General features: G+C 40.7%; 3 protein-coding genes across 3 annotated transcripts; 2 read left to right on the forward strand and 1 right to left on the reverse strand.

Moving 5' to 3' along the window:
- Nucleotides 1-10,944: 10,944 nt before the first annotated feature.
- LRP12 (LDL receptor related protein 12) lies at nucleotides 10,945-60,440 on the forward strand (the record flags this gene model as incomplete). The annotated part of the gene is made up of 7 exons (XM_084259972.1): nucleotides 10,945-11,023; nucleotides 42,234-42,290; nucleotides 49,368-49,503; nucleotides 51,132-51,334; nucleotides 55,132-56,233; nucleotides 56,884-57,016; nucleotides 59,483-60,440. 7 exons carry the CDS (start codon nucleotides 10,945-10,947, stop codon nucleotides 60,344-60,346), a joined length of 2,574 nt encoding a protein of 857 aa, XP_084116098.1. The 3' UTR covers nucleotides 60,347-60,440.
- An 8,051-nt stretch (nucleotides 60,441-68,491) lies between these two features.
- DPYS (dihydropyrimidinase) lies at nucleotides 68,492-99,847 on the forward strand (the record flags this gene model as incomplete). The annotated part of the gene is made up of 9 exons (XM_084280220.1): nucleotides 68,492-68,761; nucleotides 72,655-72,813; nucleotides 74,896-75,075; nucleotides 76,191-76,380; nucleotides 82,221-82,377; nucleotides 83,360-83,501; nucleotides 85,383-85,525; nucleotides 95,256-95,463; nucleotides 99,613-99,847. 9 exons carry the CDS (start codon nucleotides 68,492-68,494, stop codon nucleotides 99,718-99,720), a joined length of 1,557 nt encoding a protein of 518 aa, XP_084136346.1. The 3' UTR covers nucleotides 99,721-99,847.
- Nucleotides 99,848-108,117: 8,270 nt separating this feature from the next.
- Nucleotides 108,118-115,241, reverse strand: DCSTAMP (dendrocyte expressed seven transmembrane protein; the record flags this gene model as incomplete). Its single annotated transcript, XM_084280017.1, has 3 exons — nucleotides 108,118-108,201; nucleotides 109,709-110,029; nucleotides 114,216-115,241. The coding sequence occupies 3 exons, from the start codon at nucleotides 115,239-115,241 to the stop codon at nucleotides 108,118-108,120; spliced, it is 1,431 nt and encodes a 476-aa protein (XP_084136143.1).
- Nucleotides 115,242-144,179: the final 28,938 nt, after the last annotated feature.

Here is a 144,179-nt window from a genome sequence, read left to right on the forward strand (position 1 = left end):
TCCAGTTCCTTAGATACGATTCTGGCTCTCCCTTAGCTTACAAAATATAATTACAAGTCATTCCGTAATTTTATTAGTGAATACCCTGATGACTAGAGGATGCATATCTTCTAGACTGGCTCGTCTTTATATATTCTGTTTCTTCATGTACTCCCTTACCTGCCAGATCACCAGATATAGTGACATAATCTTCATTACTTAATTATAATTATTAGTCAAGGGGTTTCTACCCCAGACATATAACTTCCAAGCAATCTGTTCAACAGATTAGCAAAATGTTTAAAAAATAATCCATTTGGGAATATTCTCCCCTAGCCACCTAAAAAGAACAGCAGGAGAATAAATATCCAGTTATTATTTGGAGAATGTAAGGAACAAGCACAAAGAATGAAGGTGGTATGTGCATCCATGGGTAAGATTTATTAACTTTTGAATGCAGTTTACAGTACTTTTTCTCTTAACATATGAATTATGCATGCACTTATATGTATTAAAAAAGAGTTTGTATTTTCCTAATGTGGCCTGTGAAACGAAACGAAGGGGGGAGCTTGAAATTCCAGTGATATCTAATCTGCAAGCAATTTGCACTAGCAGCTATAAATCTCACTCAGGAGTTTTCCAGGTGTTCGGTGTGCACCTCTACATGGGGAGCATCTCCCAAGAAATGTCATTTAATGGCTGCATTGTGATGAACCAGGGGCCTTATCTGGATGCGGGATTTTTGCATCCCTACTCTCTGTGAACCTTTCCTTCATGGATGCCTCTTTTGCTTTTGCACTGTCCCTGTTGTTTTTTTTATAAAGAAAGCAGATGACGATGCTTTCTACTAATGAGCTACACAACGAACCTGCTGAATTTCCAGACACACATTTAATGAATTATCATTGTCTTCTATAAAGGCAGTTATTTATTTCAGTTTAGTATAAAAAAATCTGTAATACTTAAAACCAGAATCCTTGAGCTATGGGTGCTGTGCAGTCACAACACCATCAAAATCATTCCAGTCTAAATGGAGAAGGTGGGCAAAGGGGGATTATTGTGTTCTTTACCTTGGAAACAGACTCAGAAAGACTTTAGGTTTCCTCAGGGTCACTGAGAAAAACTTTGGCAGAGTAAAAAACTGTCTCTTGACTTAGTGCCAGTTTGTGCCAGCTCCCGTGAAAGTCTTGTCAGCAGCACTCCAACCTTGCATTATTCTTGACCGTCCTTGTTTTCTTTTCTGGCAACGCCTAAATGTCACAAATTGTCACAGATTTAAGCAGATCTTGCAGCTAGGCTGGGCTACCCCATGCAGAAATATCTGTACTGAAAATGAGACTTTAGTCTGGGTCTGTTTAATATGTAATTGAAGTAGGCAGCAAACTGAAATGCATGTGATATGTTCCACTTCACTGTGCTACTGGTTGGAAGAGCAAGAAATGAGTAACTAATGAGCAGAACTTTAGAATCCACAGAAAAGTTGCAGCAGTATGTGGAGCTTTCTGTGACCTTTCCTTTGCAAAGGACATTTTAATCCTTAGAGCGACAAGCACCATGTCTGTACCCAGCCTGGCCAGGAGAAGCCAGCGAGATCACTGCACACAGCAGCCGAGTTGGAAGCTGTCTAGATAGGCTTCTTGATGTCCCGGATTGTTGGAATGAAGTTTTATGGTTCTGCCCCTATTTTCACCAGGTTTTATCTCCTCCTATAGGAAGAAATTGCCAGACCAAGACAGGGATTTGTTCCTGCCCTTTATGTCCACATTCAGGCTAGGAAGCTGAAGTCTTCCAAGGAAGCAACCAAGTGAGTTTTATCTTCTCCTCGGTGTCTACAGCAGCTTCTCTAGAAAGCTTTATCTGTTTAGGGGATTTAGAGATTAACAGCACAGGCAGAGTGTATACTGTATCTGGACACACAGATTAAGTGTGAGGAAATATTGGCTTCCCCTCAATTTTTATCCTTCCAGCTCTAGATCTGTGATGAATGGGGCTGGAGGGGAGGAGGTGCACAGGGAGTGAAACAAGAGCCGGGTGCTGCAGTGTCAGCTAGCTGGGTTTCTGTGACATGGACCAGCCATCAGGGACAGGACTGCAGATAGTGACAGAGGGTTTATTACTGACAGAGCTTCTGTCTTTACTCTTTTGCTCTGGACAGTTGTGAATAAACAAGTAAAATTTCAACACTGTGAAAAATAACAACATGCTTTTCTGAATTTTAAGAGCCTCACATGCTAGTTCAGAAGAAAATGATCCCAGCTGCCAGCATTTCCAGGAGTCCCAGATATCTCCTGCAATGCAATTATGCGGGCTCAGTAGAAAACGATTCTGCACATTTGGAGCTAAAGGACAATATAATAAATGACTGCAGTGAACTACATTGCTATTGCATCAGATTGCATCTGAATCCACTACTAGTGGGTTTTCTGGTGCTGGAAATCTGCCCTTCAGGATCTCATTGTCCTCTTGTTTGTTTGCTTACATCCTCCTTGATACTGCAACGCCAGTGTGAGTCCAAGGTAGATTAGAAGCAGCTGTTTTGTAGCAAACAAACAAAAGCCTTTGTCTACTTGCCGTTATCACTTTTCTCCAGCGGGGAAAAAAATCCAGCTGACCGTTTGAAGACAAGTGAAACTTCATCAAATGGTTGAACTTTGTACAAATAGAAAATTTGGAGCTCGATCCAAGAATGATTTCAGGAAAACCTGATATTAGTGGAGTTTCATTTACTTTGGGGAACCATGCTAATTCCTGCAGTTCATAATATAGCCTATAGCTCTAAAATCTCTGAGTGTTGCTCTGAAAATATTTCAGTAGTGTTGTGCTACTGCTCACTTGGAGTTTGTCAAAGACTTCTACAAGCCTGACAGGAATATATTGAAAACATTTCAATAAATAAGCAACATAACATAGTAGGACCAAATCTTGAAAGTGAAAAAATGAAATGCAGAACTGTCTGGCACAGTAGAAAACTAAAACATTAAAGAATGGAGTCTAGTCCTAAAGGCATTTTTTAGTATATTGAAATGCGTCTCCAACTGATAGTTCTCATTCATACCCATTGATCTCTGTAGCCACAGAGGAGCAGGGAATACCGGTGACAAGCGGTGTCCCCCAGGGGTCTTTCTTGGGATGGGTTCTCTTTAACATCTTTAACATCAATGATGGAATTGAGTGCACCCTCAGCAAGTTTGCGGATTACACCAAGCTGAGTGGTGTGGTCAACACCCTAGAAGGAAAGGAAGCCATCCAGAGGGACCTTGACAAGCTGGAAAGGTGGGCCTGGGGGAACCTAATGAGGTTCAACACTGTGAAGTGTAAAGTGTTGCACTTGGGCCAGAAGAATCCCAGACATAGATACAGACTGGGAGAAGAGCTTCTTGAGAGCAGCCCTGCTGAGAAGGGCCTGGGGGTTCTGGTGGTTGAGAAACTTAACATGAGCCATCAGTGTGCTCTTGCAGCTTGGAAGGCCAATGGTATCCTGGGCTCCATTAGAAGAGGAGTGGCCAGCAGGGACAGAGAGGTGATTGTCCCTCTCTACTCTGCCCTCGTGAGGCCCCATCTGGAGTACTGTGTCCAGATCTGGGGCCCCCAGTACAAGCAAGATGTAGAAATGTTGGAGAGGGTTCAGAGGAGGGCCATGAAGATGATTAGAGGGCTGGAGCACCTCCCCTGTGAAGAGAGGCTGAGGGAGCTGGGCTTGTTCAGCCTGGAGACGAGAAGGCTGTGGGGGAACCTCATTGCAGCCTTCCAGTACCTGAAGGGAGCATACAAACAGGAGAATCAACTTTTTTAAAGGGTAGACAATGGCAAGACAAGGGGGAATGGACTGAAGCTAAAGGAAGGAAGGTTTAGATTAGATATTAGGGGGAAGTTCTTTACAGAGACAGTGGTGAGGTGCTGGAACAGGCTGCCCAGAGAAGTAGTGGATGCCCCATCCCTGGAGGTGTTCAAGGCCAGGTTGGATGGGGCCCTGGGCAACCTTGTGTAGATCCAGGCCTGGAGGTTGGTGTCCCTGCCTGTGGCAGGGTGGTTGGAACTCTATGATCCTTGGGGTCCCTTCCAACCAAGACCATTCTATGATTCTATGATTCTATGATTCTATGATTCTATGATTCTATGATTCTATGATTCTATGAATATGAGGCGGTTTCTTCTGCTGTGGATTTCCCACCCTCACTCACAGCAGATGCACTGAAAGATGCAAATGGGATTTAGAAACCCAGGCCTTAATTTACTCCTGTAGATTTAATGACTAGATCTAAAATGTACTGTTGGCATGTTCTCTGAAGAACAGGTGACAGAATGTGAATGTCATCATCTTAATCTTCCTTTCACATTTTCTTGTATTTTAATTAAAAAATGGAGATATGCTTAAAAGAAAAAAAAAAAGTAGGATATTTTACTTCACTACAAGATATCACCCTACCACAAGGTCCAATTAAAATATTGAATTACTAAGCTCAAGGCTTTTTTTTTTTTACTTTATATTGCTGAACATTGTTCTGGGATATACTAACATCCATATTTTGGAATATGCACTTACTCTACCTTCTGTGCAGTTTAATTTAGGTTTGATTTACAAATATGTTTGTATCTTAAATCCAAAAGCAATGCTATCTCTTAGGTGAAGGTTCGTAAGAACTCGCAAATTAGCAGAGAAGGCTTTTAAGCTGCAAAACATGGACGCAGTACCTGACAGCTACTGGCTTGAGCAAAAGCATTCCAAGCAGTATTGCACTCTTCCACCTAACTTCTGAACATGACAGTTCCTCTGCCAAAGGTCCAAAATTGTAGTAGTCACGCACATGTTTATGTATATATATATATATATATACAGAGAGAGAGAGAGGGATCCTTCCACACTAGCTAATTAGCCCCTTAGGTTTTGAAAACTGCTCATGAAATCTTCTGTTAGTATTGAAGAGGTGTTTTTGTTTTCTCTGCAGTCATGAAAGCTTATGTCTTGGCTTTTTCTTTCCTTTGGCATAATCAGGGTTTTTGCCTTTCTTTTCCCCTTGGTCTTTGGGCTTGTCTCCTCTAAAATTAAAATAATACTAATAGTTCGGTTCTTCATTCTGTCCATGAATCAGCTGAACATTTGGGCTCTTTCTGTGACTGGAAAATCATTAAAAAATATTGGAAATTTTATACAAATATTTTTGCCATTAAATTAATTGCTTTGAATAGACTTTAAACTCAGCTTTTCTTGTGGCTTTATTATAATGCTTTATAGATTAATGCATACACATGTATAAAAAGCATATAGGTTTTTAAAAGAGATTGTAGTGATGTGAGCTTCTTCCAGGAGACAGCTAGCAGATCCTTAGAAGCTAAATCCAAAGGCAAGAGAATGGCTGCTAAGATCAGCCTTACATCTCTTATGACTGGAGTCAAGGACAAGTGTTTCTTCTGAGATGTAATGTCACCATGGACTCAGATTTTCTCCTATCTTCTGATGCTATTCAACCACTTTAGATAATCACTGATGTTTCTCTAGTGCAGTGGAAATCCTGTAGTAAAATAATGGTAATATAGTGGTTCTTGAACCACTTCTGGGGCTGCTGTTAAGGATGCAGGCAGAGGAACAGTGGTATCACCAACTTGTTGATCTTTGCCTGCCATCTAGGTGCACATTACCACATGCTAAGTAAGAGTTAAACTGTTTTACTTAATGGTAAGGAAAGAACAAAAGCAGTTTTCTCACCGGTGGTGCTACCATGTTGTAAATACTCACCTGAGCATTATGTTACACAGTGCAACTGCAGGGTGAATTAGGTCACCCTTTGTCACATGGTTTATTCCAAATTGAAGTTCCTTCTGTTTGATTGTCCTTGCAGCAGCAGCAACGCACTTTAATAGATGAACAAGCTTGGGCAACATTTCCAGAAATGTTTAAAACTACAGAATTAGTCAATAGCAATCCATGCCACGTGTGACAGAACTGCTATTATTGTCAGAGAAACTACAGAGCCTGTGACTACAGCTCATGATTTAATCTGAACAGTCAGCTGAACATAAAACAGTTGTAATAATATTTAAAGCATAATATCCGATACATGTAAGAGAGATGGTCCAGATTTGGATGACTAATAAGAAAAAAAATAACGGCTATTACATTAGACACAGGAGTTACTTTTAACCGAGGTAACAAATTTTGTAGGCAGTTCTTCAGGCCTGCTTGTACACAAATCCCTTTCTCCTGTGGGAGACCCAGTTACTCTGTTTAGATTCTAGGCAAAGAGCTTACAAACTGTCTACAGATCTACAGTCCCCAGGTGATACAGCCCAGGAAAAGAGCGCTGATGTACTCCAAGTGTTCTGCAGTGGTTTGAAGAAACCAATGTGAATCCCAGAAGCAGTTCATGGATCGCTCTGCTTAAATTAATATGCCTTGCAAAATTAGTTTGGGTGCAAGCTACAGGGATGCAGCTACACTGTCAGTGGCTCCAGAGTTACTTCATTTGCAGTTAATCGAGCTGTATTTGGACTGTTTTCCGCTGTACAATGTACAGCATGTCCTGTGTCTGTACAGTCCTTAGCCTAATGGGACCCTATTCTTGATTGGTCTCTAGTCTGCATGGTGATACTAATAATACATACCATGGAAATAAATGATCACTTAACATTTTTGATTTATTTTATCCAGTATGCGAGAGCAATACTAATACGTACACCAACACAAGCAGATTCTGATGTATGCTATATATTTCTAACAGAATGGCCTTGATCCAGACATCTCTGGCACCATCATCTACTGTCTTTCATCATTTTGCAGTGAAGTTTAGTAGGGCACTTCAGATTTGAGGTAGATGCAGTCTAGTATTAAAAATAATGTAGAATAAAAATCTAGTTTATTAGCACACTTTAGACTACTGCTGTGCAAAGAACTGTTTGTAAAAAAACAAATAAATCCCCAAATAGGTGCAACAAATAATTTTTTCCCAGTGCTGCAAAACAAATTCAAGTCTGGGAGAAAAATCCACTTCCTCTGATGCCTACTTTTTCATACTTCAAGTTTATAAATAATTGTTTTGGAAAAAAATTGTATCAGAAAATAGGAATAGAATTCCATTGATGGCCCTTTTATGATAAAGTACTTAAGTTCTGCAAAAAGCAGGTGAAGTTAATACAGATACTGTAGAGGTCTCACAAAAAATGAATCACTGGTACTGAATATGCCAACATTTCTATCACATCACCTGAAGGGAGGTTATGGAACAGAAAGTAATAAGATTGGTAAAGGAAAACTACTGTTATTTCATTTAGCTGAGATCTAGTCAACAGCTTAAAATGTCTCCTTCCTTACTGTGAATTAAAATGGTGCTGAGAGGTCACAACCAGGGCTTGGCATTAAAGAGACATTGACTCCTACAATTTTACAGACAGTCAGAACGGGAATAGAGACAGGAATGAGCTGGAGAGAAATTTTACAATGGGTCATAAAACTGCTGTTATGTCTGTGGGTGGTGTTTGCTAGCAGCCTGAAGGGAGGAAAGGGAGAACTGGTGAGGAAGGGGTATGAAGAGAAAGAAGACGGTAAGTGAGAAGGTGGCATGTGTGGCAGGCAGTGATGTGACTGTAAACAATCAATCGTTAAAAATAAACTCAATGTTGGAAAGTAAAAGTATGGGGGGCAGGGGGAATCATATGATGATATCATCAGTGGGTGCCTGATAATTCCTGCTGGGGCCGCTTCAGTCGCTTTGTGTGCCAACCTTGAGCAGCAGACAGAAGAATGAGGCTGTCTGTTACAGCAATCTTGGTTTGGTTCAAGATGAACCATGTTTGTACTTGCAGGATGTATTATCTTACCTGCCTTCAAATACAGAAGAAAGACAGTGTCAACTTCTGTGACAGGTTAAAATTATTCTTATTGATAAACTTTCATTAGTCATCTTCTGATAAGAGTTAGAAAAACCCCAAAACCCATAGTCATGATTAGAATTTCATTTATATAAAGTCATATCTATGATTTACTATGTACTTCTCAAGCACAGGAGAAACAATACACTTCTCCCAAACATCAAAGAGATTAAGAGAGACAGCTCTCAGCAGAGGCCAACAGAAGGAGCAGCATAAAAAAAATCGAGTAAGAATTTTTATTCAGCTAACTTTGCTAGAAAATAAGTCTTTTGAAATACTTTAAAGTTTATAGATTTGGTGAACTTGCTAAGGGGGCTACGTGGGAAGATGTTGCTTGACATCTTGCATTTCTTACCTGGACTAAAACATTCTCTTCACTGGATTCAGCTCATCTCATATGCAGGCCAAGTGTTCCTGCAGAGGTTGTTTCTCTAGGTTATTACTTCAGTATCTCACCTTTTGCTAGCCAAGCTCATTTGGTCCTGAGATGCAGGACCCTTCTGCATATTATCCTTCACTCTGTGTCTTAGAGAACAATGTTAAAATTAAGCCCATAATGCCAGGGCTCAATGCTTTACTGTCTGCTGCCACAATCAACCTGTCTGGATGGTAAAGAGTAGCCACTAGTTTGTGCAAGTGAGTGAAATCAGTTTTACCAACAGAGATATTTGGGTTGTTTGGAATAGCATTTAATCTGGAAAGATAAGTACTGCTGTTTTCTTTCTTGTGCAACTTAAATCTATGGGAAGAGGATCATCACATCACTTCTCTCATTAACACACAGGAGAAACTGGGTTGAACTAGTCAGACCAAAACAACTTCTGGAGGAATGGAGGACTGGTCCATCATGTCCTGATTGCTTTAATGTTGGCCTATACCTAAGGAAGAGTTTAACAGGTTCCAGTAAGGACTTGTACCCAGCACATACAACTGTAATCACTGTGGGAGGGTTAGAAGTCTGTGTGTGTTTATCATCGGCTCTGTGTGGTGTCTCTTCACAAAAACTGCGATGCCTCTCTCAGTGGCTACAGACCAGACTTCCTGAGCATCCTTCCGTTGTCCCACTGTTGAAATTAAAAACGAAAGGAGGAATGGGATACACTGGGTGGAAAATAGAACATCTGAGGTTTCGCTAAAGCTCATTAGACTCGCAAGTAGAAAGAAACCAAAAAGATTGTTGTCTAAGATGCTGTGAATGCTTTAGTTATCTGTATAAACCATTTTATGAAATATATAGTGTTTTCTTCTCCCTTAAATTGTTAATTTTGTTTGCATACTCATGGTTTCTGAGAGGTCACATCCCTCATAGCTTCAAACTTCAGCTGAACAAATTTACTGATGACTTATTAAACTCAGTGATACCATCTTTAATGCAGGTGCTCCTGAGGCACAACTTCTCAGAGACTGGACAGCATTCTCTCTTTTCTGGTCTACCTCCCTTCTTTGTTGACTTAATGTTGCATCATCATCCAGATGCTCAACCTTAAATAAATGTCTCCTGCCTCACGAAAAAAAGATGTCTCCCCAATATACTTCACTTCCTTCCCAAATAGATGTGGATTGGGAAATAAATGTGGGAGAAATCAGAGAACGACAAATGCAACAGCCTCAAGTTGTACCAGGAGAGGATATTAGGGAAAATTTCTTCACTGAAAAGGTTATTGAGCACTGGAACAGGCTGCCTGTGGAAGTGGTTGAGTAACCATCCCTGGAGGTATTTAAGAGACAGTCAGATGTGGTGTTTAGGGACACATTTTAGAGGTTGGCTTGGCAGTGCTGGGTTAATGGGTGGACTCAATGATCTTAAAGGTCTTTCCCAACCAAAACGATTCTGTGAACATAAAAAAGAGAGTAATAATGAGAAATAGTGTAGAGCACTCTCCATAGTAATCACCATTTGTGGAGCAAGAACTCTGGTCTGACCCAACACAGATGTTTCCATGCATGCTTTTGGTTTTTCTCAGCAGTGGTAATACTTTCTTTTTCCAAGCAGTCAGTTGATCTAGTGGATAAACAGAGGAAATAAACACTTCTCCTAGTCTGTAACAAGCACTGCAAAATTCAAGCCAAATGCAGAAGTTGCTGTGTGAATCCCCTCGCTTTTGATGCTTGGTTAAACAAGGTAACTGCAACAGGGAGATGGTGTCACTACAGGATGAAAGATGGGCAATTGCAATTGGCCAAAAACTCACGAGGGATTTCTGTGGGATCCATAATTTTGGATGCTACGTATCTACTGCTCCCAGAGCAGTTTGTCGGTCTCGCTAGTGAATCGATCTGAAGGTCAGAAGCACAGTGTCCGCCAGCTGCCCGGGCAGCTCTGCAGGCTGGGTTTGACTTCACGCGGAATTTTCTCCAGGGCAGAGAGCCAGGACGTCCAAATACCCACTTGGTCGTTTTGCGTGTAAGCCGGGAACGCGGGCTGCCCCGCCGCCGTGCTGACGGGAAAAGTCACCCTCCCTCCCCGCCTGAACCCGTCTCCTCGGCGGCCGCCTCATCGGGTCGGCGACACGGCGGCGCGGCGCTGGGGCGGGGAGGGGGTCAGGCCGGCCTGCCGAGGCCCAGCCCCGGGGGACGCGAGCTCGGCTGCGGCTCCCGGGACGGGGCGACCAGAGCGGTGCCAAGGGCGCTCCGAAACCCGACGACAGAGGAGCAGCAGAGACGAGGGAGGAGAGGGAGGCGGCGGCGGGGCGGTGCCGCGCCTCAGCGTGGCGGCCCGGGCCCTCCCCCGCCGTCTGGGGGCCGCTGCTCCGCCCCGCTCGCCCGCCCGGCCCGCGGCTGCCGGGAGCGACTCCATGCGCTCGGGCCGACAGTGCGCAGCCGCGGCGGAGCCCAGCCGGGGAGGAGGAAGCGGCGCGGCGCGAGGGGAAGGAGGCCGAGGCCGGCGGAGGTGGCGGCGGCGGCGGCTCATGGCTCCGCGGACGGGCGCGCGGATGAGGCGCGGGTGTGCGGGCCGTTAGCGCTCCCCGAGGCGGCAGCTCCGGTGGGCGAGGCGCGGCCGGTCCCTCTCGCGGCGGCGGCTCCGGCTCCGTGTCGGGGGCGCGGCGGTGGCAGGTCCGGCGGCGGGTCCGGCTCCTTGTCGCTTCCCTGCGGGCTAGTGTTATGGCCCCTTGGGGGAGCGCAGAAGGCTCCACGGCTTGGAGGTCAGCGCAGCTCCTGCTCCTCGTCGTCTCCTGCTGCGGTAGGTACCGGGGGAGTGACGCCACCCGTCCGCCTCCGTCTCCCGGGCCGGGAGGCGGCCGCCCGCCGCGGGGGAGGGGGAACAAAGCGGCCTTTCTCCCGGCCGGGCTCCGGCGACGCGGCGGCCGTGGCAGGCGGTGGGGTCCCCTCGGCCTGCCCCGGGTTCTGGGTGCCTCCCGGGACCGCCGCCGCCTCGGCCCTACCGGTGTCACTGTACTCTTCGCTTTCCCGGTCCCGTTCTCCCCTCCGAGCTCGGCTGCTCCGGGACTCAAGGCGGGTTTGGGTTGGGATTTTTTGTTGTTGTTGTTGCTTTTTGTTTGTTTGGCTTTTTCAGTATCCGCGGGGGTGGGCGGAAATCTCCTCAGGGAAGTCCTGAGGCTGAAGCTGGGATTTGGCCCAGCTGCCCTCGGCTTTCTCCCTCGTAGACGTACGTTGCCAGGAACTCTGGAGTTGGCGTGGGGCCGCGCAAACAAACCAACCCCAAATCCTCTGAGTCACGAATAATCCCAGTCTGTGGATAATGGGGATGCCTAGGAGATGTTCCACGTCCGGCTGGGCTGGAACAGACGCGGCCTGGGGGCAGGACAAGCCCCGAGGGGGATCGAGGGGCTGCGGGAACGGGGAAGGGGGGGGAGGGTGTCAGGTGCTGGGTGATGAGCTTGTGGCACATCAGCACAGGCCTTGAAGCCCTTCCAGGGACCTTTGCTGCTGCTCAGTCTGCTTTTAGTTTGTACTTGAACAGCATTTCTTTTCGGCTGTAAACCCGTCTTTAAACAGAGCTGCTGATGAAAAATACTTGTGTAAATGTGTTAAGGAATGTGCTTACGTTGTATTTTACAGCGTGAGTCGCCTGGTAATGCATGATAGGTGAAAACATTGATACTTGACGCTGAGCATCGTTGCATGTTTTCTGGCGGAGGTGTGTTTGTTTTACAAACTCGAGCGTAGGTTGTGTCTGTGGGCCCCTGACGTGAGAAGCAGCCTTTGGCATGGAGGAGCTGGGCATGTGCCTTGCTCCAAGGAGGACAAGAGCAGGGGCCCTGATTTAGCAGTTTCTTAAGTAGGTGCCCTTGCTTTAAACACGTGGCAGAGCATATGAGGTTGGAATATGTTTTAATGTTTAGTAAAACAAAACCGGTGCCAGAACATCAAGATATTTTGTTTCTCTTTCTGTGCGGGTGGCTTTGTCCAGCAGATAGATGCCTGTGCTGCAAAGATCAGTGCAAACACTTAAGTGTAGATGTACCAGATAAATTTGTAAGAACACTTAATATTTACACGAGTGGAAGGTAGGCTTCTTCAAGCAGAACTACAGTTAAACCAGTACCCGTAGCTGAATAGTTACACCGGTATAGTTTAATTTTTGCGGGGGCCTACTTGTGTAAACAAAGAGAGGTACTGGCCAATATTTGAAATGCATACAAAGTCAAGGGAAGAGTTTTAATATCCACGTAGACTTTTAGAGTTTGGTATGTGAAAAGCTAAAGTGAAAGCACAACTGGAAAGGAGTTGGCTGATGGCACAGCAGGAAGTGGTAGGGAAAATATTGAGTCACGAAATATTAAGCTGTCCTTATGTTTGCATGCTTAATGTACTTGAGGAACTTAATTTCTCTGCAGAGGTTTTAAAAAAATTGTATTAATTTTACTGTGCTTGACACAGCATTGAAGTAAAAAGTCAGAATAGTAATTGTGATATACATCATCAGCCTGACTTTAGTAGATAGACCTGGATTGTGATGCTGTAACTTAGGCAGTGTTGTCAGCATATCCACTATAAAAACTTAAACCACATGAACAATCTTAGAGAAGAAACCACCAAATAAAATTCTTGCTGACTAACACTTTACATAGACCTTTAATCAAGGCTTTCCCAAGTTCAACCAAGAAGGAAGGCTCCATTAGTTTCTTTTGCCTTGTTGAGAAACTCATCACCATTGTTACAGCCCGTTGTGGTTTAGCCCCAGCCGGCAGCTGAGGACCACACGGCTGCTTGCTTGCTTCCCCCCCCCCAGGGGGGAAAATGAGGGGGGAAGGAAAAGACTGAAAAGGAAAGACAAAGGCAAACCTGTCAGGTCTGGATAAGGATAGTTCACTGGGACAGCAAAGGGAGAGGGAAATAATAATGACAGTACTTTATAGCAAAATATATGAAACTGGTGAGAAGCTGCATTGTGCATCACCAAACTGTACAGCTCAGAGCTGTCCCGAAGCCAGATTGTCCTCAAATCTCGTGTCCTGGAGCTGTGTGCTTCTCCCCCCCACCAGTCACCCTTTAGTCTGAGCATGACATCACAGTATGGAATACCCCCTCTGGATGGTTTGGGTTTCCTGTCCTGGCTGTGTCCCCTCTCAGCTTACCAGGTGCTCCCCGCCTTCTTGTTAGCAGGGCAGCATGAAAATCTGAGAAGTCCTTGACTGCTTGGCAATAACTAAAACATCAGTCCTTCATTAGTATTGCTCTCATTCTAATTCCCAAAGATAGCACTACACCAGCTGATAGAAAGAAAATTTAACTCTATCCCAGCTGAACCCAGAACACTGCTGCTGCCAAGAAAGAGAAGCTGCTTCCAGTATCAATCAGTGTGCTGCCTCATCCTCATGAGGGATTAGTTTCTCCTAAAAGTTTTTGTTACAAGTGTCTGAAGTTGTGACCAGGAGAAGGAACTTTGTCCTCCCCAGGCTGGAGCATCCCAAGCAAAGGCAGACATTAAAGAAAAGCAAGCAAGCAATTGTAGCGTGCTGTCGTTTTGGTTTCTCCTGATTGTTTCCTATGGGAGAAGGAAGTGGGAGTGAGAACTGTTCCCTATTAAAGCATTTTACCTTCCTGTACAACTGCTTTTAGCTCTTCCAAACTAAACCAATTTAATATTGGCATGAATTTGATCAAGGCACTGCTGACAGCAGAGCTCTGGACTGTGATGTTGATCCTGAGCACAGCCTTTGTAGGTATCGTTATATTACTGCATGTTAAGGCTTTGAATATAGTAGGCTATACTCCAGGTAAATGCATGCTTGGAAAAGCTGTGGTGCATCGCTGTGGTTGCCTTCCATTATGCAATTGCACAGCTATAGTATCTCAAATTTTCCACTAATTAAAATACTAAATTCACCAAGGTTGATATGTGGGCATTGAGCTCTCCAGAGAATGCTTCTCTGTTTCCCTGTAGTTAGTGAATTTTTCGAACCTTCCTTCTGAAGATGACTATAATTATAAAATTTTGAGAAGGAGGAATACTGATGAGTGAAATATTGGAATAGCACCGACTAACGAGAATTATAGCTTGGTAGAGTGTTGGGCAATGGCATTTGTTTTTAATATATATGTCTGATCTTCCTGTTGGCTTGAGAGTTTTATATCCAAGAAAAAATTGATTGTATGCAAGTCTATATAATCCTGGCACGGCTTGTACAGGGACAAATACGAAGACCTTTCTGCATGTCTCAAAGGCCCTGACAGTTATCCGAGTTCAAAACTGAACCGTATGTGGTACAGAGTAGTTTCTTTAGGGAGGGAAATGTCATTTGAGAAATTGGGCCTGTTCTTGAGGGCAGTGTTTTTTCAAAATGATATTTGATGACTGATCGGCTGGAAATCAAATTAATATTATTTGTTCTCTTGTTGAAACAGAAGTATTACCGTTTTGTATGATTTTTATTTAACTCTTCACAGGAGGTTGGTTTGTATATTGCTGGTACTATGATGAAGCATTTTCAGGACTGATTTGGGAGGGATTGGTGTGCCAGTACAGAGGCTGAGTTATGAAAAATCTTTGAGGTGACACAGTGCAAAAGCTAGGGCATGCGTACCTTTAGAATGGAGTCTGGAAGCATGGATGCTTGGCTTCTTCAGATTTCTGGAAAGTTGAATTTTTAATAAAAAATCATGTCATTTGAGTAACATGACTATGGTAACATGACTGTAATATATCATCCTGATATATTAGTTTGAATTTCTGTCCTACAGAACAGAAGACTACAGGAAACATAGTTTTCTAGATAGTTGGTAGTAGTCAATGCAGTAGTACAATAGATAAATTTCCCTGCTGTTGGCTTCACCAGATGTATTGAATATCAAAGAAAAATACATAGTAAGACAGCGAGACTGAAACAGTCTGAAGATAGACGTGGGGGTAGGTAGAGATCAGTCTTAACTCTCCTTACCACCAGGATGGGTTTGGCTTTAGTGAGTACTTCTTGAAGCATCAATGACTGAGAAACATTAGTGGAGATCAGAAAATACTATTCCCCAAAACTGTAATTGCAATAGTGGTGTATTCTCCCACTGAGACTGCAGCGCTGTTGACATTACTCTGTTCCGTTAAAGAAAGACATGCTACATTTATCTAAGCTTTAAACCAGTTTTGAGTTAGAACCATATCATGTTTCTGTGGTACAATGTTGCTTCGGATTGCAGTGAGACTATGTATATAATTCATTCTTCAGTTGGCTTTAAGGTAACGCAGATTAAACTGTCATAAAAGTTCACAGGTCAGGACCTAGATTTTACTTACTGTCATTAGCAAACTGACATGTATGAGGAAAAATAAATACTTCTTCAGGTTTGTTCACCTTATTTGAAAAAATAGCCTAAATCATGTAAGCAAATAAAATCTGCCAGCAGTTTATTTAATTTCCTAAAGAAGTTGAACTATAAAGCCAGAACAGACTGTCCTAAAGAAATGGCTTGGCTTAATAAATTATTGTACCTTAAACTCTTGAATGTCACTCTTTAGTGATACGTTTTTTGTGATTTAATGCACAGATATATTTTGCTAAGTTGTAAATCATATTATTGGCAAAACTGCTGCATTTAATTTATTAGAATGGTTTTGTAGTCCTTGAAGTGGAAATGTCCTGATTTTAATGGCATAGAAATTTTGTCTCATAAGTTGGTCATATGACAACTTGGGCAAGTACACATGTACTCAGCTGGCTCTTCAGAGCCCTAGTTAGGTCTGTGGTCAAAGTACATGTGAGGTCACCGGACAATATTTAAAGCAGTGTTCATTGGAGGGGAGTATAAAATACCCACATCCTAGACAAACTCATAGCAAAAAGCATTTGAAGACTTAATCTGAGGTAGTTGGTGTGGTTGTCACTGTGTACTAAATGAGAACAGTGTCAGCCAGAGCAAGAGAGATACTTGTAACTGGAATCAGGACAGAAGCCACCTGACACCATTCCTGTCATCAGAGCAAAACATATAATTAGTGTGGCTTTATCTGCAGTTCCTGTCATTGCTGGGAGAGGAAGAGCTCTGCTGGGTTGGTACTGGCAGGGCCCTGCAGGTGAATCTGCTTGACTCCTTTACTTTAGTCGCTCCTATTTTAGTATCAAATAGATGAAAACTGAATGTTATGTTCAATTAAGCCCTAAATACATTGTTTTATTTTTTTCCTGCACCAAACATGCAATTGCGATCAGTCTGGTGGTTCATTAACACATCTCAAGTTTTAAACTTAGTATCTTTGATATGTTTGGTACATCTCTCTGCACATCAGGTGTCTTTTACCACACTCCTCAGTTTCCCAAGCTGCAGACATTATTTTCATGCTTATTAAGTGTAGTTCACTAATTTCCTTACAGTTTTTAAAAAATGTACAAGTACTGTTTGTACAGTATAAATAGTGTCACTTTGCTTTCCTAGGTATCACCATGTTTTCCAGTTTTAGTTGTTCTGTTTACATTGTCCTACATACTTAAAGAAGATATTAAATGCTGGAACAGCTGAGATATATATCTAGGCATTAATTGAAATACTGTAGTTTGTCAGCTACCTGGGATCTTTTTAGCTTGTATGTATTTTAGCATTACTAGCTGTGACGTTTTGCAGTACCGATTATTACTGAGGCGTCAGCAGGTCGACAGGATTCAGCCTGCTTAGTTTACATGGCTGTAATAAAACACTAGGTACCAATACATTTGATACTGCGGAAGCTGGTTGTAGATCTGAGTTCCTGTGTTTATCCTCTCAGCAGAAATAAATGCTCCAAGTGGTTTATAGCAGGCTGTACAATACCATGCTCTGAAGAATTGTGGTGTTCTGACTATTGGTTTTTCCTGCACTTGATTTTTTTTCTGCAGCTGATACTTTACTAATGCTATATTACATGAAGGTTTACAGTTGCATCAAAATGTATAGTATTGATTCTTCTATCTAAGTTTAAAGTACTAAATTTATCATCACTGACGAATCAGTGCAAACACTCTCAAAAGCACTATTTGAAATTGTGGTTCCAACTTGTTTCTCTGAACAGAGGCTTTAAATATGTAACTTTTTGATACATTGTTAATGTGTTCATGATAGAAGTCTTTTTTAGCAAGGCAAACTTACTTTGTAACTATTTGTGAGGTTATTTTTTTTATATTCTATTTGACACTCAGAATTTGAGGTTATGACAGAATTCCTGTATAACTTTCACATCTGTTTTATCTGTTTTGTGATGAACAACTGTTGTGGTTTAGCCCCAGCCAGCAGCTGAGCACCATGTGGCTGCTCGCTCATTCTCCCCTGGTGGGATGGGGAAAAGAATGGGGAGACAAAGGCAAACCACGTGGCTTGGGATAAGGACAGTTTACTGGGGCAGCAAAGGGAGGGAGAAATAACACAAATGTTTGTAACAGAATACTCCATACTGGTGATACACAATACAGTTTCTTGCCAAACCACACAGATCAGGGATGACGTATGCCCCTCCCCTCAGTAGCTCTCTTTTATACCAACCATGACATGGTATGGTGTACCCTCCTTGGCCAGTTTGGGTCACCTGTCCTGGCTGTGTCCCCTCCCAGCTTCCTGGGTACTTCTATCCCCCCCCACCCTGCTCCGCCCCCACTGCCCCACACACCGTCTTCTTGTTAGCAGGGCAGTATAAAAAGCTGAGAAGCCCTTGACTGCTCAGCAACAACTAAAAACGTACATTGGTCTCATCCTAAATCCCAAAGACTGCACTACACCAGCCGCTAGTAAGAAAGCTACCTCTATCCCAGCTGAACCCAGGACAACAACTTTCTGGAACTAATCAGGGCAGGGGGGGCAAAGTTTAGAATATATATATATATTATTTTTTTTCTTCCCCCTTGACTTGTTACTGGATCAGAAGTAAGTTAAAGCAAGAATAAGAGCACACTTTTCCCCTCCCCCCGCCCCAGCAAATTTAAGAAAACCTGCAAATAGTTTGAAGGGGAGGGATAAAATCACATGACAACATTTTGGTTTAGTAGCTTGGGATTTTGGGATTGTTATAAGATGGTGTCTGTCTTCATTTAAGCATTTGGTAACTCCTCAGTACTTTCCCAGATACCTTTGGTTGGCTGTGGAATTTTCTGATCTGCATGAAAGCTGAAGTTGATTACTCTCATACTGAACTATAAAGTTTCTGCAGAAACTTTGCAATGAAAATGAAGTAGGGGTGTTCTCTGTAAGTGGAGGGTACACTTGAACTACGTATTAGGATGTTGAACTTCATGTTTTCAGTCATCTGATTGTCTGTAATTCATGACTACCCTTCCCTTAACCTCTGAGATGTTTCCTCTGCATAGTAGAAGCCCCTGGGACTTATCCGGGTAATCAGAGCAGACTTTTTAAGCCAGCTGCAGCCAGAAAACAGTAGTGATCCTCCAACAAGCAGTGTTAGCACACTTTGGCATCTGGTGGGAGTCTACAATGAAGTTGCTTGTGTTTAAAAGTCAGGAAAAAATTACTCTGGTAAGGGTTCCTGTAACTTAGTTTTATTACTGTTTCTTTGTGTGAACCTATTGGGAGACACAAATAGGTCCCTCTGAAATACAGATTGTGAGGACAGTTCTTCCATGGAAAAAAAAAAGTGGTTTTACTCTAATTTATACAGTGTTACTAGTAATAAGTTTGTTCTAGTCAGTGATGTCTCTTAAATTAATGTTCTCACTCATTTAAGGGACTGCTCCTTTAGAAAGAACTTTTTAGTAACCAGAACATGAATTTAGAACAGAAAATTGAGGTCTTACTGATGTGTCTTGTAGAGGGAATGTGTATGCTTTCATGAGCTCTGGCTTCTGGATTTTAGCCATGTGTGAATTTACATGAGACTTATGTTAGCCCTTTTTTCTACACTTCATGAAGTAGCTAAGAATCCACTGAATTAGACCCTGATAGGGTGTTTTCCTTCAATGAAATTGTATTTTGAGTATCTCAAGTAAAAGAAAGTAAAGCTTCAACTAGGGATATTGCAGGTACTGGCGCTGACAGATAATGAATAGGTCACTTGCAGTAAACAAATCCATATAAGTGTTCCTCTTACTGTATAGTATTTAGTGGAGGCTTTAACCCTCCCCTCCTTTTTTCTTACACGTATACCTAATCGAGTATTTTCCAAAGAAAGAATGTTTCTAGAGTCCTAATTAATATGCTGTTTTCTTCACAATATTGTTGTATTTACTCCATTCTGTTCTTCATACTACTAAGCAATTACATTTTTCCATTCACTCTCTTCTAATGAAGTGCTTGGAGAGAGCACACAGATTCAACTCAAAATGCCTGTCTAAACTGTGCAGAAATATTTGTATCTAGACTTGGGAGAGTTCATATTTCATTTTTTTCTACAGTTGATGATTTTTTTAAAAGTATGGAGACAGAACACCTCTCCTTTCCATGATGTATACCACAGTTTAAATATACTGAAAGAGTTCATAGAGTGGTTTAGGTTAGAAAAGTGGATCTCAGTGTTCTGCTGGCTATGACTGATTGGAAATATAGAATCATAGAATCACTGAGATTGGAAAAGACCTTTAAGATCATCAAATCTAACAATTAGCCTAACACTGCCAAGTCTACCAGTAAACCATGTCCCTAAAAGCCACATTTACAAATCTTCTAAATACCTCCAGGGATGGTGACTCAACCACTTCTCTGGGCAGCCTGTTCCAGTGCTTGACAACCCTTTCTGTGTAGGCATTTTTTCTGATGTCCAATCTAAACCTCCCCTGGTGCAATTTGAAGCCATTTCCTCTTGTCCTGTTACTTCTTACTTAGTAGAAGAGATCAACATCTATTGGACTACAACCTCCTTTCAGGGAGTTGTAGAGAGCAATAAGGTGTCCTCTCAGGCTCCTTCTCCAGGCTAACCTCAGTTCCCTCAGCTGCTTCTTGCTGGACATGTACTCTACACCCTTCACCAGCTTTATTGCCCTTCTTTGGACACACTCCAGCATTGCAATGCCCTTCTTATAGTGAGGGGCCCAAAACTGAGCACAGTGCTTGAGGTATGTGAGTACAAGGGAACAATCACTTCCCCAGTCCTGCTGACCACACTGTCTCTGACACCAGCCAGGATGCTGTTGGCCAACTGGGCACACTGCTGGCTCACATTCACCTGGCTGTCAGCCAACACCCCCAGGTCCTTTTCTGCCAGGCAGTTTCCAGCCGCTCTTCCCCAGCTTGTAGTGTTGCATGGGTTTGTTGTGACCCAAGTGCAGGACCCAGCACTGAACCTTGTTGATCCTCGTATAGTTGAGTTCTCGATCCACCTCACTGATCCAACCTGTCTAGATCCTTCTGTAGAACCTTCCTACCCTCAAGCAGATCAGTACTCCTGTCTGACTTGGTGTCATCTGCCAATGAGGGTGTACTTGATCCCCTCATAAAGAAAAATATTCAACAGAACTGGCCTCAGTACAGAGCCCTGGGGAACACCACTTATGACCAGATGCTAACTGGATTTAACTCCATTCACTGCAACTCTTTGGGCCCAGCCATCCAGACAGCTTTTTACCCAGCGAAGCGTAAGCCCATCTAAGCCACCATCTACCAGCTTCTCTAGGAGAATGCTGTGGGAAACAACGTCAAAGGCTTTATTAAAGTCCAGGTAGACAACATCCACAGCTTTTCCATCATCCAATAAGTGGGTCACCTTGTCACAGAAGGAGATGAGGTTAGTCAAGCAGGACCTGCCTTTCATGTATCCACGCTGACTGGGCCTGATCACCTGCTTGTCTTGCACATGGCATGTGATGGCACTCCAGATGATCTGCTCCATAACCTTACCTGGCACTAAGGTGAGACTGACAGACCTGGAGTTCCCCAGATCCTCCTCCTAGCCCTTGTAGATGAACGTGACATTATCAAACCTATAGTCAACTAGGACCACCCTGGTTAGCTAGGACTGATGATAAATGCAGGAAAGTGGCTTGGTGTGAGCACTTCCACCAGGTCCCTCAGTACTGTTGGTTGGATCCCATCTGGCCCCATAGACTTGAGTATATTTAAGTGGTGTAGCAGGTCACTAACCATTTCTCCATGGGTTATGGAGGTTTCATTCAGCTCCTTTTCCTTGTCCTCCAGCCCAGGGCACTGGGTACCCAGAGAGCAGCTGGTTTTATTGCTCAAGACCAAAGCAAAGGCATGAAGTGCCTCAGCCTTTTCCTTATCCTTTCCCATTGTGTTTCCCTTCATGCAGTGAACTATGGAGATTCTCTTTTGCCCTCCTTTTGTTGCTAATGAATTTCTAGAAACATTTTTTATTGTCTTCTACAGTAGTAGCCAAATAAAGTTCTAGCTGGGCCCTGGGCCTTCTAATTTTCTCCCTGTATACCATAACATTTTATAGTTGTCTTGAATTGACTGCCCTTTCTTCTGAAGGCTATAAACCCTTCTTTTTCCCAAGTCCCAGCCCTTTTATTTCAAGGGGTGTTGTGGTGGCTGAGTGAGCATCTAATCAGTCAAGGGGTTGCTCTTACAAGTTATGAGCAAGCAAGAAAATGGATTTGAGAGCAGGAGGAGCTCAGAAATAACATGCAGTCTCACTCTCAGGCCTTCCAGTTATTCTCAGGCAAAGGGGATGTTACGGAAACAAATTCTTGCATTTTACCTGTGATTTAGACAATAAGTGGGTGAACAAACTGATTTTTAAGCATTTTGTAACTCAGCGTGTGCGTTTGTCAATGTTTTGAAACATCCTTTTCTGTGACTCTGTTGCATGTTCCTCTTTCTGGCAGATGCTGGCATTTGGCAATTGTGTGCTTTTTTGCTGCTGGTTGTGCCTCGGAGCTGCATGTTTCTAGAGTCCAGTTACCGCTGACCTCCCTGGCTGCTGATCCAGCTAGTGTTGTTTCCAGCGCCTGTTGCCTAGGTGTTGTCTAGCTTGTCTCACTCCTATCCCTGATTTCAAGTTATCTGTGTTATTTTTCATCTGTGTGCACTGCAACAAAGCTTCAGGGGCATCACAGGTCTCACATAATGGCTATCCAACATACCAAACCTGAGTGATAATGTTAACTAATCTCTTAAGTCTGCAATACTAGCTTTCTGGTTTTCTTCATCCATTGTGAAAATCTGGGTCTTTATAGCCCTTTCACCTTTACACTGTAGATGAATAAGGCGTGGGAGAAGGACTATGCCTCCATGCTCTTGCCTTAGTGAGGATCACAGTCCACTTTCCCCACTACCTGTTGGAACCACACAGCTTGTGTGTTGTGATTTTTTTTTTTTTTTTTTTTTTAAAGTCCATGCTGAGTTTTCCTGGAATAAGGTGTTCTGTGTTCTAAACGTGCAGGACAGGAGGAGAGGCAGTGCTGCAGGAAGGAAACGCCTGTGCAGTGCTGTTTCCCAGGGATGGCTCCCTTGGGAGTCAGATCTGCCCAGAGCGAAAAGTTAATGTCATGGCTGGGGAGTCAAGAGCCCCTCACCCCTGCATGCTGCACTAGCAGAAAGTTCCAGTAGTGCTTGGAAATAGTATTGTAAAATATTCATCTGTAAACCTGTCTTAAAATGTTGATTAAAACCATGGAGGCCAGGAAGTCAAGTAAATCTATGTTTGAATCTCTTTCACCAGTTTCCTGAAACTGTCCCAATTCCATGGCTTTACAAGGAGTGTTGATCTGAACTCTGGATGTAGCCATTTAGAGTGCTGGACATAAAGGAATTCATAAAATGCAATAGGTTTCAGAAATGGTTAATGACCAAAATAGAGCTGAATCTAAATTTTTAATCTGAGATCCTTTTTGCTGACTGTACTGCACATTTGGAAGTCAATAAAGTGCTTCAAGCACTTAATTTGAAATAAGCATGCACAGTTTTTCAGGCATGTGTGTGTCACTCAAGTAAGATGATCACATCAAACGGTTGTTTTTCTCCAAGGGTGATGAGTTGCTCTGGAGGGAAGGTGGTCTGAACGTCAACAAACTAGTGAGTTGAACATAGTTTATAAGTTATCACTATGAATCTAAGGATCATGGCATAAGATTCTTAAGCAACTCCTTCATGCCAGTCCGAAATACCACACTTTGTCTTTTTGAAGCATCTGAAGACGTTTTCATTTATTTAGACACATAATCAGGTTTTGTGGTTTGCAGGTTATGGGGTTTCATTGTTCTGGGTCTTCTTTTCTCCCTGTATCTGGAAATCTGCTATTAAACAGGAAGGACCTGTACTTGAGCAATATACTTCATTGTATAAAAGCAGATAAATTGAAATGTGAATGTGTAGGTATTATGTCTGACATTGATCTTGTACTTGTCACCGTGCTGTGTCACATTTTTTGCTATTTTAAAATTCAGGGCCTCCCTTTAAAAAGGGTGTAGGAGCAAGTGCTGAATTTTGTTAGCAGGTTGGCTTTTAATAAAGTAGAATGTCTGCCTGTGTATTTAATAATTTTTACCTGTTATTTTATGGTTGTATTAGTGCATCAAAGCCTAATTTACCTGTTTTTCTCCTCAAGTTATACTCCTTGAAAAGGAAACCAGTACCTACTTGAACTTTAGAACCTTTCTGTAGCAGTATGGACGAAGCATCTCCTGTTGTAGCATGATCATGATTATTAAAAAAAGAAATACTACCCAATAATGTCTCGAGATACAGGATTTGTGTATGACAGGTTAAGAACTTCTGTCATTAATCCACAATACTGTTTCCTAAGCCAACACGTAACTTCCTTTGTGCTTAAGGTTGTCTAGTGTTAGTTTTAGCCCATCCTCAGTGATTGACTTCATCCATAGTTGTGTGTCAGTGGAAGTTGACAAAATCAAGGTAAATCTGGTTTTCCAGTGTGTGTGTGATTTTGTATGAGTAATACTAAGTCCTGTAGTTGCTTTGTATATGTATATATGTATTTGGAAGAGGGAGGGAATTTTAATCCAAACTCAGCCTTGACTTTGCTGTGCTTTGTTGTGATCAGCTTGAGTTTTATTTCTGGTATCAGTCAAATCAAAACTGAATGAACTGCTTTTAAAAATCTAGTGAAATTGTTATCTTGCATTGTAAGCAATGAAATTAACTTTAGACATTAGGAACTTTCAGTGGTGTGTTTATTAATTAAAAACTATCTTTATAAAAAGCTATGTTTGAAAGTTTTACCCACCCAGGATTTTTGTAGGACATTTATCTTTGTTGTAGGTGGTCCACATCATAAACCTATACTTTTTTGTTTTGCTTTGAGAGGACAAAGGCCAACAGGTATACCATCTGCACCATCATTTTTAGCTGTAGCAAGCCTAACAGTTACCTTCTGGGGACTGAACCAGTTGAAATATGTCAAGAGTGAATAGGCAGGTCTCTTGAGAAATCACACTGCCTTGGTACCCCAATGCTGGTAATGACTGTAAAAGTTGTCTTGTAGTGACAGTGCTGAACCTCTGAGTACTTCTGCAGATGATCCAGAAAAGAAAATCAGGTAAACAGTCAAGTGGATAACAATCAGTGGTACAGTATAAGCAGAATTTGCGAGTATTCTGTCTTCACAGTATCTGCTTTATCACAAATAAGCTCTGCTCTTCAGTTTTGCAGTTGATATCAACTTGAAAGTGCTTCCCAATTTCAGAAAGTAGTATGTGAATATGCTATCAGTAAAAGATGAGAAATGGAAACATCGGATACCGTTAAATGTTCCAGACTTCTTTATACTTTGTTTGCCGAATTGTACCTCTTGGAGTGATACCCTCTTCCTTTATTGAATAGCCAGCACACAGCGAAACCAATGCCCTTAAACTGTAGTTTATTATTATTCATTAGGCAGAGTTGCCAGTAAGGAATTGTAAGGGATGTAATCTGCTTTCATCAATGCACAAGTGTAACAAAGCTTTTCATGCAAATTGTAAAAAAGCTACATCCAAAAGAATACAACTGCCTGTCAACTTTGGTAAACGGTATTAACATAAAAACTAGTATCTTTTTCACATAGCTGTTTTTCCAAAGCATTCTTCAAAAAAATCACTTTGTTTCATTCCTATGCAGGTTGAATCCAAGCATCATCTGTGTCCCAGCAAATAGCTGCTGTTTGAGTTTCTTTCCCTTGTTGGCTGTTACTTTGTATGTGGCATCTCTTTGTGAAAGAACACTTGCGTATCAAGCAGTCACTTGCTGGTACTGAGCTTTCATCTTAAAAATAGGCTTATAGCAGAAGAATATTATAAACCTTACTTGCATCTAAATTTATTGTGCTTTATTGATGTGACATGCTTGAGAACAAACTTCCAACGAATATTTTTCTTTTAAAATATTCTTTCTGTAGATTTCTAAAAGCTCTTTATTATCTGAGGCTTAAGTTTTAAGATAGACTAATAACCCGCTACACTGGCAGTATTCCTGTAAAGTATTGTTGTTTGCAGGGTAGAAGCTGAAGCACAGAAAATAAATAACTCTTCCATGGTTGTGCATGTGAGTTTGTAACTCCATGTTTTTGGTAGTGTGTGAATGCATAGTGGAGAATATTTGTTTGGCTTAACTTAAGGCAGAGTCTGTGTGGAAAAAGGCAGACTTATTAAAGCTTTGAATTGCTCTTCAGAGAAGTCTCAATTCTCTGTCTAGAGATGTGCTAAAGAGTTTAAATGCAAAGAGCACCCTTTTGGGAAAGATGAAGCTGCTGATTTCTTGTTTAACTGGAAATAGCCTTTGCGAGCACATATCTGTTCTACTTTATTTAAAACTCCAACTCCTAGCCTTGTCTGTTTTTACAAATGTGACTGCCAACTGATTTCTCTCATCCCCAAAATGCCAATCCTCTTTTGCTCACAAGAAACACAGTCCATTGTATATTTTGGCGATTGTTTCTTAATTTAGTGGGTGCAGACTGCTTTAAAAGGTTTAGTGATGATCTGCTGCTACCTCTTAAAAGTTTCTTCAGACCACCTATGTTTTATTAGAAGCAGACAAGTGGAACTTTTTTTTTCCCTCATAGATTATAGTATCTGTGTGGATCTCTTACATTTAGTAACAAATTTACAAATAAACTTTTACACAAGTAGCAATATATAAAACTTTCTTGAAATTCTTACTGACTAGGCTTTTGGGACTGTTACTTTTCTGCCAAATGTGGCAGAAATGTTCCAAAGCATTTGGAAGTTGTAGGGACAGATGTGCACAACTGCTCTTATGCTATGTGATCCATGGGAAACTAGGCTTAAGCTGATATTCAGATCGCCAGATAACAGTGAGTATGCACAAATTAAACAGCTGAAGTGGCTTTTGGAGTATGAGATTGTGAACTAGGTGGACAGAAGGCTGGTCAGTGATTATGTAACTTGACCTTCAGTTATCTAGTGTTTATCTGAATTATTTTTGGCAGGGATTTCCTCAGAGGAAGAGTTGAAACAGGGCTTGGTATCGTATACCATATATTTAATAAGAATTTTTCAGGATTAGGAAACTGGAGTGCAGGAAAAAAGTTGTTTAAATTGCTCTAAGGAAGGATGTTAATGACTCGTTGAAACTTAACTTACAATTGTGTAAACATGTAGTAGGAATGTTTTGTGGTCAAGAAAAGAATAAATGAGAAACTGGTATAGTTTGTGTCGAGGCAGAAGTGGAGATAAGGTGTGTTGGTGTAGGATAGCATACCAGAGCGTAATTATAAATACAAATGTCAGGGTAAATGGTGATAAGGATTTTGGAAATACCTGTTAGATCACATTCTCCTCTCCAAGGCCTTCATTCCTCTCATTATGTTTCAGCCTGTCTTCCTATTTCTGCCTTTGTCACAGAAACTTTGTGTGTACACACTCGCTCAGGGCTACCTGCCTTTCCCTCCCCGGGGCAGCTGGTGGTTTGGTAAGGTTTTTAGTGCACTGCAGTGAGAGGCTCTGCACTTCCTTGGTGAATGTCCATGGTCCTGGAGGTGCTGGGGAGCATGTGCCTAGTTTCGCTGGTGGAACCAGCCTGTGGCTAAGCCTGAGGACAGGGGTATTGGAAATCAGAAGCCTCATGCTGGCTGTATTGGATCTCAGAGGAATAGTCCCAAGTAAGGCTGCATTTCCATGAAAGGGGGTGGCTTCTTTCTTTGTCATCCATCTCCATAAGGGTTTTTCATTAGGATGACACAGACACAAACAAGTAAAGCATGTGTCATGAATTTTATAGACATTTCCAATTTCTTGCAAAGTGCTGTAGTTGAAATGATGGTTCCACTGCACTGCGATAACCTCTGTGCGGTGGGCAGAGGGTTAGGGCAGGAGCATCCGGGCATGTTTGAGAAGGAAAGCAGGATGTAGTTCAACTTCTGTGTTATGAAAGAGTGAGCTGTACTGTGTGAGACTCTTCCTGAGTCTTCAGAGAGTAGACATATAAAGTGTATTTGGGGTCATACAGTGTTTGTTGTACACTATGGCATTTACAGCTCGTTGTGATGTTTAATTTCTGTAACAAATACATTGCAAAACTCCGAACATTAAAATCCATATAGTAAATTAGTTGTGTGCCCACCTTAAAACATTTTAAGTTTTCTAGTGTTAATTTGTGTGTGTTGGGGATGTAGTTTGACAGCAGGGAAAAGACATGCTTAAGTGTTCTGAACAAACTTTGTTCTGCTCTCCTTGACTACAGTACAGTATGGCTGCCTTGAAAGCATGCTGTCCTCTGCTGAATTGCAGCTGCCTAAACTGGCTGTCAAGTCAAATGTTTAAGCTCAACAGAAAGGATTTCTTTGCTTCGTTTTGTGATTGTGGAGTCATAGTACTATCAGACACTCTTGTTTCTAGTTCCTGGTAGTAAAAGATTGTATTTCTCTTTCCTAACTACTGGAAGTCTTTGTGGCAAGAGGCTCCAGTACCCTGTAGTACCATGCAATGTGAAAAGAAGTATTCTGGCTGTCAGATGTGCACTTCTTTTCATTGCATATAAAGGTGGCAGTGTTAACTATCTTGGTACTGCAATTCAATTTTACAACTGTTTTCACATAAGCCCTCCTGTCTCCGTAGCTGCCTCCAGCGCAGTTAATGTAATTCAGACTTTCCCAAATGCTTCCTGAAGTTTCCACTTGGGAAAGGGACAAGCCTTTACTTTCAGCGTTCATAATTTTGATCTTTGTTCTGAATCATCTGGGGGAAAAGAAGAAAGGTGAGGTACAATGAGGAGTGTTAGCACAGGATTGCTAGAAGTCAGAGTTCTGTTTCATTTTGGTTTAGTATCCTGTGCATCTGCAGTGGTTCTTTAGTACTGATAGCTTCATAACTTTTTAACATTGCTGAAGTTTATACATTTTTTCCTTTGTGCTTCCTACCACCTGGCTAAATCTGTCTGTGGGACACACAAAGCCAACATGTTTGCTTTCTTCAAACCCTCTTGACTGTGCTGTGGTTCCTATAAAGCACTGCCGTCCAGTTATGTTTTGGCACCTAATGGGCTGGGATTTCCAGTTGGTTTATGTATTGTGCTTTTTTATTGTCCTTTCCTTTCCCTAATGAAAATGTAGCATATACAGTTTTCACAAAGTAATGAGTGAGCTCTGTGGAATGAGTTGTTTCTCTTGTTTGCAGAGTTCCTGACCCAATAAAACTATAGTCACGATAAATGCTTATTTGTCCTATTATGAAAAAATGCAGTAATGTATCACCGTGTTCTACAGATTCCATGACCTAAGAAGACTCTAAACCTTTTGCAAATTTATTTTTCCACTGCATGCTGTGTTTAAAATAAAAGATGCTAAACCCGTTTACAGGTGTACTTATAATAATGTGTGAGGTACAGCTCCAGCATCATTCTTGTAGGACAAAAATCACAGGTTTAATAACAGATGACATGGGGGGGCGGGGGAGGGTGAAAGAATCTGCTTTCCAAAGAGAAGGAAAGAAGTACTAATTGTAGTCTTAGAGATATACACCTCTTTTTTTGAGCTGTATAAATACGTTTAGACTACTACTAGTCTTCTAAAATATCCATGGGGCTTCCTGAAGTTTCCTGTTGTAGGATAAACAGCTTCAATCAATGCAGTAGTTGTAGCAGAGTTTTCTCAAAGTGTACTTAGGTTTTTCATAAAACACTGGAGGTAAAATAAGCTTTACTGGATTATAAGTTTTACTGGATGTTGACCTTATCAATTGTTTACTTTTGAAACTAATTTGTTTGAAGGAAACAAGGGGGGTGGTCTCGATCTCTTGAGGTCCCTTCCAACCCATGTGATTCTGTGAATGTAAAAGCAACAAGGCTACTTCTTACATGGTTGCTGAGCAGAGTCATGCAAGTATGTGCACACATGTTCATACCAGGATTATGCCTTGGCAATTTTAAGATCTGATTCTTAATGAAAGAAGTTATTAATCTGAGTAAAATCAATTTCATATCTTGCAGGCAAAATCTGTCTTCTGTTAATGGCTGTCTGTTTGGGATAGAAGCAATTCATGGTGCATTTTGAGGAATGCAGTACATTGTGACTGGCAAGTTACAGCAAGTTCAGCTCTTACTCTTCCTAAGTCCTGAAGCTATTTAATAAACAGCATAGTTTAGGCAAGTCTTGAAAATTAGTGTGGCTAATTAATAGCCTTTACTATTGTAGTGATTGAGATTTTGAAGATGACAAGAGCTATGTGGATTGAATGTTTTCTTTTTTTAATGATGAGAATGGAAGCATCTACTTGTTGTGGTTCCTTAAGACTCGGTGACATCTCCACTTCTGTCTGTTAGAACTAGAACAGTTCAGATTATTCATAATAAATAATGAAATTAATTTTGCATGTGGGTGTTAGCATGACATTAGCAAAAAGCTTTGTTTTACAGATGTTGAAGGCGCAGGCGAGAAGTGAATTGTCTTAGGAGTTCTTTCTTCCTTTGGCTGTGCTTTTTACTGTGTTACTGCAGTCCCTGTAATTGGTGGCACGCTGAGTTATGCTGTGCAAAGTTACTTCTACACTTTAATTAGTTCAGTGAAGCATTAACAAGGGACAGAGACTGTCCTGTATTACTGGAAGGTACCTGGGCAAGCTGCGTGACATTTTGTGTAAGTTCAGTTTCAGTCTGAGTGGGTGCCTAGGGGTCTAAAAAGTCCAGTTGCCAAACTTTGCATAAACAAGTCTGCACAAATATTTGCAAAGGCTGTGGCTTCTGTGAACTTTTTTTGTAAATTAAAGAAAACAAGCTTTCTTGAGAACTCTGCAGTGCTTTCTAATTCTACTAGGAATAATCCAAGCCACATTAGAGTATAAAAGGTTGTCAAAATCAAAGTTTTATTTCTAATACTAAGTAGTAAGAAGGGAAGAATACAGAGTTTTATCTGTCAAATGAGGATATTTTTCCTGGGTGCGATAAACATGCTGAGCTTTTATGATTTTTATATTTGGTGTATGTGCAAAATGTGTGTGTAAATACATTGCTGCTTCACCACCCTTTCCAGCAAACAGCTTTTATTCAATTCAGGTATGTCATTTCAGTGAATGCAGTTAATTCTAATTTATTGTTACCTTCATGAGGGCAGAGTTGAAGCTCAGGTGTTATATACTCTTGGCTACAGCATTCCCTAGTTTGCTCAGGCCAATGTTCCAGAAAGAGTCTATCAAATCTGGAAATCACAGTGAGATTTCTCAAGCCCCTCCTTTTGCTCTGGTCAGAAGTATGAAATTTCCTCCTTGATTTCTGCCTGCATTTTAATAGTTTAGCCCATCTGTTGAGTAAAGACTTAAAATAAATAGCTTTTGTAATTTTATTTTATGAATCCTATGAGTTTTCTGGATTTTGAGACTTTTATTCTCTAGATGTATCCTAGGCAATGATTTTATTATTTTTTTTCCTTGAACATGACTAGTGTTTTTCTCTCCTGTTTTGAACTGGTCACATAAGATGCAAGCTCCATAATAAAGATGCAGCAGTGGCTCAGTGTTTTCCTTCTTTTCAAAGATCCTCGTGATTCTCCCCCACCCCCTAATATCAAGTACTCCTACTTAAGTCTTTTTTGGAAAAAAATTCAGTTATGAGTCATGCTGTCATCTGGAACTAGAAGCTTGGATGTTTTGAGGGTTCCTGATGGGGATTCATGGGGTAATAGCAGATAATATTTTCATTTCTGCGAGCTTATAATAGATTTATGATGGCTGCTGTTATTAGCTTAGAAATAGTGATTTCATTTTCCTGTCTTTTTCAAGACAGGATGGACTCAAACCTTTTGTAGAAAACAGTACAGCCAGCTGTATTAGATCTTAGGAATATATGACCTCAAACCCTGCTTTTGCTATCTAACTTCTGATAGAAGCCTGAAATCTTCTGGCTGGCTGTAGATGCTCATTGTTGGGGTAATCTTTTTGGTGGTATTTTGGGTTGAGGTTTTTTCAATATAGTATACTGCCTGTATGTAAACTGTTGCCTAATTCCATTTATTCCTGCAGTCAATCTAAACCTGCATGGAGCAAAACCAAAACTAGATTTTTACTGTAGCAGCAATTTGAAGACACTGTAGTAGATAAAAGTAGCATGTGGAGAGTATGAATCAAATCTGAAATGGTCTTCCCCCTACTGCATAAGTGCTGTGCAGCCCACACATGGAAATTTCCCCCTAGTCTGGCACTTCTCAAATGTGGATTACTTTTAGCATCTGAGATGGAATTTCAGAAGAAAAGAATGGCTACTGCAGCTGAACATGGACAAAGGCTGTGAACGGTCCTTTATTAAAATAATTGAGTTTTATTATTTTAAATGTAGCTGTTTATCTAGAAACTGTCTTTTTATGGTTTGTATCTGTGTCAGTGGAATGTTTTCAAATAGGAGGGCAAATTGTTAGGTTTGAATTCATGATAGGGTCTAATCTGTTAATAGCCACCAAAGCCTTATAAAAGTGATAGTTCATTTAAGGATGGCTAGAGTATTATAGTGTCTCTTGCTTTTTTTTTTTGTTTCCACCCAGTTTCTGGTCTATTCCCTCTGATTTCCTTATCTTCTTTTTTAAACTTTTTTTTTTTAAATTACATGATATTTAGCTGTAACTTGGAAGACTGTATTCACTGTTTGAACTGTTTAATTGGTTTTAATAATCTGGGTGTTTTCCTACTCTCAATTTGTCTAATTTGAAATGCTGTACTAGGCCACCAGCTGAGAACATGTACAGCTTGCAGGCAATGGACAGTCAAGTGACTGCCTTGATACCTGGCTGGGCAGAAGTATAGGGTTTGATTTGACCTAGGCTTGAATAGAATTACCTATGTGCTTAAAATGAGGAATCTTGTTGAAGCTAAGCCAGTGTTCCTGCTAGATTTCCAATTTCCACTGCTTGCTGCCAAGTATATTAGAGCTGTCTATAAATAGTTTGTGGAATTTTTGAGTGAGAATAAAAAAGAAAAAGCCAGGTTATTTTCTGTCCCCACCTTTTCTGACTACAGCTGAGAAGTTTTAACTGGTTTTGCTGAGAAGTTCACACAAAATACCCTTCTCAAGTTTTAGTTATTTTAGCTTTTGTATTTTCATTACGATATACTCAATTAAAACTTGTCTTTTGGGATTTACAGGTATTACTAAATATGGAGTTTTTTCCACCTGCAGCATTAAATCATAGTTGCTATAGTTACTACTGTAGCTTCTCTTTTGCAACCTAGGATTAAGCAATCATGGGCTATTTTGCTAATTTGGTGTGCAAAGGTCTCTTTCAAAGGTGCTTCCTGCTCTCTCTTGTGGGAGCTTCTCCTGCATCTACACCCAGAGAAAAGGTTTGCGCTGCATTAAACACGTAACCAAGTACAGAACTGCTGGTTGGTTTTGGTTGGCAACAAGGTGGAGCTGTAGAAGGGAGAAGGAAGAGTGCAAAGTGGCTGAGAAGCCACCACGATTATAGAGCAGGAATGAGGGCCCTCACATCGTAGACTGCAGCATCTTCCAGATATTTGCTTGGTGTATCCCAGTGGTGCTGAGGGCTGTGTATGGACACTCAACGTCATCTGGCTGGCAGCACCTGTCAGATTTGCGTTATGCTAGCATCTCGTTAGGGTTTGCATGGAATTTCATTGATGTTCTTTTGTGTTGCGAGAGAATTCCGAATTGGTGTAATATTAGTGAATTGTGTATGCAGTGCTTAATGAATACAGAAAGAGAACTTGTGTTGCCCACACAGGACTGTGAAGAATATCAAGTTTATGCTTGAAGCTGAAGTGGAGCCTCCAGGCAGCACTGGAGTTGTGGTGAGCAGAGAAGGCACACTGGGGATGTTTGGTGTCTGGAGGTGTCTCTGCATTGGCACATCCCACAGCCTGGCAGGATTTGTGGAGCAACACAAGTTACACTGAAGATCTAATGTTTCCTGTATACATTTCTGAAGGGTTTTCCTTGGACTAGCTCTAGTGTGGTCCAGAGGAATGAGTACCCGTTACCAGTAGGAGCAGAGTGTGTCATCTAAAAGGAATCCAGTTTGGTGATTCTAAGGCCACAGCATGATGTGAACAAAAACACAGGAAGTGGAGCAGATCAGGAGATTCAGAAGCATATTCTTTATTTGAAATAATTTTGGATTTGTTAATGTTAGTAGTTTAACACCATAAAATTAGCAGAAATGAAGGATATGTTTTAGTTAGAGAGGTTAATAGACCTGTTACGGCCTATTCTTCAAATGCAAAGCATTCACTTCCATCTTGATTGTTGATTTATTTTTTTTTATTAATACCTGTTTTAATAGTCAGTCAACACAGACTTTTTGGTGGAGGGAATAATGTTATAATGGTAAAGAATGTTAAAGAAGTGGAATGTTTTTCTGACATCTTTGACTCAGTGTTACCGAGATTACAGGAATAAAAGTATGTGCAGTTGTTCACTCAGGTACTGATTAACTTTTCAGCTCTACAGTGAGTATAGATTTGGAAACTTCCTGGCTGTGCTTAGTCACCAAGAGATGAATAAAGACCTGTTTTTCAAAAGTATCATGCAGCTATATGTCATTTAAAGCCCCTCTGTGAGGAGGAAAGGACAGTATAATAATGAGGGGGTGATACAAAAATGCGGTGTCGGACAACAGGTTTTAAGTGTACAGTGCAGACTTTTGGCAGCATTGTACCTATTGTTTTACACCCAAGCAATAATTTTCTAAGCACAAAATAGTAGATACTGGTTGCTGTAAGAAGTAAAAATAAGAATCTAAAGCCTACATAAAACAAATCCATAGCAGAATTGATTCTTAGCTGCTTAGTTTTCTAAGTAAAAGTACATCACAGTTGGTCTAAAATAAAAATGGTACTACACAAAATAACAGCATTGAGTATTGTAAACAAATGTTTGCTTTATCTTTTTACAGTGAAATTTTATGTGCTTATTTTCTGCTTTTGTATCATAAACACATTTAAATAAGCCACTATTTCAGTGTAGTTTCATCTGTTAGTCATTTTAATTCTTTCCTTAATTAAAGAAATTAATTATTCCATTGTAGTATTTGAGTATACAACACTTTCTCATTTCACGTGAACATTTGCTTTCACTGTTTGAAATTTTTCGATATATTTACTGTATCTTCTTTGTAGCAGATGTTCTTCAGTTGCAGGGATTTGGAATAAATCTTGTCACTCGTGGTTCAGCTTGCCTCTAGTAGAGAATTCTGGCTGCTTTCTGCACAGCAGTAAGGCGGGCTTTCAAGGTTTCTGACTATTGAATGTGTAATTTTCTATTAAAAGCAGTGATCATTTAATCCTTCCCTTACCTGAAGGATAATTTACATCTTGCTCCACAGTTTGATGCTCCTTTACAAATGACCACCTGAAATGCCTGTGACTTCCAGTTCCAAGCCCTGAGGAAGTACAGAAAAGAACTGCATGTAACTACTTAACACCAAAATCTTGATTTAAAAATAGTACACAATTTTTCAGTCATTCCTGAAAAGAATTTTCAGCTAAACTGAAGATTATTTATCAGCTAATGCCTGAAAGTCAATACTGTAGTTTCTCATGATGCTTTTTTTAATTGCCTTTTGTCATGAAATACGTTAATTTAATTAGAAGCATTTGTTGCCCTTTGTCAAGGTAATAAGCAGCAGTTGGGTGTAGGACAAAAACTTCTGGTCAAAGAGGCAATGCACTATACAAAAAAGAGCAAGACATGAAAACAAGATGACTCTGGATTGTATTGTTTTTCTTACCTTGAATGGTTAATCCAAATACGTATTGGTCCACAAATTTGTTAATTTGATTTGATGCATAACAAATCAGGAGGATTCAGTTATTGCAAACTATGCCATCAGAAGGCAGGAAATAATAAGATGGTGTCACTTGTGAAGGCTGTGACTGGTTTCAGTAGGAGTCTGGGGATGACACTGCTGCTCCACTTTGTTACGGAATATAGAGACTTAACATTGTTAAATGTTGCCTGGCTTCAGTGGACTGTGTACTCTGAGCTCTGCCACACCTTAATTTGAAGCATTCCCCATAGCAATAATGCTGTTTATTTCGTGAACTGTTCTGGGAGGGTAAATTTCAAATACTTCTGCTCTTTCTTTTTTTTTTTTCTTTCTTTCCATCTGCTCCGCTTTCAGCTCCTTGTCTCTTGTAATGTTGGAGTTGCACATGTAGTTCTGTTGCTCTGCTGCTGTCTTCTGAGGAAAGCAAAGCCTGAATTGCTGTAATAAAACTTTAGCAGTGGTAGGAGAACATGTTTTACACCAATAGAAGAGAAAATACAGAGAAGCAGAAATGAGATTCTGAGACTTTTCTGGGCTATAAAGAATGAAATCCCTTTAGTACCCAGAAAAGTCTCCTTAGTACCATCACATTAATTTGAAATTATAGAAACTGGCTTTTTTCTCAGTTGCATAATCTCAATTCACTGTGTACTACTACTACTGCATTACAGTTGAGTTTGGCAGCAGTATGGCCATATGGCTGTTGGCTTTTTGCTGCTCTTACAGCCGTAAAACCGCTGCAGCTAATGCACTCTAAATGTGCAGTAGTTTAATAAATACAGGTGCAAAGTGTTCAGGAGATGAGGCAGTTGTAAATGATGAGCCAGAAGTTTAGGGAGGATCCTACCTGTATTTTGGGTCATTAACTGCACATGACTTAGAAGTAAATAATTCAGTCTAATATTTTGGGTTACATACTGAACAAGTGTTTTTAGCATAGAATGTCTTGAGTTGGAAGGGACTTCTAAAGATCATCTAGTTTATGTGGAGGAAGGTGATAGTACTTGTTTTTCTGTTGGTCTCCCACATGTCTTGTTCTGAGCTGTAACATCTTAACCTTAGACTAACCACAGGTATGACGGGTGGAGAGTTAGCCTGCCCACTTCTCTCCCACAGAGTCAGCAGACGAGTGTGACTGTGGTTCAGCCTGACACGCGATGTCTTCAGCTGCAGCCTGTTTCTGCACTACTGTACTCAGATACTTGCAGGAAGAGGTGGGTGGGATATTGCTACAGGCTGGGACTGTCACAAAACGTGGTAGCAAAAGGGGCTGTTAATAAAAGAAGTGTTCTGGAATATTACATAGGCATCGTGGATGTTTCCCACTTCCGTATCTCTAGATCAAGAAGGATATTGCTATTTTTGGACTCTGACATTATAAAACTATTGCTGAGTGGCTTTTTAGTGGAGTGATACATAAGGCAGCACCCACTTCTTTATGGAAGTGTACAGTAAGATTCTTATTTTGGTGGCATCATCCACAGTCAGTTAGAAGCAAAATTCAGTTAATGCAAGGTAACTTCAGCTGACAAGACAGTGTAAACAAGCTTATTCATCGTCAGGTGCAAAGTGGGCAGGGATTTCGGAAGCGTGGAGGATGAAGAAAGGAAGTTTGGTCATGAAGTGCACTGTCTAAAGTAAACACATGATGCACAGGAAGTGGTGTTGGCCTCTTGTCCTTGATAATTGTGGTTCAAGAGAAATAGCCTGCCCAGCTTACTTATGCTTACGTAGCATTCATTATGCACCACAGGACCTTGTAACTTAAGGTAGTTTAGAAAAAGCTCTCTCTTCATTCATAGCAGTTCCTCAATTTATACATTCCTATTTATAGGGGGCTGTAATTTGGCTGTTAAACTAATCGTGGAGATTTAATCTTGATAAAGAAGAATTTAGCTTCATTGGAGATGTGTGTGTGATTTCTTTTGTGGTCCAACAGCAAAAATAAAGGTAATTTAAATATATTGGCCACTATGGATTTATTTTTTCTTTTCCTTTTTCATTTCATCGTTCAAGTTGTTATCTCTGTAAAACACAATCTGGATTTAACTGAGTCACAAGGACATGATGTTCTTCCAGACCAAAGTTAGAAAATTCGATTTTTTTACTCAGTGTGGACAAAGCTCTATGTACCCTTTTTTGGAGCACACTTTTACAATTTTCATCTTTTTGCTGTGCATTCATATTACTGGCTTTAGTCAAATTGAAATTAAAATTGGGTTTTCATTTAAAAGTCATTACTTTCTATCTCAAATATATCAGTATTTAGATACACTCCTTGTTCATTGTCTGAAACTTCCAAGTTCATGGATCTGGAATGGGGATGCTTGTCGTCTTTAATCTGAATGCTTGAGGGACAGTTGGAGGGAGGGGTTGGATGGTAGTGGTGATCCGTTTGGCTATCCTTTTTGAGAACTGCAAGAATACAAGCAAAACTTAAAGGAGAGGTGAAGCTCAGTCCAGTCTGTTGGCCCAGTTTAGTGCTCTGAAGTTACATGCAGGTAATCCTTTGAGTCTGATATTCTTCCCAATTAGAGGGCGAGCTGTGCTATATCGGCTGTGGGGAGGGGTAACATCCTAAAGTGAAGGCTGCTGCATTGTGGTTAGTCTCTGTGTTAGCCTGAGCATCCCTCATCCTGTCTGGTTTTCAAATATATAGAACTTGTCAGCTGTTTTTTTCCAAACCTCATGATTTTAAAAGTGTGAAGGCATTTTTTCCCCATGCTTTTCCCTTATGGTTTTCCTCTGCAGTTTGGTTGCAGTGTTTACTGCAGTGACATTTTCCTTTTTGCCAGCCCCGCTCCCCTGGCTTGTGTTTATTTTCCTGTCTGTGATGAAACTCAGATGATGTTAGTGAGTCGAATACTTTTCAAGGCTATGCTTTTTATCTTCAGTGGAGTTTTGTTCTCTCCAGACTCTGTATAGATGTATAGAGCTCATAGCTCTTTGCGCAGGATGTTTGGAAGTGATGTCGTGAGGGTGTTGGGCTTTTCAGGGGCAGGCGGTGGTGGTGGTGTGTTTAATATAGTTTCATATAGACTGAGAGGGGAGAATGCCCCAACTTCTGGAAAACCTGAAGGCAAACCTCATGTCGTCTTGCCTGCTTCTGTGGTCAGTCAGCTGTGAGAAGGAAATCAAAAGGAATTAATTCAAGTGCTCACGAAGCTACTTGTTGTCTTTTTATGCCCGCTCCTAAGACAAGACAGCATCTTGGCTCAGACGGTTTTGAGTGAGATAGGAAAAAAAGCTGAAGGTCAAAGGGAATGGCTTTGCGCTGTGAAAATAAAGTTTGGGGATGAGTCCATTTGAACCAGTGACCAACTTTAGCCATAACCATACTTTGAACATTTAAGAGAGAGCACCTCAGAAACTGTGGATTGTTCTGTGTTTTACAGAGTTTCTATAAAGAGTCAAACTGATTTAATAATCACTTGACTGGGTTTTTTACTGTAGTCAAGGAGTCTTTAGAGATACTAGCGACAGTGGTGGCAACAAACTAACCTGCACTTAGGCAAAAAACCATGAAAAGTACTTTCCATGCTTTTGTTGAATGTGCAGGTTACCAGTAGTTTAAGAAATCTTGTATCCCATTACCAGAGTTCCTATTGATTTTTTTTTTAATTTATTTTTTAGAAAAACCCCCACAGTAGACACTTGTTTTCATCTTGAGCCTTGTCCATATGAATTTTTAAACTTAAATACAGTTGCTGATCATATCTTAAGCTGCAGGATCAAAGTTGATACAAAGTTGTCTTTAGTATCACCTAAAATAAGATGTATTTGTATGATAAATCATAAATATTTACAAAAGGGTCTGAAGGAGATGGGTATAGTCTTGGTTACACAAGTTATTTATTTATTTATTTAAAAGAAATTACCAAAAAAAAGTGGTGGAAGATGTGGGGTTTTGAAAAACACTCAGCTTTTCACAGGCAGAGCCGGTTTGTGCAGGAGCTTCTCGGTGTGTCTCCTCCAGTGCTGTGCATGGACATGGACTTAAATGATGAGGGCAAACTTTGTGTCAAGTTTTGTTAGGTGACACCTGTTTCAGTTTTAAACTTTGTGTTCAAATGGGAATGAGGAGTAAATATTTGAAATGTCAAGAAATAGGAAAGCTTACTGGTGACCGAAGGGAAAAAAAATGCACTCAGTCTGCTGTATTAAATAGACAGCTTAACAGGAATTTCAACGTTATCTATGTTCCCATATCTTAATGGAAATTACTGATCTGTTATCTGATATATTGATATTCTAGTGGGCTCAGTTTCTATGGAACCATGTGACATAATTGTTGAGATCATAGAAGGATCATTGCCTAAAAATTTCATAAAGGTGCCAGCAGTTAGTAACGCTTAAATGGTGTCTGAACACACTATTTCAGTGAAAATTTCCAGTAAAAAAGGAAGTAATAATCTGAGAGGTTTCTAAGGTTCATCTTTCATGTAATGAAGGATTATTGGGAAGGAAATAATTTCTTAAAAACCACCTTATTTTGATATTATAGTACTTGGCTCTGAGTTGAGGCTTCATCATCACACATTCTTGCCACTTCTGACTAATCGCTGAAGTTAGTTTGACAATAAATGTGACATCACTTTAAGTCAAGAGATTAATTGTTAGATCGTAAAGCATATTTAAATGGAAAATATGAAAGTGTTCCATTTTGGATATTGACTGAAGTTTTCTTCTTAATTTAAACCATTAATTCTAAGCTGATGTGTATAGGATTTAGATGTGAGTTCCCATTTTAGCATGCTTCCCATTATTACTGTTTTATAGTTCTTTTTACATACGCATCACTTTTCTTTCCATCGCTTTGGTGTTATGTCAGTATTTTAATGTTTTGCTACTGTATGTTTAACAGAACCAATATCATTAAAATTCTGGGGCTTTTGTTTTGTCGGTCTTTCTGTATAGGCAGCTTGCCTGTAATTTGGATTCTGGGGCTGGCAGTGGAGTGCCCAGATACCAACTGACTTCAATGTAATTACTTTACATTTTTTCATATATCCAAATATGAATTCCTTGATTTTTGTCACGCTGTTCATAGTCATGTTCAATAACTACAGCAGATATAATTGTATTTGCTAATGAACCCTTTTTGAAAGTACAAGTGTTGAATAATCCCTATAGTATTTTAAAAAATAAAATAGCACTAAGTGGTATTTTTAGCTTAAAAAAAAGGCCTTGAAATGTGTTAATGTTTTCCTTATGTTGATGGAAATAATAGAAAGCAAAACAGTCAGAAATGAGCTTTTATGGAATCAGTTATAGGTGAAACAGCAAAAATGGTTAAGAAAAAAAAACACAAAACCAGTAGCAAACATTTCTTAGCGTGTCAGTTTATATGCAAAATGGAGAAATTATTTGGAGAGTAGCTTTTTAGAACTTACTGGTATTTTATTTTTTGAAGTAGTTTAATTGCAAAATAGTTGCTTATTAATACAGTATCTGAAATTAGTTTTTGTTTTAAAATACTTCTGGCTTTTGAACATGCAGGGGAATTGTTACAGCATGGTGGGTTGGTTGTTTTGGTTTTTTTTAAATCGAGACAAAGCAACTTGGTATGTAAATCTGTGCAGCAAAATTAGTACATTAAAATGGGGGGGCGGGAATGCCTCACTTCTAAAAGCCCGAGAAGTTTTTTTTTTTAAAGAAAAATTAGATTTGGTATTTTTCTCCAAATTCTTCTCATAAGGTTTCTAAGTTTATTGTGTGTTTAGGAAGTAAAAAAATATACGTGTTTATGCATTTTCTGTCAACCCTTGGTGCAATTTCTGAAACATTTTATCTATAACCACTGCAGTAGATGAGCATTGAGATGCTTGCTTAGGTGTGTATGTTCTAGGTCAGTCTTTAAGCTTAGTATAAAAGAATTTGAGTTTTCTTCATGTATTTAAGGTTCTTGTTACCAAACATAATCATATTTACATTGCAATGCTGGTAGAACAACTGATTTCCCATGTATGAAAATCTGTGTGACATGGCAAATCCTCAATATTACAGAAGTTTGAGGGATTAAGATTTGTGGTTTTAGAATTTGCTTCACGATGTATTTTAAATTTTGTATTCACTGCCTACATTCAGAGCAGCTTATTTCTGCAAGTAACGCTCTCTTCTTGAAATGCCTGAAAGATTTTATTAAAAATTTGTTGCAAAGGTTAAAAGAAAAGATGTTGAATAAAGGCGAGGAGAAGAGCTGTTCAGTGAGGGTTATGTGCACATATATGTGATCTGTCACATCTTGTAACAGGGTTATCACTTCTTCTACTTTGGAGGAGTACAAAGTAGTACAGGACTTGGAGGAATAACTCTTAACTCTTGATGACCACACGGGTTGCTTTTTTCAGCTTTGCAAGTATCCATCATCATAATGAATACTGATGGGGAGTTACTTTGGAAGGTAGTAAGTTCCTGGCTGTGTGAGGCATCTTTCTGGATAAAAGCTGCAATTCATTATGAAATAGGTGGATGACTTTCCCCAGATTGTCTGTATTTGCATTGTGTTTGCTTAGGAATCTCAATCCAGGGGGAGATGGGGAAGATGGTGTTGAAATAAACATTTCTTGAGAAGAAAATGACATTTGATGCAAAATCTACCATCTAAAATGCCTGAAGCTTCTCAAAACTCTTTGCTACTGTCAGTCTCCTGTTTCTTAACCTTCTAGTACATTTTAATTGGTCCTATACCACCAATGAAGCTTGTTTTTATTTTCATTGTATAGTAACTTTTTCTCTAGTTCTTCTCAAAGTTTTACTGTAAAATGAATGTAGGACCTTTAATGTTTAATATTAATTAAAATAACTTCAGTTTTGTTCTTTCTGTTCTGTAAAAGGGTATCTGAAGAATTTTTACAAATTTTATCTTGGAAATTAGCTTATTCATTATGTTTAATTTTAGGAAATGGTGCTCTTGCAGAACATTCTGAAAATGTGCATATTTCAGGAGTGTCAACGGGTAAGTCATTTTTTGTAATGTTTAAATTTCATGCATGACTTAAATAGTAAATATTGAAAGCCACCTGGTATCTTATGAAGAGATATTTGGCTATAAAAATTATTACTGCCTTTTGCAGCATGTAATAAGGAATGAAGCAACTGGAACATGGAAAAATTCTCATAAGATAAAATTGATACCTGCATGCTCATGAACAGATTATGCCTTTCTAAGTGGACTGCTTAATTATTTTTCCATACAAACATTGAACTAAGAGAAAAGTTGGTTTAAGTTGAATTGATATTTTCTTTCCACAGTAAAGTTTTTGTGAAATGAAATTTATTGAAATGTAATTTTGGACACCACTACTATCAAATAATATAAATCCAGGAGTTAGGCGTTTCACCCGATTAGATTGAAGCAGTAACTGAAACTCCTGTACACTTGACTGCACAGTTTCCTTAATACAAGAAAAGAAGAATTTTAGAACTGAGAAGCTGATGAGATGCTGGGAAAATATTGGGCATAAAAGCAGCATATGTTGCTTAAGGGTTGCTATGTTCTCTTCCACTAAGTTGGTCTGAGGCTTCATCTGGGCAGCAGCCACAGTTGGGTCTATTCTGTGTTAGTGAGGTGATTGCGCGTCCCTTGAGGCATTAGGTGGTACCAGTGTAGATACAGCCTGTCCTTCAGATGGTGAGCAGTGCCAGCTGAGCTGCTGCTGGTTTCTGTGGTACAGATACGCAGAATATGCGCAAATGGGGAGGCAAACACTCTGTGTCAGTGGGTAGAAGAATACAAGCCTGGCTCTTCCCATAGGGAAGCTGCCACTAATACTGGAAAGTCAAACTGATTTTCACACCCCTCTCTTATTTTAAGAGTGAAAATGCAAACGTACCCTTTTTGACAACAGCTTGCACATCTTGTTGCAGTTATCCTTGCGGTATCATTTCAAATGTTCCGTTGCCACCTGTGCACACATTTTTTGGATAAATGTGCACTCAGTGGATTGTCTGTGTTATACCACTTTACCTTCTTTTCTCCCTTCCATTATTTGCCACTCAAAGACTCAAAAGTCTAACTATCCAAGACCTTTACTATCCTTTCTTGTGCTGCATCATGAAGAATTTTGTTGTTTTTCAACAGTAAAAATGCACCAAGTATCATTTATAGTACATTTATGGCACACTGTAAATAATAATAGCAGCACAGGCATTTGCCACTGTGGAACAATTGTTGATGGCTCTGGATCGTACAAGCTACACAGGCTAAAATCTAGCTATGCAGCTTTCAGGATATGTTTTAACAATGCTTCACCCCTTTGTTAACTGTGTCACAGGTCGCAATACAGGCAGAAAAGCGTTGGCTGGGCGAGAGGTGAATGGAATTTTTGACTCTCCTTTCAGTACTTTGGCCAGCATGCTTGACTAGGCAGTGCCAAGAAGAGGAGAGAACACAATGTGCGTTCTACGCAAGATAACAGCAGCTGGTAGACAGACCTTTAACTACTGAGAAGAAATATCTAATGAGGGCTTCCATTTAAAAATAAATTTAAAAAACCACCTCAACACACACACACACACACACATACATATATATATAAATAAAAGTTCTGGTGGTCCAGTGTTCTGAAAGAGCTTTCCAGCTGGAAAAAAACAAATGTTATACTTTTAAAGTTTCTGTCTTAAAATAATTTGAAAATTCTTCATTGGAGAATTTTAAGATAATGGGGGTGGTCTGTTAGTGAAAACCTGAAGAGTGTGTGTAGGCAGACCATTGGCATTTTCCCTACAGTTTTTTGTATGTACATCTTAACTGTTAGGTGTGTGGCCCAAGTATTAGAGATGGGGATGGATTTAGATCACTTTTGAGTTCCTTTGAAACAATCTGGGTCTCCCAAACCTGGTTTTGAACTTGCTTGATTATATATTTCATCAGGCATACCTGGACATCTTTATGGTTGTCAAAACAATTTTAAAATAAAACCAAAGACAACTGACATGTAATCTTTCTAAATCCAGCTTCAGCTTGGTGCTGAAACAAAGTGGTTTTCTTGGACAGTTGCTACTGAGAAGGGATTTAAAATGAAATGATTGTCTTGATGGTAGATTTCCTGTCATGCTGCTGCTGTAGGGCTACATGACCTACCTTACTAAATTATGTTCTAATAGCGCAGACCTCTGTGGTCTTTGGTATTTATGCTTCTGATGTATATGATATCTGCCAAGTTGCAGGTACACCTCTAATATATGAGCACGCTTTTTCTACCAACAGCAATAATGGAATGTTGTCTCTTGTGTATAAGGTATCACTAGAGAACAAGTGTTTATGCCTTTAAAATGCGAACAGTTGAGAAATATTTTTAGGTCTGCCTGTGGGGTATGAAGCACTGTAATTGTCACAACAGCAAAACCAATCCTGCTCCCCCTTCCACCCCCCGCCCCCCAACCCCCCCGCCCCCCGTTTTAAAGAACTTCTGCGCTGATGAAAACAGTAGTTCACATAAATTTAAAAAAAAAAAAAATTCCATTTTACTGAGTGTGTCTTTATTGTAGAGCAAAAGGCATTTTAAATTAAAGCTTTACAGCTTGACCTGGAGGCAAAGATTCCTATGCCTTCTTCCCCTGTAGTTCTCCAAATAAGACTTTCAGTGGCTCCTGAGAGTTACAAATGCAATAATTATCCTCCCTATTCATGGTTTAGACTTTATCACAACATTATTCTCTTTTTACTCTAAGCTGTTTTAAACACCTTCAGATCATTTATCCAGCTGCATTCATGTCCTTACCATGTCCAATATAATGCATACCTTATCATCTTGTGGTTCACATTGAAAGCTAATTCTTTTATCTTTTCAACTAATCTCCTGGCATTACTGTGAAGATAAATCCCTAATCTCCCTCTCCCTGCTTTTCTGAAGTGACTTTTTTCCTTGACATGTTGTTCACTGTTACTACCGGTACTTTACTTCTCTAGATCTTGCTACAGAATTTTTGCATAGGTTTTTCAATTATTTTCTTGTTACAATTTGCAAGTTGAATTTTGCACTGTAAAGTTCTTATTGGCTCTCTTCTGTTTACCAGTCAACACCCCCTAGGTAGTTCACGGTCATATTCTGCAGGGCAGTAAACAGACTTCAAGGAGAAGGGAATAAGGAAACTGTTGTACGTGTTTTTAAGAACTCTGCAAGACAATCCATATACACCAGAAAACCATGTGCACAGATCATCCCCTCAGCACGTTTTTTTTTAACCATTATTTTGCACTTCAGTATGTGAAACACCTTTGGTCCCACTACAGTATTGCAGTCTACAGAACAGCGTAATGGCAGAGTAATGGAGTTGCAAATAGATTGTTCATAAAATAAAGGCTTGCAAAGGAAGTTGCTTAATGCAGGTAGGAGATGGAGGAGCAGAATTGTACCTAGGAATATAGGGGAATTGAGAGGAATGTAGGCAGATAGAGAAATAGAGAAATAGTTGTGCAGGAAGGAGTTGTTCCCACACAGAAATCTTATAACCACCAGCACAAGATTTGAAAACATCTTGGGCATGCATCATCATATTTTTCATATCTTTGCTTCTCTCTGATGTGACCTTCTCAGTTTTTGTGCTTTTGTCCTTTTTCAAACTCACCTCCTTTTTTTCCTTACTCTTCTAATTTTCATTGTGCTGTTTTCTTAGGTATTCTTAATATTCTTAATAAATTATTCCAGACCTTGGCAGTTTTCCTGTAGTTTTAAGTTCCTGTAGACATAACAAACGAGTACAACAAATGCCTTCAGGGCCACTAGTAACTGAAATTAGAAATGTGCATTCTTCACAACTTAGTGAAAACATGTTTGCCTCTATTCATACATGTCTGGTTTATGTGCCATCAGTTGAATTGTTTTTTTGATTCCCATGCCCTTCTTGAAGTTGTTGCTCACATGCTCCATGTTTACAAATACATGAATAAAATGAATGTTACAGATGTAACGTTCTTCAGAAGAAACATCCTAGTTAAGCAAAGGGTCAGGATTTTATTTTTAAAAGGCTTGCTGTTAGCAGCTTTATAAAGTAAATTCCCCTTAAAACTGTTCTCTTTCAAAAGGTTATGCTTGATTTTAAAAATCTGCCTGAGAAATTATTCTCTCTCAATGACAGCAGTTCTGAAGTGCAGCTTCTACACAGTTGATCTTGACCTTTACACAATGTTAAGCAAATGGGAGATTTCTATTGTCTCCTGAGTTAGAAGTAAAGAGATTTCAGTGTGCGAATGTATACCAAGTATGCAAGTACATTTAGGTTATCTGGCCAACTTTCAATTAAGGAAGCTGTAATTCCTATTTCAAGTCCATTCCCTTTTTTTTTCTTCTGTTTATTGAACTCCCCACACTTTCTTCAGTTTATTTTTTCCTCCTCCTGCAGGAGAAGCACAATACTCTACCCTGTATTTTAGTGCCTTGGATCATCCTTGCTTCCTCATGCTTTCCTTAGTTTGCTTCTATCTGCCCATATTGGATGGTGCTATAAATGGTCATATTTTGCCCTCAACTCTTTAGCATTAGCTTCAGTGGAAACACAGAAAAGCCATCTTAAGGAAAAGACTATAGAAGATTCAGGGGTATGGCTGGTATTGCAAACAAAGGCTAAAAAAACCCTGTAAAACTGGATGTTTTCATGGTGCTGTGGCAGTACCACCTTAGTTTTTAGAGGTTTCCCATGTGGAATTTTTTCTGTGCAAGCTCATGTAACAAGTAAAACTTACTGCTTGTACTGCTGCCAGAATTGGATTGAGGAGTTTATAGTTGTCAGGGCATGCTGTGCCAGCATAGGAAGTTACAAAAGCTAATTGCACAGTAATTTACAGCTCCTAGCAGTGTTGGAGGTTCATACTCAACAGCCATGTGCTGTACATATATGTATAGCATGCTGAAGTTTTTGGAGGTGAACTTCATAATGTTGAATGGATTATTTTTATATTTTCGTGTAAGGTTTTTGTCAGGGAAATCTAAAAGCTTTCTTAGAGGTTCTCAGTGACAAAATCTCATGTCAGTTTGTAAATATCAGAGCCCAGGTGAATGTTGTAATAGCATAAATTTCACTTGAAGGCAACTTACTTTAAGCTGAGTGCTAATTTAATTGTAACCAAGTAGTGCATGGAATTGCCTGCCAACATCTGCAAGCTTGGTACAAAATGTTTTGCGCGTTCTTCTAATTTTTTTGCATATGTCTTTGCTTTGATTCTGCAAAATTGCTCTTTTACTTCAGCATTTAATTGTGAATAACTCATTTTTCTGTGGTGTCTTTCCATTTCTTGTCTGAACAGATGTAAAGTACATTCAAGCAGGAGTGTATTCCAAAATATCCTGGTGTTACAGCACCATCTATAGGGTTTGCTCAAAACTGAACCAGGAAGTTTCCAGGGAATAGTTAATTAAATATTCAAATAAAACAATATCTTTCTGTATTCTGAGACTTTTTTTATCCCTAGATACTAGGACATGTCCTACATTTCATAGCTGAAGTACGTTTATACTTAACTGTGCAGCATGAATAAAACTCTAAATGTAAAAAAAATGTTTAAAGCAGTATTCTCTTAGAGCTGTAAGTGAAAACAGTAAATTTAGTGGTTTATTTTTGATGATAGACTTCTATATTTATGCTAATACAGAAAATGCAGCATTTTTGTCTTTAATACTTTTAGAAATGTGTTTGTTATGCCATATAGAACTATTTTAAGTAATAATAAGAATTTAACAATATAACTTTTTAGTTGTATTGGAGCTAGTTGATAATTTCGGGTCCCCACAGTCTTGAAAAACTATCTTAAAAGCTTGACTGTGGCTAAAAATACAAAGAAAAACCCAGTCCTGTTCACAAATTGTATTATTAGAACTTTTGCAGTATTACAAATGCAGTTTGTTCTTCACTATGTTTGTTCTGTGGCAGCTCCAATTTGTTATTTTAACCAAATGCATACTCAGAATTTAAAAAAACCTTAAAAGCTTTTGATCAACAGACAATAATGAAAATGCCTCCTCACTTCTAATAGATTTTGTATTAAACCAGTAAACATTGAGAGCCCATAAGTTTTGGTTTAGCAATTAGGAAATATAAAAGCACAAAGGGCAATTAATTTTTAATGTTTTCTGACCTCTGGAACTTCCTCGTAATTTCAGGCTCTGTAGTGAGAATATTATGGACTTCCTATTTATGTGACAATTGTGAATATGCTTCATGATGGGTGTTAGATATAAGGCTGCTAAAAAGGAAAAAAATAAACCAACAGTGAAACAAAATCTCAAAACTAATAAGTGCATTGCTTGAAATAACATCAGCAGGGCTGCAGACATGCTAGTGAAAAGAACAAGCAGCCGAGTTAAGACCAAAGCAGAAAGCTACACTTAACAGTAAGAATGCAAATAGCTGAGTTACTTCAGTTGCATGGAATTAGTTCTATAAACATAAGCTTTCTAGTCCATCATCAGATATGTAGTTATTTGAGTCCCTGTTAAGAATAATGACTTGTAAACCTAACTTTTAATGTCTGTATAATGACATGTGCTGCAGAACGTGCTCAGTGCTTTCCAAGCGTTGGAATCATATGTATGAAGATCATTGCCATGCCAAGGGCTGGAAGGGGTATTTAAATGAAGGCCAGGATCTGGGTCTTCCTATGACAGAAATTCAACTACTTGACTTATTTTATTTTTCACTTTGTAATGCATTTTTCAGTTTAAAGTGTAAAGGCAAAGTTAAATTGAACTGAGCTTTTGTGAAAGCTAAAGATAAAATTAGGAAATATAAAATCTTTCACATTAGTAAAGTTCTTGAAGTGTGTATAGAGTGAGCTTTTTTAATCTGTAGTACTAACTGACGTTAGTATAAAATTCAATGTAGGCAACATTGGAAAATATGTTTTGGTTGACAGTTTGTGAGCTCTGTCCATTATGAACTCTGTTAGACATCACTTATTGCTGCCTCATCTAACTCAGTAGGATATTTTCCCTGATAAGTGTTGATTGATTTTTAATTTTTTTTTCCCACTGGCTTTATAAAAAATGGCATTAATCAAGTTGCTTTCCATATATAAATATGTATGTGTATTTTTTAGCTTGTGGAGATATTCCAGAACAAATTCGATCACCAAGCGGGACAATCACAAGTCCAGGGTGGCCCTCTGAGTATCCTGCCCGAATCAACTGTAGCTGGTACATCCATGCAAACCCAGGGGAGATCATTACTATAAGGTAATTGTGTGTGTATAGATATATATATATCCTGTATTAAATATGGGAATGGAAGAATTATTGGCTTAGATGTGTTAACTGCCCATTGTGACTGTACCAATTTCCTCTTCCTCCCTGTAAATGTAGGGTCTTTTGTTTGGTTTTCTGCCTTTTCTTGTATTTGATTTGCTCTTAACACAGCCAGGTAGCATTTGTTTTTAACTGGAAAGTTGGCAGCTAGAAAAAGTTTCTGTGTGCTCAATTATATGTTTGGGGTTTTTTTTTAGTCCCTGAAATACAAGAATTTTGCTTTGAAAAATGTGTAGGGGAAATTTCGTAATACTTCAGCCCAATGAAGACTTATGGGTATAAATAGGAAATGAATAGATAGGATTGCAGTTTTTGAAATGCTGAGTGTTGGTGCAGGGAGCTCCTCACAGTTTTATGTTCCTTGTAACTTTTCTAACGCAGTAAGGTAAAAAAGTTGTATTGTGGGCTCAAGTTCTCATGAGTTCATTCTCCGTTAAAGCCACAAGGGAAATCTAGGCTTGTTTTAGCATCAAGATACAAATTAGTACAGCTTCACAGGCTGGTCGTGAAACTGCATTAGTTGCAGATTTACTTCAGTTTCCAGTACAGACCTGCTGACCTAAGAAGCTGCTCTTCATTATGAAGTATTTGCTTTGACATCAGTTACTCTTTTGAAGTACTGGTTTTTAATTTAAACAGTCTTACTACTAAATATTAAACTGGCATAAATGCAAAGTACGTAGAGCTGTTTATCTACCAGAATGCTTTCTAAACTTTTTCATACTTTTTTTTATAAAACTCTTTTTATTTTCTTTTTTCCATTTTTTTCTTTTATTCTCTCTCTCATTGTTTCCTTCCACTCATTTTACCCAGCATACATTTCACATTTCATTTCTGGTTTACTGCTCTGTTCGTCTGTACTGACCTGTTTTGTGCAGACTGTCTCCCCTTCACACTTCGTTACCATGTCAGCAGGTTTTGATATAGCTGTAGCCAATCCATGACATACCCATTGGGTAACAGAGTAGTGCAACTGGGAGCAATTCTTATTTGAAGTCATAGCTTTGAACAATTTAGCAGTAGTTGTAATATCAAGTCATATTGTTGGCTAAGTGTAACATTAGCTAAAGTTCTGATGGAAATTGGGTTAAGTAAAACTCCTTAATATTATATAAAGTCATTAAATGAGACTCATAAAGACAATTTCATTAACAGTTATTTCTTTTTTTTTCTTTTTTTGATGAAGGCTTAACGTGCTTTTTATAGCAAAACTTAGCTTCTTTAAGTAGTGGATATCATATTTAGGTTAGCAGAACAGATTCTTGCTGTCTTAATAAAAGTAACCACCACAAAACTAAATCCTATTCTTACACAGGTAGAGAAGTTGCTCCTTTTAATTCCAGCCAGAAAAGAACCTATAGCTAACTATTTTTGTGTGTAGCAATTCATCAGCTTAGAATCTTAGAATGGTTTGGATTGGAAGGGACCTCAAAGCCCATCCAGTTTCAACCCTCAAAGCCCCATCCAACCTGGCCTGATCCTCTTTCGTATTACCCAGTTTAGTATGCATTTTAACTGAGTTTGTTTTTTTTTTTTTCCTTTTTTCTTCTTTCCCTCAGCTTTCAAGATTTTGATGTTCAGGGATCACGACGATGCAGCTCAGATTGGTTAACAATTGGAAGCTACAAGAATGTTGAAGGCTATAGAGCATGTGGCTCCTCCATTCCTTCACCATACATCTCTTCACAGGATCATGTTTGGATCAGATTTCATTCAGACGATAGCATCTCCAGAAAAGGCTTCAGATTAGTCTACTTTGCTGGTATGTTCCAAACAATGCCTAGTTCAGTTTTATGGTTCTACTTTTTGTTTTCTGTTTTGAGAACAACTTCCTTTTTAGCAGGGTATGGTATATACAATTCTTGTAATTGATTTAAAACTTACTGGAAGTATATGTTGTGTAGACTGTTTTGATCCCATGCACAACTTGACTGTTCAAAGCGGGAATTAGTGTTCACAGTAATAAACAGAGTCAGTGCTTGGGGGTGGTGGGAAAGTTCACTTTTAATTCTAGGCAACTTGGGAGGGTTTTTTTTTTTTTAATAACTTAAGGTTTGAAAATTTTTCATCAGGATAAAATTTGTTGTTAAAATAGTTGGGTAAACTTCTGAGTAGCATGAATAGGGCAAGAGAAGGAAGAAACGGTGGCATGTTTTTACATTTGCATCATTTTTTTTCCCACTTCTAGAAAACAACCCACAGTTAAAAACTGATTAACATGGAAAATACCTCTAGCCAAGTATAGAGCTGGTTTCCTACATGCAAATTTTTTCTTGGGTAATTGAAGTATGCAACATAAGCTGTTTACCAGTAGTACTAGTTTGAACTTCTTGCTCTGGTAGCTGTTACCAGCAGAGGAAGAAGACAGTCACGAGTCATTAGCTCCACACTCTTTTGTGCCCTAATATGATGCTAGGTTTTTATATAACAATATGGTCATGGTTTTTCTATGTCCTGATCATCAAAAATACTCAAATTTCTCTTTGTTTTCATAATGATTCGCCTTAAAAATACTCAATTAAATTTCTCTTTGTTTTCGTAATGATTCACCTTCTCTTGCTTCTTCAGTGTATGCCTATACTCTACTCTTTCATCTGCTACAAATCTCTGTGCACTTTTTAAATTCTTCCATAAAACAATTCATCCTGCTACACCTATCCACTGCCATTCATTTTCAAAACTGTTCACCCAAGATTCAGCAAAATAAGCCCTGATCTGCTCCAGCATAAGACGTGCTTGCCCCTGCTCATTTCTGCACTCTTTCTCCACCATCACAAACCTGAAGTTTTCAGGCAGGCCTATCCCTTTTTATTGCCAGTTTTCTAGCCCACAATAAAGTTTCCTCTATGCTTCAGCTCCTTTGCAGCTTAGCAAGTCTTGGCAGAAGTAACGCAGCCATGCGTTTGATACTGGCTTAACTTTCAGGGCAATGTTCTACCTAGGTTTTGCTTACTGTCTCACCAAAAAACGTGAGGAAAGAAAAGCCACTGTCCAGTCCTCTACTGCTGTTTCTGCTAACTGCCCACATGCACGCTGTTAACCTGTGTGAGGCATTGGCTTCTGCTCTGCTTATCTCCCTTTCCTCCTTAGGCACAGAGGGAAAGCAGTGTTCCTACCTGAAGGGCTCTGAGAAGGAAGAGCATTTTGGATAAGGGTTCGGAATGGGCAGGGAAGCCACGGGCTTTGTAGAATTTTCCTGAAAATCCTTTCCTCTCTTTTCCTCGAATCTGGAAATTCTTTCAAGATTAACCCCTTTTGGAAGAAGCCCTAACATCTTCATCAATAAGCAGTTTTTTCTGTTACATAACTTCTCCTTGCAAGCATCATGCAGTGAGTGGTCTAAACTGAGTACATAAGACATTTTGAAAAGTCTTTAAAAAAATACTTTGGTTTTAGATTGATTTTTTTTTTGTGTGTGTGTGTTTGGATCAGGATGAAGTGGAAAGACTCTTCTAAGATGTTTAAAAGCCTTCAGAAGGAAGAGCTTAGGTTGAAACAATATTGTGGTTTGGTACTACAACATTGCCATTAATATTTACAAGTCTGTGCTATAGCTTTCTACTCAAGCTTTTTTCAGGTTCTGCAAGGTGGAAGCATTGAAGTAGAGTATAAGCAGTACTTAAGTTCAGTGACAGGCACAGTCTACTGTATTGTCTTCCACCTGTGGGGCATAGCCATTCAATTTAGGCAGATCAAGTCTAGAAGTTCACTTTTACAAGTTTGAAATTAAAAGCCAAGCTTCATACTAAGTATTTGCCATACTAACGTTATGAGCAACATGGATATATGTAACGTATGTGTATATAGCAGAACAAGAAGATCATATAGTTTATACTCGGTCTGTTCTTTGGGGGGGTTTCTTACAGAAATAAACATGTTCTGAAATTTAATCACAGTCACCACATAACTTTTGCTCTCCTTTACTGTCAGCAGTACTTATAACATTTATCTCTTCAGCAGTGCTTATAACATTTATCATTCTTGTTGGATTCATTTTTTTCCTGCATTCAGTTTTTCAAAACCGTAGCATTCGTGAAAGTTTAAAAATGCTGATGTTGCACCTTTTATTAAAAAAATAGTATTTCAAGGTAGAGTAATTCTTTTTAATGCCAAGATACTAAAGTGGTAAAAAGGAGAACAGAGGTGTGATATGACTTGATCTATCACAGCAGATTAGTTGCAGCAAGGGAAATTCAGGCTAGATACGAGGACTTTTATCACTGTGTGGTTAAGCACTGGAACATTGCAAATATTTGATTGGACAAGACCCCAGACAACCCAATCAAACTTCAGTTATCCTTGCTTTGTGTGCATGATTTGATTAGATGAACTCTGGAGATCCTTCCAATCTGAATAGTTCTGTTGTAAAGCAAGACAGAACCTGCTGCTTCTGTGAAAGTCAGTGGAGTTCATCATGCTGTCTTTTTCCATTTCTTTTTTAAACCCCTAAATATAGTAATACTTAGATTTAGTATATATTTGTCTAATGTAGCTACCAAATTACTATGTGTAGGACCACTTGCATTGCAGATGTTTTTGAAAATTTTTTGGAGGATCAAGCATGGCAATTTGTTTCCTAGCCAATTTTACAGTCTGTACCATGTTTTTCTAGAAATCACAGCAATTTTAAATGGTACAGCAGTATTTGACTCAGCTAAATCATTACAGATCTGAAATAGCTTGCTTTCCAGGTATGCTTCAGTGTTTAATGTGGTTGGAATTTTCATAAATGAATCCCTAAAAAATTATTCCTGATATTACAAGTGTGGTAGTAATGTAATAGTAATGTAGTAACTATAGACAATAGTTTCTTGAGAAATCTCGCTGCTGGATTTTTTTCCCCCACAGAATATAAAAAACAAGCACAAAAACCCAAACCACCACACTTTCATGTTTTCTGGAACACTATTTAGCTCCTTAACTTTTACAGCATAATTTTATATGGTTTTCTATGTTTTAAGTGTGTGTTTCTGCATTTACTTAGTTGATGGAGGAAGGGCTGGGGCAAACAGTGGGAGAAGGTGAGGAGAGAGGTTTGTCTGGTTGATTGTAGTAATTAATCTTCCTCTGTCAGCTTCTCTATTGCCATAGAACCTTTGGTACACAGTAGGAACGTATGGAAATGGGAGAGAGATCTGACTGCTTTTACAAGAAAAAATTTGAGGAGGTAACCAGTAATGCAGTACAAAATGCTTCTCTCCTCTGTATCACTCAAAATACAGAAGCAGTAATTTTCTGCCTTATTTTTAGCACCTTAGAAGCCAGATTTTTCAGTCAGTATCAATGAGCATTGTTTTCTTGCTTGGGTTGAACTTACTTGACTGAAAGCAGCTAAGGATGAGGCTCATGCTGATACACTGACAGAATTTTGACGTGAAATAACTGTTTTATCTTGAAACTTACTGAAAGTCATAATGACTTACAGAGAATTTAAATAGCTGTTTTGCCATTCTGAAATACCTAAATACCTAGTGCAACGTATAAAGATGCAACAAACCATAAAATGCTAAATTCTAAAAGGATAGTATTTTTATTTCCTTTTTTTTTTTTTTCTTTCAGGGAAATCTGATGAGCCAAACTGTGATTGTGACCAGTTCCATTGCGCTAATGGGAAGTGTATTCCAGAAAGTTGGAAGTGTAATAATATGGATGAATGTGGAGACAACTCGGACGAAGAAATCTGTGCCAAAGCTAATCCTCCAACAGCTGCTTCCTTTCAACCTTGTGCTTACAATCAGTTCCAGTGTCTTTCTCGCTTCACCAAGCTTTACACTTGCCTTCCAGAGTCTTTAAAATGTGATGGTAACATTGATTGTCTTGACCTAGGAGACGAAATAGACTGTGATGTGCCAACATGTGGGCAGTGGTTAAAATACTTCTACGGTACTTTCAGTTCTCCCAACTATCCTGACTTCTATCCACCTGGCAGCAACTGCACCTGGCTGATAGACACTGGTGACCATCGCAAAGTAATTCTGCGATTCACTGATTTTAAACTTGATGGTACCGGTTATGGAGACTATGTCAAAATATATGATGGATTAGAGGAGAATCCACGGAGACTGTTACGTGTGCTAACAGCATTTGACTCTCATGCTCCCCTCACGGTTGTTTCATCCTCAGGACAGATAAGAGTGCATTTTTGTGCTGACAAAGTGAACGCTGCAAGAGGATTCAATGCCACCTATCAAGTAGATGGCTTTTGTTTGCCATGGGAAATTCCATGTGGTGGAAATTGGGGTTGCTACACAGAGCAGCAGCGCTGCGATGGCTACTGGCACTGTCCAAATGGAAGGGATGAAACCAACTGCACCATGTGCCAAAGAGATGAATTTCCCTGCTCTCGAAATGGTGTTTGCTACCCTCGTTCCGACCGCTGCAACTACCAGAATCATTGCCCGAATGGTTCAGATGAGAAGAACTGTTTCTTCTGTCAGCCAGGAAATTTTCATTGTAAAAATAACCGCTGTGTGTTTGAGAGCTGGGTTTGCGATTCTCAAGATGACTGTGGCGATGGCAGTGATGAAGAGAATTGCCCTGTCATTGTGCCCACTAGAGTAATAACTGCAGCTGTCATTGGGAGTCTTATTTGTGGATTGCTGCTTGTCATTGCACTGGGATGTACCTGTAAATTGTACTCACTCAGGATGTTTGAGCGAAGGTAAGTAGAACAGATCTCAAGAACTTCAAGTTTTAAACAAAACTTTTTCCTATCTTTTGTTGTTATACTTGAAACGTATTTATTGACGTACAGTTATTGTTGCATGTGATTTTTAAAGGTGTTTCTCTTTATTATATTTGGACAGTAAAAAGAGGTTAGTTAAAAGGAGATTGAAGTATTCTGATCTCTTAACTATTCAGAGTTAAGCTTTCAGATGTTACAAAAAAGAAAGTGCAGAAAAGCTATGTTTCTGCAATTATCTCCATTCTGTATTTAACAGTATGGGCTTTTTTTCTGTTTTAGCCTATCTCACACTAGGATTGCACATTCTTCAGTTTTTTACAAAATAAAATAAGCTGCTCTCATGGTGCTTTTTAGATTTAGCCCATGCTTTTTTCTTTTTTTTTTTTTTGTTAGGAATCTATTGTTGTTGGATTGGTTTTGTTGTTATTGTCTCAGGTGGACAGACCCATGGAATGACTGCAAGGACTTCCTGTGTATTCTTTGTAAATTAATTTCCAATTCCATTAATAAAACTTCATGTACTGAAATTTATTATTTCAGGTTATAATAGTCTGATCTAGTCTGATCTCTTTAAAAATATAATACACATCAGTCATGTGGTATGAAATTTCTTTTCTCTTTGAAAGATCATTTGAAACACATTTGTCAAGGGTTGAGGCTGAACTTTTAAGAAGAGAAGCTCCTCCATCCTATGGACAGTTAATTGCCCAGGGTTTAATTCCACCAGTTGAAGATTTTCCTGTTTGTTCACCAAATCAGGTAAGATTCCAAAACAACAGGCAGACCATTTAAATTTTAAGGACACTGAAACAGAGATACTTTACCTTTTATCTGCATTGGTTTTGTTCTGTAGCATTTCCTTTCTTTTCAGAGCAGTGCTATTACACTAAGGATTAGCCATTGGATAAAATCATGATATGGTAGTACCACACAGTTTCCTTTGCAGGCTGTTGATCTTGTTAATGAATGCCACTAATGCACACTGTAGAATCCCTCTTGTATAAGAAGTAATATGTTGGCAGATCTACTTGTATGTTCTGTGTTGATGTTGTGTAAATTAAGATTGCAAGATTACTCTTCGAAATTTGGGAAAGAAGAATAGAGTTCTGATGCAAAATGGTAGTTCATATTCAGTGTGCACATGCGTTCAGGTACAATCATGCTCACTATACGTAGAAAAGGCTGTAATATATAAAATTAACAGGAATGAGTAACAAAGTAGAAGCTGGTTGATGGGAGTTAATAGGGTCTAGCCATCATTATTCTCAGATTATTAGCAAGACTCTTACTTGGTTGATAAATGAATTTCTATCAGAAAAACTTTTTCATTTTAAAAAAGGCTTTCAGTTATAATGCTCTTCCGTCAAATAGAAGACAAGACTCCATCTAGGAATCCTGCTGTGGTGCTGTATGAAAATTGGCATTAACTTGTATTGTATGATGCATTTGATACAGCAAAACTTGCTGTTAATATTGCTGAGTATGTAAGAATAATAGTTACAAGACACTAGCAAGAGGAATCCATTTTTTCGTTTTGATCAGAACTGATCTCAGTTCATCTCTTCTGCCACAGGTTTAATTTATTCTTTCACACATACATTTTTGTAAACAACAGATGTGGTCCATGACAAAGGACTTAGCAGAGGAAAAGAGGAAAATAAGATGCAATTTGCGTGACAGACTTTGAAGTCTATCAAAAAGATATTGCTACGATTTTTTAGTAGCTAAATTAGCACTAAAACTTAATAAGCTTATTAATGAATGCCTATAATGAACAGTATACAATCACTCAATCTTAATGGATGGCTTATCACAGTTAAAGATTGCTTCTGTTTAAAAACAGTTTCATACTTTCACAGATTTGGCTTGCTGTCCTCTTCTCAAATTAAGCTTCACCAGTTTGTGATGCAGCTATGCTCACAAAAGGCTTGAGGGAGGGTTAACTCAGGTCTGGTAAGAGGGTGCAGTTGTCGTGCTCAGATGTCTAAATCCTCTGGTACAGGTAGCTCGCAACAAACCAACATTCCATGCACATCTCCCTGTATGGGGGCACATAAACACATTTAGGAACAGTTAGAGACAAACTTAGCTTGCTCAGACTCGTTTTTCATCATGAAACCCGATGAGGTTGTCCTGAAGATCTTGGGCTTTACTAATATGAAATCTTCTGCATGTAGTGACTGCAGCCAGTGATTGCTACTGGAGATTTAAAGATTTCTGCAGTTGCTGAAATTTTCCTTTTTCTTAATTTGACTTAAATTGAATTAACCACTGTTGGTTTGAATATATTTTAATATTTTTTTGGAACTGAAATATGATGGAATTTGAAAGACTTTCTGAATTGGGCCACTTAGCTGAGGTACTGTTCTATAAGGTGTTAATATATTCCTGACATTTACAAGTTATACAAGGTTTTAAGCAGCAGAATTCAGGCACACCTTGCTCTATAGCTGAATGACAAGAAAATGTATACCACATTTGGGAAATACATGATTTAGAATGCCTAAGATAATTCTAATCAAACAGAAGTATTAAAGCATTTTGAAACTGAAAATAACTGTTTATGCCAGAATGGGAAAAAAGAAATCAAAGTGCAAGTCTAAGTGTCTGCTACAGCGGACATTTAATTTAGTTGCTGTTCTAGGCAGCCCCATGGTAGTGGATAAGGAAAGGTCACCTTGTTAAATCTTTCCAGGAGATTTAATTTTTAAATCCCAAACTTATTGAGGCACATTTCTGTGTACTGTGCTCTAAAATCCATGGTGACTACTTTATCTTCTTGGGAAGATTGTATGTAATAGATAGTGCCTTCCTGCCTATAGTACTATACCTTCTGCACTGGGTCTGTGGCTCTCCTTTTCTGTAGCCAGTGTTCCATATAGAGGTTATAGTGCCTTTGTTTATTTAGAGGTCCTGGATTTGGGCATAACCATACCTTATGTACTGAAATGCTCTTTTACTCCACTTCCATACATATTTCTACTTCATTCCCCTGTTTGTACTCTTTTTCCTCAAGAGAATCTAGACTTCTTTCATACCTGCTTTGGTTTAAAACAGCCTATTGCTACATACACCATATCTTAAGATTAAAGGCACAACATTTTTTTTAAAATTTAAGACTCTACGTTTAACTTCGATGATGTTTTGTGCAAGAGTTGTTATTTTTTTGTTAGAACAATGCCACCTTACTGTCAATGCTTGATTGTTGCTTATCTTCTCATTTAGGCTTCCGTTCTGGAAAACCTGAGGCTGGCAGTACGATCTCAGCTTGGATTTACCTCAATCAGACTACCTATTGCTGGTAGATCGAGTAACATTTGGAATCGAATTTTTAATTTTGCAAGGTCTCGTCATTCTGGATCATTGGCATTGGTCTCAGCGGATGGAGATGATGTTGCCAACCAAAGTTCTAATAGAGAAGCTGAAAGAAATAATACTCACAGAAGTCTGTTTTCTGTTGAATCTGATGACACAGACACAGAAAACGAAAGAAGAGACACAGCGGGAGCAGTTGGTGGTGTTGCTGCCACCTTGCCTCAGAAAGTCCCACCTGCAACAGCAATAGAAGCCACAGTGGGAGCGTGTGGGAGTTCCTCTGCTCAGAGCAGCAGTAGGGGTAACACGGATAGTGGAAGAGAAGTGACCAGTGTAGACCCCCCAAGCACAAGTCCCGCACGGCACCAGCTCAGTAGCGCACTAAGTCGTATGACTCAAGGGTTACGCTGGGTGCGCTTTACTTTAGGGAGATCAAGCTCAGTGAATCAGAACCAAAGTCCTTTGAGACAGCTTGATAATGTGGTAAGTGGAAGAGAAGAGGATGATGATGTTGAAATGTTAATTCCAGTCTCTGATGTAGCATCAGACTTTGACGTGAATGACTGTTCAAGACCTCTACTTGATCTCAGCTCAGATCAAGGACCAGGGCTTAGACAGCCTTACAGTGCAACACATCACGGTGTAAGGTCATGCAGTCGAGATGGCCCCTGTGAGAGCTGTGGCATCGTTCACACTGCCCAGATACCTGACACTTGCTTAGAAGCAACAGTGAAAAATGAAACTAGTGACGATGAGGCATTATTACTCTGCTAGGTACGGATTGTTTAGGAAAGATTGTGTACAAGTTGGAGCAATATCTGTCATTGTTTTGTACTTCACAGTTAAAACTAGTTTTTAGTTTAAAAAATCCAGGAGAACGTTATGTTAAAACTATTTTAGCCTGTGTGGTTGATTAAACATTTCTTATACTGGATGACGCTATGGAACTACTAGAGTGAACTTTAATGGCTCTGAATACACGATGTGTGTGTCCAGTATAATCTGATTGCTCTTTAAACTGAAGTTATCCCGGTTAGTTTCAAATTTAGTTTATCCTGGTACTGTAGTTAAAACCAGAAACATGGCTGCTCAAGACTCATTGGCTGCCTGTTTAACCCCATATTAACAGGTGAATTTGTACAGAATTATTTTCCTTTAGGAATTGACTCTGTTGTATTATTGCCAACATACTTGTAACTTAATATACTAAATGCTGGTAAGGATTGTTAATGTAAAATATGTACTTTTCTTTGAGTTTGTACAACATTTTGTCTAAATAATCTTGAATTTCATCATAATGTGAACTTATCTAAAGGGAGGAGACTCTTTCTCCAGGAACATTCTTTTTCTTTCAGAAGTACAAAATGCAATGATTTGTGAAATTTAGATACAGTAGGTAAACTGGTGGCAAAAGCTTTTACGGCACTGACTTTCCTAAACTGCAATCTTGTATGGTACAGCCAAATAGTATGTAAAATCCCCAGTCATTAGTCTTTCCAATTTGAAGTAAAACAGGGCTGAAGATATTACAATATGTGTTAGTTCTTTAAAATATCAGGTATGTACAAATACACTACAGAGTAAGTTCCAACTGGTAATAGATCTTTCCCTAATACTGTAGGGTGTAAAGCTTGTTTGGACTCAAGGGATTTGCACTAAAATCATATTAAGGTCTCTAATGAGCTTAGTGCACAAGCACTATCACTTTAAGTACTATTGTCTAATATTGCAATGGCTATATATTTTCATGGCTCTTTTCTTGGGGTGATGCATTTTTGTTGCAATTGAAGTTGCTTTACTAATTCCCCTATTTATTCGTTGTATTTAAAAACTGGTTTACTTGGTTGCAGACTGGTTGTTTAAGAAAAAAATCGAAATCCCTTTTAGTGTCTTTTTTCAGTGAGATTACAAGTTCGAGCAAAACAGATCGGTGGGGAAAAAAAGCTCATAACTTCCCATTTTGTGACAAACAGGTAAATTTGTGGCTACTAGCGTGACAAGAATCTACACCTTTTAAAAAACAAAAATGTCAACTACTGTTTTATTTATTCTTTGCCAGTCTTGTTTTTAGTAGGCTTAAAGATCCAGTATGAAATGTATTTGTGTGTGATTGTATGCTATTTATTAAAGTTTAAATACTTTGTTGAATGTCATTTTAAAGCATGTTTAAAGTCTTGTGCATTTCTGTCGTGTTATGCTGTCGGGCAGAACTGACTAAAATATTTTAATATGTATCAAAATTGAAATTTTGTTATGTTTTTGAGGTACTTTTAAAGATAAATCCAAGGTCTGTCTGGCTTTATTTTTATTTTTTAAAAAACTTCATCTCCGAAGTACAAATCACATGCAGAAGAAACAAATAATTGAATGGATTCCAAAGTGTATATATCTTCTCCCTCTTCTCTTCTTTCACAGACGCTGGGATGAGAAAAATAAACAATTTTACTATCTGGTTGATTTTATTCACGAAAGTTAGCAGGTGAATCCGAGTTCAGGACAAGGTTATGTAGATTTGTGCTTTTGAGGAACTTATGTGCAATACAGTTGTAAAAGATTTTATTGTAAGGACCTATGCGGTTTCAAGTTTCAGAACAGATCACATCACACTGGTACCAGATCAGGTACAAATTGGCCCATAATTACACATACCCGAGTAAAAGTCATCAATGGCCATTTTTATTCACATTGAATAATATCTAAATCCGTGGGTAATCTTTAGTCTGACTTCAGTGGCATTGCTTATAGAGCAGGCGACTTTGCAATATGAACGTGGTAACACACCCTGAAATACATGTGAACAGTATGTCCTGGTATAAAATACTGGGGTCTTAAACCTTCCTAACTAATTGTCATTAGAAAGTGGTTATGGAAATGTTTTTCCCCAAGGCAGATACATTTTGAAGAAAGAGTCTTCACACATGTATCTGAATTTGTTGCATTAGATGCCCCAAATAGCATGTACCTATGGACTCCATATTGCAGATGTAAAAAGAACACATTGTTTCATTTGTTTTAAAGGAGAAATGCTACACATTTAACTGAGAAGTTGGATTTGATTGAAAAGTTTGGAAAATTGTAAATAAAATTCATATTTGTATGAGGCTAATTTGTTGCAGTGATTTTTTTTTTCTTAATGAATTTAAAGGAAGTAATCAAATTTTCATCAGTAACTGACTAGGTTTATTTTTTTCTTTGTTTGGGTCCTTTGTTGTTGGGTTTGGTTTGGTTTGTTTTTTCCCAAGGCTTCCATTGAGTTACATTACTTAACTTCTTGTTTTGGAGCTGCTTAGATTAATCTTACATTTAAGTGATTCTTGGTTTAGCTGTGCTACAGCACTAGGCAATTTGAAGAAAAGTCAGAATGATTCACAGTGGAATTATTTTCTATAATAAATCACTTTAATCTGAAACCTTTGAAGAATGCAGGTTATTGTGAGGTGAGTTTTCTCCTCGTGAAAAGCTTTCTAAGCAAAGGAGGAGTTTGTCATTGTTCCTTTTCACATATCATGCTTTCCTTGTCATTTGATTTGCACTGAAACATTAAGGGGGCTGACTTAGCCTCTGATGCTACAAGGGCTTGTTTTGTTTCCAAGGCAGAGTCCATTTTCAGTACAAATTCAGCAAGTACTGCTGATAACCATTCTTTCAGAACAGGTTTCTGGAGAGGATGCTGGAATTGGGTACAGTAGCTTGTGTTCCACTTCCTATCCAAAGGCCAAAGCAAGAACTTGTGACAAAGCTTGGATTCAGTCTAAGGAAATCACAGTTCAAATCTGGGGCACAAATACTTTTTCAGTTGAGTCCCTACGTTAAATACTGCAGATCAAAGTCAGATATGCTTTTTCTTGTTGGGTTTTTCTTCCTTTCTGAAATGTGTTTACTGGCCTGCTTTATTCTCCTGCAGTAATTCGACGGCTGCAGTTGTCCTGAGGGAGTACTGCATGTTTTCCATAAATCTTTAACAGCTTTAATCTTCCTGTGGTGTTGATGCTTGGGAGTTATTTGGGGGTTTTGATTGTTTTTTCTGGATATGACTCTCACCTATGGGTTTTTGACAGTAAGGGGTTGGCAACTGAACTCCTCCAGGGTCTCTTCTACAATCCTGTTGCCCAAAAATGGGGTACGTTCTAAAAGGAAGAGGGAGAAGTCTGCCCTGTCCCTTTGTGAAATCACTGAAGATACAGAGAGGTAAGCAGATCTTCAGTTAAAGCTGCTTTTCTTCTCTTCTGGGATTTGAGTCCTGTAGTTAGCTTTCCCTCATCAAAGTAAATAAATAGTGTTCACACATAATGGTCTTAGTATCAAGAAGTTTTATTAGCAGAGTGTTCTTACCATGCCAATATATTTGGCCAGTTCAGGCAAATACTGTTGTCTATCTCATGAACAGTAACTTTGGGGTATTCACTGAAGTATTTAACAATTTGGAGAGAAAAGACTTCTCCATAACTGCTAGGAGAAATGAGAGAAGCAGCTCTATAAGCAATCTAGGTCAGCGATTCCTAACTGCACTTTGAGAAAGCTCGTATGTGGAAAGCCAGCATTAACAAACGTAGCTAATCTTTATGAGTACCCTGACACAAATCACTGTAACGTTTTCCCCCCGGCCCTGAAATCCAGCAGAAGAGCTTAGATTTCAGCATTGGTTCTTCCTCGTGAGCAAGTTGTGTAATCAAAGTACCAAAGAAAGGATACAGCCATAAGAATTTATTTCTCTTGTGTTCAGTTTGCAAGATTACTACAGATTACAGTCGCCCTGTCTGCTGCTTGTGCAGGAAGGAAAGGGGTGGAACACAGAAGGGAAAAAATAAGAAGACAAAAAGATGAGTCAGTATGTTTTGATTTTTGAATGATAGGAAAGCTGTAATTAAATGGACTAGAAACTTTAAAGGATTTTTTCCCCCAGATAATACATTAGTGGAAATAACAGTTTCCAAATCAAGCTAATGTTTTGTGGTTATGTTTCATGGAGTCAGGAAAAATCCCACCTATGAACTGGCTTTCTTTGGCTGAGATTCCACCAGGAAGCAACTGACACATCTGACAAGTGTCTTTCCCAGAACATACTGAGACCTAGGAATCTCGATGCCTGAGCTGAACTGCCTTTGTGGTCTCATGGACTTTTAGAAGTGGCTTTATTGGGCCCTTAGCTACTATGGGAGTTAAATAGTGGAAAGAGCATATTATTACAGATCCTTACTCTGGTCTGCTCAGTGTCTAGTCTTTTTTCTTTCCTGGTTGTCCTGTTTGTGTTGAGCAAGTTCAAGGACCAAGAAGCACTTAGTCTTGTGAAGATGAGAGAATAGTCACTACCTGTTGTTGCTTTGAAAAGTAGGATGGTCTTCACATGCAGCAGCTTTGGCTGCCTCCCTTCTTGTCAGAGATGTGGGGTTCAATGTGCTAACAGGCTGCAGCATCGCTTCCAATATAATTGGAGAAAGACTGGTACTATGAGCTTGGATTTGGCCCAGTACTTACACTAAGGAGAGCTTATTTATAATTGTACATTTTTCAACTCTTAGATTTCAATCTTTTTTTTTTAGCCTTGTTTTATAAATGCACTTGTCTACTACAGCCCACTCACAGGTGTGGTGGGGTGAGGAGCAGACAAGCCCTTGGCTCTGTGTAAGCCCTGCTCAGCAGTAACAAAACCATCCCTGCATTATCAGCACTGCTTCCAGCACAACTCCAAAGCACAACCCTGTACTAGCTACTGTGGAGAGAGTCAACTCCATCCCAGACAAAACCAGTACAGCAGTGCAGAGTCAGCCACTGACAACAAAGCAAAGACTTGTTTCATGCTATGCAAAGAGAAGTATAAAAAGAGTAAAATGGTTTGTGGGTCAGTGAAGGTTACAAAGCCAGGTAGAAGCCAAAGGCCTTGTTGCAGCAGCAACACGTATTCAGTGATCATTAAGAATACAGGGCCAGTTGTCTTCTCACAGTATTACAAGGATTATTTCTGTCCCATGGGTGTTATTTCAGGCCATTCTTCTCAGGGACAGCTGAGCTGTGCAATATCAAATATTTACTAAATGTATGTAAATGCAGATGATGTGATTTTATCTTGTTGGTCCAAACACACTTAAAAAAGGGAATGCTTTGGCAGACTGTCATTACTGACCAATAACTTATTAATGTGTTCAAAACCACCTTTGGGATGAAGTCAGTTCTAGGCACAGCATTGTAAAGCCTGACACTCAATTACCTTCTTGATTCATGGGAACTGCAGCTCTGAGTTAGGCACAAAGTAGGAAGGTTTGGATACTTAGACTAGGATCCTCAAAACCTAAATTAGCCAGGAGTAAATCAGAGGAACAAAAAAGGAGCCCAATCCCTATACTCTTGAGAAGCAGAAGTAAATAGGCTTTTGAGCTGTGTGCTATTCTTTGTGCATTTAGGTGTCATGGTCATGTCTCCTCCTTCCTGTGCGATGCTCAAAAACAAAAGGAAAATGGAGTTGAACACTTTGGTGTTTACCATAGTCTGCTGTGATGTGGCAGGCCTGTCTTCAAATCTCATTCTCCCCAAACTGGGGGAAGGATTTGAGCAGGAAGTTTACCCCTGCTACTAGAAATAACTAAGTATTAGCCAGGGAGAAAATGACTATTTTAGGTTGGCAGCTTCAGCACCAAGCTGGGAGAGTCCAGGTAAAGTCTCTTGGCATTTATCCATGCTGTTCCACTTGATGTCATTAAATACCATTGAGGCACTTGACTGCTCTACCCTGTGTGACTGCACATAATCAAGTGAACCTCTGTCTTTGCCACTCCTTTCATAACAAATGTCACTTCATTCATGCAAAGCAGCACCTTTGTACCTGAGACACATCCACCTCAGAGTCTCTGCAGCCCACCTGAGTCTCCATTCAGGTACCCTTCTACATGGTGGGAGAGATGAGCTCACTGCCTCAGGAGCCACAGAGATTCACAGTATAGCCCTGTTACCCATTTCACTGTCCTCTTCTGTCCTCACACTAATGTTTACGATTCCTGTGTCAGAGGACCTGGCTTCCCTGCTGTATCTTTCTTCCCCTGATGTTCACTTGCAGATGAAGAAAGTCAGCTATTCCTGGCTCATTAATACCATTGTAATAGGTGAGCCAGAGTTCCTGCCTGAATTCCCATCACAGTACCTCAACCCTCGCCTTTTTTACTGGCTTTAAACACAACAAGACATGGGAGGTGCAGCTTACCCTTTCCAGCCCATCCAACACCACACTGTTGCCCTGGGGCACTTTACTGTCTGCTGCTACCATTCCCTGCTCTGCTTTTCCAAACAAGTTCTGACTTTTCTCCTGATGTGTGGTGTAATAAGTCCTGGTGGGTCTCTGTCCCACAGCACAAAAGCAAGGCATAAGATGAGACAATTTGGGATGAGCAGGTACAAAAGAAAACGTCTGGTACTGCTCTCCTACCCACCAGGACAGGAGGATCAAAGGCAACATGCTGACGGGAAGGTGAGCATTGTTCATATCTGGAGTCACTCGTCTAAGTGTCTTTTTGGCAGCATGCTGTGACAGCCTTCAGAGACAATGTGCTGTCTTCCGAAGCCACCATCGCTGAACTGGAAGAGATGGAGGGGGTGAATATGCTGGTGTTCAGCAGATTCAGGGACATGCCTGAGCGGTGTTACTGCTGAGTACGCAACGCCCGGCTTGCCGGAGGAGAGAAGCAGGAGAAGGTGCCTCTGGGACTGTCTCTCCTCACCTTCTGCTCCCAAGTTTCCGCTCATTTTCTGGCTGTCTCCGTTTCACTCTCCCACTCCTTTCTCTGGGTCCGTGTTCTGAAACGCACAATCCTCTGCCAGCCCGGGTCGCGTCGGCCGTGCAGGACACCCACGCCTGACTGCCTGCCCCTTCCCTGGGTCTCCCTGCCCGGGGCTCCGCCGCCCCAGGCCTCGGGGGAGGGGGCTTCTCCCGGGCGGGGGAGGCTCAAACGCTCGGGCACAGCGCAGCGGGGCGGCGGGTGCTTGGAGGAAGGGCCGGGGGAAGGGGTCGGCGGCGCAGAAGGCGCAAAGCAGGAGTTACTGAAAGGTGCTTTTCAAGTGGTCCTTCGGCAGCGGCCACAGGGCTCCGGCCCTTGAGCCTCCGGCAGGCACGGTGAGGAGACGTCTCGGCAGCCTCCGGAAAGCCCAGAGGCGCTTCCCCCCTCAGCCCGGTGTGCTGTGAGCAGTGACACCGGTGGGTGGAGGAGAACTGCACTTGGATCCTGAGGGCCGTGTGTCCCAAAGCAGCTGAGGAGAAACGGTTGGGGAGCAAATCCTGATGGCCTGTGTCCTCCAGTGGTAGATCGGACCCTTGGCAGGGGGGAGCCCTTGCACACTGTCCATGGGGGCTCAGCTGAGATAGGCACGTTGCTTGGACCACGGCTGCCCTGCTCTCCCCCTGCCCCTCTGCGCAGGCAGGACCCACAGGCTCCCTGGACACACCTGCAGAGACCTCAAGACTTGGGCTTCCTGGCCACCTCTGTGGAGAGCTTGGGTTACCCTTCATTTCCTCAGCCCCCCTGCAAAGAGCTTGGGCCACCTTTGGACATCACAAGCCGATAGATAAATGGTCACATTTTCAAAAGAGCCCAGTGCATTTCAAACCCCAGGGTGTGCAGGGCTGGCTAGAGAGCCCAGTGGGACTGTCCTGGATGGAAGCCTGTCCCCTCTTGTCCAGGCAAAGACAACTGGAGCAGGGAGGGCCTGAGGTCAGCTCTGCCTGAGTGCTGGCTTGGTGCGCCCGCTGGACAGTGATGCTTCACTGGAGGTGTAGGTGGAGCTGCCAAGGGCAGCCTGGTTAAATAGCAATGTGTGGTGTGTGTTTAAGGCATTTTAGAGATAACCTGCTGCTCTGGGAGAAGGGTGGGCAGCAGAACACTCTCAGGCAAGAGCAACTTTCTGAGAAGAGGCCTCACTTTCACCTTCCAGGCTGCCATGCCGCCCCAAAAACTGGTTCAGCAGAGACTTTTGATCAAGGGTGGGAAAGTCGTGAATGACGACTGCTCTGTGGTGGCTGATGTGTATGTGGAAGATGGAGTGGTGCAGCAGGTGGGACTGAACCTCAACCCTGAGCCACCCACCGGACTCACTGTTCTGGATGCCACCAACAAGCTGGTCATCCCTGGGGGCATCGATACTCATACACACATGGAGTTCCCTTTTATGGGTAGCAGGTCAAAAGATGACTTCTATACAGGAACAAAGGTGGGTGTACATATGCATGTCTGTGTGTCCATCTGAGCTTTCTTAGAAAGGGGTATGTCTGCTCACTATTCAGTATTACTTATGAAAGAGAGAGTGTGAACCAAGCACAGGTAATCGTCACTGTCTCTTGGCTGGGAAACTGTAATAAGTGGCTGGGGTGCTCTGAGGTCCACTTTCAGCCAGCCTGCTATCTGGGTTCTTTCTGATGCTTCTCTGGCTCTGGGTGGCAAGCATTAAGCACATTTACCCTGGCTGCAAATTACCCATGCAGCCTACAGCTTGCATTGGTACATGCATCGAGCCTCATACTTCCCTGAGCAAAGGTTAACTAAAGCAACAGTTGAACTCCCCAGAGCACTGGGAGCACTGTGTGGTAATCTGATCTTTCTGCTCTGATGGCAGGGGGGAATGCATGCTTCTCTTCCGACATTCACTTCTGTCCTTAGTGTGTCTCTCAGTGAAAGTCCAGTTCAAATGCACTTCCTGAAAGTACCTAATGTCTCCCAGTTTCACACTGAGAAGAGCTTTTTTCAGCTTTTTAGCTGATCTCATTGCATTCCCTGCATTAGCAGTGTATCCGTCGCCAGTGCTAACAGCTCCATGCAGAAAAATGCTCATGCAGAGCTCCCTAAAAATTGTAAGGCACTTTTCTAAGAGCTTCACTGTGCAGGCTGAAATGCTTTGCCCACAGAAGCAATCACATTGCCCTACTTGGCTTGTTCATTAGCTAACATCCACAGAGAGCCTGTTATATCCTGTCCCTCTCATGGCAGAACTGGGGTCTTCCAAAAAGCAGAAAGAGTGCATTTTTTTTCTGATGTGCAAAATACTAATTTGCCTCTTTGAAATAATTGAAATGAGTGAAATTCAACTCATTTTAGCAAATGGTGTGGTGCAGTAACCACACAAGTATTAAGATCTTTCAAAGTCTGCAGTCCTGCTTAGATTGACCCTATTCTTTAACTGGAAAATTCATTTCTTGGTGGTCCCATCATGTTATCAGCATGCAAGTTAGATTGTTTGAGTGGCATAATTGTACATTTCCATACTCTAACAAAGATTTTGCTTTTTTAAATGTTGAACCCACAGTACTGAAGGGGAGACTGCAAATGACCGATAGTTACCTTTAAATTACTGGCATATTTATTTCAAGAGTAATATTTATTCACACTCAAGATAGATTTGCTGCTGTTATTTGGAATGGAAATATTTAATCTGGATAGTTTTAAGCACTAGAATCGATCTTCTCAATGACCAGGGAAGTTATTGCTTGTCAGATTTCAAGGAGCATCTGGACGATGCTCTTGGTCATATGTTTAAGTTCCAGGTAGTCCTGCAAGGAGTAGGGAGTTGGACTCTAACTCTAGATAGTCTATGACTCTGTGATTCCATAGCAGCTCATTATAATAGACTGTAAATCTTTCACAAAACTTTGACAAAAAATTATTTTGTCCATCACAGAAGATCTTTCCTGCCATCCCAAAATGGCAGGAAACATCTACCTATGTCAAACATCTCTCTCAAAGTCAAATGTAAGATAAGATGTAAAAGAAAATCTACAGCACTGAATTTCCACTGGAAAGGGATTATAGATTTGATCATGGGAATTTTTTTTCCCCAAATACTTTTCCACAGATATGTGGTACAAATGGGGAAATCTATTATTATATGGGCCTAAAAATGTCATCTTTTTCAGATACCCAAAGGCAAGAAATACGTTTTGAAAAAAAATTATAGCTATTGAAATTATTTCCTCAAGCAGTTTTTGGTCTTCATACTGCTTTTGTGATAAATGGAGAGAAAAACAGTCAAGTCCACAATGTCTGTTCTGCTTGCCTACAGACAACACAAAGTATGTTTCATGGCTGAATAAAGTGCAGAATTTGATCTCTGGAATACTTAGTTTACGTGATTTACAGTACACATATATATATTAATGTTTTGTTATTTTCTGCAACGCTCCTTAATTTTTCTGTGAAGACCATTTTTGTAAACTCATTAGCAACAATTTATTTAGAGATTTGACATCACAAGAGAAATTCAATGAGTGTAACTTGAACATGATTAATAGGAGAAAATATGTAAAAGAAACAATGATGACTATGGCTTTCTCTTAAGATGTCTTCTTAAGGTTTAAGTGCTTGTTCTTAGCATCTCCATTGACTTTAAAGAGAACTAAAGATGCAGACTAATTCAGATTTAGGTGCCTATACTGTGAAATTCAAAAGTAGGGAAGATAAGTTGTGTGTTAACTTGCAAAAAACCCAAAATTCATGTTTTTGAGGTTTTTGTAGCAACTTTTTGAGGCACTGGTCAGGGAAGCTGCAAACCAGAAACTATGTCCACAAAACATGACGTCCATGTAGTCACTTGGGTGCCTAAAAGAAGGCTCTAGATCCAGTCTAGTGATCAGATGTCAAAAAGTTAGGACTTGTGGACCATCGTGAGCCAGGTCAAAGTGTGAAAATTGTTCACTCATTTGCTTAAGGTCATCACCTGATAAATACCTTGGCAAGAGCAGCAGGGAGACAAAGTTGTGTTCCAAGTATTGCAAAATACGCTACAATGTTTAGCTAAGATTTACCCATTAAGTTGAATAAATAAAGGCACATAATACCTCTCTTTACACAGAGAGGGGAAAAAAGATGTTAGGAGGAAAAAGAGAATTTGAGTGGAGTTGTGGAACCGATTATCTTTTTTTTTCCTTGATGTCTGTAAATATTCTTTAATTCTAAATCCTGTTTAACAAATAAGAAGTCAGTCTGTCTTGTTGGAAAAAATAATGACAGTTTGAACAACTTGTCTTGGAGAAAATGTTTTGATGAATTTATAGATTCACTGATGTTCATGTCACCCTAAATTTCTTTTTTTTGCAAAATATTCTGACTTACCAATTTTGCTTCTGAAGAGTAGGGAGAGTCTAACTAATCTAGGAATATGAAGAGTAATATAGCCTGAATTTGAACTGTGTGTATTTTTTTCTGATTTGGTTGTACCTGTTATGCAAAGGGGTGCTGTTCAGAGTTCAATAGAATGATTTTCTCTGGCTAATTTGGAAAACTGCAACCATTACAGCAAAGGAATTTCAATATAGAATAATTTTCTGTTAGTTAAAGATCTATTTCTGTCAGTGACTAAAAATGATCCTTCAAAGGACAAAACAAGTAGTAATTAAATTTTTCATACAGGAGAGTGAAAATTATTGGTTAAAAGGCAATTTTTCATCCTCATAACATACATAAAATAAGATTTTTGTTTATTTACTTGTAATCATATGTATGGAAGATGTAAATGCCTCATTCTATTTAGAGACCTGCTCTGCAGTTTTACTAAATTATACCCTGTCAGTAAGAAAAATAATTTTAAAGCACTTAAAAGCCTCTTTTAGTGTTGGTAAAGAGTTTGGGGATTTTTACGCCGGATTTTCAGCCTGAATGTGCTTTTTTCATTGTGTGTCTGCCCTTTAATACTTTCCTGTCCCACAGGCTGTTTTTTCAACTTCATAGACTCTGAGAAAGCATTTCTCAAGTTGGCTATGGTTTTCTGGTGCTTTTCTTTTTCAGTGATCCCACACACTCAAGGAAACACTGATGCATGAATGCTCCAGATTCATCTCCAACTCTTTGTTAAGATTTTGTTCATGTGCAAAAACTCTTCCTTCAGTCCAAGAATTTCCCCAGGATTTTCCTGAATAGCTGTTTGAGAATGTTCTTCTCAAGGAGGTGAAATTAATCTCCACAATCATTTTACAAATTCATACTTTACTCAAGGAAATTCCTCAGTGGCTTTTGGCTTTTCAGTGTATCAAGATTAACTGTTGCACAGGGAATTAGAGAAGTGGGAGGAAATTCACGTTTTCTCTCATTGCTAAATATTAACTTTCTTGCTTCCAGGCTGCTATAGCAGGAGGAACCACTATGATCATCGACTTTGCCATTCCTCAGAAAGGCTGCTCACTAACTGAAGCCTTTGATACATGGAAAAGCTGGGCAGACCCTAAAGTTTGCTGTGATTACTCACTGCACGTGGCAGTTACGTGGTGGAGCAACAAGGTAGATACAGTAGCTGATTATTAACTCCATGAATTGGTACTGCACCTACTTTGAATTAGTCCTCAGATGCTAAATATAGCTTGCTTGGCAGTGTAATAGTATGTTCCTGAGTGTAAAAACAGTCCACATCCTTCCAAAAGCACATGTATTTGAAAGAATATAGAAAGTCTGCAGGTAGCCCTGATCTTTATATAATACTGCACAAAGTTAAAGGAGTAGTCATCCAGGACCAAAAACATAGCAGACCTGAGGGGGGCAGAAGTGTTTGCATAAATTTTGCCCTTTGTTACTTAAATACCTGATAATCAATACTCCTGTTGACTCGGTGTTGCTTGGTTTTGGTTTGGATTTTGGATTTGGTTTTGGTTTTATTTCTGAGGGGACTGTGGTAATATCTCCATGAAGTTAACAGGATTGGAGCCAATAATTATTTGAATGTGAGATTATCTAAAAAAACATTTTGGAATTTACTTATGGGAGAATCATCCCTGTTGCATGAACCTGGAAGCTTTACTGAATGAATTAACTTTTCCAGTGCCTGACCTGTATTTGTTTATTTATTTGTCTGACCCATGTATTACATAACCACTTTGGATCCCCAGAGAACTTGCATCAGTACAGTTATATTAATTAAATTATTTTTTAAAATATGAAACATGACTACACCTCCTAATTTTTAACTTTCAAAAAACGTAAACTAAAGCCTTTGCTCCATAAACAGCCTCATCTTTGGTATTCTGTGCACTGAACACTAAACAGACTGAACCCAACTTCTAACTCAAAGCAAAGACATGAAATAAATTCTCCGGTGAAGTTTGAAGAATGTGTGTTTGGAACAGCCTTAGTAGAGCACAGTGGAATTGTACTGAAAAATCCAATAAAAATAGGGATGTGTAAATCAATGAAATGTTCTGGTTTATGTTAAGAAAACTGATTTTAGAAGCCCAGATTGAAAGAAATAGAAATATCTGGTGTTTTGTAGATGTGAAAGATCCAAGTGAAGAAGACTGATATTTCATGCCCTTCTAATTTGCTCTTATTTCGATTGGATTTAATTTATTTATTTAAAATGTACATTCTTCCCTTATTCATAATAATTAGTCAGCAAGAAAATAAATAAGATGTGACTCTATACTTGTACCAGAGAAGGTCCTTTTGGCAGGTATTTATTTGCTTGATACTTTCCACCCAAGATACTCTCCCATCCATCCTCTGGATACATCCAGAAAATTTCCTTGAGTTTTGCATCAGTCTTTCACCTCTCTTGGGCAGATCCAAGCAGACTCATAGAACATTAAAAATAACTTTTTACATTTTGAATGGAATTCATCCCATGGAAATTGTAATAGCATCACAGATAAAGATCAATTACTGGCACCATCATTTTACAGGGAAGCGAGAGTCAGAATTAGGTAGTGGGTATTTCTAGGTAACCAGTGGCACAAGAAACCTTTGGGCCAAAATCTGCATCCTCTTTCTATGGAACATAATATTTTGCTGGGCTTCACAGACTCTAGTAGGAGCAGGGAATACTATCAAGGAGTGCATATAAGAAAAAAGTGGGATCGTATCTAGAGCTTTAGAGCCATTTTGCCTGACAACAAAATACTTCAAAAGGCTGTTTGCTATTTAGAGTCAAGACAAAGCTCTGGAGACAAGATCTTTTCTGTCCCTATGCTATTTGCCAGAAGCAGAAGCCTATTACGATCCAATTTTAAAAATCAATTTTGCACAAATCTCCACGCTAAGTTGGATACATTGATTGTAATACTGGACAGGATGTTTTCAACATCAGGAGGTTTATTTGGAATAAAATTCTCCAGCACTATCTTTTGTAAAAAGCATTCCCTTCCTGCAATTCTCTTGTGCCTCCACTATCTGCAGTGGTACTGGTTTATATACCTTGTGAATCAGTTTGGTAGAAGAATACTATAAGGCTGTCTTTAAATGTGTGGCTCGGGCCATTTGGAACAAACATATGTTTAATGTGTGAGTAAAAGCTTCCTACTTACAATTCCTTTGTATGAAATTATTAATAGGTAAAAAGTAATATTGCTGTTTTTGAAAATTGCTGTCTTTCAGGTAAAGAAAGAAATGAAAGATCTTGTTCAAAATAAAGGCGTCAACTCCTTCAAGATGTTTATGGCTTATAAAGACATATACATGGTCAATGATGAGGAGCTATATGCAGCCTTTTCCTGCTGTAAGGAACTTGGAGCAGTTGCTCAAGTCCACGCAGAGAATGGAGAACTAATTGCACAGGTAAGCATTTGGCATTTTGTCCATCAAAGTCAGGAATATAAATGATCCTGTTATCAAAGCACTTCAGTAGATTTATTAGTACCATCACTGTACCATAGGGAAAGGCTTTTCTACCCTATTCTACTTCCAGGCAACTAATGAAAAATATCTTCTCCAAGATCCTAAAGGATGCTTGTGGTGGGATAAGAAATTCTAACCTTGAGTCCTGGGTTCAGGGTACACAGAGGCAAATGATCCTGTTATAACGAGAGTTATATTTGCAGTATTATGTATATACTTGCAATGTAACATGTATACTTGGCTGACAGAGAAAGCACCAGTCAGCCTCACCATCAACCAAGTCAAAGGGGGAACACCAGGACACGTATTTAGACGTAAGGTGTGTGATGCCTAACTGCAGGTATCTCCAACCATAGTCAGCTCGTCTGACAGGAATGAATCCAGAAGAATGGGGAAGCCTTCACTGACTGGGTCCAATAGTCTCAGGGTCCCTCTGTGCATAGTTAGCCTCACTTCACACTTGCTACTGCCATCTTAGTGCTGTGTGGAGGCACTGGGAGTATAACTGCTCTGATGTCTGAGTTTCTTCAGCTGTCAATAGTACTCTGCCCCAGGTCCCATAACAGAAATTGATTTCTAAGTAACCTCAAATCACCAAAGCATAACTTCCTGGAATGAAGTAGGAACAAAATCTTATGCCTCTTAAAACCTTGGAGCCTCCTCCAGAGGCTTTGGGTATGTATCTTTGTGCTTAGTAAGGATCTTTCAATTTTTTTTTTCCAATGAAGGGTTAGTTACTGTCATCATCAGATACTGGCTGTGATCATTTAGGTGTATATGTTGAGAGACAGGATTTTCAAAAGCAGTGATTTATCCCTGTAAGAACACACAGAGCGTGTTCTCTGCAGTCACTCAGGTATTCTGAGACCCGTGTTTATTGAGATACACGTTGGATTTCAGATAATACAACAATAACTTCTCTTGAAACAATAACCATAACTGCTGTGTTTTCTTTTTTCTCAAACTGGCTTCAGTAGCTGGTTTAGGATTCAGCATGTTCATAACATCATGTTTGCATTTTAAGTAACTCTTGCATGTTTTTGTGTGGTGTTCAGGGTGCAAAGAAGATGCTGTCAATGGGAATAACTGGCCCTGAGGGACATGAAATGTGTCGTCCTGAAGAAGTGGAAGCAGAAGCTACACAGAGAGCAATTACCATAGCAAATGCTGTAAACTGCCCCCTTTTTGTAGTCCATGTAATGAGTAAATCTGCAGCAAGGGTGATAAGTAATGCACGAAGAGAAGGTAAAAGTCCTAATTCTTTTGTGCTTGGGCAATGGCATTGGAGGAAGGATCATGAAAACCAAATATAGCATCAGTGTCCTACTTGTCATGGCTGATTTGTCATAACCCTCAGAATAGGGATGATTTTCTTGGAGTGGGATGTCTTAAGTGTGTGTCTGTGTCTGTGTGTCTGTCAGTGTCTGTGTTGTGGGGCCCCAGGGAAGCTAAGCAGTGTGGAAGGACAGCAATCAGATTGAGACTTTCCCTTCTCCCATTTTGCTCCTTCATACTGTATCTCAGTGGTCAAAGCGACAGCCAAAACATCGCTATTGCATATGTGACCAGTCCAAGAGTATACACCCTCTGCTATTACCCTCCCTTGAGTTACAGGCTTCAAGCCCTTACCAACTATTTAGATGAGAAATTCTACAGCGTGTTTTAAATACAGTGCCATGACATGCCCAGGACTCCTATTTGCTGAGCACTTAGACATTGTGGTCTTGATGACAGTGTCTGAAAGCCTTGATTCCCTCCAGGGAAGGGTTTCTCAGGTCACATGCTCTGAAGGGTTCATAAATAGTTCTGGCCAGCCAGGGGAGCCTGAGCCCCTTGACCATCTGCTGGGCAGGCTAAAAGCAACCAGAAGGCTACAGGAATTTTTTACCTCCTTGTCTGTAAGTTCATCCAAAGCAGCCTGTGGAACCACAGGGCTGTGAAGAGACATTATGTAGGTGGAAGGAGTAGAACAGAGGCTCATGACTGGGAAGATCTATAAGTTTATGAAACATCTGTTCTCATTATCTTTTGATATCTCAGCTTGTCGTCATCTGACCTAACATGAATTGCATACAGACCTCAGTTTCCTTATTTCTTGACTTTAGATAATGCTTACGCTGGGATGTATATAGTTAATATCAAAATTCAGAGTATGAGAGCTTGACATGAAGTGGCATGTGTGCTCACAGCCAGAAAGTCAACTGTATTCTGGTCTGCATCAAAAGAAGCACAACTAGCAGGTTAAGGGAGAGGATTCACCCCTTCTATTCCATGAAGGTCCATGAGACCTCACCTGGAGTATTGTCGCCAGCTCTGGGATCTTCAGCACAGGAAAGTCTTGGAGGTGTTGGAGTGAGTTCAGAGGAGAGCCACAAAGATGATGAAAAGGATGGAGCACCTCTGCTATGAAGACAGGATGAAAGAGTTGAGCTTGTTCAGCCTGGAGAAGAGAAGGCTTCAGGGACAACTTACAGCAGCCTTCCAGTACCTGAAGGAGCCTACAGGAAAGCTGGAGAGTGGCTGTTTATGAGGGCATGTACTGATAGGAAAAGGGGTAATGACCTTAAACTGAAGAAGGGTAGATTTAGATTAGATATTAGAAAAAAACCTCTTCACTATAATAGTGGTAAGGCCTGTTAACCTGGGAACAGGTTCCCCAGAGAGTTGGACCCATGCCTGTAAATAAACATTCAAGGTCAGGTTGGATGGGTCTCTGAGTAACCTGATTTAGTTGAAGAAGTTCTGTTCACTGGGGGGGGGGGGGTAGACTAGCTAATCTTTAAAGACCTTCCAACCCAAACTATTCAGTGGTTCTTTGGCAAAAGTGCAATCAAAACCAGCATGATACTGTGATAATACAGTTGGATATATTTATGTGGAATATGTATTGATTATGACTTCCAGTAAGACTTATCAGTAATTCAATTTTATAAAAGAATCTGCCAGAATACTTACTGTCATGCTTTTTGGTACAGTGCTATATTAGATTCCTCCACTAGATGACAGTGCTGCTGGTAATGTGGATTATATCTGTCAGAGTGCGGTTATTTGTACATTCACAAGTGTGGTGTCAACATTCACTACAGGAAGCTATAACAGCAGTTAAAATACCCCGATTAAAGATGAAACACTGTCTGTGAATATAAAAGAGCTAAGATAGGAGATAGTGTTTTATCACATGCTATTCAAAAGCTAAATTCTGTGTTGATAGTAAAGACTGTAAAATAGTGTGTTGTAAGAATAGGGTAGATGCCAGTATAACAATTGACTTGCTAACAGTATGCTTCTTCGATGTGTAAAAAGGAGAATTTGGTACAATTTATGCTTACTGTGGTGCAAATCTTTCTGGGTTCATGCAGTCAGAATCATCAATGCTTGCCTTTGTGCAGAGCAAGGTATAACATCTCTCCATCCTGAATTCCTGTTTGTATGGAAGTATGCTATTTAGGAAACAGAAATCTAGGACTGGTTAAGAAATTTGATAAGTAGTGTACCACAAAGATAGGTACAACAATTAAAGTTCATAATGAGACTGATTCTGGCAATTAGAATTTCATTGAGCTTAGCTTCAGTGAAAGTTACTCTCTATTTCTCAATTAAAAAAGGTAATATGAAACAAGTATTTCCAGAAAAAAAACTTAAATTCTCAAAGTATTGTAGGAATGACATAAATAAAACCCAAATGCACTGCTTCCACAGAAAGGCGGTCCGATATGTCTGTCTCATTTTCCTCAGTGATCCTCTTTCTGCTCTCATATAAAGTCTTCCCTACAATGAGAAGACAAGGCTGTACAGTGCTGGTGTCAGGCATGTAGCTCCCTCTCCTTGTTAAGATTACCTGATGTGAATTTACTGGGGAAAGCTAACACGGACCTGTCACTCACTCCTTTGGCCAGTAATGCCTATGAGGAAGCAAGGCTAACAAAGCGTGGTGTAGGGATGTATGACTTCTACTGCCTCCCACTTAAAAATGCTTTCATTCTAAATGTACAAAAGACAAGAGACTGTGTCCCTTTGCCCATTTAACTGTGCTGTTACCGCTAAGGACACGAGGCTTTCTAGTGCAGAAAATGGAGAGCTGCCTCTTACTAAAAAGTCAGTTTTTGAAAGGCTTTTCCCTTTAAAGAATGTATATAAAAATTTGTAATTGGTCAGAATACAAGAAGCTTGTACTTCCTACCATCAGTCATGGGGTAGGTGCGCTCCCAGTGAGAGAAAAGGCATGTCCATAGTTGTGAGTATACAGGCTCTCAAGGTGATTCTGAGCACAGGACTGCAACCAAAAATGCCAACTTTCTGGCTGACTCATGCAGGACAGCTCAGGTCCATGCTGTAGATAGCCTAACTGATGCAATGATATGCCTGATTCAATAAATCCTGCCTTACAGTTCTGCTTCTTTCAGTTCACAGAGGGTCAGTGAGTATTTTTGCCTCATATGACTTTATCTTAAGTGCCTCTGAAACTTTTACTAGAGTAAGCATGCGGGAACCAGTTTTTCAAGCCTGTAATGTTTGTGTTTCTCAAGATTACAACTCTTTTAGAGTTCTGATAGGTGTTAAAGAAGTTGCAGTTGCACATTGTTCTTTGTTACTAAGTAATTTATGTGAAAATACCTTCTACCAGTCAGTTTGGGCATCTGATGAAGAAGTCACAAAATCCACAGCTCTTTTCCAGAGATGTCAGAAAGACCAAACAGCAGAATACTTTCTGTTTACTATTTTTGCTGAATGTAGGAAAACGTAACAAATTGAAAGACCTGATTTATTACTGCATTACTCCAGTTTTATGCCTATAGGCAGAAGCCAATTGAGCTAGAAGAATCGTAATGCAGAATTTCCTTGTTGCAAATAGAGTTAAAAGAGCCTCAATGCCAGATTTCCTTGTTCTGTGGGTTAAAGCAGAAACTTGATACTACTGCACCCTTCAGCCTAGTTAGTCACAGTGCAAATGAAATGTAAGAAATTGCACAATCAGCAGAAATGTTCAGATGAGGTCCATTGAAGCTGCAGTGTTCAAACGCATGTATGGAACTCCAAATCACTTGAGGAAATGGCTTGTACTCCTTCCCACTCATGGGAACAAGGGGAGCTGCTCAGGTCAAATTCTGACTGCAGAAATACTGTCATCAGCTGTGGTACATGAGTTAGAATCAACTCAGCATATGTGACTGTGAGCTTGGAGACTTCTTTTCAATTTTTGTTGTGAAACCAAGGTAGGAAAATGATTTCTAGATGCTAAACATTTACTCCCTTCCTACCATTTAATATTTTTTAAATTTTGGTTATAGATGCATGAGTTTTTTCTGTATATATATATTTAGGTTTGCAGCAGCCTCCCTTCAAATACTGTGTTTGCAGTTGCCCAAGGAAAGACTCTCCTAACTCCTGCACCAGCTCCAAATTAGAAGAACACTGTTCTGACCCAGACCTCCTCATTTGCTCAGTGGACATATCACTTCCATGGATGACCTCATATCCAGTGCTTTAGGTTTTGAAAACAAGATACAAAAATGAGCAAATAACTTATTAAGCCATGATTTTTCCCTCTGAGCCCCAGTGTAAACTTACAAATACGTAAGTAAGTGGGACTGGGAGCTTATAATGCTCCAAACCTAAGTGTCAGTACAAGATAAGCATGTACAGCATGTCAGAGCATGCTGAGATGGTTATAGCAAATTAATAATGCTAATGGGGAGTCTTCAGGTTGTGGCAGAAGGTATCCTATGTCGTATTTGAGCAAAGGTACAGTACAGTAATGTTAGACAAAGTCTCTAAACCCTGCAGAAATAACCACAGAAAACTATAGGTGTTAAATGCTATGAGAACACTTTGCAAGTCTAGCAGAGAAAATGTAAGGAATGGCACTACCGCAATGGGAAACATCATTTGAAAACAACAGAGCTCTTCAGGAGCTACCTCTGCTAGTGTAGCAGTTACAATCCAGTAGCCTACACAAGGACCACAATCTAATGCACAGAGAAAAATCTGCAAAGGTTTGCTCTGCTGTTTTCCGACAGTACAGCGAATGCCAGAGAAAAGTCACTGTCTTGTAGCACTGAGCAGTTACCACCTGAGCTCTTGCTGGGGTAATGTATTGACAGAATGTCCCTGAATGACGTGTGGCATTTGTAGCAAGACACCAAGTGTCTGTAGGGAGCAGAAAGGGAGAAAGCTCTTGGTGGGATCCAGCGAGGCAGCCTTAACCAGCACCAAGCAGCATACGAGTGGGTGTGTGAAGTCCCAGCTCACTCCGGTTCTTTGATGACCACCTCAGCCAGGGGCATTACCACCTCTCACCTACAGAACTGTAAAGGCTCTGGCCCATCCCCTCCCGGAGAGAAATACCTTGTTTTACCTCCCATCTTGTTCTGATGAGTTTCAAATCCATATTTTCTAGAAAGAAAAAATCTGCTATCTCTATCCAAAGGCTAACAGCCGGTCTGCGTTGGTGTCCTTTTCAGAGGAAACTGGAATACTGTGCAGCAAAGAATTAAAGAATGAGATTTGGGAAATATCCTTTAAAATGAAATTATTTATAGCTTTTTATTTGGGAAATGTTTTTATACTCTTTAAATTTATGTCTGGTGCCATATTGTTCTTCCTGGAACAGTTATAGGCTGACAATTAAAAGTGCCACCTTGCAAAGTCTGTATGCTGTATATATTAACTTACATTGTTACATAGTCAGTAATTTCAGAGCACCGAACAGGTGCTACCAAGAAATATGTGGATCTTGGACATAATTAATGCAACTAAGGACTGTGTTCCTTTTGAAATCTCAATCACATGCCTGGTAAACAATGTGTAAAACCCATTATAATATATCTGTCAATGATTTAATTAAAAAAGCTTGCCCAGGCAATGTTCTTATGAGGAAATATATTAGGAGATCACCAGTGGAATATTCAGAACAGAGATGCTGTGTTATAGCTTAGTTTATTATGTCCTTCCATATGTTGGTGTTTATTTTGAAACACCCGTTCAAATTTAAATCTATTGTCACCAAAAAGTTCCAGAACAGAGAAAATACAAGATACGAATTTTTATGTTGTTTGATGATGATACTATTGCTTTGCATTTTTCAGGAAAGGTGGTTTATGGGGAGCCTATTGCTGCTAGTCTTGGCACCGATGGCACCAACTACTGGAATAAAGACTGGGCTCATGCTGCAGCATATGTCATGGGACCTCCACTGAGACCAGATCCATCTACTCCTGGTTTCCTCATGAACTTGCTGGCCAAGTAAGCAGATGAACAAACAGTGACAGATGATGCCCAAATAAACAGCAAATTCTGTCTGGAGTGTATAATAACAAGTTGATGCCTTGGAGATTTTCTAAGTACAGAATGTTACATTATCAGGAAGGAGAAATGGAAGGTGAAACCATAGATTAAAACATTTTTTGTTACAGAAACTAGAAAGTGTTCAGACTTTGTTTCTCTGAACTCTTGTGACCTTCTGTCCCCATTTGATTTTAATCAATAAGCCTTGCCTTGCTAATATTGCAGCAGAAATTGAAACATGACCAGGGGGACAGTAAGGCTGTAAATTGGTGGGAAATGTGTAAAAAGTGGGGTCACAGCTCAAGGTTCTGGGGTTGTCAGCTGCCTTTTTTACTTGAAATTTGGATACTGCGTAAAAACTAAGTCTGCTGGCTTCTGAGAGTAGATATAAGCGAGCCACTTCGCAGTATCTCCTTCAGAAGGAAGTAGGAACAGAAGTGTCCTCGAGACACATGCAGTTAACAAAAGATGTGATTTTCTGGTATTTCATTACCAATAAATCTTACGTCCACAAAAGGACTGGATTTGACCAAAGAGTCTATGACAGAATGTCTTAACACTGACTGATGGTTATGCAAATCTATAGTCATTTCATATGGGACATGATCTAAAATTGCTGTGAGGATGAAACAAGTCACTTGCTCAGGGCATTGGGACAGTCCTCCATTTATGGGAGAACTTTGACATACCCAAAGTAAAAGTGTTACTTTTGGTGCTTGGTTTCTTCTGAGGGGGGTTCTGAAGAGGAAACTGCTTTGTAGAGTAACTGGCTGTTACTGTGGAGCTACCTTTGGAGGATGGGACTGAAGACATGCTGGCCAAGCATATCAGTTCTCCTTGCAAAAGGGATGGTTGGATCTACCCAGCCTTGCAACAGGTTTTCCTGTGTAGCACTATCTGGTACATGTTCTGATTCATAATGGAATTTATGTCTCCATAGTGATGACCTCTCTGTGACAGGGACCGACAATTGCACCTTTGACATATGCCAGAAAGCTCTGGGTAAGGATGACTTCACAAAAATCCCTAATGGAGTGAATGGTGTGGAAGACAGGATGTCAGTCGTATGGGAAAAGGGTGTTGTAAGTATATCAAGATGTCTGAAAGGGGAGGTTAATTGATTTCTTCAACAAAATATAATCTCTCAGCAGTATCAACTCTCCAGTTTTATTGAGTGTATTTATCATAGGATAATTCCTTTGATCAAATATCAGATCAGAGTCCTTACTAACTCTCACTTTATAGTCCTGGGAGGTAGAAGGATATCCTCGGTGCTTAAAAAATAGCAGTAGAGAATAATTCCCATCACGCAGCAGCACAGGACTGCTATTGTTTCAGCAGTAGTGCACAGTGAATTTATTTGCAGCATTGTTTTCAACAGATGAAAGGAAAGTAAAAAGCTGTCCACAGCTTTGACTTAGTTCTGTATTTTTTCCTCTTTGCTCTCTCTCAAACTTAGCTGTTGGAGGAGCTTCAGCACTTGCCTGAAAGTTGTGTTTTCAGCCAGAGGAAACAAGCTGGAGATAAGAAATGCTTCTCTAATATATGGCTCAGTGCTATGATGAGATGAGCACCTACAAGTCCCATTGACTTCAGATTCTTGGGGCTATCACAAGTGTTCAGTGCTTTCCAGGACAATGTCCTTCGGAAAGCTTGTGACCAGTCTTTTTGGATAGGGGGCAGTCTGATGAGGGGGGGAGCTGAAGAAATCTGGTGAGGGATCTGCTGCTTACTATGTGTTATGATTGCTCTGGCTAATGCAGCATTGTTGTCTGAAGTCTTGTTGATAATGCACTGCAAAGTATATTTATTTGACACAAATCTATCTTACACACTTGGTAAGGATGTGTTTCAGAATCTCTGTTCATCTGTATTTGGGATTCAGCTCCAGCTGGTGTGTACAAAGCGCACTTCTGCCCATATTCACCTGTGGCATAGCTCTAGTGTGATTATTTTTCATGTAAACTGGAACACAGTCTAGCTTGTGATTAGGATGAAGGTGAGATGCAAATATGTACACCAGTGCTGCTTTTGAACAGTGCCTCCTATTGGGCAAGATAATTTTTCAAAAGGTTTTTTCATCAGTAGTATCTTCCCTTTTCTTACTTGTAAAGTATTACACAGCTGTGAGAGTTTGTCTGGAAAACTTCCCCCCCTCCCCATACACCATTATTTAGAAAAGCAGCATTCACCACTTCTGTTATGCTCTGCTTTTGAGATGACTGCTCCCAGGCCACCATACAAACATGTTTTTATGACATTCTGATTCCTTGACTGACCTATGCACAACATTCCTGCCAGTGTGTCTGGCTTTCCAAGCAAACAGGTCATGGAGGCTAGATTCAATTAGTTATGTAGCAGTATGCAGTCCCAAGACATGTGTGTATCCATTATTGTTTGCCATTTTGCTGATGTGTCACATCAGCAAATGTGCCACATCAGCATTTGTGATCCCAAATGTTTACTGACTGGTACTATCCTCTGTTTTATCGCTGAAGAGATTTGTAAATCATCTTTCCTGTATTACATATCATGCCTTGCTGTCTTCTAGGCTCTCCTTAATACAGTCTCACCATTTTCCAAATCTCATATATTTGAGAGATGCTATGTTTCCTGAGGAAACTGCTCAGCAGGACTACAGATTCAAAGCCAGCTAAAAAGTGTCATTTCAGTTGACTTGGGACTGGATCCATAGGAGCGTTTGGCTTTAAAGTTGCCTTTTTGTCCCTTTGCTGTGGGAGAAATTAAGATAAAGGTGTCATATTCAGTGAATGTACACTGTAGTATGTGCATCTGAGACAAATAGCTATTTTATTTCTTTTAAACTCTTTGGGATGACACGAAAAAGATATTTATGTGATACTGGCAGAGTGCTGTCACTCATCCTAGCCTTTGCAACAAGAGCTTTTTTTTTTTCCTTGTTTAAAAATGTAATGAGTTTGTTTTTGTGCACTTTTCTGCAGCACAGTGGAAAAATGGATGAAAACAGATTTGTAGCTGTTACCAGCACAAATGCAGCAAAAATCTTTAACCTTTACCCAAAGAAGGGAAGAATTGCTGTGGGTTCTGATGCTGACATTGTAATTTGGGATCCCAAAGCTACAAGGTATGTATGAGTAGTTATTTTCTTCCATCCAGCCTCTCTGCAGGAAAAAATATCTCAAAGACTGAACAGCAACAAGATTTTCAGGTGAGGTCATGGTGTTTTTCAATAGCACTTTACGTGAATTATTTACAGGTTATTTGTTTCCCACAACAGTAAGCAGAGATCTTTGATCTCTAGATGGACTTAAAAAAAAATCATAGATTGCTGACCAAGTGCAAAAATAACAAGGTCTGTACATTACACTAACAGGGCATGGTATCCTAAGAGTAAAAATAACAACTTTGGGATATTTGGAATAACTCTGTTAAGTACTAGGGTATGCTTACATTCCTCCCATTGCAAAGAGAAGGGAGACGAGCCTGCATTCCTGCAGGATGACCCACTGCAAGCTGGAGTTTTGAAATTATGGCTACTTCAACCATATTCAAAAGTTGTCAGGGTGGGTGGTGAAAGTGTAGGGCCTTGCCCTCCTAATGCCTTCTTCCTAGTCGATAGAGCAATTACAGTGGCAGAGTCAGGAGTGAGCTTAGTTCTGAAGCTCAAGCTGTTCATGCTCATGATTTTATTTAAGGAGTTTTCTGATTTTGCACACAGTAACTCTCCAAGACTAGAGCTTATCACACTAACAACGTACGCACAAAAGGTGTGCTTATGTCTCACCCTGTATGACTTGTATCTATGCTACATGTGGTACATGCTACAAAGGGCATGCAGTGTCTTTCTGGGACCCTCAACTCACACAGCATATGGTACATTACAGCTGATTCCTCTCTTCAGGTGTGGTCACATCATCAGCCAGCTCTACACTCAGGCCACTATAAACATCTCAAGAATTATAAGTCTTGAGTCTTCCTGTAGCTCTGTGTCCATCCTGGTCTTGTTTAAACTGCCTGGAAATGGTCTGGCAGCCATCTGTCACAGAGTCAGGTCACCTAAAGAGTTATCTTTTTCAGCTTAGATGCCTATTGCCTGTACAAGTGCATCTCCACTGCTCAAGTGCTGAGCAGGTTAGCTTAAATCTGCAGGTGCTTTAAGAGCCAAGTCTTGCATCTGACCACATCCAGCCCTGCACATAGCAGCAGGAGGTATGCTGAGACTGTGCTTCTGTCTTGGGCTCAGCTTTAGTGAGAAGCGGAAGCATACAACTGCCCTGAAGGCACACACTGTCCCTCCTTGAAATCTCTTCATTAGAGTCATCCAAATAGCAAATCCATAGAAGATAGCAAGCATCAACCCCAGGTGAGCTTTGTGGGGTGTTAGGCATGATGGCCAGCTTTCATCAAGGTATCACATTGTTGTAACTCAGATAGCATTAGATTTTTAGCCTTTGGGTTTTTTGGGTTGGTTTTTTTTTTTTTGGGGGGGAGGGGGGAAGGATGTTGTTGTGGTGGCTTTTTTGGTTGGTTTTTTTTTTTTAAAGAATTGAAGACTTCCCTCATGTCAAGGAAATTTTTGAAACATAACTGGGAAAATCTTATTTTGGAAGCCAAATGGGGGGGGGGAAGCCCTAATCCTAGATTTATCTTACACAAAGAAAATTTTCTGGACCAATCCTCTGGGATTTGAATTTTTGATAATGCAATTCTCACTCCTTTCAGTATATTCATGAGTATAAAAAAATGTGTGAGAGTGAGAAGAAAAGCATTCTGTGTTTTAAGCTGAAAAGCTTGAGGACATGGAAGTTCCTATGCAGAAGTCCAACAAAAAAACTGGCAGTGCCAGCAAAAGAAGTTTTAAGAGTGTCAACCTCAATAAACATAGAGGCCTGCCCAGTGCTGGATTGGAGAGATTTTTGTGTGCATTATGCCTTCTGGCATGTTGAGCAAGCATATTTTGAGATACGAGCTACAAGCTATTTCAGGACAGTAGAGATAGGAACTCTGATTAAAAAAAACCTGAAGAATTCATTCCTGAGCCACTTCTGTTCTGCCTGGGGGCAAATGAATCCAGAAGGATAGGAGAGTTCTGACATTGTTCTCAAGGTGCTTTGTCAGCTCCAGAAATTGTTTATCCTTTTGTCTCCCAAACATTCCTTCAGCCTCCCTTTGCTCTGTGCTGAGTGCTCTCATTGCCTTTTTGCCCACTGCAGCTGAGAAGATGCAATTTTTCTTCAAATATTTTTTCTAACATTAAACTGAATATTCTTAGTGAGCACGCTGGTTTTAAGTTCAGGCAATGCTTCTTTCTGATCTGGTACAATTCCCATTGTTTATCCCTTTGGCTTTGCTGGGAACAAGCCTCTCTGCAGGTACAATTGTGTGAACTACATGAGTAAGTATAAATAAATCTCACCAGTGCTTGTCTATTCATTTCACTATAAATCCTGAAGAGGGCACAAACAGCCCAGAAGAAAAAAAAGAGGATTTAGCTAATGGACTTCAACCATTTAAGATATTACACAAGGTGCAGCCTCATGTGCTTTTGTTCCCTCTGGGGAGTGATTTTCAATTTTGCAATAGGTTTGTTCCTCTTTCTTGCAAAATCCTTCCTCTTCTGAGCATAACTTTTTTTCTTGTTTGTAAATCTAAATCTTTTAAGAGAGGAAAATGCAGTTTTCCACATCTGATTTGATGCTGTATTGCTGTAGTCTTAAAATACCAGCTGATAGTAGCCTAAAGATTTAGAAAATGAAGTATTGCTGTGAGGAACTGGTAGTGTCACAACCTGTGGGCAGAAGTCTATAGGGAAGATTCTGAAGTCATTCTGAAAGGTAGTGAAGCTTTTCAAAATGCAAAAACTTATATCCCTCTAAATCTGCTGCATTTCTCCTCTCACATCATTGCACAGTAGCAACATGTTCGGTGCTATCTGAGCGTTCAGGATTTTCTCTTTTTAGGTTGCAAAAACCTGGTGAATTCAATATGACAGCTCTGCATGCTGGGAGCAATTTCAGTTCAAGGTTCCATCTCCAGCACTTTGCCACTTCAGCTGAGGCTTTCCTTCTGCAGGTCAGCCTCATTGACTGACCTATTTCTGTAGCGTTTTCTGGTAATTTCTGCAGAAAATATTATATGAATAATAATCAGATTTGCTGCTGTATTATAAAAGCTTCCAAATATGGGTTTAGTGTGTCTGCATGAAATCAAGCAGTATTGGCAAGAAACACATTTAATGTGTGAAGTCGTTAGAAACTGCTTTAGAAAAGATGGGTTGTGAATTGTGCCAGGTTAGGTCTGTTCATAGCTTCCTTATAGTCATTGCATATTCATTAAAGAATACACAGATACCAAAGGGACCTGTTGTTTTATTGCAGCCATGTGCTACCAAACATCTTCTTGCAGACCTCTACACCCTCAGCATCCCAAGTACAGCCTGTGCACACAGGATTGTTTTGTGAGAACAGCAAGTTGTTTTGTGAGGCAGCAAATGTGTACACTTTAATCTGTGCTTTGATCAAGAATGTTCCCTTACTTCTTTCAGCTGCACACAAATAATGTAACAGCCCCTAGTCTGTGAAACAAAAGCATTTGTAAAGACTCTTCCAGAAGAAGGCAGAGTAAGCAAGGAAGAGGGAATGTCACCTGTCACCAAGTCAGTGTCCTCTACAGCTGATGCCTTTAGCTATTTCAAAGGAAGCAAGAATACAAAACCTCTAAGGCTTGTTTGAGAAACGCTCAGCAAGGAATCTCAGTACTTCAGTACCCAATTCAGACCACAGAAAGATCTGATCATCCCTTGTAAAGTAGGGGCAGAAGGTGCTGAAGAGCTTGTAGGAGCCATTCAGCTCCTGGCAGATATAAGGGCTCAATAAACTCACTGTAGCCTGTCAGAGCCTTGCAAATAAGTTCTGGATCAGGCCCGAAAGGCAAGATCAAACACCCATAGGGATAAAAAAACCCTATCTCCAATGGATTTTAACTTTCTATGTCCAGCCACTTTGATATAACAATACACAGTCTGGTAAGCCTGACCCAACAGGTTTTTTCCACTCACCAAATAAAGCCTAAAAGTGAGCTGCTTTCTGATTGCAGAGGCAGGGCTGGCTGGGTAGTCTTTCACCCCATCCTCCTTGGGCTGGGCTGGAGTGGCCTTCTTTGGCAGGCCCAGCCTGTGCCCCATGTGTGTCAGTGGAGCTGTGCTCAACCCTCAGCACAGCAGTGGTGGCTGCAGCCCTGAGTGCACGCTGGAGGAGTGGGGTCCCTGGTGAGCAGAGAATGCAAGAGTCCTGAGGTGAGGAGGAGAGGGAGGAAAAGGACACATTGCTCTCTTATCTACTTGCTATGACATGACTAGGCAAGATGTGGTTTCTAGCCCTGTTTGCAGTGTTTATGCATTTCAGGGGAAACAGTCGCTGGGTGCAAATCAGCAAGAAGTCAGTGTGCCCCAGTCTGCTGGCATATGTTCCCTCAGTGCCTTTGTTTGTATGTAGATATGTTCATGGGTAGGTCTTCTGTGGCTGTTAGAACGAAAATCTGCAGCCTATGCCTGTCTCATTTGTAGTCAAGTCTTCAGCCTCAGAACCTTAAGTGGGAACGAGTAGCAACATTTAAGCACTCTTGCCAAGCAACTGCCTGTAATTTTTTGTAACATGAAAGAGGAGGAAACCAAGATGTTAGCAGATGATTAGAATAAATAATGCTGCAACTATCTTACTCTTTTGATGAATGAGCATAATTTTGAATACTGAGTATATGGATAAGTGCATCTAGACACAATGAGGCAAAATGAAATAATGTGGCATCAAATATGTGTGCATAGGACAAATATATGTTCTGGCATTTTAATAGCCCCATATTCTTTTTGCACAAGTGCAAGCGTGTGCACACGTGAATGTACAATTTTTCACTAGAATTGGAGCTCCTGCCTGTTATCTCAAATTAAAGGGACATGGAGAAAGAAACAATAGGCACAAAAATATACAGGAAATTCCATTTAAACATAAGAAATAACTTCTTTTAACTGTGAGGGTGATCAAACACTGACGCAGGTTGCCAAAGAGATCATGGAGTATCTGTCTTTGAAGGTACTTAAAGCCTGACTGGACATGCCTCTGAGAAACCTACTTTGGCTGACCCTGATCAGAGCACAGGGCTTGGAATAGATGATCTCAGGAGATGCTTTCCAACCTCAATGACTCTGTGGTTCTGTGAACTGTAACAAAATAAGCATCTCAGAGAGAGCATGATATACGTTTCCTTAGTAACTTGCTGTCTCACAAAATGTCAGTTGCTCTCTTCAGAGAATTGAATCTTAGAAATATTACCAAAAAAGTTATAAATCTTCCCTATTTTCTCCTTATATAACCTTGCATTTTTTTCTCCCAGTAATCATTTCCAGATCTTCTTTACTCACTGAATAGGCTAATTTGTATTTTCCTCTCTTTTTATGCTTTTCTGCAAGCTTAATTTCTCATTCCAGTTTCCCTCCTGCCTATTAGACAGTTTGACTATTTTCACTTCCATCCCATATCAGCTTGGAGTGATTGATAGGACCAGACTGATGGTATTGTTGACAAATGAGTTACTTAACCATAATCAGGAAAATAATTTTGTTGTCATTTTCTACCCATCTTAAAGTGATGAATTTCAGCAGGTGTGATTGCATGAAATAAAGATCCCATCCCCCAGATAAGTCACTTTGACTTCCAGCTCCCAAACATTAACTTCTAACCATTTGTGTTTGTTATTCTATCCATAAATCTCCTCTCTTCATATGGGTACTCAAAGGCAATGCTTATTTAGAGGCATTTTTAAGAGGCCAGGAACACAACTTTACAATTAGTTACCTGCATATATTTGCATGTGCAGTCACTGAAATTCCTTTCTATAAAATAGGTCACAGGGTTTTTTAATCTACATTATAGGCTTAATAGCTAGCATTTTTGCACACAGATTAAGACTTCCACTTTCTTCTTTTTCATCACTTGTTTTCCCTTCCTTTGCACAGAATGGTGAACAATCTATTTATTTTTCACTACATTTTAGAAAAGCAGGCTAACAATATGGAGAGTTCAAAGGCATCCGAAAGTGATGTGAAGAGGCAACTCACAAAGGCTGATATTATTCTCGACAAACTGGCACTTCTCACCTACCCCAGCTCCAAAAAGCTTAGAGATCCTGCACTGTAAGCACTGTGAGAAGTTGCTTACAGCTCAAATAGTCACTCTTACATAAGTTGGTTTTCTGTGGCAGCTGTCAGTGAAGCAGTAGTTTTCTCTAACAATGAACATGGATCATTTTAGCTGCCTTTATTACTATGTCTTCTATTAAGTAAGTAATTAAAAAATAGGTGTCCTCCCTTTACTGAGATGTTGAGCAGCTATTCTTGCCTAAGGGCTCTCAACTACAGAGTTCCTTCATATTCTTGAACCTGTAATTTTTCAAGAAAACTGTGAGTTTCCAGTTTCCATTTAAATAAATACAGTTCCCATTAAAAGTAAGTACATTTAATTTTTTGATGCCCACCTTGAAAATTAAAGTGATAACCCTCACAAAGTCAAAAAGCTTACTCTAGTTCAACAGATCCACCTTCACTGGGCCAAAGTAGTTTCATATCTTATGTGTTATGAGAGATAGAAGATCACTCTCATGCCTAATGGTTTCCCTTCATCCAGTTCCCAGTCCTACCTGACTGTAGCTCACTATTTGCTCCTGGCTTGCATTTGACTTGAAATGAAAACTGGTACCTCTAATTCCTTAACAAAACTTTGGGGAATAATTTTTGAGCTGACCACCTGTGCAGTCATGAGTTTCACCCTATAGCTTGTGCCATTAGTCTAACCTGATGCTCTTTTCTAAATTTCAAACTTCAGTTTGTAGTTTGTTTAGATATAATATTCCAGGAATGGCTGTACAGTCCTTTCTCACATAGAGCATAAATAAATATTGGCTAACTAGTCACTGATTCCTCAAATGGAGAAAGTCTAGTGATTGTTCTTAGACTAAAATAATTGCTATTTGACTGTAAATTAGTTGTACAGAAGCATTTGATTGAAAAAAGACAATTTCAGAAGGATGTCTTCCTCTTTGTTGCTAAGGACCTCTTTGCAAGATGGGTGTATCAAAAGCAGATGAAATGAATTACCCAGATACATGTATATAAGTAGGAACAAAACAGGGCCTGATGTCTTTGCAGCAGCATCTAGTTTATAGAGAAGAATGTTCTTTTAAATGTTGAAGTAATTCTCATCTCAGTCTCCATTTGAGAAAGGGTGTCTTGAAAGAAAAAACCCTGTACTTTATAACCAGAATTAGAGAATTTCACAAGTTTTATTAAAAAAATCGAATGCAGGTTTTTGAAGCCTGGAGTCAGAATCTGATCTCTCATGTTGAGTAATCCCTTATGTCAGCCACCACTTAGGATGCTGGAGACAGCTGTTACATTATGCTTCACTATGGTGGCAATCTTCCTTTCTTGAATTATAAGTAGGTAACAGCCCTTCTTGCCATTAGCCAAGTGGTCAGTAGCATTCAGACATTGGGAGCAAACGTTGGGACTTCGCTGAGATTCATGGCAAGCTGCTTGCTACTGAAGTGGCTGATACAGCAGTAAACAGTCTGTTGCATAAGGTTGCTAAATTGTGAGCTTCCGACTCAAGCATTCTATCTAGTTCTGTTGCTCACTTGCTATGTGAAACTTCCACTGCCATTGATAATGTCAAAGAGTTAAATCACAGTCGAATTTTGGTGATCTCTCTCATGGAGAATACACTTTGCTTTCAGAAAGACCAGTATGATCTAAGGCTTGTTTCAATGGAAAAGTTATGAGTTCTATAGAAGTTTGTTGTTGAGACAAGCTCCAAGTAAAGTGTTTTGTCACACTGTTTATCTGTACAACTGGGTATTTCTTTTAAATGTGTTAACTTCCATTCATTTTGTATCTTTTTATGAAGGACATACTTACCTCTGAGCGATGTTTACCTCTAATGATCCTCTACATTTAAACAGCTCATATGTTGAGTTGAAGGGTCTTGCTTATTTTTCAGTTTGTTTGCTCAAATTGCCTTTTCCATTTTTCTTTTTGTGTCCCAGTGCTATTGTGCAAATAGATATGATGTATGCCCAGAGAATGCTAAAGATAATTATATTATAGTTGTTCTTACTTACTGTTCTAGCAATTGGACCCATAAGGGTAATGCAATTATCTAGAAGAGTATGTTCGCAAACTCTTTGTAGGGCTATTGTAACACCCATGGAGAAAGTTGTTTGACAGTATTTGTAAAACTGGTGAATAGAAGACAGGTCTGGCTTCAATTGCTCATTCTTTCTGCTTTGAATCTACAAGATGATGCTGATACTGGTGAGCAGGCATGTGTAAGTTTTCTGTCCAAGGCGTGCTGAATAAGGAAAGGTTTTTATTCTTATGGCCGGGTTTGCCATTGAGAGTATTTCTACATATACAGCCTTTGAAAAGTCAGTTGCCACCAAGATTTGAGTGGCTCTTAGGAGAAAAAATTTGCTTAGTTCAGTAAATCAATATGAGAGAAAAATTAAGTATCCTTCCACAAATTCTTTTTCCTCTGTGTAAATAATCACTTGAAATATTTCATATGTGATTACTTTCAAAAATTATTATAATTAAGAAATGTATGGATTATTTGTTCACTTTGATAACTAAAGGTTTTTTAAGTCTTATCCAAATAATCAATTATTTAATAAATTAATAGTTCATATTAGTTTTTATTTTGATAGTTCTGTTGCAAAATGTGTAGTCTTTGGACTAACAATGGTGTTGTTATATATACATGATAGTTTTTTGCTTATGTGAGCACCCATTCTGGATAATCTGACTGCTAGCCAAAAGCATGAAGCTTCCTTCCTTTCAGAAATGACAGATGACAATAAAACTATAAACTCTCCAAATTATTTTAAAAAAATCTGTAGATTGGAAACAGGAAGTTAATAAGGTAATTATCTAAAATTAAAATTTTGTGACCCATTTTAGATACAGTAGACAGTAAGTAGCTCAGTAGGGAAAATAGATAGTAAAGGAAGTATACACAGGCTGCATTTCCAGATGCTAATGTCAGTGCTAGCATTGACACTGCCTTTGTTGTAGCCAGTTGGGGTTAGAGAAATTGCAAAAACAGTGATCATAAAGAATGAAGTCTATGCATAAAGAAAGCAATAATACTGTAGCTCAAATTAGTGATGTTGAGGTCTAATATCATGATTTGCTTAATACTCTTGGAGGAAAAGTATGTAGAATTGTGATGTTGTCTTATCATTTAGCTGCATTGAGATATTACCCATCAATCACTGGATCAATCAAGCTCACATTAAGAGTTACCAAAATTCATTACCATCTACTGACTTTCCAGTAAAATGGTCTTTGTCTTATTCATTAATCTCAATCTTTAAAACATTGCAGCCATACATTTCAAACTTGAAATTGCAAGTCATTCTAGCTGAAAGGTCAGACCTTTTTTCTGGCCTTATTGTGCATAAATATTTGCTTGACAAGTCAGGATAAAGTCATGTTATCCAAATAAAATATAACCACCAGAGGTTTTTTTCCCCACCAATCTCTTTTTAGTGGAAAATTTTGTCTTAAAAGGCTGCAGAGTTCTGTCCTTTTGACTCCCTCTTCATTCTCTTGAAATGCAATTACTGTTCAATGAAATGTTAATGTGCTATCCTATTTTTACAGCTGTTTCATGATGTACTGTACAATGTCGTAGTTTAATAATGCTGCTAAATTTTCTTCCTTTATCAATCTCTCAAATTTCTATAATGAAGCAAAATGCAAGGATTATAGTAATTTTTGGTGGTGTTTTGTTTTGTAAACACAGGACAATATCTGCAAAGACACATCACCAGGCCAACGACTTCAATATATTTGAAGGAATGGTCTGCCACGGAGTCCCAGTTGCGACAGTTTCAAGAGGCAAAGTGGTTTATGAAGGCGGAGCTTTCAATGTCACAGCAGGAGAAGGCAAATATGTCTCCCGTCCACCATTCCCTCCATATGTCTACCAGCGAGTCAGGCAGCGGGAGCAGGTTAATTAAACTAATAAATCTCTGTAATGCTTTGTACAACATGAGGATAACTAGCTCTTGGGAAGAGAGGTTTGGGGATACAATGGTAATTTCCCTTACTAATCAAAATCTGCCAAGGTGGGAGGAAATGATACTTAAGGACTCAATTTTTATTGCTTTTTATCTTACAGAAAAATATCATAGACTTGTTCTTCCTGCTGTTAGGGATAGTCTGTACAGCTCGTAGACTAAACCTGGGTACTTTTTAAAATAAACAAGTTCTACCTGCAATACAAGTGGACAAAGTTTTGCTCATGGGTAATCTGACTAACTGTAAGATTTCATCACTGATTTCACTGAAAATCAGAGAGGCTTAACAACATGACCAGGAAGAAATCTTATGCCAAGAAAGGGATCAGTAATTTTCTAACTTTTTCATGGATCAGATGTTTGGAGCTAAACCCTGTGGAATATTAAACACTTGGCTCTGTTTCAGCAAGTGTGTGTTAAAAGCTGAACATGTGCAAAGTGCACTGCTGGAACAAACAAGATAGCTCTGTTTGAGCTCTTGTTCTATATTTTTATTAAAGAGAAATACTGCGAAGTACATGAAGAGTGAATTCTCAGTGCCCATTTACCATGCAAACATTCGTGAGGAATGCTCTTGAGTCCTTATCATTACTTACTGTAGGTAGGAATTTCAAAAGCACTCAGACTAAGCATATTTGAAAATCACAACCTGAATCTGGGGCACTCACTGTAGGATCTAAAAGTTGACTCAGACTAGCATCCATTAAAATGTTTGCAAGATAATTCTGTATATTTCTTCCTCCTGTTGTTCTGATGGGCTGAGAAAGGCATTTGAAAGTGGCTGAATGAGGCTTTCCTCCAAAGGCCATACTTTCACAGGAGTGGGTTGGTGTTCTGCAAGTTGATGGGCATGATACAGTGAGGTAGGCAAGGAAATCCTCTCATGAACACAGATTTTCTCTGGGAATTATGAGCAGAAAACAGATGATTGTACTTTGGGGGTTTCCAAACATAAAGGAACTTTATATTATTATTACTTTTATTTGTACCAGCCTGAGTCAGAGTAAATTAGATAAACTAGAGCTATTTTCAATTGCCTGATGTTAGGTCTCTAAATGTACTCTTTCTACATTATTTTTTATATTTTTATTTTGAAACCAGGTTCTTAGAAATGTCCACAATTTTAATATATTTTTTTAATCGTTTTAATGTGAATAAAGGTTAATGTTTCTAGGGAAAAGAAAGGGCAAAGAAAATAATCTGTGACTAGACTTCCTGGACCTAGTTGAAGAGTGAACCAGTAGTCCTAGCTGTGAATTTGTCCAGAGAAAAGATCTTCACTTTCCACTGAACATTTAACTGAACTAAACAATTGCTCCAAAGGTCATGGAGTTCCATGTCCAGCTGCAGAAAAGGTTGTCTCACAGGCTAAATAGAGTCTGTTTAATCCACTGGATGTTGAAGATATTTGGTACCCTGTTAATGAGGGCTGCCTATTATTATAGCACTTTCTTTGTTGTGCAATGTTGATCCCTTTGACTTTTAATGCAAAATAAATGCCAGGTAATGGCAATACAAACTAGCTATTGAAACCAGATTTGTCCTGCAAAAACTTGGGGCGTTCCTTTTCACATAAGAGAACATGCTGCAGTTATTAAATGCTAATTAGGTGCTTCCTCAAGCATAGCTGTGTTTTATTGCCTACAGATCCTGGCACCTCTGCTAAAGCCTTATATCCCATTTTAGAGGAAGATTAGTATCAAAACTAAACTAAAAATTATAAGAAATTTGCCAATTACAGAATTCTGAAAGATTTCTATGGACTTGGTGGTTTCCCTTTCTCATTAAAGCTGCAGAGAATTTTCCATTAACTAACTAAAACATCAAGCACAACATGTCTTCAGAAAGTCATTTTTCAACCAGCTCAACCTCCTGCAGCCAGCAGCTGGGATGGTGGATGGTAGATACCCACACAAAGCAGGATTTGCTTTCTTTCACTGATGTTGATTAACCTCTCTTACCTGTATTAAGAGCATGACTGGAAAAAGCAATAACTTTAACAAAGAGCTTATAGCTTGAACGTGCAGTGAGTCAGCTGTCCTGGAGAGCACCTCAGGTGTTTTTTCTCTGTCCCTACTCTCACCTGGGATATCCTGAGGTAGCTGAACCGAGATTAAAGAAATATACAGAAGCATCCAGCTTAAGTGATTTCTAATTGTGTTTTAGCATATCCTAATTATTTGTGTGCCATTATCTCTGAGGGTTCGCCACTCCAAGATCTGTTTGGACTAACAAAGGGAGAAGCATCAATAAAAGGAGGTGGAATGTGGTCAGTTGCTTCTTAAAATAAAATGGGTTTAGAATTGCTTTGTTGCAGTGTTGAACAGATTGAGCCACCCAGGTCCTGATGAAAGGTGAGAATTGAACAGTCTAATCCCAGCGTAAAGGATCTTTTCAAGAGAGAGGTCTGCTGAAAGTGTTGGGATGGGTCACATACATAGCTGGGTAATCATAAGACTGCTATTTTCTTTATGTCCAATTACCAACTGCAAAGGGAAGATAAATAATAGTGAAAGATTTGAAATGTTTTATTGCAGGTCTGTCAGCCTGTTCCTGTTAAGAGAGCACCATATAAAGATGTGGTCTCAGGGACATCCTTCACACCAAAATAATAGGCTCATTCCCCAGTTTTGGCTCTTGCAGGTAAGATTAGTGAAAACTACTTTCTTTAATGCTTCTCTGACATTTGAAGAAAACAAAATTGCAGCAGGCCATCTAGCTTGTGACAGGCTTATTCAAAACAAGCCTCCTCAGAAGTTGTGTTATCTTGGTATCTTTAAATCTGATAAAAATGCATGGAAGCCTGGGTATGGAGGACATTTTTCTGATTGAAGCCTCATTTTGAACGTTCAGTTGAGAGAAGCAAATGGAGTTTAACTGCTAGACTTCATGGCTGTGAAGGCTCACAGAAAACCTGAGTTTGGTTAGTACCAGGAGTACAAAGAAAGCATAAATGTTTGTCTTGCAAATTTACAGAGCCATTTTGATTTGAAAAATTTAATTCTGTGGTGTCCCTGTGCTGTTTGGGTTATGCTGATAGATCTGTTTTGCAAGGACATCAGCTGTCTGTATGCAATAGAGGTGCTGCAGTCAATGCCAGCAGTGGTCTAATTAATGGATGGTTGAGCTTCTGTAAGGCTCAGTGCATCAGAGGCTGATGGGAATAACACTTGTGTCTGCCCTTCCCTCCTCCCCAGTGTCCACAGCGTGTAGCTTGGACACTGGCTCTCCTGCCTACACTCAGGTGCTTGGTAGATCATTCTGTGAGGTGATTTACTTGCTGAGCCAGCAGAAAGCAAGTATTAGTGTCCTTTTACTGGGTTAGTTTTCTGTTGGTTTAATGAGCTGAACTGTCTCTCCAAAGAACCTAGCAAGGATCAGTGAGGGGCAACACACAGGTGGGGTAAGCCAGCTGGGGAGAGGGACAAGGTGGACACCATCTTATTTTTTAACTGTTTAACAAGCAGAAGAAATGCTCCAAGAAAAAGTAAAAGAAGTAGGTAAGACCTTCAGTAAGCACAATTGAGACATGATGCTGCTGTATGCCAACTCCACTTGAAATGTTCTTTCCTACAGCAGGGGAGTTGATTATTATGGGTCATGGGGATGGACGGTGAGTGGCAGTAAGCATGACAAAATCAACTCTGTTTTTTTTGGTGAATATGTGTACCAACAATGAGATTAGCTAGAAATGGTTTCCCAATAAGTAGATGTAATGCTCCACTTCGTACCTCATAAATGGATCTGCTCTTAGTGCTAATTAATATGAGGACAGGAACAAACATGCAGTGGTGGCAGGGTGAAGTTAACTTTTCCACATTTCATTTTATTGTTCCTTTAAAGCTCCCTCACAATGAACCTCATCCAGGGCAGCAACAGAGTGCAGCCTGCTATTTGTTTTCCTCTGTCATAAGGGAGAAAGCTTTTGTAATAGAGAGGACTAAAGGCTAAAGCTGCAATAGAGTGAGGGAGCCTAGCTCCTAGCACTCTTTCTCCATTATTACCCCTCTGAGTGACAAATTGCAAAGCAGAGATTTTCTTTTGAAAGATTATATCATATTGTCTTTTTCTTCTCTTTAGATAAAAGCAAATGAAAATGACCCTGATGTCCCCATCAAAGCAGTGCATTCTGGGTCCAACAATCAATCCACAATCAACTTCTCAAGAGCCAACGTGAAACAACAATAACCAGTGAACATTATACTGGGCTTCTGCACAGGAGGTGTCATTGCAATTTCTCTTTAAAAGGAATTTTGTTATTAGAACCGGAAAATTCTTTTTAGAAAATAGAATAACAATAAAATTATAACTGCAATTATAATGCAGCAGCTCTGTAGGTTCTTAAATATAGGTAAGTTTGGGGATGGTATTTCTCAATATTGATCTTTAGAAGGTAGAAGCTAACTTACAAAGTCAAACCAATAAGCAATGCCTTTTAAGCAGTTTTTCTATATTCTTGCTCTGTTAGGTCACGGGAGATGAATCCTCATTCTCTAATTTCATGTGTGAGGAGAATCTCTGTCGTGTTTAGCAATGCAAAGAATTCTGATAGCAGATACTGTATTTGATTTTTTGTTTTTCCCTTTCTGGAGGGGATCAGGTACAGAAAAATGCTGATTCAGGGGATCTGTCACTATTTTAAACCCACTGCTTCACCTCCCTCTGTCCCTGTCTTGAAAAGAGTTTATACATTTTGTCCCTGCCAGCTGCACAGCCAAGCGTTTATTGGTGAGTTCAAGCGTTTCCTTTGTTATACCCTAGGCAAACCTGTGGTAACCATATTCATGAACTCACTTATAATACTGTTTTGTGTTCTGACTTTACGGAGAGACACGAACATGTAACTTGAATGCTTATAAGCAGGTTCATCAGAGCAAGAGCACACTGCAATAATTTTTTACAAAATTACTGAAAATGTGAATTTTTTCCTGATGTAATTAATACTTTGTTTTGGGGTTTTTTTGTAGGATAGGATTCGTAATTATAAAAGCAACCAAACAAAAACCCTAATTTGCTTGATTTATCCTATTTGCCATTTGAGAGATAATTGTATTAGAAACATGACTGTTAACCATGTCTAGACAAGTTTTTCCTCAGAAACTGAGAATGTTGTTTAAAGATGTGTTTTCAGGTGTGAAATCCCTTCTTTGTCACTGGGGAATATTTAAGAGAGAAATGAAGCCACTACAAAAACAGGTGTACAGTGAGTTTCTTGTTCTATCTGTAGAAACAGTATAACTTATACCTCTGCATGATTCATGGGCCAAAGAGGCACAGAAAGATGTTCATATTATAAGATGGACACAGAAAACATAAGATAGCTATTCTTATTTTTAGTTTTACAACGAATGGCAGACTTCCGGTTTCCGCGATACTCATGGGCATTCAGCGATGTAGGAGAGACAAACTCCTACTAGGTCAGTAGTTCTTGTGGCTCTAAACACCAAAGGAGAATTTTCTTTGTAAGATGATGGAAGTTAATCGTGGTGATATTCAGGAATTGCTAGCACAGATTGCCATTGCTCAGGTTGTTTTGGGGTGGCAGAAGAGCAGAAGCAGGCATCCAACATTATTACAATGATTATTATAAGGGAGCTGTTCAGTGTAGACTTCCATGTTGCAATGGTCTGCTTCTGAGTTTGTTCTCTAGCTTCCCTCTGTAATCAACAGAGAAAAAGGTGCTTCTGGAACACTGTTCATCTCTTCCTCAAGGTCTAAAACAGAGTAGATGAACTAGAGTTGTTCTCGTTTAGGGTGAGATGAGTAGTTTTCTTGAAATGCCACCACCTTTCACTTAACCCATCTTTGCCTCTCAGAACTGGAACTTTCAGTATGAAGGATGCCTTGTGTTTTGTCTCATGGAGACCGCATGTCAAACACAAATCCATTCTCTATAATAATTTGCTGCCTTAGAAGAAGGATAACAGTTTGGGAACGGTGGGGGAAAAAGCAGGGGGGAGACAAAAAACTTATTTTTACTTTTAACAATAAATTGTATGGAGACTTTCATCTGAGGCTTCAGGTTTTGGCAATTATTAGAGCCTTGAAATTACATTATGTATCTGTGAGCCAAGTAAACATAATTATAAATGGTTTACAGTTGTGAGAACTATGGGTCCTCAAAGCTCTGAAATCACTCAAGTGTTTAAATATATTTAGTTGCCTGATGTTTAACATCCAGTGTTGGCTTAAGTGAGTTTCTCAAGGCAAAAATGACTCAGTTATGACAGAAATGAAACCCAGGAGTAAAGCCTGCCAGTCCTTTGGATTCTGTGGATATGGCCAGGACTTTCAAATGTCCTTTGGGCTCTTGGGACACCTACTGAGATCAAAGTGATACAAAAGACTGCAGATCATGAAAGCCCAAAGGAACAAAGTTAGTGATTTTTCTAAACCCAGATGTTTTCACAGTGTCATAACAGCAAGTAGTTTTATGAGTTGTATGAACACCCATTCTATAAACTGAGCTCTCCAATCCATGAAAGTGTATTTGTGGAAATGTGTATAATCTTTTCAGGTTTCCTACAGATTTTTATTAGATTAGAAATGAGGAAGCTTCTCCCTAAACAATTCGGGAAGAGTTCCTGATCCCTGTGTTGGTCTTTACTGCTCTGTACCGTGGATTATACTCCTCACAGGGGGCATCCTTTGGATTTTGTTCTTAACAAATGCCTACTTTTTTATTCCAATGACCGTTCTAACTATTGTGAAGATGCCATGGAAAAAATTATCTTCATATTGTGAACTGGGATTTACACCAAAGCATCTGCTGCTTTTTTATGTCCTTGAGTGGCACAAGTTATTGAGGCTGTCAGTTTCATGAAATTTGTCAGTATTTGTTTTGCCATGACACATGTGGGCTGTAGCCTGAATCCTGCCTGTGGCCACCAGGTGTCAGTTAGTAGCTCTTGAGAAACTGTGTGACATCACAAGTATTTCAGCTGTGCTATTCAGGCACTACTACTAAAGTTGAGAATGTCACACGCCAAAACCCTGCAGTCCTTGTTCCTTTTCCACTTGTGTGGGGTACACTATAATGTACCTAAATCTGGAACTACCCAGGTCCCTATTCCAAAACACCGGTAACGAGTGACAGCAGAGCCAAACACAGAGGGATGGTTTTTCTAGTAGCAATGTAATTTGTATGGGATGAAGTGAGATTATGAAACACATTTATGCCAGCACAGGTCCTTAGTTGGAGCACTGGAAGGAGCACTGAGTGGATTCTCAGCTCTACTTCAGTTTCTAGACCCTGACAAGACCTCTGAATTTGTCCCACAACCTCATCCCAGCTATCACTTGTTCATTACATTCTCACAAAGTTGTTGCTGGGGCTGTGTTATAACTGTAGTCCTAATGGAACTACATCCGTTACAGGTGGCCCATACTAGGTTGGAAAGCTGGTTTAGAGATGATGTTTTCAGCACAGTTTCCTTGAGCCTTTCATGGGAAAGTAAGACAATTGTGAGAATCCTACCTCATTTTGCCACAGCCCTCAGAACTCTCCTGCGCCCACTGAGAAAAATGCTTACTTTCTTGTATTCTTCCTTCAGTCCATTGGTCACTCAGCAAGAGTAGACTATCTCTGATTGCTTTGAGAGGTGGCATTGCTACATTAAACACCTTTTCTTTCTGAAGCAATATATCTCAGTACATGGGAGCCAAAGATCAGTTTTGTCAAGGCCAAAACACAGAACGTCCTTTCCTTGCTCTTTGGGATTCTGCTGGTTTCACCTCTGCTCATGTACAGAAAGATGAAGACTCAAATACATTAATACATTAAGGAAAAAAACTCTGTTAGCCATATTTTTATCACTTTCCTCAGTCAGACAGAAATTTGAGACCTTTAATACCCCATCCTTCCTGGTGACATAGGTTCCAGGGCCAAGAGTAGAGAAGGAATTTGGGAGCTGTGATCCCAGCATACCTGCCATTGCTTTTACCCCCACCATTTGCCAGAGACGTCCTCACATGGCCGGCATGTGCTTATTGTCCGTTGGCTGTCATTTCACAACCTGTGCCAAGCTCACGGCTGTGAGGCAAGTACCTACTTGTGTGGGACTTCTCTCTTCAGCCTGAAGTACCACGGGGTCTCCGCAGAGTAGCGGTGCTGGTGCGTGCAGCTTTATTGGGCCACTGGAGGGCAGGGATGGTGCTACAGATCAGAAGGGAGATGAGGAGGAAGTTACTCTCATGCATGGCAGCACCCACGGAGCGTATTGACATTCCCACCTTCGGGCTTTATTTCAGCAGCCTCAGAGGGTGATCCTTTGATCCATACTTTCCACTTTTGTGAAGTAAAAACTAGAGGAAAGAACTAGAGGAAAGGCTTTGCCTGTTCTTTTTGTCTTTAATTACAAGCATCACTGGGCTATTTGTGATGAAAACAAAGTGACTCAGTGTGAAAACACTGGCAGAGCAGGGATCAGGGTGAAAGCAGTGGCAAACCCAGCATCCTCTAACTTTGCACATCCAGCTGCCCATACAAAATTGGCACAGATGAAAAAAAAACCCCTTCAGTTTAGAGATGAAGCATGTCAAGTTCGGGGGTATGGGGTAGTGATGGGGAGAGTTCTGTAAATGTGGTTGTCAAAAGGAAACAGCCTCATTTGTACTGTGCTTCAGAAGGGTCAGGAGCACTGACATGTCTCTCTGAATTATCCTCACAAGACAATGAGGTCAGCATTTCATTAATTTTGCAAACCAGATTTCATCCAATTGGGGGATTTTTCACAGTAAATCAAACAGCTCCTCCACTACTGAAGGACATTTAAAAAGGAAGTTGAGTTCTGTTGAGAGCTAGGGGAAGGAATGGGATGAATGAGTCAAAAGCCAAATCCAGACTTCTCAGACTCTTGTTCTGAGCGCTGGTGGTATACAAACACATTTCTGGCAAGCCCTAGAGAGGCACTTAGAGGCAAAGACCAATAACATGAAAGATATTAAAGTTTTCCATTAAGCCAATAAATGAATACATAAAACCCTTAATTTCAACTGTACCCATAGTTCACTTGTGCTTAACAAAAGGGAAAATACATGCTTTTGTGTATGGGAAGACCAATCTATTGGAGCAGAAGAAAATATATCAAAAGAGGAAAGAAGGTTTTGAATGACAAAAACAGGGGGGAAAACCAAAATAAAATGTAGGGAATATGAGGATAGAGTAGGCAAGAGAGGAACAGATACAATTGCAGATGGAATACTGGGGTTTTTTTGTTGTTACTCATAGACTTAAAAAAAAAAAGGAAAACAGAGCAATGTACTCATGTGGTTGAAGGTTATGGTGAACAGAGAGGCCAAAGGGAATAGCTGAAATAGCTGAACGACTTGCAGAGGAGACAGCTAAGGTAAACAAACCCCCAGAATTACCCAGCTCACAGGACAGAAGGAAATAGGAGAAAACAGAAACCAAGCAAGATTGCATAGAGTGAGAGATATGTCTCTGCAATGCCAGGGGGGGAGACAGACCTGCCTTTGCATCTGTGCAACTAAAGAGGACCTCACTTTAGTGGGTACCTATTCTACCCTCTTCTCAGTCACAGGGCAGCCACAGCTTCAGTTGTAGAAGTAGGTAATACTGTAGATGATGTAAGAACTGTTCTACCACTGAGATAAAGCTCAAGGTGTTTGAGGCACTGAGGGTGAATTTGGGTTAGAATTTGAGAAAAAAAGTGAAGAATGTGCCATTTTTCCTGGTACCCCAGGTGTAGGGAGATAGTGAAGAGCATAATATAGGTGAAGTTAATGTGCTGTAGGGATGGGATGCCATCCAGAGGGACCTGGGCAGGCTGGAGAAGCAGGCTGGGTAAGTGGAGAAGTGTTGAACCACATGAGATTCAACAAAGCCAAGTGCAGGGTCCTGCACCTGGGTTGGGACAATCCCCATTATTCATAAAGGTTAGGAGATGATGTGCTGGAAAGCAGCCCTGAGGAAAAGGACTTGGGAGTACTTGTGGATGAGAAGATGGACATGAGCCACCAATGTGCATCTTCAGCCCAGAAGACCAATCGCATCCTGGGCTGCATCAAAAGAAGTGTAACCAGCAGATCAAGAGAGGTGATTCTGCCCCTCTACTCTGCTCTGGTGAGACCTCACCTGCATCACTGCATCCAGCTTTGGAGCCCTCAACACAAGAAGGACATGGACCTTTTGGAGCGTGTCCAGAGGAGGGCACAAAAAAAAAGGGCTGGAGCAGCTCTCCTGTGAAGATAGGCTGAGAGAGCTGGGCTTGTTCAGGTTGGAGAAGAGAAGGCTCCAGAGGGAGGCAGCTTTCCAGTACCTGAAAGGTGCCTGTAAGAAAGCTGGGGAAGAACTGTTCATGAGGGTGTGTAGCAGAAGTACAGGGGGTAATGGTTTTAAACACAAAAAGAGGAGATTTAGGTTGAATATTAGGAAAATGTTGTTCAATATGAGGGTGGTGAGACACTGGAACAGGTTGCCCAGAGATGTAGTGGAGGCCCCATCCCTGGAGATATTCAAGGTCAGGCTTGATGGGGCTCTGAGAGAACTATCTAGTGAAGATGTCCCTGCTTACTGCAGAGGGAGTGGACTAGATGACCCCTACAGGTCCCTTCCAACTTTACACATTGTACGATTCTATGATAACCTCTCTGGGCAACCTGTTTCAGTGTTTGACCACCCTCACTGTAAAGAAGTTTCTCCTAACTTCAGGTGCTATTCTGGTCAGGTTTCTGGCCTTTATGTTAGACTTGCCCCTGCATTTGGATGTTGTGATCAGTAGGAGGACAGGGCTTCTCCCCACCTTGTCCTTTGGAATAGAAAGGCATACATCCAACTCCTACCAGCAATGAACTTGTCAGGACTCAGCCAAAAAATCTCAGCTCTTGCTGATGTTTAATTCCTTTTTCCCTTTCATCTGAAGTGGTAACAAGAGTAAAGGAACATCTCCTGTCACATAGACATTTAGTCTGTTTAGAGAGAAAAAAAAAATAATATTAAAGCACTCTTCATTTTACTGCTTTTTCACCGGAATTCTTTTTGCTACTGATCTTTGACAGTAGTACCTGGGATATAAATGGTGTTCTGCTACTATCCAAAGCTGTCCCACTTTAACAAAAGAGAGCATAGCCAGGCCACTCAGAGACACTCAGCACAGCCCTCAATAATGCATGGCATTAAGCTAGCACCCCATTTTCTAGAGACAAATTGCGGGCTCACAGGCAGCCTGAATCGCTTGTGTCCATGGAGGAGGGAGGCTTTTTATGGAAGATGCCTCCCATGCCCCAAAGACTTGTTGTTTTTCAGTGCTTTAGGTAAAAAATAGCATCTGACACTTGCTGCTGAAAAGCTTTAAATAAATTTTTATTCATTGAGGTAACAGAGACATCGATTAATGGCTGTTCTGGGACCACACACATATTAGAGAGGAGCAGGTCAGAGTTTCCTGTTCCTATGCAACCTGAAGAAAGAATTTGGCTGTGGCCAAATCTCAGGAGTACACTGCGTGTTGGGTGGATTTTTAGCTCTACCTTAAACCTCCAGTGCCACATCAGTCCAGCCATTCCTATGTTTGTCCGTTCTTATGTCATGTGAAGATGCATCACCAATGCTAGTTGAACAGGTGACACGCTCAGTATCAGTTTGGTCAATTTGCTTCACTGAAGTCAATGGTGACGTAAGTTGCTTAAGCCCATTTTTGCCACTTCTGTAAGCACTCAGGCTGCAAGACTCAAAGTGTTGTTCACCTCTGCTCATGCATGTTCACCTCAACAACAGCTTGTTTCAACCCACAGCACCTGGTTGCTCTGGATTCTAGCTCTTGTGAGCATTCGCACTCCTGTGCTTGCCACGTTGGCTTTCTCACGATCATCAAAGATACAGGACAGTCTACAAATGTGAATGTGAGAGACTAAGACCAAATGAGGAATTCCAGGTGGGAGACTGGGATTAGAAACTTCTGGGAGACAAATCACCAAAAGTAAGTGAGAGGACGACATGGCAGGGAGGGAGTTTGGGTGAGCTAGAAGGCTGACAGAGCTTATAGAGCACTGGCCCTGTGGAAGACAGAACTGCAGAAGCAGAAGTATGTATACGAAGCTAGGGATGAGGAAAAAAGGCTGAAGGCTTTGGAGCACCTCCAGGTTGAACAACAGAAATGTCTGGAAACATCTCAGCCCTCTAGTTAGGTTCTTGGCCAGCCCAGAAGCCAATCGACAGTCTCTGCTGTGTCTTGTATCTTCAGTGTTTGACAAATGTGACAGAGACAAACCTTCTGCTACCGTTATGTCCTCTGTTAGCTCAAAACAAAGAGGTTTGTGTTGCAGTCCTGAAATCTCCAAACTGTGTGATTGCTTTTACAGAGAAGCACAGACCCTTCACGGCTTTCTAAAGTACCAGATAGTGCAGGCTCCAAGTTGAAAAATCAGTATGAATGGAATACAGAGCGCTCTGCAGTGGAGAGCACACTATCTCCTGTGACTTTTTCCCCACAGATTTCCAAAATACTGCTGATTAGACTTTGATCCTCTTTTCACATCTTAAAATTGAAAATCCATAGGAAAGACAGGTGCAAAACACATCCCCGTGGAGCTAGAACATCTCATCCAAAATTCACTTGGTCTCTCTCACACGATGTTGTCATTTGCCACACTCCTTTCTCTCTTCTTCACTGCCTCTCTTGTCTTGAATATTGGAAACCAAAAGTTGACCTGAAAAGACAGAAATATGATGCTATAATCATAGTATTATTGAGTGAGAGGTTGCCCAGACTTTTAACACCCTGTATATTCAGTATTGAAGTCTATTAAAAAACATACACACAAACAACAACACCCTATCTATGGGTGTTGTTATATACACATATAACATATATACATATATATATACATATATATATATAAACAAACTATATGTATCTGCAGCTATCTGGATTTGCCATATGTATCTCTGCATGTATATATGCATGGTCGACTGCAGACTGAATATGAGCCAACAGTGTGCCCAGGTGGCCAAGAAGGCTAATGGCATCTTGGCTTGTATCAGAAACAGCCTGGCCAGCAGGTCTGCGGAAGTGATTGTGCCCCTGTACTCAGCATTGATGAGGTCGCACCTTGAGTGCTGTGTTCAGTTTTGGGCTCCTCACTACAAGAAGGACACTGAGGTCCTGGAGCTTGTCCAGAGAAGGGCAACCAGGCTGGTGAAGGGGCTGGAAAGCAAACTTAGTGAGGAGTGACTGAGGGAGCTGAGGATGTTTAGCCTGGAGAAGAGGAGGCTGAGGGGAGACCTTATTGCTGCCTACAATTAGCTGAAAGACGGTTGTAGAGAGGTGGGTGTTGGTCTCTTCACCTAAGTGACATGTGATAGAAGGAGGGGGAATGGCCTCAAGCTGCACCAGGGGAGGTTTGGATTAGACATTAGAAAAAAATTCTTCACCAAAAGAGTTACGGGGCACTGGAACAGGCTGCCCAGGGAGGTGGTTGAGTCACCGAACCTGCATGTATTTAAAAGGTGGGTAGATGAGGTGCTCAGAGATATGGTTTAGTAGAGGACAGGTATGGTTGGACTCAATGATCTCAAAGGTCTTTTCCAACCCAGCAATTTTGTGATTCTGTGATTCTATGTGTGTTTGCATTTGCATTAGTGCATATATGTACAGGCATATACATATATACATACACACACACATAGAGAAAGAGTGAATGCTTTTGCAAGCCAAAGGTTCTGTTTCCTAATGGCATTTGCAGTTGCACTCTCCCTGTGTGTTAAAACAGAAATAGATCACCTTCTGTTTTGCTCAGCAACAACTGGACATCTTCCTCAGCATTTGGAGGCTGCTTACAAATGCCTGTCTAGATTTGCTATCCAGATTGCAGGAATACTCTTTGTGCCAGAGCTGCTTTTGATATGCTCATGGAAACCAAGTTTCTTCTCTGGAGAGGATTAAGTCTGAAGAGGATTTTCTTGCCAGCACATAGTCATTTGAGTATATCCATGTCATGTCTGATACATGTGTATTGAAGGACAGAATAAAAGAATTACATGATTTAATTTCACCAGTAGGCAACTTGTCTCCAGCCTCTGTGCAGGAGAGCACGGGGGAAAGTCTATTAGCACATAATTCAAGTTAACAAGTGTTCAAGTATTTCCTGGAACTGGCTACCACCCTGAGAGATGGAGATTTTTTAAAATTATTTTTCCCTTGATCTGATGGCTTACCGTTCTAGCAAACGTGTTCTTTCCAGTTTTCTCTTGTAACTTTGCTCTTTTCTTGAGTAATTTTGCATGCAAATAATGTACCCGTTTCGTCTCGATGTCAGGATAAAATGAATTTGACACAAATATTTTAAGTTGGGTCAGGAGGCCGGAGAATAACCCAAAAATGATTAAGAAGAAGATAATTACTCCAAGCTCGATCCATGTCGTGGAGAGACTGAACTCTGGCTGAGGGATGCAGTCATGCTTGAACAAGGAGATCTTGAAAGCATCAGTCTTTGAAACTTGCTCTCTCTTACCGATGATAAAGCTGTTCTCATTCCTCTGTACAAAAAAAGGGGGTGAATAAGGAGCTGATTATAGTTCTGATTCCCTCCTATTTAAGTAATTCACCCATTGATCATTCAGATTTACAAAGGACCATGAATCCATCCAGTGTGTATATATGTCATGCTCATAATAATACACTTATTGGTTATTTATAAATGTTTCAAACTGTATTTTTGCTATTTCTCCTGTGAGACTGTTCCACTGTTAAGAACTTACCTTCTCAGTGGCCCTGATACACAAATATTTAGTTAATTTGGCTCTAGCAGTATAAAATATTCTGCTCTGATCCTCAGTTGGAAGGTCCTTCCTTCAGTGTAAAGCAGAGTATCCATCCCTTAAATGAACATGATCGGCAGTGTTTCCAAACCCACTGAGGCAGGTGCTCTGATCACAAGGTTACCATGCAAGCAAAGCCACCTCTCCTCCTCAAACAGGTGCCTTTGTGCCTTCGCTCAGAAGAGCTGCTGTCCTGCACTGCTTGTGGGCTGAAATACTGAATAACAGGAACTAAACTAGACATGCTGTGGGACTGGGTATGAAATACATGGTAGGAAGGCTGACCTCTTTTCTGACCATGTCAGGGGGGCTCTTCTAACTGCCTGACTTCTGTTAGGTCTGCATGGCACTTCTGTTAGATCAGGTGCCCAAAGTGTGTTACCCCATTTCAGCCTCTTAGCCTTTCCTTGACATTACCCCATTCCTACCAATCTCATGACATTTTATCCCTGAACTGCCCCACTGTACAAGCAAGGAAAAACTGCATTAGGAATCCAATCTGAAACAGGAGTACCAGTGCATGAAGAACTTTACTGTTCATACCAAGAATAAACATCTCAAGAAGTTGCTGAGTCTGTTCTGTTCACCCAGCCAGCTTTCTAACTGCCTGAGATCAGCAGCCCTGAGGCTTGATATGACAAAGCTGTTGAGATTAAATTTTACATTTTAATGTGACTAGCATTCCTTGGGGAACTAGAAAAAGTCTGATGATGGCATAATTTTCTGTTTTGGGAGAGTCAACCAGCTTTCCACAGGAGTGAGCTCTGCTCATAAAGAGAATAAATTCATAGGACAAGACTGACTGGAAAAGGGGAAACATAAACCCCATTTTTAAAAATGGAAAAAGCAAGACCTGGGGAACTACAGACTGGTCAGTCTCACCTCTGCACCTGGCACAATCGTGTTTACAATGGCAGGAAGTGACATGACTACACTAAGCAAGTTTGCAGATGACACCAAGCTAAGTGGTGTGGTTGACTCAACATAAGAAAAGGAAGCCATCCAGAAGGATTTTTATAGGCTGGAAAGGTGGGCCTGGGTGAACCTAATGAGGTTCAACACTGCCAAGTGTCAGGTGTTGCACTTGGGCCGGAAGAATCCCAGACATAGATACAGACTGGGAGAAGAGCTTCTTGAGAGTAGCCCTGCTGAGAAGGACCTGGGTGTCATGGTGGATGAGAAACTTAACATGAGCCATCAGTGTGCTCTTGCAGCTCTCAGGGCCAATGGTATCCTGGGCTCCATCAGAAGAGGGGTGACCAGCAGGGACAGGGAGGTGATTGTCCCTCTCTACTCTGCCCTCATGAGGCCCCATCTGGAGTACTGTGTCCAGATCTGGGGCCCCCAATACAATCAAGATGTGGAACTGTTGGAGAGGGTTCAGAGGAGGCCATGAAGATGATTAGAGGGCTGAAGCACCTCCCCTACTAGAAGAGGCTGGGGGAGCTGGGCTTGTTCAGCCTGGAGAAGAGAAGGCTGCAGGGGGACCTCATTGCAGCCTTCCAGTACCTGAAGGGACCATACAAATTGGAGGGGAATTAACTTTTTAAAAGGATAGATAATGGCAGGACAAGGGGGAATGGATTAAAACTAAAGGAAGGAAGGTTTAGATTAGATATTAGGGGGAGGTTTTTTACAGAGAGAGTGGTGAGGTGCTGGAACAGGCTGCCCAGAGAGATGGTGGATGCCCTGTCCCTGGAGGTGTTCAAGGCCAGGTTGGATGGGGCCCTGGGCAACCTTGTGTAGATCCAGGCCTGGAGGTTGGTGGCCCTGCCTGTGGCAGAGTGGTTGGAGCTCTATGATCCTTGGGGTTCCTTCCAACCCAGAACATTCTATGATTCTATGATTCTATAACAAAGGGCAAAAAGAGGGCAGATTTAGATTAGATATAAGGAAGAAATTCTGTACAGTGAGGGTGGTGAGACCCTGACACAGGTTGCCCAGAGAAGCTGTGGGTGTCCCCTCTGTGGAAGTGCTGAAGGCCAGATTGGATGAGCCTTTGGACAGCATGGACTAATGGAGGGTGTCCCTGCCCGTGACAGGTATAGCACATGGGGTAATTTCTCTCCAAGGACTGGAAGCCATGGAATTTTCCTTTGCTGAATGTTGTGAGGTTCCTGATGCCCCAATTCTCTAGGCTCTTCACCTCCCTCTAAATGGCAGTACAATTCACTAGTGTTTCAGTCACTCTTCCCAGGTTTATATTATCTGCAAAATGGTGTGGATGCAATCTGTTCCTCTGTTCAGGTCATTAGTGAAGAGGTTAAACAGTATAGGTTCCAATGTCTACTCCTGGGGGACATCAGAAGTGATTTTGTGCCATGAATCAGAACCTTTTGGGTCTGGCAGTTCAGCCAGTTTTCAGTTCACATCACTCTCTATTTATCTAGCCCATGCTTCATCAGTTTTTCAGTATGGATGTTGTGGAAGACATCAATATAAGGATTTTTATAGGCTGGAAAGGTGGGCCTGGGTGAACCTAATAAGTGCACAATCAGCATCCACTGTTCTCCCTGATTGTATCATAGAATGCTGTTAGGTTGTTCAAGCACGATTTAACCTTTATAAATCCATGTTGAATACTTCTTATATCCTTCTTGGCCTCCACATGTTTGGAAATGGCTTCCACAACTATATTATTCATCATTTTTCCAGGTATCAAAGTGAGGCTAACCAGACTGAGCTTCCCTGCATCCGCCTCCTTGCCCTTCTTGAAGATGGGAGTGACATTCGATTCTTTTTAGTCCTCAGAAACCTTTTCCAGGCACCTTGTCCTTTTAAAGATAATCAAGAGTGGCCTCAGAGTGACAACAGCCAGCCCTCTCAGTACCTATGACTGCCTCCCATCAGGTCCCATTGCTTAAATGTCCCCTCATCTGATCCTCCTGCACCAAGTCTAAGTTTTCCTTGCTCCAGACTTGCCTTCATCTCAGAGGCTTAGGATTCCTGAAGGCTGGTCTTCATAGTTAAGGCTGAGCTGAAGGTGACATTGAGTACTTTGGGCCTTTCCATGTCCTTTGTCACCAGGAGCCCTACTGCTCTTAGCAGTATATCCAAATTTCCCCAGGTCTGTCTTCTGCTGCTAATAGATCTGCAGGAGCCCTTTCTGCTGCCCTTTGCTTGCCTCACCTGATTTGGCTCGAGGTGGGTTTGGCTTTGTTGACCCCATCCCTAGACAATCAGACAGTGCCTCTGTATTCCTCCTGGCCCCTCTGTCCCTGTTTCCACTTCATCTATCTGGGTTTTTTGGGGTTTTTTTTTCACCTAGACATTTTGTCAGGAGCTCCTTGCTCATCCATGCTGGCCTCCTGATGTCTTGCTAGATTTAGCTGGGGTGAACCATTCTTGAGCTTTGAGGAGGTGATTTTTGCATATCAAACAGCTCTCCTGGACCCTTTTTCTCTTAAGGATCACATCCCAGGGAACCAGGATCATTTCACATGCTGGTTTGGTGATGCTAGATCACAGCTGCTGTGCAGCAGCAGAGTTTATATGAGGCATAAAGACCCTTAGAATGAACACTAATCTGCCTCAGGTTGTCTCCTATTAGACTGAGTAACCAGATGATGAAAGCCTCTCCACTTTTCCAAAGGAATCTGACCTCCCGGGGAGGGGTGGTGAGTCTGACTTGCTATACATCTTCTTCATATATATAAATGGAGGAATAAACATCCTTCCTATATTTACCATTCCCTGAAAATATGATGACACTTTGGAAAGTGCAGAGAACTCTTTGGTATGTATCTGTAATGGCAATGGTCCTTTTTGAATCAGATGGTAATGCCATGAAAGAACTGATGGCTCATTGGCTGTAGGTCTGCTCATGCAGCTGCTGAAGATGAAGGGAAAAAGGGAAATGTTTCAATACTAAACTAAGAAATATAAAGTACTGCTAAGTACTTACTTGCTGAAAGAGGCTGAGTTGAATCTCTAGATCCGGTACTTCTTGGAGATGTTTATTCACAGAAAAAAATAACCAATAAAACAAATAATCTACTGCAGCAAACAGCAGCCAGATGCAAAGATGAATAAATACAGGGAGAAAAAAATATTGCATGTTTTTTCTGTCCTTCCTTGTGAGGCAGAAAGATGGGATTGTCACATAATCTTTTCTTTCTTTTCTGTTAAGTGGCAGAAGACAGGGTCTTTGCTGTTGCTTTTGGTGCTCATCAAATGCAATAAACTTCTGTGTGATGTAAGTATTATTAAATTTGGTACTGTGAGAGCCCAAAAATTTGTTGATAAACAGGCCAGTTCCAAAAGAAGCTAGAAAAATCCCCACTACAGGAAGTACTTTCTGTCCTATATAGGGCAGTATAGTCAGCATAAAAGATATCTGGTTAACAACTCTCTGTATTTCTTCCTTTGTGTCATTTAGTTCTTGTTTTAATACATCATCTGAAATTGAATAAGATGGTGTGAATTCATGCTTTAGGAAGACTATATCTTTAGACAGCTCAATGGGAAGCTTGGCTGCCTCGTAAATCCTTTGTACTGCCTCAACATAATATTTTATCAAGGCAAATTGCTCATACTCTAAATGACAGGTTATACTGTCTGCCAGAACCTTCAGGTTGTGAAAAATATTTTGGATGTTGCCAGCCACCACGACACCTGTGCCAGCAGTAATCAGAGCGTTCCTGCCGTTTTGTAGTCCACAAGAAAGAAGGAAAAGGGCGCTAAAGCAGCGCAGGTACTTGAAACAGGAGAGCGCGATAGAAAGTGAGATCCAGATGGACCCAGAAATCAGTAAGGAACTCAAAGGGTGGAGTGCCAGGGAGAAACGCATGCCAAAGAATAAGAGAAAGCTTGAGAGGAAGCTAACTGCAGAGCAAACTGCAGAGAGCTGCATCAGATACTTCCAACCAGGCTTCCTTTCGGATGTAAAAATTCCCCAGGCCTTCTGGGCTATTGAGACAAATGTTTGCATTCTCTTCCGATTGCTGCTGACACCGCGATGGCTCAAACTGAAAGGCAAGGGAAACAGAAACGCTGTTAGCTGCAGGGTCGCACTGTTGCCAGTGATGTGCTTTGAACTGGCTGAACATTAGTACTTCATGTTGCCAAAAATGCAGATCTGTCTCCCGTGGGGGCTGAACCACTCTGTGTGACACCCGAATCTTCATCCCCAAGATCACATACAGAAACATGGAAGAGATGACTCTAAAAGGTATTATATTTTTTTCCAAAAGTATTTTTGTCCTTTTATGTTTTGTGCACTTTGCTTTCTCATTTGGTATACAGACACGGAGGTTCCTGTGTACATATGTGTGCGTGCATGAGGAGAGAATGAGGGGGATGCAAGTCTCCCATAGCACCCAGTGCTTCCCCACAGACTCTGACTTTGCCCTACAGTTGGGGTGCTGGGAAAGGAAACAGGGGAGCATGGAAACTTCCCAGGGGTACCCTGATGCAGGGGAGCCTGGCTTGGCCTGTGGGGAGCAGCCAGGGCAGCTGCCAGGGAGTGAGGGATGTATGGGTCAGTGTGTGAAGCTGCCCAGGGATGGGGAGTGAAGATGCCTCTCCTTTTTCTGCTGGAGGTAGGTCACTACAGAGGGAATAAAGTGTGTTTCAGAGGCATCTTTCCTTCTTTGGATCCCTCCTGGGGTAGCACAGCTGCATATTGACCCATATATGCTTTTAATCCTGCTTGTCACCATCTCTCTACGGGCATGCCCATACTATAAATTACAGAGTACTTCTGTGAGATTCCAGTCAGCTTGATGGGAGACAGTCCAGTGCACACATCTTTCCTTCACCTTTTACAATATCATATTTATAGTGCAATTTGTCCAAATTGCAAGGCTAATTTATATGCATATTAGCCTTTTAGCATACTAGAGCAAATAAGATACTAATTAAATAAAATAAACTGTTGCAATTTTATTTTGTAATAGGGAATACTACTTTGTCTTTTGTTTAGCCTGAACACAGCAGGTAGCCAGGAGCTAAACTATTATTTTGTGCACATACTGTATTTCACTGATGTTTGGCTTTATGAATTCTGCTAGCATCCACTGCACCGTTTTCCCTTTCTTCTCATGGTAATTAGTTATTAGTTATGTCATTATAGGCTTTTCATGCAGGAGGAGCCGAGAGTGATTGGAGCAGGCATCTGACCCCAGCTGGGACCTTCTTAGGTTGTAGTGCTCATTGTGCAGCTTTTCCTTGGCCTCACTTGAGGTTGATCCTTTCCAGTGCTGAGGATCATCCTGAAAGATGCTGAGTGTTTTCAATAGCATTGGTAGGGATTAAAGGGGGCAATAGCTGCCAGGGTGGGCTCAATTCCTGGCACTGTCACTCTGGTTGGGAAGGCTGAGGAAATTCCTTGCCTCTGGGGCCTCAGTGAACTCAGCTGTAAAATGGAGTATAACAGCAATTAGCAGCTCCTTTGCAGGATCGAAATTAGTTAATTAACATCCCGAAATATGTAGAAGTCACCATGTGTTTGGAAAAGTGGTGCAAGCAAAGCAGGGAGGAGAGATAGCACACAAGCCACTGGACCCCAGCTTTGCTGTGAGCAGAGCTTTCCTTTGCTTACCCTCTTCCTAAAAGTTTGTTTGCCCTCTTCCTATTCAACTAGAAATAAGGCATTTTTAGGAAACATAATTAAAATATGTTCATCATCCTGAAGTTGAGCAGGACCAGACCTAACAACCAGGAAACCCTGCCAGCAAATTATGAATTTCTTGGGTTGGATCCTTAAATTGTACGTGCCACCACATCTTCTTGATAGATCTAAGAAAAATTGCCCTGTAAAGTCAATAGATCTGGAGTTCTGTTCTTGATTTAAGAAGCCATAAAACACCCCAAACACTGAAAAGCTAGCATTTTTGTAATAATCTGTGAAAACTTCCATGTGAGAAAATAACACATTTTGAGTTCTCTTTTGTGGCACTGATTTCACAGCTGTTCTCAAACAGGTTCTGCATGGCCTTGTGTGTTTACATGGATACACATAGCATATTCCTGGTAACTGCAGAATCACAGAATCGTAGGGGTTGAAAGGGGCCTCCAGAGATCATCAGGTCCAACCCCCCTGCCAAAGCAGGTTCCTTAGGACAGATTGCACAGATAGGCACCCAGACAGGTCTTGAATATCTCCAGAGAAGGAGAGTCCACAACCCCCCTGTTCCAGTGCTCTGTCACTCTCACTGTGAAAAAGTTCTTCCGCAAGAAGATAATAAACATTCAGTAAATGGCTGCAATCTTTGACTGGGAGTTTGGCATGACTGCATCTAAGAACTGGAGACAGAGTCAAGAGTGAGGCCTGAGAATTAACAAGAGCTGTACTTCTGGACCAGCAGGTGGGAGACTTGCAAAATATGGACATAATTTTAAAATAATCAAAAAAGTCTCCTTTACTGGGCAGATTCAATGCTGTCAGGTGAGATCACTGCACTACTCCGTGCATCCATGGCAGGTTTGTCCCTAACCTGAGTGAACCCAGAGTTTTAAGGCAGGAAAAACATCTTAAAGAGCCACTGATTTTTGGAGCCTGTGGTACGGATGCTCTGGTGTATCTGTGTGATTTGGTGTCCCTATCCTCTGCAGAGTCTGTCTCTGAGCTGAGCCACTGCTGGGGTCAGAGTCAGGCTCACAGCACACATCTCTGTCTTGTCTGACACCTCTGTTTTCCCTCATCACAAGTAGATATTCAGCACAGGAGAATCACGCACAGAATGAAAACTCCAAACCTAAAAAACTGTGGAGGCTGAAAATTCTTGTATCAGCAGGCACTTAAACAGCTGTGAATGCTTGGGAAGGGAAAATAACACTCTGGCTCAGAGGTAGAAATAAATCTTTGGCTCGACTAAAAGAGGCTAATTCAGTGCTTAAAGAAACAGTAAACCTTGTGAGCTTTCTGGAATGATTCCTTTTGAAAACATAAATCACAAAAGCTCTCCTGAAGCTGTTAGGTGCAGATACAAATTCTAACAGGAGGCTGACAAGAACAAAACCTTCATTGCAATTGCAGTCCAAAGCAAAGCACTTTTTCTTCTGTCCTGCACCATGATCTAGTGTGTGTGTGGGGGGGTGCTGCTATTATTTATGTAGCAAAAGGAAGGAATTATTCTTAGAAAGCAGTTTCTTGCTCTAAGTGCCAGCTTCTTTCCACCCTCTGATGATGTACGCCACAGAGGGGAGCTGGAAACTCTGCCTTTGAACCTGTTCTCTGTATAGTCCAAGGGGAACCTCTCTATGCCCTAGTTTCCCTGTCTAGGAAATGCTCAGGGACCGACTGGTACCACTCAGTTTTTGCACCCTCACATGAAGTCTGACACAACGTTCCTCTGCACAGTGCTGCTGTTAGAGCTGATCTCAGGAGGAGGGTGGCAGTTAGTTGGGCCCTTTGCTCCTGCGCAGGTGTAAAAACAAAGTCTTGTTAAGGGAGACATTAGGCTAAATGGGAAGCTTGTATCTCATTGATGCTAAAGCTTCAGCTACACAGTGATCTTTGCCTCATAAATCCTGTTTGGATTTTATACAGGAATTATGGAACACAATAAAAACATAGAATCGTGTATTTCCTTCTTCGGCAGTTTCAGCAGCCTTCTCTCCTAGCTTAGACCAGTTACATTGAAATGCAAGGGCATCACTTCCCTTTTTTGGATACCATCAAAAAACACACTGCAGAACTATGGTTTAGTAACAGGCAGAAATACAGGAAGGAGTCCCACATTATTTCCTTTGGTCAGTCCAGGGCATTCAGCAAAGAAATAAAAGACCCATCAAATAAACAGCAGCATCACTGTAACTGCCCCCAGACCTTCGGTGAGACCCCTGTCATTTCTCATGTTCACAGTATTTGCTTTAAACTGCAATAGGAAGGGGAAAAAATGGTATAAACACAGTCAAGGACAAATATCTAATCAAATATGTGCACGTAGAAACTCGAAATACTGTACAATACAGCATGCAAGCACAACAATTTATATACATGCAAGCCCAAAAATAACAGCTGGTCAAGATCTCTTTTTTCTTCATTATTTAAAGTGGCTCAAGAAAATTCTGAACACTGCCAGACATGATCAAATCTGTAGGATGCCACAAATTGATTAAATGTCATCTAATGTCAGATACTCATGTCCACAATTGAGCTACCTGTCTATGAACAGAGTTTGGATTATTCAGAACTATCCAAAGTCAGGTGAGATGGACCTCCCTCTGTGTTCCTCCATTGCAAGCACAGGTTATATTTGATTGTGCTGGGCACTCAGAGCCAGGCACAGAAGATGTCATGGGCAGCCATAGAAATTGAACAGCCATGAAACAAAGATGGAACATGAAATCAAATTTTCTCACTTATACTGCCACAGGCCATGTTACACTTGGAACTTTGATTCAGCAGATACACAGACATAGGTTTCCTGTAAAAGACAGGCAGAGGCAGGAATGGAGGCATGGCTAGGGAACCTTGAATGGTATTTTGCTTATTGACAAAAGCAACTGTACAAAACCCAGAAAATTCCAGTATGAGGGATGGAAGCAGCTGCAAGAGGTTATACAGTCCCTTCTCCTACACATAATATCACTATACAAGGATTTGGGGAAGTTTAGGAATAAATTGTTTCATGAATGTTAGAAATAGGCCCTCGAATCAATAAGATGACAGCAATTAACTTAAAGGAAGTCCGTTCACCTTACAACAGCTAACTCAATCCATAATTACTATGCGCAGTTCCTTGACATTAAACCTAAAGCATTACTTACAGGTCCTCCTGTAAAGTGCGTGAAAGATCTTCACGGTGCTGTTTGTCTCTTGATTTTGGTGAGGAACTGAGATAGGCAGTAATACAAAGTTTCACATGAGTAATTTGTTTCCCATACCCTCCCTCAGTGACTCAGGCACGCTACAGTTTTGAAATTATTCTGGTTTTGACAAAGATTCATGAGGAAGTAACTTTTATGCACAAGACCAAAATAGTATATAATTTGCAAGTGCCACTTTCCACCTTTTTTTCAGGCAGAGTAAAAGACATCAGCAAATGAGTTCTGGGTGCAGATTTCAAAGACTTAAAGTTATGTTGAAAAATGCCTCAGGTCTGTAACTTGTAAGCTATTTTAGTGCTTCCCATTGAAACTAACAGCAATTCAGTGCCCAAAGAATTTCAAAGTTTTAATCGTTTTTACCCTACAAATGTTCCTGCTGAGACCTATATAAATATTTCTCTAGACAGTCTGTCAGAATATGACCCTTTGAATGGTACCCACCCTAAATACCCAACAAAGAAACTCATATTATATAGTCTGTCAAGCATGGTGATCTCTAAATTTAAAATAAGACTTTTGTATGAGATTGTAGGATTGTAATTCAGTATTTGTCAGTGAGAAGTACAATAGCAAAGATACTGATGTGGCACTTACATTTTCAAAATAATCTTCAGATCTTAGCTGTTCCCCGCAACATCCCTAGTCTAGGAGGTCTTTGCAGCCTGTACGAAGTATCTCATTATTAATACTTATTACCTTTATTAAAGAAGATGTTTGAGGATGCATCCTGAACAGGGTTTTTCACTGGATAAATTTACAACAGAAAAAGGGTCCTAGTCCCAGTCTGCCAAGAAACAACCACATGATGAACTGTGGCCATAGCTAACCAGACTATTAGAGATTGTCAGGCTTTATTTTTTGTTGGTTTGCTTTTTAATTTATTTGGGTTTTTTTTTTATTTTTAAAAAGAAGTATAAGAAACCAGAATTTCACCCATACCCCCAGCATTTATTTGACAAGAAATTCCAACTGATTTTGACTCTTTGGTGATCAAATGTTTGGTGACATAGTTACTGGTAGGGAAAAAACCATACATGCTGCTGCACTGGGGGGTCATTGGACTCATGTTTTGGGGTCCTTTAGCATAAAAAAATCTTCAAAAATTAATTAAATATAAGTTATTATCATTTTAACCAAGCACTTGTTTAATTCGAATTGTGTACTGATTCTATGGTACATAAAATTTTACCTTAGATAAACTACAGGATTTCTGTATACACTGCAGTTTGTGTGCTTATTTGTGTGCATGGGAGAGAAGGAAGATACTTCTGGAGACCCAACCTTTCAGCTTGAAATGGGTGACACGGATCCTACCAATTATTGGATTGATCTATTGAACCAGTCAGTCCTTTCATTCAGTTGTCATCAGGGCCATCTGGGAGAGGACTACAGATTTGTTTTGAAGGAAATCGAAGGCTTTACGAGGACAAAGCAAAGATGAGGAGTACTTCACAATCTGCTAAGTACCTATGGTATCTTTCAAACAACATCCTCCATACACTGACTCTTACAGCCACTTTCAGAACTAACTTGTAATTACAGTTTTGCTGTTTGTGTTTAAACTTCCAGACCCATTCCTGGAATAAAATGCATCCTTGTTTTTCTCAGAAAGGTCAAAGGTGCTTAGGTCCATTGCAGAGATATTACTGACTGCACCAAAGGAATTCTAAATTGGGGATTGGCTCTCATTTAGGTTCTGATTTCAAAGATCCAGGGCTGTACATCAGGCTCAGTTCTGTCCTTGGTTCTCTGTAGAGTCCAGTCCAGTCAGCAACTCCTGAAGTCCTGGCATGAACATTATCTATTTGCCCTTGGTTGAAATGTCCCTGCATGCAGTTTTCCAGACAGCTGGTTTTCCAGCAGGTTCTGATAGCACTGAACTAGCAGGTCTCACGGGCTCGCCGTAGGACCAGGCTTCCCCTCCACAGCGCAGCCACGCTCCCACTTCTTCAAAAGCTGCTACTGAGTATGTTCAGAAAGCTGGCAGGCAGCAAGATGAACGTAGCATAATGTTCATAGCATCTAAATTATGCATAATGTAAGGGTATAATTAGATACATTGGATCATCTGTAACTGGAGAAAGTTTCTGTTCATTATAGGACGAGCAGATGAAATGGTCTTTCAGCAGAACATATCCTTCATAGTATTATAAAGGAGGAAATTCTGTGAAGTGACCTAGATAAGTGCATATTAAGTCAGACCAAGTATCCATTGAGCCCAGCATCTCAGCCTTGATAGCAGCATGACACAGATGTTTACAGAACGACAGAATGGTGATTCTGGGACATCTGGACATGGTCGAGGTGACCCTGGTTGAGTGGAAAGGGATTTGGAACAGATCATAGTATCATAGAATCACAGAATCTCCTGAGTTGGAAGGGACCCATAATGATCATCAAGTCCAACTCCTGGCTTCACACAGAGCCAGCTAAGTCAGAGCATGGGACTGAGCGCATCATCCATATGCTTCTTGAGCTCAGTAAGGCTCAGTGCTGTGATGACTTCCCTGGGGAGCCTGTTCCAGTGCCCCCTCTCAGTAAAGAACCTCCAGAGTTTCCTTCTAACCTCAGCACCTCTGGGATTCTGAGATTCTATGACATTTGAGATCTCTGTTGGTGCATTTCTCTGGCCTCTTAGGACAAACGGCAGGACAACCATCAGGTGTGTCTGCCACTCCTCCTAGTTTCTGCAAACTTGCTGAGGGTGCACTCTTTCCAGGCTACTCATGAAGAAAGTGATCAAAGGGATGGAATATGTCTCCGAAGAGGAAAGGCTGAGAGAACTCAGCCTAGAGAAGGAAAGTCTCAGGGGAGACCTTATAGCAGCTTGACAGTACCTGAAGGGGGCTTATAAGAAAGATGGGGACAAACTTTTGAGCAGGGCCTGTTACAAAATGACAAGGGATAATGGTTTTAAATGAAAAGAGTGGATTTAGACTAGGTGTAAGGAAGAAACTTTTTACAATGAGGGTGGTGAGGCACTGGCACAGGTTGCCCAGAGAGAAGGTAGATGCCCCAACAATGTAAACATTCAAGGTCAGGTTGGATGGGGATTTGGGCAGCCTAATCTTGAAGATGTTCCTGCTCACTGCAGGGGGTTGAACTAAATGATCTTTAAAGGTGCTTCACAACCCAAATTATAGTATGATTTTATGGTACACAATCCAGGCCCCAGTATAATCTCCTGGCATACACTACGAGTGAACTTTGCCTAGTGGGATGTTGCACTGCTGATCGAAACCCACTGAACCCGTTTGGGGTTTCTTTCATGTATGAGTTTTGTCAGGAGCTCCTTGCTCACCCATGCTGGCCTCCTGCTCCCTTGCTTGGTGAAAGCTGGGGCAAACCATTCCTGAGCTTTGAATATCAACCAGCTCTCCTGGACCCATCTTCTATTCATTGCAATATCCTATGGCATTCTTCCAAGAAGATCTTTGAAAAGACTTATGTCTTTCTCAACATCCACCAAGCATTCAGTGCTAATAATTATTTTTTTCTCTGCATGAAGTCTAAGAAAAGCCCTGTTTTCATCACTTGGGATGCTGTTTATCTGCTAGTCTTTTTTAAACAGTGAAATAAAATAGTCAATAGGCACAGGTTTTATGCCTTGACCATAGAAATTTTGCAGCACTTCATAATGCCTTTGGGGTTCCAGGAAGAAAAGAGGCTCCCACAGCACCAATACAAGCAGTGGGAGTGTGCAACAGGACTTTTCATCCATGACCAGACAGTTATGGCACTAAAATTCCATTCATAATAACCCAACTACTGGTCAGTTCAGCAGCTTTTAGATCTTAGATCTTTTAGAACTTTTAGCCAAAGATCTGGATCCAGAGATGGGTGAGAAGGAATTTTTGCATCCACTTGGGCTATATATCAGAAAGTATTTTGTGGTCATCTGGGTGGAATAAATTTTTCTACCCTTTATATTTTCATGAGCAATGCTCACCATTTCAAATCAAATTGTGGCAGTGACTGGCATTAGCCCTCCAGCCTCTCCTAGGAAATGAAAAAAAACCTGTAAAGTACTCATAGACAATGCAGAAATCAGTCCTGAAGCCTGAAAAGTGTTCTAACATTTCAATTACTTAAGTCCTTAGCTCCTCTCAGTGATACAGCATGCTGATAAAGTTCCTCATCTGGTCTGTCCCAACCCATATGCCACCATCAGGGACACCTCTTAGGTGTGCTGGTGTCACTGGAGGGTTTTTTGGCAGTTCCTTTAAAGCAGAGTATTTTACTGACCCACTCACAGCCCAGCCTCACAAACTGTCAGTACAACTGTGTATTTGGGTTTGCGTGGCAAGGTTTGGTTGAGGGGGCTACAAGATTGGCTTCTGTAACAAACTGCTAAAAGCTTCCCCCATGTCCCATAGAGCCAATACTAGCCAGCTCCAAGACAGACCCATCACTGGCCACGGCTAAGCCGATAGCATAGTTAAGAAGGGGAAAAAAAACCCAACCGGATAAATTGCAGCCAAAGAGAGAAGTGAGAATATGTGAGAGGAACCACTCTGGAGACATGAAGGCCAGTGAAGGAGGATGGGGAGGAGGTGCTTCAGGCACCAACAAGAGATTCCCCTGCAGCCTATGGAGAAGACTATGGTGAAGCAGGCTGTCCCCCTACAGTCCATGGAGGATGATGTGGAGCACAGATTACACCTACAGCCCATGGAGGACCCTACACTGGAGGAGGTGGAAGCACCTGAATGAGGCTGTGACTCCGTGGGGGACCCACACTGGAGCAAGCTCCTGGCCCTGTGGACAGAGGAGCCCATGCTGGAGCAGGTTTGCTGGTGGGACTTGTGACCCTGTGAGGGATCCACACTGGAGCAGTCTTGGCCTGAAGGTCTGCACCTCATGTGAAGGACCCATGCTAGGGCAATTTGGGACTGTCTCCCACAAGAGGGACCCCACACTGGAGCAGGGGAAGAGTGTGAGGAGCCCTCCTCCTCCTCCTGGGGAGGAAGGAGCTGCAGAGGCAACGTGTGATGAACTGACCACAACCCATTCACTGTTCCCCTATGCCTCTGGGGGAGAAGGAGAGAAATGGAGACTGAAGTTGAGCCTGCGAAGAAGGAAGGGGCGGGGGGAGGTGTTTTAGGATTTGGATTTATTTCTCATTATCTTACTTTGTTTGATTCGGTAATAATTGGTGAGGGATCAGCAATTGCTGATTCCCTCAGTAACAGCTGCCCTGTCCTTATCTCAACCCACTGCCCTTTCATATCTTCTCTCACCTATCCAGCTGAGGATGGGCAGTGACAAAGCAGCTTTGTGGAGCACGTGGCCTCCAGCCAGGGTGAACTCACCAAAAGACAACAATTTTTCTGGGATCAAGGTGAGTGCCTGCTGGTTGGAGGTGGCCAAGGCCCCCAGATCACAAACTACAGCACAAGCTTCTGCTGGGGAAATAGTTTCTTTACCTGCCTGGCTGCTGGGCTTCCCTGTTGACATTGTCCCATACTTGCCACTGTAAAATGGGGGGAACCAACAGTTTACTAAGTTGAAGTACAGTAATGCAATGGCTGTTGGTCATTTCTGCTCTGCTTGCCAGTGCAGTACAGATCACTCTGCACTAAAAAAGTGAGGAAGGTTTCAGACTTAGTGTATTTCTGACCTCTTTTCCCATTTTGCTTCTTAATCCTTGCAGAATGACTGGCAAAATTTGCTTGCACATGAAAAGTGTTAAAAACATCACTGCTCAAGATCCAACAGTTCTGGCAGCTCCTTAACATGTTTCAACTGATAACGCTGCTGTGATTAACATAGTTTTGATAATGCTGTGCTTAAACTAGTCTAACATTTCTTCGGGTTTGTCTTTAGGATGCTGAAAGCTGCTTCCTCTCGTGACACATCCGTGTGCTGCAAGAACAAAGCAAGTTCAGAGCTGTCTCACACTGAACTCACTCGATACTCTGCTTAGCCTGTGTCTGCCTAAGGAAGATCAGCTAGTCACTAACTGTCCTTCTTCTGGGCTGGATTCCATGCAGCCAGGAAAGAAACAAAGATCAGCATTTATAAATGTTTGTGCCCTTGTTTTTTGAGTCATGGCTGTAATTATTGTTTCTGTTTTACTGCTACAGCAGAAATCTAGATTAAAGCAAGACAATTACATTTTCTTTTCTAAATATCTGAGGAAATGAAATAATGACAGTGGATCATTACTCACAGTGAGCAGAACTCCACTGGATGAGCAGTATGTCTGGAGCCAGCGACACAACAGCCATGAGTAAACAGTTCACAGAGTGAATCAGGATTGTGGAAACTCGCTTCTCGTGGGCTTCAGTGAAAAACCCGGTCCAAATAATGCTGAGCTTGGGTAAAGCTTCTATCTGATGCTGGCAGATGAAGCTAATCTTTATATGATAAAAAGGTAGTGTTTGAGTCCCTATGAAAATACTAACTATGGTTGCTATAAGAAACTACTCCCTGACGTTGAGCTGGGAAGCATTCCTAACAGTCTCCATGAAAGCAGTTTAATAATCATCATTGGTGCTCATTTAAATGCTCCAGACTTGGTCCCAGTAAAACGAGATCTTGATACCTCTCTATGGAGTCTTGACTGAGCACCCAACAGGTATCATGAAGTGACTGCCCAAAGCAAAGGCTTGTCACATCCTTCTTTTACTGAACAGTGGAAATGCTTCTCTCCACTGCTGTAAGTTACTTTGTTTATGTTTTATAACCTCCTCTGTGTTGGAGATGTTACTCACAACAAATTATGCAGCCAGACACAGCTGCTACCTCCAACTGCAGCGAGAATATGCGGTTTTAATGAAACATAAAATCAATGTTTCATGATGGTAGCAGTTTCACAGTTACTACAAGGAGCTGCACCTGCCAAACTATCTCTACTAAAAAGGATGATGCAGCCTGTGTGAGAACCTGGGTTAAAGGGTCTTTATAAAAACCTTATTTGGAAATAAATGCTGGGTCATGGCTGCCTGTGGGACTGTTGCCCTTCAGTCTGAACTCTTGGGTAAATTCACGCACATATGCTTTTGGGCTGGATCTTCCCCTGGTGTAGTCATGCACCCTGTGTTGGACTCATGTGAGTTCCCAGCCTGAGCATTCCCACCTTCCTTTTGAGCCATTTGCCCAAACACTTGTGTATTCTTGGTTTAGCCTGTTGGAAAATCACATTGCTTAGAAAAATTCTATTATTATATAACCTTAAAATAAGTCATATCACTTTGACACTGTTAGACTAGCTCGAGATTGCACAAGAGGTTATTCCAGAAAATCTGAGAGGGGAAGTAATCTCTGCTGAGCCACAATGATGGGGGTGGGCTGGGGGGAGCGAGGCAACTTCTCAGGCTGAAGGTGCTGTGTAAGCTCATGCTTAGTTGGGGGACACGTTGGGATACAAAACACATTTTTCAGGAGTGGGTTCCATATAGTTTTCATCAGTTTAAAGTAAACTTCAAGCTAGTCCTACATTTGATCTTGAAGGTCTTTTCCAACCGTAACCATTCTATGATTCTAAGATAACTGTTTTTCCTTCTTTGCATTTTCTCACTATTGTTCACACACTACCCTGACATCTTTTTCACCAAAGCAAAAGATATACCAGACAGAAGAACTGGCACTCTTAAATGACTGAAATAAAGAAAATCAAATAGGATGCATCACAAAAAGGTTTTGCCCCAGACAGCTGCACTGTAATGAAATACCAAATGATACCATTCTAATTTTTCCACAAGGTATGCTATTCCAGATAACTGAAGTCAGCACTGCTCCAGTGAAGGTGCCCATATAGTAAAGACTGCCAAAGCAATAAAAGAAAAAAAGGTTATATGGAAAAAAGAGGAAAATTGTAATAACAGCATTTGTTGGACCATATCTTACCAGGAAATCTGATACATTAGGAAAAAATTCCTTAATGAATGCTATCAAAAGTATCAGTGAGATAAGGAAAGAAATAATGTAACCAAGAAACAGCAACTGTATAGCAAACTTTTCTTAGAGTAACGTAAGCAGAATTTATAATGGATATACCAAAGCAGCTGGCAATGGTGCTATAAAATAGGTTTGGTGTTTCTTATCCCTCAGTTACTTTGAAGGAGTTTATAACTTTGCTAACTTTATTCAAACTTTCAATACAGTATTATTTTCCAGTCTTGGCTGTTTTGGTTTTGTTAGTGACTAATAAGAAAGTTCCTTCTGACAAAAAAAAAAAAAAAAAAAAAAAGGAAAAAAGGGGAAGAATTGAAAAGTAAGGCAGCCTACGGCTTACAAGACAATACTTGTCACTGTTCTTCTCAAAGTCTTTCCTTGTGTTGGCTTCCTCTGGCCAAAGTCTAAAATCTCTGTCTTCTGTTTTCTAACTCTCACATGGTTTAGATAAAGAATGGTTTCCTTAAAAAAAAAAAAAAAGGAGGAGGGAGGGGGGGAGCGGTTGGTGCAATAAAATTACTTCTTGTGCACAATGAGTATATGATAATAAAACCAGTTTAGAAATAGAGTGTTTTTAGGAAGAACTGTTAAAACAAAGGGGAAGGCAGAGAATGAAACCCACAAAGCATTATAAAACAAACCTCAACACATACAAGTTTGCCGAGTTATGGAAATAGTTAGAATTTCATTAGACATTAACATGTATAGTGTTATGGGGTGTTCCAATCTGTCCTGCAACTTTACAGGGCATGCCACCTTCCCAGTCACAGCCTGTATCAGCTACAAAAAAGGATTAACAGTACTCTGCCATTAAACAATTAACAGCACAGTTCTTCTCCTCAGAGGTATAAAACCAATGAAGATTTGAGCCTGAACTACTTAGGCACTAAGAATATGCATTATCCAGCAGTTCCCCAGGCTAGTTAGGGAAAAAACCTGCCTTTTAATGCTTCTGTGTGAATGTGGAAAGGGATAGTGGTGTTTTTATAGTGATAAAGAGATACTGGTAAGAAGAAAGACAGAAAAGGGAGTGATCAGCATGTATGTGGTTCTAAAACTTAAACTTGACCCTCCCTGTGACAACCCTCCTTTGCAGGCAAGTTCTGGGGACCCCCCCGCAGGAAAGGGACTCACAAACAGCACCACCATTGCCGTGATGCTCCCGTGTCTGCAGGGCCTGGAGCTTCACAACATCCAAGGGCATTGAGAGAAGACAAATATGAGCATAGCTATCCTAGGAAGGACCTGCAATAAGAATGATGACAAAGTGATATGGGAAAACCCCATATCAGGCCATTATAGCTCTTCTAATGGATTAATTTATTTTATTTTTTTTAAAGTTTATTTGCTTTGTCTGACTGGAGCTCATTAAATTATTCATTATGGAATCAAGCAACAAGAGACAGCATACATTCTACCAACTAGAAGTTGCAGATCTTAACAGTTCTGGTCAGGAGGAAGATGATAACTCAAATATGGAGAAGTTAAATGTTTGTTTATAAATAATGTTACAACAGCAGTACAAAATGAGTACTCAGTAATAAAACCTGAAAAGTAGGTTGCCACTTTTCTTCTGACCTATGAATGACATTTTGAGAAACATTTGGTGTAGTGCAAAAGTAAAAAACAACCTTTTCTCTTTCATGATAGTAAACACAGGACAATACTGCCGTTCGACTGCAAAGGAGGAGAATGGAAAAACATTTTTTGGCATCTTAAGTTTTGATATCTGTAAGGATCATCTGGCTCAGAGTTTGACAAACAGGTTTCAGCAATGTCTAGGCCACCAAGTGACTCATGGGGGCTTGTTATGCAACTCAGTCTTGAATTGCTTTGAGGCCCCATCTCAGCAGACAACCCATGGGGAGCTGTGTAGATAGCTCAGGCATGAGTTATCATGCAAAATGAGACTAAGTGGTGAACCAAAACCTGGGCTGAGCTGTGGAGTTCCTTCAACAAACAACATGCCCTGAGTCCCAATCAAGCCACTATTCAGCTGTCTAGCAGTAAGATAAAGGCCAATCAGAGGGTCTACAATGTAAAGATATGCAACAGATAGGGCATAAGATAAGGGAGATCACTGCTAATGACAGACATGGAAGGTGGCATTGTCCACTAGGACACAGTCCTGCCCTCTGACACATACATCAGACAAAAAATGAAATAAAACCCCCCTGGATTCAGTTTAACATGGGGGAGCTGCTTTTCAACTCTGCAGGGAGACTCTTCCCCCTTGGCCAGGTAACATACTGAGAACCCTTACCAGAGAGATGGGTAAGTGAATATTTGCTATCCTTAAGTTTGTAGTCTTGGGTAATTAACTAACACACATGTAGTATTTAGTGCACTTGTGATAGTGTGTTCTATGAACCTGCTGTGGTTGTAATATTGAAACTTGTGAATTGCCTGTGGGCGGTAACAGCGAGTGACATGACTCGGTTGCGGGCGGTAATACTGAATTCTGACTGCTGTGTTGGCAGCATGTGTATTCTGTGACTCGCTTGTGGTTGTAACAAGTGTAGCCATACTTCTAAACAGCAGTAGTGCATTTCTCCACTGTATCCCTGCAACCTGCAGTAGTGACGTATTGAATGAATGTGGTTCAAAAATAAATTATTTTTATTTTTAAAACCAGGCATTTGAGTGTCTTTCCATCACAGTATCTTAAACCAATTTATTATAAGTTTTGAAATAAATCTGGTTAAGTTAAGGGTTGGACTTGATATGTTAAAGGTTCTTTCCAACCAAAATGATTCTATGATTGTATTCCATGATAACGAATGCAGCAATTAATTGAATTATTACAGGTAAGCTCTCTTAGCATGCATCTAATGAAGAGAGATACAAAACCCAAAGCTAATGTTAAAGTACATGATTTATAAAAAAAGGAGTATCTATTCCAGCAGATTTACTTCCTTATGCATTTCTATCAAAAGCAACATTCAAGCTTCCAGTATATTATCCTTTCATCAGTAATCACAACATCAATTACCATTTATCAACATTTGTACTTTGTTAGGAAGAAAACAGCTAACTAGCAATTTCCTTTCCTGTAATCAAGCAAAGATTGTGCTCAAGATGAGATAAGCCACTTCAGAACTACAAAACATTCTGTAAATATGGGAAAACTGGGGGAAACATACATTTTATGATTACCTAACAGGTTGCAGCATGAAAAATTTCTCAGGTAATAATAGGGCATTTGACAGAAAACATCGGCGTGAGGAGGCTTGGAGGAAGACAACTTTCAAGCTGAGGTTAGCCAGTTTTTCACAAGCAAAAAAAATCACATGCCAGCCCTGAGAAATATGGTTAAAAACTCATTTTAACTGAAAGATTTATAGGAAAGGTAGCTGTTTTGAGGACACATTTGTGTTCATCTGTAATTACAAATGGGCTGAATTACACTGTGCTGAAAGAGTTGATAATAACCATGATGCTAGTAAGGCTTGTTTGGAGACACCAACCAAACCTCCTGGAAGCAGAACAGAGAGCAAGCCTCAGGCTGGTTCCTCACTCATGACGTGAGGACCTGTGGCCATAGAGATGTACTTTGAAAAGCGAGTAAGCCTAGGATATGCTCAACATCTGAAATGTATATTATGTTATATGTTAAAAGCTTGGCCATATAATTAAAATCAGTAATTCTTGCTGAAAAACTTGATCCTAGCTGACAAATGCCCTATTATGTACTTTTCAATGATCCCAAAGAAAATCTCAATACTATGACAGAATTACTACTTTTTCTCTGCTTCTGACATGCTGTAAAAATTTGAGGCAATTGGGTAGGAATAAAGGAAGATGCCCAACACACTGGAGTTACTTTTCCTTTTTCCTGTTTACCAGTTCTCAATGGATCTCCCCCACATCATCCCAATTACACTGAAAGCTTTAATTCTATTTTGTTTAGCCTTTTTAAGGAGACTATTTAAATATTTATGAGGTGAAATGTCTGCAAAAAGAAAATACAACCAAGTATTCTTGGTATAAGTTGGGAAATATCTTGTTTCACTGAAGTCGGTGAGCGGCGATCAGCGGTGGCAGCGATCCCTCAGGGAAGCTCAGGGGCCGTGCGGCAGATCGGGCTGTGCAGAAAGGTTCCCCACACCTGGGCACCCCGTGTGCAGCTCCTTCCACCCGTGGTGACTAACCAGAAGCTCGCCAAAGCTCACCCTCTCCCTGATGTCACGAGACCCCACCTCTAGCCTTAAAAGGGATTAAGGAGGGCAGCGACCCACACCAGGCAGGAAAGCAGGCAGCCCACGCTGTGGGCAGAGGAAGTAGGGGAGCTCAGTCCCAGACTGTTCCAGCCTGGTCCCTGACAGAGTCACAAGTCCAGCAAACCTGCTCTGGTATGAGCCTCTCTCTCCACAGGCTGCAGGCCCTGTCAGGAGCTTGCTCCAATGCGGGTCACAGCGTCTTCTGTATGTCTCCATCTGCTCCAGTGTGGGGCCTCTCTATGGGCTGCAGGTGGGATCTCTGTTCCCCATCATCTTCCATGAGCTGTAGGGGACAACCTTCTCCTCCTGACTGAAATGTCCTCTTTCCACTTGTCAGAGTGTTTTAAGGCATAAGAAGAAGTGAGCATCTGTACAGTTGATCATACATGGTGGGTGCCAATGGGATCTACACTGTCAACAGCACTTGGTGCAAACAATGCTCTAAGCTATGGCTGGGTGGAAGATACAGTTTTTCTGGGTTATCTGATGGTAAAAGTGTCCATTGCACTTCCTATCAAGGTTACTCAGCTTGTACCCCAGGGCCTTCCAGTTATCCTTCACCCTAACATGATTGCAAAATGTGCTCTCAAGCTACACTAAACTGAATTAAAGTCTCTTTGCAAGTGTGACCGTACACCTGGCCAGGATGTGTTCTGCTCACACCCCAAGCTTAAATAATACTTTGAATATAGCTGTAAAAATATAGTTTTTGTTGAATATTATAATTTATCTAATTGTGAAGTACTTTATGTATTTCCCTCCCTTTAAACTGCTAATCAATACCTGGAAGACCATACAAAATGTCCTGCAGATTTTTTCCCTCAAAGTTCTTTACTTACAAGAGGTTTAGATAAATGGCTTTAGTGATACAAATGCCTTATATTAAAACCAGTTATTAGCCTGTGTGGTAAAAAAGAATGGGACTTGTTTCTGTTTCCCAAACTCAGAATTATTGTGTGCATTTGATTTTGTTTTTGTTTTTAATTAAAACTCTAGTACAGCATCTTTTGTGTTTGTGGTAATTATTCTGAACTTTGTATCCCAAAGGAGAAACGTGTAAATAGTTCACTCTTTTGTGGCTATTTGTTCCTGCCATTAGCTCAGGAAATGCATTTTCCAAGCCCTGCATTAGTTTAGCCAACTGGTGACAAAAGTAGTCGTTTGTGTTAGCACAAGCAGAGCAGAGTTAAGCAACAGACTAGGCTGGATTTCTGAGCAACATAGTACGGCCATCTGAGGAAACAGTAATTGTACAAAATGTTTTGTCTTAAATGTATTCTTTATTATGCATGTGTTGGTTGTGGATGTGGATGGAGACTGGTTTGTAAATCATTGGCAGCTGTCACTGGAAACGTGTACATTTTGAGGACTCCTGCTGTTCTTGGAGTCAATGTGGGTGCTGCTCTTGTCTCACGCTGTAACAAACAGGAGGATTTAGATTTTACCCGAGCATACATTATGCTGCCTGCTTTGGATCTGACAGATTCATTGCAAACTCAGCCCAAAGAGGTGGCTGAGACTCTGCCTTGAGCCAGAGAGGCTGCAGCACATGAGCAGTGATGCTGAGTGCCACCTACCAGCCATCAGAGGAGAAATAACAAAGTGATCATTCCCTGGACAGTAAGGCAGCACAGTGCAGCCATTCATGTGCTACCAAATCAATGATTTTGGAGAAAAAGGGGTGTAGATAAAGCTACATTCATCTGAGACAGAAATTCTGAGGTCAGTCCAAGTCCATCAACTGCCAGCTAGTCCCTTTGGAGGTAAAAGTCACAGTACAGATTGATTGCACCCTTAGGGTCCATGGAGAGTGCCAGGCAGGCCTGGATCCCAGCAGTACTGTGGGACACAGGGCAGCGATACCTGCCTGGTGGCAAGGAGCTGACTGCAGAAGCTGCCCCTGGTTACTGGAGAGCCTCACAGTGCTCCCTGGTCTCTGCCAGCCTCCTGGGAGGCAGCCGGGCACACAGCTTCTGCACTCACACTGTGCTGAGAAGCTCCCACACGGCTCTGGAACTGCAGGCACAAGTTGAGCTCTTCTCCTGGCCATCCTCCAGCTCTGCACCCTCCAAGCCTTTGCTCCCTCCCCATGTTCCTTCCCTCTCCCCACTTCTCCCTTAGGGACCCCAGAGCTGCCACTTCTGCCACCTCCACCACCAGCCTGCTATCTTGGCTGAGCCCTGATGAAGACCCATGCTGAGTCTGGGCTGGCAGCACGGTGTCCCTGCGGGCAGCCTGCCATCAGCCTGAGCTCCCACCTCATGCTGTGCCTGGCAGAGCCCGAGCCCCATGCCAGGCAGCTGCCTGCTTCTACAGCCCTCAACATCCCTTTCCGAGGCACTTCCCAACTTATTATCAGGAATTGGCATGGGATGACACAGACAGATTATTTAGAGTGGCTGGTATGCACTCTCTCTTAAAAACAGCACCACTAAAAACCTACTGTTATACAGCATTTCAGATCTGTTTTACACCAAAGCCAGGAGCTAGTCCTATAGCAAGCAATTAATCTTGCCAAGTGATCTTTTGCACTAATCCTGTAAGTTAAAATTGCACCACAGTCTGTGCTTCAGAACTGGAATCACTTAAAAAGTGAGTGGCTTCTTCCAACATGTGTTGTGTCGAACTGTAGAGCCCTCCATCCCTGCCCGCCCCACCAGGCCACCTTGCCTGGACACTGACGTCTGTACCCCTCAGGTCCCTCCACAGTGGGAGGCTGGACTACAGCCTTACTGAGGTCCCATCCAACCTAAATTACCCTGTTATCTCACGATCCTTCCCACACATAGGACTTTTTGCGTTTATCTTTGTTGAATATGCCCTTTCGGCCCATTTCTCCAGCCTCACCAGGTGCCTCTGAAGGGCAGCACAGTCCTCCATCAGACTGGTTGATTCCCATCCCTCAGGTTGGTGGTTTACACAAACTTGACGAAAGCAGACTACTTCCTCCAGGTCATCAGTAAAGGTGTTTAAGTAGAGAGGTCCCAGGATAGACCCCTTGAGGCACCCTACTTTCTACAAGTATCCAGACAGATTATGGCCTGTCCACCTATGCCCTCTGAGCCTGACCTCCCAATCAGTTTTTTTATCCATTGAGCTATCTATCGATTCAGACTGTCACATCCTAGCTTTGGTATTTGAAGGACTTAATGTTTTGAAAATAAAGCACATGCTTTGCCAGCTTGTCCTTCTTGAGCTTCCTAAGAGCTGTCATGTGAGTCTGTTCATTCATTTTTCGTGTCAACTCTAGAGCCTTTAAGAGCTTCATTGCATGTCCTTTCCTGGTCCTGAAAGTGTCTCAAAGGAATCTGGTACTGCAAAAGAGCAGACCATCCAGACTTTAGCTGGAGTTTAAAGTCAAAGTAATCTTATGTGACAGCTAGGTTTAGAAAAATATTATATTGTAAACACCCTAAATAATGACTTTTTCATTGATTATTTTATATGACATTGCAGTTGACAGCTAAGAGTCTTGTCTGGCTGTTACCATTGATCTGTAGTGTTTGTATGTTCTGTAATAAAGCAGGGACGTATGAACAAGAGAAACTAGAAAGTTCTGCCCATCAGAGAATACTAGTCTTCATAACAGTGTGTGCTAAGGAAATGAGACTTTTGGGAACTAAAGACAAGTAAGGCTTGGCTGGTTTTGTGCTGCTCTGGCAATGCAAACATGGTTTTGCCGACCAGTGAGCTCTGACTGCTTTGGTCTGTTCTGAATCTCTCCTTAAAAGTTGAAAAAATTTGAGTGGTTTTACCACCAGACTCCATAACAGCAAAACATTAAAAATAGCAAGGGATGTTGTTCACTCTTGGTTTATGAACTCTTTGCTAACTTTTAAAGCTCAAATGTATTTCTACACAAACATGTATAATAGAATCGAGATAAAGTTCATCAGTAAGTTAAAGGTAAGAATGAAAGTTATACCCCAAATCACCTATTCTGAGGCCAGAAAATTCAAAGTTGAACTCTTCAAAGTGAACTATGTTGACTGTTACTGATGTGTTAAGACAGTCAGAAAAGCTTAATGCTTTGCAGCAATGACAATGTGAAGGGAAAAAAAATTAAAACTAGGTCTTTAAAAAAGTCACAGAATCAAAAAGTACTTGAGGCTGGCAGGTACATCTGGAGATCATTTAGTCCAGCCTCCTGCTCAGATTAGGGTTGGCTACAGCTGGTTGCTCAGGGCTGAGTCCAGTCAGGTTTTGAATATCTCCAAGGACAGAGACACCACAACTTGTCTCAGAAACCTGTTCTAGTGTTTGACCAAACAGTGAAAATACCTTCTTAGGCTGAAACGGGATTTCCCTTATTTTAGTGAGCCCCCATTGCCTCTTGTCCCTTGACTGGGCACCACTGAGAATAGGCTGGCTCCTCCTTGCATCCATCCCTCCAGAACTATTAAAACATAATGATGAGATGCCTCTGAGCCATCTTTTCTCCAGCCTGAACATCTCTAGCTCTCCTAGGGACAGATGCTCCAGCCCCTTCATTGTCTTCTTGACCCATCACTGGGTTTGCTCCAGTGTCTCCCTGTAACTCTTGTACTGGGGAGAATGGCAGTAGCCACTCCAGATGGCTCAAGGTCAGTCACTTGTCTGCACTCCTAGGACTTTCTCTGCAAAGTTCCTTCCCAGCCAACTGGCCCACAGTCATGATGGTGCATGAAAATCCTTTTAGTCTATTCTGTTGAGAAAAAAATAAGGGCAATATTAAACATTGCTTTGGCATCTCAGAGCAATTAAGTGAACCTTACATACCTGTGGTCCCAACAGCCCTTCCAGTAGTGCCTTCAGGTCCTGAGGGACTGTAGGCATGTGGCAGGCCTCATCTGCTTTTACATCTCTTCATGTGTGCTTGCCTAAATTTATGGACAATTTTAGGGAAAGAAACATAGGCCAGTTACTCCCATCCAAAGAATGTGGCTGTGCCAAGCCCATTCCCACAGAAGTGCCTCAGGGTTGCAGGTGGGCACCTGTGCTCAGGAAAGACAGAAAGAGAAAAAAGAAATCAGCTGCTTCTCCAGCATCATAATTTCCTTCTCTCTCCTTTTCTCCTCCCTCTCTATGCTTGACGCACATCCTTTCCAGCATCCTCTCAAGACAAATGGGATGGCTCTGGGATTTTGTCTCTTGCAGGGCAGATGTAAAGATATTTGGAGGTTTTAAGGATATTTCAAGTTATTTCATTTCATGTTACAATTCAAGTACCAATTTCCAGGCTTGTAATGCAGTTTTACTAAATTTATAACTTTGTGATGCTTCGTCTTTCCTTTACTGTTTTCCTGCAGTTCCTTCTTAACATGTTTAAAAACACCAACAAGCACCTTGCCAGGTGCAGAAGAAGCTGGGAGAGCACAGCCAGGACAACTGACCCAGACCAGCCAAGGGGACATTCCCTACCCGTGTATAACTGGAGAAGCTCTCCAGGAGGTAGATTTGCTGCTCGGAAACAGACTGAGAAGTGAGTTGCTGGTTTTTGTTCATTCCACATTTAGTGAGTGACTGCATTTGTGCATCACATGTTGCAACACATGTTATTTTTATTATTATTATTACTATTACTATTAACAGTAGTAGTATATTATTATCTTCCTTTGTAATTCTATTAAACTGTCTTTTGTCAACACAGGCAGGTTTTTTCCATTCTCTTCCCCATCCCACTAAGGAGGAGGGGTGAGCAAACGACTGCATTGTGCTCAGCTGCTGGCTGGGGCAAAACCACACCACCTTGTAACAAAGCACTTGTGTTACTGAACCTCTGCATCCATGAATGACTAAACTTACTGAATCAAGGACGAAGGGTTTGAGGTTTTTTTGCTTGGAATATTTACAAGCCACTGAGAACTGCAGAACCTCAGGGGCAGGCTGAGGCTCTAAAGGTGACCTTACCTTCTTCTTACATAAAAGAAGCTGTAATGACTCAGGCTACAGGTTGTCCAGTGACCGCAGGTTATAACAGCAGCCAGTCAGAAGTGATCCAAATATATGTTCTGAAACACTGAGGGTCCCAAGCTGTGTTTGTTGTGATGCCACATCAAAGCCAGAGATGTTATGGCTTGTTTCTGTTCCAGGTCTTGCCTGAGTGGGTGAAATTCCTAGTGTGCCCTTCACATGCTGCCTGAGCATTGTAATGGCAGTTTCTTCTTTCTTTGACTACAAACAGAGAACACACTGCAGTCTATCAGAGCAAATAGCACCAAAATCAAAGGATCATAGAATCATAGAATTGTAGGGGTTGGAAGGGACCTCGAGAGATCATCGGGTCCAACCCCCCTGCCAAAGCAGCTCCCTAGGACATATCACTCAGATAGGCGTCCAGACGGGTCTTGAATATCTCCAGAGATGGAGACTCCACCACCTCCCTGGGCAGCCTGTCCCAGTGCTCTGTCACCCTCACGGTGAAAAAGTTTTTCCGCATGTTGGTGCGGAACTTCCTATGTTCCAGCTTACAGCCAGTGCCCCTAGTCCTGTCTCCACAGACCACTGAAAAGGGGCTGGCTGATTCCCCCTGCATCCCCTGCTTCAGATAATTATAAACTTTCATTAGGTCCCCCCTTAGTCTTCTCTTCTCAAGGCTGAACAATCACGCCCATGGGTTTCTAAATTCAGTGTGGATTTCATGTTCACAATATTATAATCAATTAATTTCAAATAAGAACCAAGTATAGAAATGTCAAGTCAGATACTATGGCCTAACTTTTAAGAGAGTTTACTAAAGTTCTTAAACTCATGCTTTTTACGTGTGAGGCACGGCAGACATAGTAGCATAAATCAGTCATGTACCACTGAGGTTTCTCAGTAGAAACAATAAGCAACTCCTCAATCACACCAGCCTCTATGCATGGAGACAAGCAATGCCAAGCTCCCTTCCCAGCTGAGGCTGAGGGGATTCTCTCTGCCATGAAGATACCGAGACACTGGGACAGCAGAGTTCCCACCGTGTTTCTTACATAACTCGATTACCAGAATGCCTCACCTTCAAAATCACAACCAAACCCACCCCTTGAGGGGAATGCAATGTCTATCACCATGCTTAGGGCTGGCACAGCAGATCTCGGTGGGAAAAAGACTGTGTTCTACACTGAGAGTGTTGCTTTTCTGCTCTGTTGCTTAGAGTTCGTCTGCCAGCCTCCTGCCTACCCTGAGACACCCCACACAAATAGGCACAGTTCAGCTCAGGAAAGATGGATGGAAACAGAGCATGCAATACAGCTGGAAACCATCTGCTCTCTGGACTTGGCTGTAGGCAATAGGATCTACGGATGTGTAAGCACATGTTGCTGCAAAGCACAGAACAAGCAATTGTGTGTGCTGTGCATGGGAATAATACCGTAAGTGTAGAGGCAGAGAGAGAAGTAACTCCAGGATTTGTGGAAGCAGTACCTAGAGCATGGGTCTCCACAGATGTGTAGCAGTGCCCTGACCTAGTGCTTCTCTCTGGCCAGTGAGTATCTTATTGTTACATGTAGAATAAAGGACATTTAACAGCATGGGTAGCATATTCTGAAAATGCTTCTTAGTTTGTGTCCCTCTGTCAAACGGGGCAGAGGATCACCAATTCTGTGGATTAACATAGGATTTGGGCAGTTAGGAGGCAGACCTCACTAAATCTTCAGATGCCAACACAACTTTACTGCTTAAAACCTGACTGACACCTCTGATCAGAGAGGATAACTGCTGTCACTTGCATGATATTTATAGAGGTTGTTAACAGTGGCTAAAGGTAAGTGCACCAAGGTTCTGCTGTACTGCTAATAGATACAGGAGACCTACTCCAGCTGGGTAGCTCCCAAGAGTGGTGCTTGAAGCCAGTGTGGATCCTTGGCCCATCACTGAAATCCCAGGCAGACCTGCCCTAATGGTGAAGCTCTGCAGCCTGGGTGAAAGCTGCTGCCAGGAGAGGTGATTTGTCCCTGCCCTTACCCTGTGACATGTACTCGCAATTCCACCGTCTGTCAGTGCCAGATTCACACAACTACATGGTTACTGGATCACCTAAAGAACTAACGATTGATAATCCTGGGTATGCTGCAGCCTACTGTTATTGGTTTATATATATATATGCTTCAGTTTGAGGAACAAGGAGTTGCTCAAACACAGTATCAAACCCAGTACGGAGTGGGTAAAAATGACTTGTTAATATTCCAAAGGGTCACATGCTGACTGTGTGGACTCATCTTTTCCTGATACCAAAATAATCCCTGAAGGGAATTTGTAGATTGCTCATCTGAATGAGGAATGGCTGAGGGAGCTGGGGATGTTTAGCCTGGAGAAGAGGAGGCTGAGGGGAGACCTTATCACCACCTACAACTACCTGAAGGGAGGTTGTAGAGAGGTGGGTGATGGTCTCTTCAGCCAGGTGACAGAAGATAGAACAAGGGGAAATGGCATGAAGCTGTGCCAGGGCAGGTTTAGATTGGATATTAGAAAAAAATGTTTTACTGAGAGAGCTGTCAGGGCCTGGAACAGGCTGCCCAGGGAGGTGGTTGAGTCACCATCCCTGGATGTGTTCAAAAAAAGGGTTGATGAGGTACTTAGGGATATGGTTTAGCATAGGATGGGAATGGTTGGACTTGATGATCTTCAAAGGTCTTTTCCAACCTTGTGATTCTGTGATTCTGTGATTCAGTGAATGCTGACAGACCTTTTCTCAGCTCTCTGCTCGTTTTGATAGGGCCTCTCCTGGGCAGATTTTCCTCCTTTAAGTTTTAAAGAGAACTGAGTAAGGTCTGTATAACACAGGTCCTCAGCTAAACATAAAAATACAAGGGTATAGATGAAAGTTGAATGAAGCCCTTCTAGTGACATGAGAACATGATTGTGAGTAGCATTTATTTGCTAATGATCCCTTAATGGTTGTCTCTGACAAATAACACAATGAGAGGAACTTAAAAAATGTGTCTGCTGATAGCTATGCCTACTGTGGTGGGAGATACAGATCTGTCTTGCATGAGTCAAAGGTAGGGTATGGCAAACATTACAGCAACAAGTTCTTGGGTTCAGATGCTTCTCGTGGTCTGTGGAGAAACACCACTTATGGAAGTGTTGCATTTCATTTGACCCGGCCACTGTAAGAATACAAGCTTTCACAGATCAGGGTGGGGATTGTAAATCTTTTTCTCCTTGCTTTAAAACACAATAGCTGGCTCAGAGGGGCAATCTTCACATTTTTGGTCTGGCTGCATAATATGTTTGGCTGCACAACAGAGCTGTGGTTTTCCTTCCTATTAAAACCAGGATATCATGTATTCAGCTATTACATTCCTTTATTTTTGTTATATAAATGTATAATACCCAGTTTTAAAAGAGTAATACAAGAACATTGCAGCATGAAACTGTGTTACTCAGAAACCTTCCCACCAGCGTGAAGGAGAGCTTCCAGCCCTGCCAGTGACCTCGTGCTGCTTTGTGCCCAGCTACTATCACCACTGTGCCAAGCACAGGGTGCTGTCAAAGCTCTGGGGGAGACTGGTAAAAGTAATTCCTCAAGCCAGACTCATTTTACATAAAATGTGGGTGTGGGAGATAAAATATGGCTTTAGGCTCCTCAGAGCCATGTTTTCAAGGAACCATTCTCCTCATCTTCTGCCAGTCTGTTTTACAGTATTTTTTATTTTCATGGCTGATTTGTCAAAACTAGAAATCATAATTTATAAGCATGGAAGGAGAAGCTGCAGAGCAAACTCCTGTAAACTGAAGGCCTGGTATCTCTGGACTTTGCAGGCTGGGGTACTTGAGGTGTTTTTTCAAAGTTATCTGCTCCCTCTAGGTCATAAAGGCATTTGCCTACAGGTTTTGTGGAGTCTTTCCAGAGCCTGCACATGATTCTTTTTCCCAGCATCATTTTGGCCTTCAATATTTACGGCAGAGTCAGTTTCTGAGCATAATGTTGGTCACACATTGTCTTAACAGGGAAAACAGCAAATGTCACATCTGCTTCTGCTGTTGCTTTCACTGACACAGGCAGCACATTCCCAGACCGCAGCACTGGGACATCAGGCGACAGACTAACCCTGTAGCCCTGTGGCACTGCTACCCATAGTAGCAGGCTATAAATTTTGGTATGAGTCTGCAAATCTCCAGGACTGTGGCTGGTCAGGCTTGTCCTGTCTGAACTCTCCCTGACCCGCCTGCAGCTCTGGTTTACTTGATTTAACTGGGACAGCAAGTTTTCTAATTGTCCAGGTGTCTGTGGCTAGTATCTTCTGCTTTGTGTGACATGGCCCTAGCTTTAGGTCAACACCAGGCAGTAACAAGCAGACAGTCTGAACTGCATGAGACATCTACCACTCCAACATTATGGTGTAGTGCAAACCAATACCAACCTGGTGCAACAGCAGATGTCTTGAGAAGTAGGACACGGGATGCAGTGCAGAGGAGCACAGGTAAGGGATGATAAGAGATGGGGCTGTCATCAAAGATCCTCTACCTTTAAACAGTTCAGTTAAGGAAACACAGAGATGAAGCTGAAGAAAACTGTTTTTACAGGTAACAAAGGGAACAAGTAACATATAACATATGTAAAAGGCACCATTCATGGTAAATTTGGATGCAACATGGAGCTGCAAAACAGTGAAGAAGCACCAAAGGTGCAAGAACATGTTTGCAAAGGATGACCCCAGCTGGATCTTGGGGAGAGGAAGAGGAAACTATCAACATGAACATCATATTCCTCCAGAGACGCACTCCAGGTGCTGGAAAATTCCCCCTGCTATGATTTTGATTATCATCATCATCATCATCATCAATTTTAGGACCCATTGGAGCAGCAGAAGGGTAAGAGGGAAAGGGAACAGAAAATAATAAGTATATGCACAACAATTTGTAATTGGATTTTGGTTTTGGGAAGCACTCTCTAAGCACAAAAGCGAGGTACACAGAAATTCTGCATGCTCTGAGGTATGACAGTATTATTTTTTTTTCTAAATTTGGAACTGAGGTGCATAGGAATGTGTTTTGTATATTTAGATATTATTTCAATGACTATTCCATGATTTGACAAGGATTCTGTGAAAGGCAGGCATCCCAAAAAGGGTCACTGAGTACAGTTATTAGTTTTATTAACCTTATAAAATATATTCTTGGCACTGAGGAAATACATGGACAATAATTTATATGGCTACTGTAGAGCATCCAGAAATCTCATGTTTTATGTCTCAGTCTTAACAATTCCTGAATGCATCCAGCTCCTGAAAAAGTCCCAATAATCAAAGAGTCCTATGGATTTCTGTTGTTTTCAGGGGCCATGGTGCCAAGGTTTTAGTGCAAGACTGCTCCTGAGATGTTTTCTGGAAATACCGTCAGTGGTTTAAAGTCTACAAGCATTCAGGGGCAGTGTGGGTAAAAGGAAGACTTTCTGCCCAGAGCTATCAACCCAGCCATAAGTTTGTCTCCAGCAGTTTCAGTTCAGTGAGAACTGCTGAGAGTTTGTGAAATCAGTTTTAGTTGTCTCAACGAGATGATGAAGGGACAACCCCCCCTTGCATAGTCAGTAGAGATACTCATGCAATTTTCAGTGTTGAAAGTTGTGATTTGGCATTTGCCTTCCCAGCAGAGTTTTAGGGCAATTTCAGCCAAGGAGCCACTGATGTTACAACTGGGATATTTATCAGTCTGAAACCTGATAAACATTGAATGTCCACACTATGACTGCATTTCTGACGTTTTCGATCCCCAAGCCCTTGGAAGTTAAAACCAGAGCTGAAATCCAGTCCAGTATTGCAGATGTGTTGTACACTGTCACTCTTGACTCACAGGCCAGGGAGACTGATGAGAAGTGAATTTGGTTGCTGCAAACGGCAGAGGTCAGTGCTTGTGAAACAACTGCACCATCTTAACATCAGGGGTTTGTAGATTTTAGGGTTTAGATTTCTGTATAATGAATAACTGAGCAGAAAGTAATGTGGTTTCTTTTGTCTTCACTCTCTTTCACTCTCATCATTTCACGGGTCTCATTTATAAGTACTGATTCTTTG

This window comes from Gallinula chloropus (genome assembly GCF_964237585.1).
Source record: "Gallinula chloropus genome assembly, chromosome: 2".
NCBI classification, from domain to species: domain Eukaryota; kingdom Metazoa; phylum Chordata; class Aves; order Gruiformes; family Rallidae; genus Gallinula; species Gallinula chloropus.